At 52.5% G+C, this 136,588-nt stretch overlaps 8 protein-coding genes, 1 long non-coding RNA gene and 1 other non-coding gene across 23 annotated transcripts in view; 4 read left to right on the top strand and 6 right to left on the bottom strand.

Moving 5' to 3' along the window:
• Positions 1-20,140: 20,140 nt before the first annotated feature.
• ZNF70 (zinc finger protein 70) lies at positions 20,141-29,024 on the bottom strand. 2 transcript variants are annotated; one of them, XM_038575835.1, is made up of 2 exons: positions 28,970-29,024; positions 20,141-25,345 (listed from the first exon to the last, which is right to left on the bottom strand). In XM_038575835.1, the coding sequence occupies exon 2, from the start codon at positions 25,264-25,266 to the stop codon at positions 23,917-23,919; it is 1,350 nt and encodes a 449-aa protein (XP_038431763.1). In that variant the 5' UTR covers positions 25,267-25,345; positions 28,970-29,024; the 3' UTR covers positions 20,141-23,916. The 2 variants fall into 2 exon arrangements, with proteins under 2 accessions (XP_038431763.1, XP_038431762.1); XM_038575834.1 differs by lacking the exon at positions 28,970-29,024 and adding an exon at positions 28,540-28,881.
• A 1,225-nt stretch (positions 29,025-30,249) lies between these two features.
• Positions 30,250-32,693, bottom strand: VPREB3 (V-set pre-B cell surrogate light chain 3). The gene is made up of 2 exons (XM_038575833.1): positions 31,383-32,693; positions 30,250-30,697 (listed from the first exon to the last, which is right to left on the bottom strand). The coding sequence occupies exons 1-2, from the start codon at positions 31,429-31,431 to the stop codon at positions 30,381-30,383; spliced, it is 366 nt and encodes a 121-aa protein (XP_038431761.1). The 5' UTR covers positions 31,432-32,693; the 3' UTR covers positions 30,250-30,380.
• Positions 32,694-34,805: 2,112 nt separating this feature from the next.
• On the top strand, positions 34,806-37,795 carry C26H22orf15 (chromosome 26 C22orf15 homolog). 4 transcript variants are annotated; one of them, XM_038575828.1, is made up of 7 exons: positions 34,806-34,845; positions 35,458-35,484; positions 36,114-36,200; positions 36,288-36,422; positions 36,638-36,712; positions 36,793-36,953; positions 37,289-37,795. In XM_038575828.1, exons 2-6 carry the CDS (start codon positions 35,460-35,462, stop codon positions 36,930-36,932), a joined length of 462 nt encoding a protein of 153 aa, XP_038431756.1. In that variant the 5' UTR covers positions 34,806-34,845; positions 35,458-35,459; the 3' UTR covers positions 36,933-36,953; positions 37,289-37,795. The 4 variants fall into 4 exon arrangements, with proteins under 4 accessions (XP_038431756.1, XP_038431758.1, XP_038431757.1 ...); XM_038575829.1 differs by having other exon boundaries at positions 34,835-34,859; XM_038575830.1 differs by lacking the exon at positions 36,114-36,200 and having other exon boundaries at positions 34,818-34,845.
• Positions 37,766-39,597, bottom strand: CHCHD10 (coiled-coil-helix-coiled-coil-helix domain containing 10). The gene is made up of 4 exons (XM_038575832.1): positions 39,504-39,597; positions 39,061-39,280; positions 38,076-38,223; positions 37,766-37,975 (listed from the first exon to the last, which is right to left on the bottom strand). Exons 1-4 carry the CDS (start codon positions 39,542-39,544, stop codon positions 37,956-37,958), a joined length of 429 nt encoding a protein of 142 aa, XP_038431760.1. The 5' UTR covers positions 39,545-39,597; the 3' UTR covers positions 37,766-37,955.
• Positions 39,598-41,882: 2,285 nt separating this feature from the next.
• MMP11 (matrix metallopeptidase 11) lies at positions 41,883-51,271 on the top strand. The gene is made up of 8 exons (NM_001242732.1): positions 41,883-42,002; positions 47,021-47,250; positions 48,124-48,267; positions 48,347-48,480; positions 48,620-48,861; positions 48,948-49,164; positions 49,927-50,184; positions 51,138-51,271. Exons 1-8 carry the CDS (start codon positions 41,892-41,894, stop codon positions 51,269-51,271), a joined length of 1,470 nt encoding a protein of 489 aa, NP_001229661.1. The 5' UTR covers positions 41,883-41,891.
• A 2,109-nt stretch (positions 51,272-53,380) lies between these two features.
• On the top strand, positions 53,381-89,569 carry SMARCB1 (SWI/SNF related, matrix associated, actin dependent regulator of chromatin, subfamily b, member 1). 2 transcript variants are annotated; one of them, XM_038575823.1, is made up of 9 exons: positions 53,381-53,599; positions 57,702-57,813; positions 59,456-59,585; positions 63,686-63,823; positions 65,777-65,904; positions 75,735-75,901; positions 80,579-80,769; positions 88,684-88,815; positions 89,228-89,569. In XM_038575823.1, the coding sequence occupies exons 1-9, from the start codon at positions 53,507-53,509 to the stop codon at positions 89,265-89,267; spliced, it is 1,131 nt and encodes a 376-aa protein (XP_038431751.1). In that variant the 5' UTR covers positions 53,381-53,506; the 3' UTR covers positions 89,268-89,569. The 2 variants fall into 2 exon arrangements, with proteins under 2 accessions (XP_038431751.1, XP_038431750.1); XM_038575822.1 differs by having other exon boundaries at positions 53,403-53,599; positions 57,702-57,840.
• DERL3 (derlin 3) lies at positions 88,297-94,094 on the bottom strand. Of its 4 annotated transcripts, none has more exons than XM_038575824.1 (7): positions 93,934-94,094; positions 93,773-93,838; positions 93,619-93,692; positions 93,388-93,481; positions 92,761-92,956; positions 92,124-92,214; positions 88,297-88,957 (listed from the first exon to the last, which is right to left on the bottom strand). In XM_038575824.1, the coding sequence occupies exons 1-7, from the start codon at positions 94,024-94,026 to the stop codon at positions 88,852-88,854; spliced, it is 720 nt and encodes a 239-aa protein (XP_038431752.1). In that variant the 5' UTR covers positions 94,027-94,094; the 3' UTR covers positions 88,297-88,851. The 4 variants fall into 4 exon arrangements, with proteins under 4 accessions (XP_038431752.1, XP_038431753.1, XP_038431754.1 ...); XM_038575825.1 differs by having other exon boundaries at positions 93,773-93,835; positions 93,934-94,073; XM_038575826.1 differs by lacking the exon at positions 88,297-88,957 and adding an exon at positions 91,769-92,018.
• Positions 94,095-101,842: 7,748 nt separating this feature from the next.
• On the bottom strand, positions 101,843-104,572 carry LOC102152212. 2 transcript variants are annotated; one of them, XR_005379434.1, is made up of 2 exons: positions 103,455-104,572; positions 101,843-102,453 (listed from the first exon to the last, which is right to left on the bottom strand). It is a non-coding gene; the product is annotated as a basic proline-rich protein-like (transcript). The 2 variants fall into 2 exon arrangements; XR_005379433.1 differs by lacking the exon at positions 103,455-104,572 and adding an exon at positions 102,548-103,331.
• Positions 104,573-108,312: 3,740 nt separating this feature from the next.
• On the top strand, positions 108,313-129,915 carry SLC2A11 (solute carrier family 2 member 11). Of its 4 annotated transcripts, none has more exons than XM_038575820.1 (12): positions 108,313-108,428; positions 111,830-111,928; positions 114,763-114,923; positions 121,298-121,422; positions 122,268-122,397; positions 123,337-123,485; positions 126,861-127,048; positions 127,131-127,241; positions 127,758-127,859; positions 127,946-128,021; positions 128,268-128,395; positions 128,628-129,915. In XM_038575820.1, the coding sequence occupies exons 1-12, from the start codon at positions 108,408-108,410 to the stop codon at positions 128,835-128,837; spliced, it is 1,500 nt and encodes a 499-aa protein (XP_038431748.1). In that variant the 5' UTR covers positions 108,313-108,407; the 3' UTR covers positions 128,838-129,915. The 4 variants fall into 4 exon arrangements, with proteins under 4 accessions (XP_038431748.1, XP_038431749.1, XP_038431747.1 ...); XM_038575818.1 differs by lacking the exon at positions 108,313-108,428 and adding an exon at positions 109,000-109,294; XM_038575821.1 differs by lacking the exons at positions 108,313-108,428; positions 128,268-128,395 and adding an exon at positions 108,991-109,294.
• Positions 129,916-136,111: 6,196 nt separating this feature from the next.
• The window catches only part of LOC111092603, a 2,810-nt gene continuing 2,333 nt past the window's right edge, over positions 136,112-136,588 (bottom strand). For both annotated transcript variants that reach the window (XR_005379021.1, XR_005379022.1), the window contains exon 2: positions 136,112-136,588. This exon is cut by the window's right edge and continues 811 nt beyond it. This is a non-coding gene — a long non-coding RNA (uncharacterized LOC111092603).

Here is a 136,588-nt window from a genome sequence, read left to right as displayed (position 1 = left end):
GTGCTTTAGGAACTCTAGAGGGCTTTCCTGGTGTGCTGTTGCTGCAGAAGGTCCTTGTGGGTCATCGAGCTGACTCCCCCCAGAGTTGGATCACAGCTTGTAGGCCGTGATCCAGGTGAGCTTGGAGCCTAGGACAGACCTGGGTCCTAGCCCTGACTCCACCGCTTCCCAAGTGCGTAACCTTGGGCAGGTGACCGAGACCACATACTACTACCAAACAAAATAGACTTTGGGACAAAAATTATTACAAGAGACAAATAAAAATATTATATATTGAGGGCAGCCCCGGTGGCGCAGCAGTTTAGCACTGCCTGCAGCCCGGGGTTTGATCCTGGAGACCCAGGATCGAGTCCCACGTCAGGCTTCCTGCATGGAGCCTGCTTCTCCCTCTGCCTGTGTCTCTGCCTCTCTTGCTCTCCCTTTGTGTTTCTCATGAATAAATAAATAAAATCTTTATAAAAACCCCCCAAAACAATTATTCTATTTACAATAACACCAGAAAGAATAAAATACTTAGGAATACATTCAACCAACCAAAAACTATGAAACGTTGCTGAATTCTTTTTTTTTTTCTCTGAAAAGACCTAAACAAACGGAAAGATACTTCACCCCATCTGTCCATGGATTGGCGACTTGCTATGGTCAAGATGGCAATACTTCCCAAAGCGATCTGCGGGTGTAACACAATCCCTACCCAAATCTCGGTGGCCTTTTCCATTATAGAAATGGAAAAGATGGGACCCCTGAGTGGCTCAGTGGTTTGGCGCCTGCCTTCGGCTCAGGTCGTGATCCTGGAGTCCTGGGATCAGGTCCCACATCCGGCTCCCTGTGTGGAGCCTGCTTCTCCCTCTGCCTGTGTCTCTGCCTCTCTCTCTCTCTCTCTCTGTGTGTCTCATGAATAAATAAATAAAATCTTAAAAAATGCTCAGCAGTTGAGCATCTGCCTTCAGCTCAGGTCATGACCCCGGGGTCCTGGAACTGAGTCCCACGTCAGGCTCCCTGCATGGAGCCTGCTTCTCCCCCTGCCTGTGTCTCGGCCTCTCTCTGTGTGTCTCTCATGAATAGATAAATAAAATCTTAAAAAAAAAGAGCTTGCTTCTCCCCCTGCCTGTGTCTCGGCCTCTCTCTGTGTGTCTCTCATGAATAGATAAATAAAATCTTAAAAAAAAAGAAAAAGAAAAAGAAATGGAAAAGCTGATCCTGAAACGCATATGGAAATGCAAGGACCCTGAAAAGCCAAAAGAAAAAATCTCAAAACAGAACAAAGTTGGGGTGCTCACACTTTCCAATTTCGGAGCTTACTAAAAGCTACAATAACCAAAACAACACAGTACGAGCACAAGGATGGACACAGGGATCCACGCGATGGAACTGGGAGTCCAGAAAGAAAACTATACACCTGTGACCAACTGATTTTTTCAAACATTTCGTTTTTTTAGAGCAGTTTTAGGTTCACAGCAAAGCTGAGAAGAAGGTGCAGAAATTTCCCATATGCCCCCTCCCCCAGGCACGGCCTCCCCCAGGACCAGTCTCCCCTCCACAGGGGTGCACGTGTCACAGCCGATGGACCTGCACTCATGTGGCCTTATTCTCACTTTTGGTGGTGTGCCTTCAAAGTTTTGGGAGTCAGCCAAAGGACCTGGAGGGGCAACGCTTGGGAAGAAAGAGCCAGGCCTGGGGAGAGATGTTTCTCTCCGATCTCGGGGCCATCGCTGCAGAAAGGCTCGGGGTGCCTCTGGGGCCCCCGCACTTCAGGCCCAGGTGGAACCAACCGAGTGTGATGACCTCAGTTCAACATAAGGGAGAATCAATTGCCTTATTTGTTTTCTGAGTTCCTTTTAAAATACAGTTTATTCATCTCAGCCTTTAATTTAAAAATAACAACAGCTCAGTCAAATAATGTAAAAAGTACAGAAAAACAAATAGGAGGAAAAAATTCACGGCTCATAACTTCACCCAGAAGAGCCACTGTGGATGTTTCGATGTACTTCTCTATTCTAACCATAAACTACAAGGACCGTGACAAGGATACGGAAAATGTATCTGTAAAGTTTAAAAAGTAGTAACAAAATCACTGTCATGTACCACGTACAAATCAGAACGTGACCGGGCCCTCAGGGGCCCCCGGGCCAACTGTCCCTTCACCCTTTCCCGTAGCTTATGGCCTCTGTGCCCTTGATCCAACGAGGTCTCCGCGTCGCCTCTCAATACGGCGCCTTTGCTCTCGGGCCGCGGACCCGACGGGACGGAGCTCCCGAGCTGGGCTGGTGCGGAGGAGGCCCTGGGCGACACTGGGCAGGTGTGTCCCCAAGCGGGCCACTGACGCCGCCAGAGCCGGAGGGAGGCTCCCCGGGGCCGTCGCCGTGCGTGCAACACGCTGTTCTGATCCGTTCTCTTTTTTTTTTTTTTTTATTTATGGTAGTCACAGAGAGGGAGAGAGAGAGAGAGGCAGAGACACAGGCAGAGGGAGAAGCAGGCTCCATGCACCGGGAGCCCGACGTGGGATTCGATCCCGGGTCTCCAGGATCGCGCCCTGGGCCAAAGGCAGGGGCTAAACCGCTGCGCCACCCAGGGATCCCTGATCCGTTCTCTTTCAAAATGGACTCAGCTTAGTCTTTCCCCCGATTACAAAAAGAGATTCAAAGATTCTTTTACAATAAAACAGAAGAGGGGCCGTGGGCGGCTCAGGCCGTTAAGTGTCTGCCTCCGGCTCAGGCCATGACCGGGACCCTGGGATCGAGCCCGTCGGGCTCCCTGCTCGCCAGGGAGGCTGCTGGTTCCTCTCCCTCCGCCCTCCCCGCCGCTCGTTCCTCTCTGTCTCTCAGCTGAATTAATAAAATCTTTAATAAAATAAAATAAAACAGGGATCCCTGGGTGGCGCAGCGGTTTGGCGCCTGCCTTGGGCCCAGGGCGCGATCCTGGAGACCCGGGATCGAATCCCACATCGGGCCCCCGGTGCATGGAGCCTGCTTCTCCCTCTGCCTGTGTCTCTGCCTCTCTCTCTCTCTTTCTCTGTGACTATCATGAATAAATAAATAAAAATCTTAAAAAAAAATAAATAAAATAAAATAAAATAAAATAAAACAAAACAGGGATCCCTGGGTGGCACATCGGTTTGGCGCCTGCCTTTGGCCCAGGGCGCGATCCTAGAGACCCGGGATCGAATCCCACGTCGGGCTCCCGGTGCATGGAGCCTGCTTCTCCCTCTGCCTGTGTCTCTGCCTCTCTCTGTCTCTGTGTGACTATCATAAATTTAAAAAAATAAAATAAATAAAATAAAAATAAATAAATAATAAAATAAAATAAAACAGAAGAAAAGCGTGAAGACGTTGCCAGCACAGCCTGGAGATGGTTCTGGTCGCAGCCGACGTGTGGCCTTCCGGGCTCGGCTGCTTTTCACGCAGACGACGGATCGATGACGGGTGGCGGTGATGGGGCGCGGTGCTTTGTCACCGGACTGTATGGCCACCAGGGCGGGCCCGCGGTTAGTGGCACTTGCGGCCGGCCCGGGCCCGCAGGCCACTGCTCCACGGACACGCGGCCGCCCCCACCTCCAGCCTGTGCGGGTCCCACGGGGCCCTCGGGCTGCGGCCGCCTGAGGCCCTGGAAGCCCGGCCCAGACCGGCCTCCGGCAGGCGGCACCCACCCCTCTGGGCCCCGAAGTCCCACCTGGCTCCCGAGGAAGGGCGGCCTGGGGCGGACAGAGGGGCACCCGAGGGCACCCCCACCCGCCCCACCCTGACCTCGGCTCTGCTCTGAGGCCTCCCCCCAGCTCCGAGGGCACCCACCCAGGGGGCCCCTCTTCAGGAGGTCTCGGACCCCTCTCCCCAGCGCCGACCTGTGTCCCCCTGGCAGCACCGGGCCCCAGGTGGGAGGGGAAGGCTCAGGGCTGTGAGCTCGGCCTCCGGCTGCTCTGGGGGCGCTGGGAGGGTGTGAGTGCTGGAATGGGGGGCTGTGGGCCCACATGTGTGCGGCTGCGGGAAGGCACGAGAGGCCCTGCCGGCGGTCCCCACAGTCAGGGCCCAAGGAGGGGATTTGGCCCCCTCTGCCCCGGATACCACATGGCAATCAGTTTCTGAGGCCAGAGACCCATCTGGGCTCCCCGGGGCGGCTGCCCTTGGTGTGGAGGTTGAGGGGGGACCTCCGGCCCCAGCACCTCCTGCAGCAGGGCCTGCAGCCCCCACCCTGGGAGGGGGTGGTCTCAGAACCTGGGTGCCAGGCCCATGAGGGGTCCTGGCTGCCCCAGGAGCCAGAGAGGAGCGGGGGGTGGAGGTCACTGGGCAGGAGCAGGGACCTTAGAGATGGGGCTCCACCCACTCAGCTTTCACAGGAGAAACTGAGGCCCGCAGGGGGGCAAAGGGCTTGCCCCGGTCACTGTGAGCCCGGCTACCAGCCTCAAGGCCAGGGCTCTCCTCCACATGGCAGCCACATGCCCTTGGCCCTCAGGGGGCTCCCCTTTCCACTGGGCTCCAGCCCAGTAAGACTCCGCACTGCTTCTGGGCTGTGGAACCAACCGACCACGCACATTTAACCACATCCTGGCTCAGTTGGCACTTGTCATGTAAATCAATAAAGGGAAACCTCATTAATACAGACTGCAGGAGGATAGAAGGGGAGGCTGGAAAGGGGAGCCCTACCACTCAACGTCGATTACAGGAAGAATGGTCACTTACAGACCCCAACAGAAGAATCGTCAATAGAAAAGAACAATGAATTATAGGCCCCAAAAGGACAAGATGTACCTAGAATCCAGCTCTGCAGCTTGGCCAATAAGAAACCATCCTCACCTTGTCCTCCTGCCACCCCCCCGTTCCAAGCCTGGGGGAGCAGATGAGCCCACTACCCCACATCCCACATCCCAGGTCCCCTCTGACGGCCAGGCCTACCCTCCTAGCATGTCCCCAGCCCAGGGGCCTCAGGTCCATGCCTGAGGAGAAGAGCTTGGGCCTATCGGGAGTGATGACCACGTGGTCAGGAGCCCAGCCAGGAGGTCACCATGCAGAGTGCAGAGGTGTCACCACCTCACCGGACTGCCCTCCATGGGCCTCATAGTGTCCCAGCTACATTCCTGGCCAGTATATCCTGAGCGTGCCCTGTTGTGCGCGCGCGCACACACACACACACACACACACAATCCACTTCTCAGGATCCTGCCAGAACCGGAAGCTGGGCCTTCGTCCTGGCAGGGGCTGGGGCAGAGGAGCTGGGGGTCTCTTCTCCCTCACCTCCCTCACACAGAGGGTGCACAGCATCCCCCCCCCACCCCGCCATGAGGGAAGAAGGTCCCTTGAGGAAGAGAAATTTCCAGACCAGAGGGTCCCTTCGAGGGGTCTCCTCCGTGCTGGATGGGAGGAGGGTGGGACACACAAAAATACCAAGAATGCTGGCAGAGATATGGCACACAGACCAGACGGAAGCAGCAAATCCTAACCCGTGGTCAACTAGCTCAGATCCTTCACTAGGAGAAGAAAAACAACTGGTCTCTCCTCGTTCCTGCCCTTCCCCCCAGTCCCATGTACTCCCTATTTTCTGGAAAGAAACCCAGGGTCATTCATTCCACACATAGCCACTGATCAGCTCCGAAACCCGCATCGCTATAGGACCTGGGGACAGGACTGTGGCCTCAGAGGCCAAGTCCGGAGCAAAGTTCCAGTGGGTCACCAAGGCCAGAACAGACACCTTATGCTGTGATATGTGGTGTGATGAGTTCCTCCGGGGAAGGAAGGGGTTAAGGGGGAGGGGGTGACAACTGTGGGTTTAGATGGATGGTCAGGAGAGGCCACCCCTGAAGGAAGGGAGAGGACCAGCCCTGGAGGGTGCTTGGGGCAGGGCGCCCGCTGCAGGAAGCACAGGAAGTGCAAAGGCCCTGGGAAGGGATGACCCTGACAAGTCGCAGGAGCAGCGAGGCGGCCAGTGCGGCCCCACCGAGGAAGGGCAAGGAGGCGGGCCAGGGGCCAGTGCGTCCCTGGGGCCTCGCCGCCCGCGCTGAGCGCCTTGCCCTTTGCTCCAAGTTGTCAGACGCGCGCGAACATCGCGCGGACAGAGCTTGCTCCTTCTAGCTTCCCGCGCGCATAACGGCTGGATCCCGCCGCGGAATCCTGGCTCGCGTGCGAATCCACAGGGGGCCTGGCCCTCCCGGGGGGTGCGCGGACCCCGGGGCGGATCCGGCCCCTCCTCACCCACACGCGCGGTGCGCACGCCCCAGGCCTGGAGCCGCAGGCGCGCGGGGGACTGTCCTGCTGCGGCGGCGGGGACGCGGCGTCCGTGCGCACTGTCCGGCCGAGCCCAGCCGCGGAGGCCGCCGCCCGGGGGCCCATGCTGCCCGCTCGGGGCGTCCCGGGCGCTCCGGGTCCCACGCGCCCCCTCCCCAGCGCCCTGCTCCGCTAGTTGGGGTCCGCGCGCCGGAGCCCCTCCCTGCGCTTCTAGGAGGGGACAGCGCCCCCTGGTGGCCGCGGGGGCGGGGATGCCGGGAGCCCGGGCGAGATTGGGGGAGGCTGGAGCGGGATGGGGCGCGGCGCCCGGAGCGCGGGGAGCCCCCGAGCCCCTCGCTGGGACCCACGCTCTGGGCAGAAGCCGGGCCAGCGGTGTGCGCAGAGGGGGGGACCTCTCCAGGTCGCCTCTCAGTTGTGGGCAAGGCAGCCCGGCTTCTGGGGTTGAAGGCAGAAGGTCCCGGAGAAGGAACCTCTCCTCCCATCAAGCCGCGGATCATCGCGGGCCCCGCGCGCCCTCCCGTCAGGTCCCACCCTCCCATCAGGTTCCCGTCCTGTCTGGAGATCCTCCCTTGGCTCCGGAGGACCAATGAATGAGAGTAAAAGAGTATGAGGCTTGGACAGGAGTGTGAGGGGTAGAGGAAGTGGCAGCCTGAGGGTGTGAGAGTGTGTGTAGGTGTCTGTGTAGGTGTGAGCAAGTGAGAATGTATGTAGGAGATGTTCATTCCTCTCCTAACTGACACACACACACACACCCCTCACACACACACAGAAATGGAGCTGAACAGAAGTTTGTAAAAACTGATAAAGAGGAACTTTGCTGAAATGCAGTGGCAGGAGCTCTCATGACTCACCCCTGCACTCAAGGGTTGTCAAGTACAGATTCGCAATAGAAGCATCAACAGGGGTGGAAGGCGAGGTGGGCGGAGGGTGGGGGTGACTGGGTGATGGGCAGTGAGGTGGGCACTTGATGGGATGAGCACTGGGTGTTATTCTATATGTTGGCAAATTGAACACCAAAAAATAAATAGATTTATAAAAAATAATAATAATAAAATAAAATAAAAGAAGCATCGACAGGAAAGAATCGTCATTTACAGGCCCCAGCGGAGGAAGCAGTACAGCGCATCTCTTACAAGAAACTGACCACCCCAGTCACTCAGCCCATGAGAAACCATCATCACCCTGAACGCTCGCCTTTCTCAGCTGCACTTGCCTTCAAAACGACCCTCCAACTTTCTCCTCCTTCTCCTTATAAGAATATTCCTCTGCCTTGTTTGCAGGACTCACCTATGGTTTTTGCCCTAGCTTGCTTGTCTTGAGTTGCAGTTCTCTGCTATTCCCTAACAAACCCATTTTTGCTGGTAAAATAAAGTGCTTGCTCTATTTTTCAGGTCATCGATACTTGGAGATTAGAAGTGGGATCCAGAGTAGACCCCTCAACGACCTGGAGGCCGGCAAGCAGACAGGGGCTGGTACCCACAGAGCTCACTGCTTTCTTGTTGACCTTGGAGTTTGAGGGTAAGTCTCGCCTGGATTTCGAGCCCTGCCTTCTGCGTTTTGAGCTCTCCAGGCCTCATTTGGGATCTTAGAGCTTCCTCCTTTCTGAGTGTACTCATTTGGCCTTTCGTCTAACTCCTTTTTAGAACCCAACTGCTTCTATTGAAACTGTCCTAGCCCTTGATCTGATTCCCTTTGGAACCAGGCTGTTCCTGTTGGAACTGTGCTATTGATGATTTTTTTTTCTGCTCTAGGGAAAAAAGCCTCTAAGAAATGGGATCCCAATTCTCAAAATGCTTTAGGAGGGCCCTCCCTTTCCGGGACTGAGGCCAGTATTATGTTTAAATACTGTGGTCCTTCCTCTTGCACGTTTCCAACTAAATGGACTGACTTAACCCAAAGTCATTTAGAACAGCCATGGCCCTTATGGGAAATTTGGGGCCACTGTGGCCCATTCCGGGGAATTTTCAGTCTTCCCAAGCCCTTTACTCAAAGCTGAATTAGGCAGCCATGCATCTAAAAGTGTCAAAACTGCATGGGGAGCCTATTTTGATTGATATTTTGAAGCTTCCCAATATTATCAGGAATCTAAAATTGCCTCTCTGCAAGATACAGTGTCTAGACTGAGGCAAACGAAGACAAAAAGGCTTCTGAGGCCTCTTTTCCCTGTTTTGTCTCCAAACACACAGCAGCCACCTTAGGCTCAGGGCCCACTTCTAAGGCCACCATCCTCCTCCCTGTCTGCACCTCCTCGATGTCCTTGTTTCCCCAATTAGCCTGTCAAAATTCCCTGAACCTCTTCATCCTCCTTTGAACCTATCAGAACCAGGGATCCCTGGGTGGCGCAGCGGTTTGGCGCCTGCCTTTGGCCCAGGGCGCGATCCTGGAGACCCCGGATCGAATCCCACGTCAGGCTCCCGGTGCATGGAGCCTGCTTCTCCCTCTGCCTATGTCTCTGCCTCTCTCTCTCTCTCTCTCTCTCTATGTGACTATCATAAATAAATAAAATTAAAAAAAAATTTGAACCTATCAGAACCGGCCCCTTTAAAGCTAAATCTTCTGAGCATCTGGATAAATCACAGATATCTTCTGTTCTCTGGACTAAGGCTGAATTTGGAGCCATAATCAAAGAGCTTCCTGAGGTGTTGGAGGGCCCCCATAGGTTTGCCAAGGGATGTAATGGAGTTATTCAAACTTACCAACCTGATTTCTCAGATTTAGAAGAATTGGTCCAATGCTAGTTGGTAAGGGCCAGGACAAACACTGGGGGAGGAAACTTGCCTGAAGGGAACACCCTGAGAGAGAAAAACAAAGCCAATTTTTGGCAAAAATGTTAGAACGCTCACTGACAACCTCCACTGAGCTATTGCAGTAGCTTTTCGTAAGCCTGTTGATGGAATGAAATTCAGGCTTGTACACAAAAATCTGGTGAACCTGGGGTGCCTGGGTGGCTCAGTTGGTTAAGCGTCTGCCTTCAGCTCAGGTCATGATCTCAGGTTCCCAGGATGAAGCCCCATAGCTGGCTCCCTGCTCAGGGGGGAGTCATTTTCTCCTTCCTCTGCCTCTTCCCCGGCTTCTGTGGTCTCTCAAACAAACAAATAAATAAAATCTTTAATTAAAAAAAATCTGATTCACCTGTTTGTGACTATTGTAATAAATGTGGGTTTGTTTTCAAAGAAAATCCTGGTCTTCTTGTACATGTTGAAAACCCTCGGAGAACCTTAACTCCATGTTTATTAAGGGGCTGAACTGGGATCTTTCTCTTTTACTTAAAAGGACCAGGATAGAAAGGGAAACTATGTCCACTCCAGATAGTTAATTTGACAAGCCAGCTCATTCATGGCCCCCAGATGAGACACCTAGAAGAAACACTGCTAAAGTTCTTCATTTTCAACTCTAACAAATGGAGGCCCCTAGACAAAACCCAAAACCTCAAGGTCTATGCTATTACTGAAAACAGCCAGGACATACGGAAAAAGGTTGTTATAAACTTAAGTGCACCGGCTCTCTTCTGGATATTGGAGCCAGCTTCTCCAATATCCTCCTAATTCCTAACCACAGGGCTCTCCCCAGTGCTCTCTCTTAGTTGGCTCAGAGAAACAATGCTCCAAATTGGCAATAAATCTCTGTCATTATTGACGCTGGAGCTACACTCTTGGCATTCGACCCACTGCTGGAAAGCAGCCCCTGCCTCAGAGCACTAAAGCAGTTCAAATAGTGGGGGGCTCTAATAAACCTTGAAAGGTTCCTGTCTCAAAACCTATCCCCTTTGCTTAGGTCCTTTGAGAGTTGACCACCCATTTCTCCTTAGTTCCTTAGCTCCTAATCATTTTGGGGGCCAAGAAATACCAAAAGGGAGAAATGATTCTACAATTTGACAATGGTAATCAAAAAAGCCAGCCAAGGGGTGCGTGGGTGGCTCAGTCAGTTGAGCATCTGACTCTTGATTTCCACTCAGGGTCGTGAGGTCGAGCCCCACATAGGGTTCCACACTGGGCACGGAGCCTGCTTAAGATTCTCTTTCCTGGGGCACCTGGGTGGAGTTGGTTGGACATCTGACTCTTGATTTAGGATCAGGTCATGATCTTGGGGTCATGGGATCCAGCCCTGTGTTGGGCTCAGTGCTTAGCAGGGAGCCTGCTTGGGATTCTCTCTCTCCCTCTCCCTCTGCCCCTCCCCGTGCCCTGCATGAATACTTTCTCTCTCAAAAGAAAGAAAGAAAGAAAGAAAAGAAAAGCAACAGTCAAACCTCTGTCATGGTCCAAAGAGATGTTCTCCCAAATGATAAATCTGGAAAAATTGATATCCAACAATTGGCCCCCAAAAAGGAAAAAACAATATTGAATACCTAATAGTTCTTCATTTAATAAAAAGTGAGAACTCTGGGGCAGCCCGTGGCTCAGCGGTTTAGCACTGCCTTCACCCCAGGGCCTGATCCTGGAGACCCAGGATCAAGTCCCATGTCAGGCTCCCTGCATGGAGCCTGCTTCTCCCTCTGCCTGTGTCTCTGCCTCTCTCTCTCTCTCTCTCTCTCTCATGAATAAATAAATAAAATCTTTTTTTTTTTAAGTGAGAACTCTGATTTGGATGAAATAACAATCTGGCCTGATCAGAAATGCTTAATTTCTCACTACCTACCACTGTACATACATTAAACCATTGGTGTAGTGACAAAATTATGGCATTCATGAACCAATACTGGTCGGGAAATACTAATAAGGCTGCAAAGAATGCCTACTTCACTTGTCCAACTGTCACTTGTCCAACTGTTCAAAGTACAGTCCGGAGAACCCTGTTTAAATTGCTCCCAGATGGGGATCCCTGGGTGGTTCAGTGGTTTAGCACCTGTCTTCCGCCCAGGGCATGATCCTGGAGTCTCAGGATTGAGTCCCACATCAGGCTCCCTGCATGGAGCCTGCTTCTCCCTCTGCCTGTGTCTCTGCCTCTCTCTCTGTGTCTCTCATGAATAAATAAATAAAATCTTTAAAAATAAATAACTAACTAACTAAATAAATAAATAAATACATAAATAAAAATAAATTGCTCCCAGACACTTCAAACTATCCACTGAACCATTTGAGACTTGGCAAATGGATTACATACAGCTTGTGCAATCACATGGATATGAACATGTTTTAGTTATGGTTTGTATGAATTCTCACTGGACCATAGCTTTTCCTTGTAGACAGCCCACTGGTGCTTTTGCAGGTAAAATTCTGTTGGAAAAGATTATCTCTATAGGGGGAATCCCTATAGAAATTCATGGTGATCAGGGAACCCATTTTACCGATCAGGTGCTTCAAAAAGTGTGTTTGGCCATTTTACAACATTTCCATGATGCATGTCATCCTCAATCTTAGTTAGTTGAATACAATAATGGCACTATTAAGACATGACTGGCAAAATTTGTAGAGACCCCACAAATACATGGCTTAAAGCATTGCTATTGGTCCCCCTTTGGAACTCATAGACTCTCACCCTTTGAGATAGTCACAAGACATTAGATGCACTTGATCCCTGTCCCCTTTGGCCACACAATTGATAAAAAGAGAGAGATTTCAATATTTCAATATTGTAGTTGCTTCTATTAAAAATAACCATGCTTCAATAGAGCAATCTTTTCACTGTGCACTCCCAGGAGATGAAGATCTTAAGCATCATGCCTTGCAACCTGGAGACTTTGTCTGTTGGAAAAGACACCTCCAGAAAGACTCTTCAACCTTCCTGGAAAGGTTCTTGTCAGGTACTGCTAACCAACGCTTGTGCCACGAAACTCCAGAGAACAGAATCTAGGATTCACACAACATGTGTAAAGAAAGCATCAAACCCTCACTGGACCTGCATAGCATCTGGTGACCTGGAATTGAAGAGGACATCTGATGAGACCACTTTGCTGAGATGTCCAGACCAGATGTGTTAGAAGATTCAAGATTCACAGAAGTTTCTCTTTTTCTTTTTTTTTTTTTAATTTTTACATATTTATGATAGTCACACACAGAGAGAGAGAGAGAGAGAGAGAGAGAGGGAGAGAGAGAGAGAGAGGCAGAGACACAGGCAGAGGGAGAAGCAGGCTCCATGCACCGGGAGCCCGATGTGGGATTCGATCCCGGGTCTCCAGGATCGCGCCCTGGGCCAAAGGCAGGCGCCAAACCGCAGCGCCACCCAGGGATCCCTAGTTTCTCTTTTTCATCTGGACCATTGAATGACTCCGGATTCTTATTCCAAGTTCATGGTTTCTGAATGTATTTATTTATTTATTTTTAAAGAATTTATTTATTTATTCATGAGAGACACAGAGAGAGAGACAGAGGCATAAGGAGAAGCAGGCTCCATGCAGGGAGCCTGATGTAGGACTCGATCCCGGGACCGCGGGATTATGCCCAGAGCCAAAGGCAGACAGACGCTCAACTGCAGAGCCACCCAGATGTCCCTGAATGTATTTATTATACTGTATCATGGATGATACATTCAATTCCAGTTTGAGGTAACAATACTGTTTTTTTTTTTGTTTGTTTTTATGATAGTCACACAGAGAGAGAGAGAAGCAGAGACACAGGCAGAGGGAGAAGCAGGCTCCATGCACCGGGAAGCCCGACGTGGGATTCGATCCCGGGTCTCCAGGATCACGCCCTGGGCCAAAGGCAGGCGCTAAACCGCTGCGCCACCCAGGGATCCCACAATACTGTTTTAAAGTGTCTTTGAAGTTTCCTTGTTTTGCAAAAAAATTCATCAGCTATTGCTTCACAATTATGCCTCACCACATCATCTCAAATGCACTTGGGTAATTCCAAGTAAGCGTGCTCTGGCAGTATTCATTATTCTGCTTTCATGGTTGCTTTAAGCGGGGACTTCCAGGAGGCATATTGACTCCGAGTTTGCCTCTACAAGTGGAACTCTTCTCCTCTAAGTCGGAATAAGTGCCAATAAATATTTTCAGTTGGCTGCTTTCAGACCTAGGGCTCCGAGCTCTGAAACATTAGGATCATCATGCAATTTGGAATTGTCCTGTGACTTTTGATTCTGTACTTGTTGGCTGTCAAACCTTTGTAAAAACGATGTACCCAAGGAGGAAATGACCTCCAGTGCTTATGATCTTGACGAGTATGACCTATCGATGGGAGGTGCCTGAGAGTTCTCCTGCTCCCCCCGTCCCTGTTATTCGAACATGATCTCAGTAGGTTTCCAGTTGGTACAATTTCTCTCCACTCTGACACATGACACCCTGGAAAGGTCCTTCCTGGCAACGAGGGACAAAAGGCCACTGAATTTAAGAAAACCTGACTCTTGATCAGGAATGCTTTCAGAGAAAGATCTTGATCAAAAAAGAAGGAAATGTGAAAATTAACATAGGAAAAACCTCACGGAGATGGAGTCTGGAAGCCAGAAGAGGGAAGCTCTCCTGCCAAACCACCAGACTCCAGAGTTGTCAATTACAGACTTGCCCCAAAGAAGAATCCCCAATAAAAAAGAATCTGTAATTACAGACCCACAGGAAAAAGACATACATTGCATTTCCTACAAGGAAAAAAAAAAAAAAAAATCGACCACCCCAGCAACTCGGGCAGTGAAAATGGCCATCACCCTGAACTCTTGCCTTTCTCCAATGGACTTTCATTTAAAACAATCCCTCCCAACTTTTTCTTTCTTTTCCATTAAATAATGTTCCTCTATTTTGTTTGCTAGACTAGCCTATGATTTCTGCCATAGCTTACTTGTCCCAAATTGCAATTCTCTGCTACACGTAATGCCATTTTTGCTGGTAAAATAACTGTCACTGCCTTATTTTTAAGGTCAGCAAATTAAAGTGGCAAAAACAGGTTTTATCCAAGAACTATTGCAACAGAGAGGAACGCTTTCAGGTATAGAGCCAGGCTCCATTCAAGTACAGCATGGGCAAGTGGGCAGGGGGAGGGGCAGTGAACGGAAGGTTTCTAAGAAAGGATATCATGGGTAAGGGGTTCCTGGCTAACCTGACCTAACAGGATTCTTCGCTGAAGACAGGCCAGGATGATCAGACCTCACCTGGGGGATGGTGGAGGGTGGGGAACCCAATCAATATCAAAGGTGAGGGATTCTGGTAAAACTGACTTCAGAGAGTTCTTGCTTTAAAAAACAGATTTTAGATGGGGTGCCTGGGTGACTCAGTTACACGTCTGACTTTTAATTTCAGCTCAGGTCATGGTCTCGGGGTCGTGGGATCGAGCCCCGTGTTGGGCTCCATACTAGATGTGGTGCCTACTTAAAAAAACAATAATGAGGGCAGCCTGGGTGGCTCAGCGCTTTAGCGCCGCCTGCAGCCCAGGGTGTGATCCTGGAGACCCGGGATCGAGTCCCACGTCAGGTTCCCTGCATGGAGTCTGCTTCTCCCTCTGCCTGTGTCTCTGCCTCTCTCTCTCTGTGTCTCTCATGAATAAATATATAAAATCTTTTTTAAAAATGAGAACAGATTTTTAGAAGGAAGTGAACAGATGGGCCTAGGAGAAGGTCCAGGAGCCTGACTACAGTTTGGTCAAGGAAAGAATCTTTGTCAACACACACACACACACACACACACACACACATGCACACACACACACCCTTGATATCCTGTAACTTAGATATCAAAAGAGAAGTTTACTCACTCTTTACACAACTAGTGTTAGATTGTAGGGACACGGTATGGCATCTGTTTTAAATGCATGCAGGGGCACCTGGCTGGCTCTGTTGGACAAGCATGAGACTCTTGATCTTTGGATGGTGAGTTTGAGCCCTATGTTGGGTGTAGAGATTATTTAAAATCTTAACAGTAGGGAGAGCTGGGTGGCTCTGTGGGTTAAGTATCAGACTCGATTTCAGCTCAGATCATGATCTCAGGGTTGTGGGAGCAAGCAAGCAGGGTTGTTGGGCTCCATGTTCAGCATAGAGCCTGGTTGAGATCCTCTCTCTCCCCTCTCCCTCTGCCCCTCTCCCCACCCCATCCCCCTCTTTCTTGCACGCACATGTGCCCATGCTCTCTCTAAAAAAAATAACTAAATAAATACAAGCTTAAAAGTAAGTAAGTAAATAAATGCATGTATATTCACATAGAAATACTGGGAACTACTAACTCCTTTCTACACCTGTTCACCTGGCTGGAGCTGGTGTTTATTGCTTCCACTGCCCATTCTGTGTTCCCTTTGCCCTCAGGGAGCCCCGCAGCTGGTCAGGATTACCCAAATCTCCATCCCTGAGGATATAGGACATGACCACTTCTGACTGAAGGATTCAGGAGGAGCTGGCGTGAACTGTCATCACAGGATGAAAGTGCCCTGAAGCCTTAAGAGTTCCAGTCACAGTCCTCCTGACTCATACCAATACCAATAGGCTCATCGCCCAGGCCTTTGTTCACTGGCATGAGATGCCCACAGTGGTCAAGGAGGCTGACTCTCACCGTGTCCTTGGAAGAAGCATACTTCTCTTGGGAAGAAAACCTCTAAACTAGCAGAGCCTGGAGTTGTGTGGATGGGAAACACATTTTTGCTGCTGGTGTCCCAGCCTGTGAATGCTGGCTAGGGGGAGAAGTGGCACCACTTACTCTGTTGCATTTTTCTGTTTCTGGCATCATTGTACTGTATTCCAAGAACATAATTTCTACTTTAACCCTTTGTCTTCTGCTGAGACTTTCATTATAGCTCGGCATGTGTGCCCCTGCTGTGCCATGTGTCCTTGGAAAGAAGGTGTGCTCTGCACTTGGCACACTCTGCCCCATGGATGGCTATGAGGTTAGCTGTCCTAGCTTTTTTCATTCACAGCCCTCTTGTTCTGTTAGATGCTAGCAGAGACGTGTAAAAATCTGGTATCACCCATGCATCTAGTGGGAGTCCCCAGGCTTGGCTTCCAGTGACCCCCACAGCTGGAGGTGGGCTTCCCCAGGCAGGTCTGGCTTCAGACCAGTGGCATGGCTGAAGCCCAGGAGGAGATGCTGGATCTGCTGTAGAGAGGCCGAGGGGAGGCAGCTCCTGGGCATCCCATAGGCTGCTGAGCACTAGGCAGGGGGACAGGGTCCTGCTCCAGGTTGCTCTAGGCACAGGCTCATGGTGTCCCCTGGTGGCCTCTTGCTTCATGTCAGATATTTAGCCTCGAATGCACTGAGGTGTCAGACAAGGAGATCCGTCAGCCCCCAAGGATTGGCGGGTCTCCTTTTCTATCCCCTGCTCCAGTTACTATGGGGAAATAGGCTCCTGCGGCATTCTCTGCATCACTTCCTGAGAATACAAAACACCAAGGTCTCCTGTTACAATCTTGAAACTGACCCCAGGCTCTTCTCCACTTCACTTTGCAATGAGCCAGCTTTTCTTCAAAATCCCTGCTGGGCCCTGGCTCCATCACACTGGGAAGAAACCGAGGACAAGGTGAGCTTCTGTCACTGTGAGGATCTGAGAGGCCTGGCTAGCCTGGGCAGGAGCTAGGCTGTGAAGGGCAAGGGCTCAGGCACAACCGTAGTTGGGGTTGCTTCAGGTGCTTGCAAAGTTATTTTTAGGATATATGTAAATTTGCCGGGTCTTAATGATGTGGGAAACAAAGGCAGAAGAAAAATTATTAAATTTCCTTACTACCTTCAGCCCACTGACAAGTCCTTGAAACAGGCAGAGTGACCTTCCTCTACCGACTCAACTGCCTCGTTGTCAATACTTTGCTAAGGGCAAAAGGCAACATTAGCCCGACCTCCAGGATCCTGTAAGTCTACTTTACCATATAAAAATTCCTTTAGAAACTTCCTTGATCTCTGAGCCACCCTCCCCACCGCCCCAAGATACTTGTTAGCAATCATCCCCCAAGCATATGGCCCATTGAAGGGTCTCATGACTGTTTTACCAGACAGTAATAAATGACCTTTTCCCAACAATAGCTAGCCTCCTCAAGGTCCTGGGAACCTTGCTTCCGAAATCTCTTAAAGACTCATGCTCTCCCTAACCCCCTCCCAGCTTGAGAGTGTATAATGGGCCACCCCTCATGACCCCAGTGCAGCTCTTCCTGCCCATGGGTCCTGTCCATGTGCTTTAATAAAATCATCTTTTTGCACCAAAGACATTTCAAGAATTCTTTCTTGGTCATCAGCTTCGAACCCTAATGTCTTTTCCTACATCAAGATGATGTGAAAGTGTCAGTCAGACATAGAGGACCACAGTCACCCTATTTTGAAACTGCTCTATCTTTTCATTCTCCACTAATCAAAGTGTTGACCCTCACCCTGAACTTGGCTTTCTTCCCTGGTTCAGCTGCACCTGAAACCTAGAATATAGCCCAGGGCTGGGAAGAGCATGATGGGGGAACATGCCCTTCTCAGGATAGCTAACCATGGAGAAGGATGCCCCATCTTCAGCCCATGTTCTTTCTGTGGGTGGGAGACAGCTATCCCCTGAGAGCCACCCTCCCTCTCTTCCCACCAGAGGAAGGCATGTTCGGAAACACAGGGGTTGAGTGTGGCTAGAGCATGGAGGGGCTGGATGAGGAGGGCACGGTCACATCAGGAAGGGCCTACAGGCTGGCCTCAACACAGGTTTACATAGAAACAAATGGGGGGTTGAGGAAGGGAGTGACCCCAGCAGACTGAGAGAATGATCACTCTGGCTGCTGAGGGAGAAAGGCTAGAGGAGAAGTCATGCTAGTCATGGAAGGCCAGGGAGGGGGCAGTGCAGTGGGCCACCAGTGGATGGTGGCAGCCCTGGGTAGCAGTCAAGTGACAGGAGGAAGTGGCATCGAGAGATATTAAGGGCTGGACTTTTGGAGTAGGGATTAATGAATGAGAAGGCCAAGGAGGACGTGGTGTCTTACTCCTGGCTTGAAATCAGCAAGTCTGGAGAAAAGAACAGGTGAGAGAGGGCTGAAAGACATCCTTGATATGCAGAATGGGCAGGAATAAGTGTCTTGTTCACAGAGCACATGCTGCAGTCTGCAGCCCACTGTGGGACATAGTGGCAGGTCCCTCCCCTCCAGGGCTCAGTCAGGTAAAAAGGAAGATGGGCAGAGAGGGAGGCCCCTATGGGGAACTCCAGAAAAGTCATCATAAGAAAGGAGAGGACTTGGGCTTTATTTGTAAGACCCAAATAAATCCCCACCAGCCTCCAGGAGGCAACTGTGCCCCCTTCCACTCCCACTAAGAGCCCAGGACAGCTCTTCACTTTTGAGCATGCCTGTGATCCTGGGAGAGGACCCATCCAGAACCATGCTAAGTGTCACTTCCTCTTTCAAAAGATGAGGCAATGTGAGAGTTACAAAAGGAGCAATTATTACTTGGCTGCTTCTGATTCCCTCTCTCGCTGCAGGGGTTCCAGGACCTGGAACATCTAAGTGAGGTCCAGAGGGCAGAAACCATGGTGCTTCTGATTATCTCTAGGGAGAAGAAGAGTTAGCCTGGCTAAGAGTGGTGGCAAAAGGAAGCAAGGATTAAAAGACACTTCACTTGGGGAGCTCTCACGAGAGCCTTTTTGCATGTTTGCAGGTTGCCACCAGAAGGCGCTCTGGACCTCAGAAGGCAGACACCCAACAGGGAGGAGGCCACGCACTGGGAGGGTCTTCAGCATGAGCGCCCCAGCATTCTAAGTGCTGTCCAAGTGTATGGCCTGTGGCACAGGAGAGATGGTCCATGTCATGACACCCCACTTCCACACTCACCAGGCAACTTTCTGATGCCATGTCCTGGGTTATTAGATACTGATGATGGGATGCTCCCACAAAGGGTTCTCATTCCCCACCCCCAGGAAATGTGTGCATTGGCATTCTGGCAAATATATATATCTACTTTGTATAATGTTGGTAGATGTCCACTTGTTCCCAAGGGGGGAGCAACTCTGAGTAGACTGAGTACCTGGTTTTCACTTTGGCTTACAGTGACTAAACCACCTACCACCTCTGTAAAGTCCTGGCAACAAGCGCCTAAGGCTGCAGCATAACACCCGCAGTTGCCCACATCTGCTGGGAGATCTGACACTAAAGCACCTCACTTTCACTAAGTCATGGCCTCCATTTCCCACCTGCAACAGGAGTGGCCAGAGTGACTGATCATACTCTTGAGCCTTTGCAATTGTGACAGTGCTTCCCCCACTCGCCCCTGCCACAGGAGAGGGGGGAAAGGGAAGGCTGACAAGGGGACCCACCTGGGACAGACAGGTCATGGGGATGGGGGTTATGAGATCGAGGCTCCCACTTCTCATTCAAATTACCAAAAAGGTTCACTCAGGGAGTGTGGGACTGATCTGTGATGTCTAATTCTTTGCTATATCTGGCAGTGTTTTCTAAAAAGTAAAGCACGATGTACTCTTCCAAGTTACACTTGAAAGAACTTTGGGAATAAGAACAGAAAATTAAAGAAACATTTCAAAACACTAATAGTGTAATAATCCTCTATACCCCCAGTTTGCCATGTTTGTATTTCTAACTCTTCTGAGCTCCACAGGGGTGTGAGGTGGCATCATTCCTCCATGTTACAGCCAAGAACACTGAGCCAGGGGCTGACTTTAAGACTGGGCTCAGGACAGAGCCTGGCACTGACAAAGGGAGGAGTAGATGTGCCCAACAGCAGACCCTAAGCCTACCCAGAAATAATACTTCACATGTGGCTGATAACTCACAGAGATTGGGGCTTAAATGAGCATAGCCTTTTTGGGTTAAATGAGTTAATCTATGTTAAAATATAAATATGAAGATAAATTATGCCTTACTCTAAACAATCATATGAGAGTTTCTTATGTATAAAAAGAAAAAATTACAGAAAGAATCAGAATAAAATCTGACACTTTGCTGTTTATACAATATACAGCAAATATATGCACAAATTTTGATAAGGAAATGCAGAGCTAAATCAACTTGCATGCAAATGCAAATTGAAAAAAGCAAGGGGCTTCAATTATGGCATCTGGAAAAGAAAAACTTAAGCTAGAAGCATTAAAAGAGGCAAAGAGGGCACTAAAGGCACGATTTTTCAATATATTACTATTAAATATATATGCTCCAAATATCATGGTACTTAGTGATACCCTATTTCTCAAAAAGGATTTGAAAACACTGCGGATCTAACATTGCAACAACGAACATAAAATAGAAACAAATTTAAGTGAAACAGAAATACAAAAAGTAAAAAACACAAAATCAGACCATGATTTGACCATGTCAATGACTGTTCTTAACTATTTTGGGGGTCACAGAGTCTTTCCAAACTGTGGTGAATGCTACAGGCCCCCCACCCTCTGGCCCCGAACAATTCATTCATATACATAACCACATAGCTTTGTTCAATCCCTCTATGCTGCTTCTAAAATAGATCTGCACACCCATGGGCACCTAGGCAGTCTGCAGCCCCCAGGTTAAGAACTGTAAACAACAGAAAAAGTATGAATTTGAATAAAAGTAATTTAAAAACAAGTTAACAAATAGAACTGATGGAGTACAAACACATTTGTGGAAAGTACACAAACTCTTTATAGAAATTGATCATATCTTCAGGCCCAGAGTAGTTCTATGGACACTTAGAAATGTTGACACCACAGTACAATAAGAAAGAACAGCAATGACCTATGCATTCATCACTTGGAAATAAAAAATAAAATAACAGCACTTGGGCCAAAAGGAAATTCCTAATATGGTATCAAAAATTTGCACATGTCAAACTGACAGAGTGCAGAAAAAGCTCTAAGAAAAAAAGTCGTAGACCGGAGTACCTGCATTTACTAGAAACGTTAAAAATATGATCAGCTACATCTAAATAATCTTGGAAATGTAAAATAGTAAGTAAAATTAAAAAAAAAAAAGAAAGAAAACAGACGGCATACATACACTTTGACAAAACCATTCGATTAGTAAACAAGACCAAGATTGGAGCTTTACAACACTCAACATCTGCCATAAGAAGGAAAATAATGTAAGACAACCAAACAAAAACAAATGACAACTAAATCCAAGGACAATTAAAATATTACCAGGCTGTTCTCTTGTAATATTACACTGTTCAAAAACCTAAATAAATTGAAGGATTTAAAAATACATAAAATGGTGGAGGAATGTGAACAGAAGGGACTAGGTTCTGCTCACACTTTGAGAAGTACCTGGTCCTACCATGGTTATGTAAGAATCCGTCAACCCTTAAGAAAAGGGATCTCAATCCCCATGTTACATAAACTATCAAGAGAAGGAGGGTGTGGGGTCAAGGAAGAGGAGAAAGTGCATATTCCAGAATGAAGAACAGCATAAAATAAGCTGAGAGAAGCTGGGAGAGGAGGGAGTGTCTGGGGAGGGTGGCATGAACTCTCTGTGGTCTGTTCAGAAGGAGCAAACCAGATTGGCTGAAATGGGGCCATATGGGCAGGCAAGCCCCTGAGGGTTGGTTTTAAGGAGAGTGGTGGCATGTGCAAAGAGATGCTTTAAGAAAATCAATTTGAAAAAAAAAAAAAGAAAGAAAATCAATTTGGCTGGGGTGTGCAGAAAGCACATGGAGAGAGACATCAAAGGTAGGAAACTGATGACTGCCCGATAAGGACAGACATGGCCAAGGCAGGGCCGAATTGGGGGTGCCAAGGAGGTAGATCTTGGGCAGGGGGCTGCTGTCCACCCACGCTGAGCAGGGGCTCGCGATTCTCTCTGCATTCTTGGTAAGTGACTGAAGACTGTCAGTGCAGGCCACCTGCAGACAATACCCAGGGGCCAGCCAGGCAGGCCAGTCTAGCCAGTGGTACAGTAGGTTCTAGGAGACCCAGGGTGCTGGCTCAAGGTCTCACTCACACAACACAGACACGAGCTGGACAGGAGCAGCTGCTGTTCTTATACTGGGACTCCCACTGTGATCCCCCCAGGTAGAGACCTGGCCTCTTAAAATCTCCAGGCTGCCGAGCCCCACTTACTAAGTAACTTGTCCATTTTTACTCATCAAAACTATACATGACTGCCAAGCTGAGCTTCTGATTAGCTGAAATAGCCTGTATTACCAAGATGGAGTCGGGATTCCAGTTGTAAACTTTTGGAAAATTTCAAAATCGCTCAGACTGCCTCTGAGGAGCCTAAGGGAAGGCAGTACCATAGAAATCCTGGGGGCCACACGAAGGCCTGAGGACCTGAGACAAGCACTTCTCAACCAGCCAGACACGGCACTGCCTGAGCCCATTCTTAGGGGGTGGGAAGTACGGGGACTGAGATAGAACAGCCACCTTCAAACTCTGCTCATGGCAAGCAGGCCTGACATCTGTAAGATGCTGGGGCTAAATGGATGCCTAGCATAGGGCTCACACCCTGGCTACATACTGGAATGTTCTAATCACCCGGGGAGCTTTAAATACACATCACCATCTGAGTCCCACCTCTGGGGATGCCGACTGAACCAGTCTAGGCGGGACACAGGCAATGGTACTTTCTGAACAATGTCTGGGAGAGGACAGAGAGAAGTATGGGGACGTGGGCTACTCAGACCACACAGCTGCTGGGGAGAGATTCAGGATGGCATGTGGAAAGAGTCCCTAGCTGGGACATGGCCCCACAGGGCATCCACAGCCCAGGGTGCAGGCTGGAGGGAGTAAAGGAAAGCCTAAGCCCTCATTCAACGAAAGGATGGGCTGCAAGCCCTGCCATCTGGGGAACCAGCAGGGATGCCTCTCTGGTCTTTAGGAAATATCTCTCTGGGTGGCACAAGGGTCCCTCTGGGTCTCTATCCTCAACTGCCAGTCGCCAAAGCACTTGCATGGGTGGTTTCATTCTGAACAAGAGTCTTGCACCCTCAGAGGTATGTGGCCAGGTCCCACTATCCCCATCTCACAGATAGGGAAACAGGAGCCTTGGAGCTTCCTCAAGATCACCAAGCAGGAGGGGCAGAACTGGGATTTGAACTGGGACCTATGACTGAATCACCCTGCTTCCTCTGTCCCCCCAGCACTGGAGGGCAGAGAGGGGGCCCTGCTGCTGACCAAGGCACACTGTGGTCTTAGGAGCCCTAAGACTTGTGGAGGGGTTATAACCGGAGGGCGCTAATGCCTTGGGCCAGGCTGAGTCAAAGCCAGTGTCAAATGTCCTGTGGCCTACAGGACCAAACTTCTACCATCCTGTGAAAGAGCCATCTGCCAGAAACTACCCTTACTCTAACCCAGAATAGGGATTAAGAGACCATGCCAGGGGCTCCCCACCCTGTTCCCCAACCCCAGAATGAATCCTTCCAGACCCTCCTTTTATTCTGTAACCTGTTTTGGTTGTCCCCACCAGTGCCAAGCCAGGTGAAAGATTCCATTTTCCTGTTAATGCATCTACTTTTGGACTCATTTTTCTTTAGCAGATTTGGACTTTTGAGCACAGGTCTATCTTCTAAAAGTGCCAGACTGCAGCTGATGTTAAAGAGTTCATCTGACATCTTTGTGTGTTTAACTCAACTTTCTCCCTTGGGTATTTATTCTTCTGGATTTTGACAAAGGTGAAGAAACAGCAAAATTCAATCTCACAGGCTTGGGAGTCAAATGTGAACAATTGAAGGCCAGCTCTCTTTGTGGACACGCCTCTGTTTCAGTGGCCTCCCCATTATTCCACCCTCCCACCCACTCAGTAAACTCAGGTGTGGAACACCTGGCCAGGTACGAGCGTGGGGGGCCAGGAGCACTGGGGTTGGCATGTTTCCATTCGGCCCTGGGATCAGGAAGGTGGGTGGGGTTTTACAGACAAGGCGATGGGGTGTGGGCTCCACCTGGGAAAGGGTTTGGAGCTTTGGTGTGAGCTCCTCCTTCTAGAGCTTCTCCCCGGCATGGATTTTCTGATGCCGAATAAGGTGTGAGCTTCCCCTGAAGGACTTGCCACATCTGTTACACTCATACGGCTTCTCTCTGGTGTGGGTTTTATAGTGCTCAATAAGGGCCGACCTGTGCCGGAAGGCTTTGCCACACTCGTTGCATGCATAGGGTTTCTTCCCAGTGTGGATCCTCTGGTGCTGAATCAGAGCAGAGCTGTGGCAAAAAGCCTTCCCGCACTGGCCACACTCATAGGGCTTCTCCCCAGTGTGGATGCGCTGGTGTTCAATGAGGGACGAGCTCTGGCTGAAGGCTTTCCCGCACTTGTGGCATTTGTAGGGTTTCTCACCAGTGTGGGTCTTACGATGTTCAATGAGGTTGGAGCTCTGACTGAAGGCCTTCCCACACTCTTCACATTTGTACGGTTTCTTCCCAGTGTGAATCCTCTGGTGCCGAATGAGGTGGGACCTGTGACAAAAGGCTTTCCCACAGAGATCACATTCGTGAGGTTTCTTCAGGGTGTGGATTTTCCGATGCTGGCTCAGGCCAGAACTCTGATTGAAGGATTTCCCACATTCCTTACACTGATAAGGCTTCTCTCCTGTATGAATTCTCTCGTGTTTTCTGAGACTTGAGCTCCGGCTGAAATCTTTCCCACATTCCCGACACTCATATGGTCTCTTCCCAGTGTGGGTTTTCTGGTGTTGTGTGAGGGCTGAACTCTGGCGAAAGGCTTTTCCGCATTCCCGGCATTCGTAGGGCTTCTCCCCAGTGTGGATTATCTGATGTCTGAGGAGGTGTGAGCTCTGGCTGAAGGCCTTCCCACACTCACAGCACTCATAGGGCTTCTCCCCAGTGTGAATTACCAGGTGCCTGAGAAGGTGTGAACTCTGGCTGAAAGCCTTCCCACATTCCCGACACGCGTAGGGTTTTGCTGGTGGTGCAGTTCTGTGAGGTTCTTTAGGTCCTGAGTGCGCCCTGCTCGCCTTCTCACAAGTATTGTGTTTACTGGGTTCTTCTCCACTGTGAATTATCTGGCACATACTAAGGTCTGATTTCTGGAAGAAGGTTTGGCTGAAGATCTCATCATCCTGGGGTCTGTTTACCAGGGGGGTACTTTGATGCTGAACAGGGCTTGAGCACAGACTGAAATTGCCCTCATACTCATCATGTTCCACACCTTGCTCCCCAAGAGGGATCTCCTTATAAATAACAGCCATTTGCTCTAAACCTCTTTCCTGAAGAAAAGGGTCTCCCAGGTCCTCCTCCGGGAAAAGTTCTTGCTGCATCTCTAACCCATCCTCAAATACAAAGGTCTCACCAAACTTAGCTGCTGGAGGAACCTCCATTGTGAATCTATAATCACCCCCAAAGACTGTATTTCTTGAAAGATGGTCTTCTTACGGACACATTTACTGTTCTTGCAATCTGAAAAAAAAACAAGAGACACTGTCAAGTCTGAAAATCAAGCACCTAGTGCAGGCCTCCTTCCTGTGCCAGAATCTATGTTGGACATAACAAAAAACGTATAAGATCCACGCTTGCCCTTGAGATGATCCCCACTGAGTTAAAGATAAGTTTGATATATCGGAAACAACTACAAAAAAGACAGACAGGTAGAATCAAGTGCCACACCATGGTGTCTAGAATCTAAAGGCTGAAGGTGTTCAGAAAGGTGGACTAGAGCAGAAAGTGGAGCCACTGCGGAAAAGGGGCAAGATTCTCGCATGGAGGGTGGAGGATGCTGGGAATGGGCATTTTTGAGAAAGAAAGAATGCAAACTTCCCTCCTATATCAGTTAGCTGGACCACCTCCAGCCAGGTGCCCAAGCCACAACCCTGCTTAGGGCTAGGGTGGCTCAGTCAGTTAAGTGTCTGCCTTCAGCTCAGGTCATGATCCCAGAGTCCTGGAATCAAGTCCCCCACCAGGCTCCCTGCTCAGTGGGGAGTCTGCTTCTCCCTCTCCCCCTCTTCCTGCTCTTTTTCTCTCTCTTACTCACTCTCTCTCAAATCTTGCTCACCCTCTCTCAAAATCTTCTTTAAAAGATCTTATTTATTTAGAGAGAGAGAGAGGAAGCATGAGCGGGGGTGGGGGGGCAGAGGGAGAAGGAGAAGCAGACTCCCTGCTGAGCAGGGAGCCCAACGTGGGGCTCGATCCCAGGACTCCGGAATCATGACGAGCCAAAGGCAGACGCTTAACTAACTGACCCACCCATCTGTCCCTAAATAAAATCTTTAATTTAAAAAAAAAAAAAAAAAGAGGTCTCTTCCTCCCTGTCAGTCTCCAGCTCAGGCTTCAGTGTAACTCACCAGGATTAATTCAATATTCACCTCCCAAATGACCGACCACCAACTTCCCAGCTTCTACTACTGCTCCTTCTGGTCAGTTGTCTACATTGACACCAGTATCAAATACCCTAAAAACAGGCCTGATTCTATGTCTCAGTATCTTGTGCCAGCCCAAATCCTTCACAAAGCCCTTCCTTCACACTGGCCCCTCCAGCCCCATCTTCAGCCTCTCCTTCCATATACCCCTATCTGCTGCTTCCTCCTAACAGGTCCTGCTCCCTTCTCAGACTACCACTGGCTCATCTCCACAGACTCAGTCCTAATGTCCCCTTTTCTGTACCCTAAGACTGATGATCTCAGGCACACCCCCTCAGTGACCTGCAGAGCTCGGTGCACACGTCCATCACAGCACTTACCACCCCAGATGGCAAACATCAGCTGGCAGAACTCTTGCCACCACTGCCTGAGAGGCCCCTGAGGGTAAGTACTGTGCTCCTTCACTTTGGAATACCCCACCCCCAGCCCCCAGCACAACAGGACAATCTCCACATACATTTGTTGCATGAATACATGACTGAGGGGCACCTGGGTGGCTCAATGGTTGAGCATGTGCCTTTGGCTTTGCTCGTGATCCTTGGGTCCTGAGATAGAGTCTCGCATCAGGCTGCCCAGAGGGAGCCTGCTTCTCCCTCTGCCTGTGTCTCTGCCTCTCTCTCTATGCCTCTCATGAATAAAAATCTTTAGAAAAAAAACAGTAAAAAATATACTTGACTGAATGGAGGAAAAGCTATTTGTTTTTGTGTTAGAATGGATGGTCACACTTTTTTTGGGGGGGAGGGGGGCACAGAACTCTTTTTATCAGTTTTTAAATTTTTATTTATTTATTCATGAAAGACATACAGAAAGAGGCAGACACACAGGCAGATGGAGAAGCAGGCTCCATGCAGGGAGCCCAACATGGGACTTGATCCCAGGACTCCAGGATCATGCCCTAGGCCGCAGGCAGACGCTCAACCACTGAGCCACCCAGGGGTCCCCCAGAACTCTTTATTCAAATAAATCATCTTTTAAAAAATAAAAGACAAAAACAGAGCTGAATCCAGTTGACAGGGGTTGTTTTCATGGGGACAAGGACGGATCCTAGAACACCTCCCATCCCACTGTGGTGGTCTCTGAGGAAGCCCCCCAGGAACCTCCCATTCAGTAATTGCTGTGCAAGCTGAAAGGAAACCCCAGGTGCCATGATAATAATAACAGCTCGTGTTCATTGAGCATCTACTATGTCCTAGGCACTACTAGACCTTCTATAAACACATTCGCATTTAATCCTCACCACTCTATACAAAGGTACTATTGGCAGCACACTGAAGCACAGACAGTTAGGCTCAAAAAACACACTAAATTAATCAGCATAGTCCTGATGGAACTCATTCCGATTTGGAAATGATTTTTTAAATGAATTATCAGGTAGTAAAAAAAGGCCACGTGTGAAAAGAAGTACAGAACTGAAGTATTCTCAAAAATTCTTAGACCACTTAACTCCTGTTTCCCTCCTGTGCAGCAAGCACAACCTCCAGTCATTCGGGTTCTCTAGATTGATCTCATCAGGTCTAACAACCCACCAATTTCGCCCACGTTCTCCTCTGCCAGTCCACACCCTTCCCTGTCTAGCTTAGGCTCTTACCGTGGCTCAAACTATAGACTCTGGCCAGCATCGCATTCCTTACCTCCTTGCCCTGCAGCAACCAGCTGCCAAGTACCAACGTTCTCTGTCAATTCCCTCTAAGACGTTAAATGTTGCCAGAGAAAAATCACAGGACTGTGTACTGCCCGGAGACAAAATTTAAAGTTTCCAATTTCAGCTGGGACTTCAGCATCTTCAGCTCTGGCATCCAGTGACCTCCTTATGGCCAATCCCTCTCTTCTCAGACCTCACTTGCCCACCCCTTTTGGCCGTGCTCACCAATAGCTCCCTTCTCAAAACCCTTCATTTCAGAAGTCACAAATTGGCAGCCTGGGGATCCTGCCACAGACACGTTTTGTTTGGCTTGAAAAGAGTTGGAACTTTTTCTTTTTGTTTGACTTAGCTGCCAACACTGGAAGCTCAGTAGGTTTCAGGCTTTCTCTTGAAAACCTGGAAGGTGTGACACGACAGGCCCACCCCTGCGTTAAACCCACCCTGCCTGTCTGAACACCTCGAGGTTTTGAACCCCCCCCCACCTCCCTCCCACTCCCTGCTTTATTCCCTTCGTTTCTGAAACTTTTCCCCACAGTTTTCATGCTCTCTGATCCCCTTCTCTGGGTATCCGTGATCGCAACTCTTCCTCCACCCACCTGTTAAGTCGTGGTGTTTCTCCAAAGTTCCCTCCTTAGGGGTTTTCCATTCCCACTATGGGCCACCTACATGCTGAAGTCTCCACTCTGGGAAGTTGGCAATCCTGTATCTGTCCTCAACAATGTTTTAAGTGTTTTAGGACCGAAGATCCAAAGGTCTGGAGCCCCATCTTCCCATCTCTCTCGGGGCCTTCCCCGGCTCCTCCTGCACAGGTCACCTTGTGCTTCGGGGAGCCCCCGGGCCTGGGCACCCAGGACACCCTCGGTCCGCTCAGGGTTTCCTGGCTGGAGGCCCGCGAGGGGCCGCGGACACGCACGCGCCGCCCGAGCGCCGCAGCGGGCGCCCTCCACGCCTCCCACCGATGGGGCCGCCCACACCCGGGGCCACCGGGGGACAGGTGGTCACGAGGGCTGACGCCGAGCCACTCACCTGGGCCGGGGCGGGGCCGCGGGCGGGCGGGGCGGGGCCGCACCTGAGCCGCTCCAACCCGCGGCCGACCCGGCCTCGCTCCGCGGCGGCTGCTGACGCGGAGCCCGCGGCGGCCCGAGCGCCCGGAGCCCCGCCCCCCGCCCGCGGGCACTTCCGGGACCGCTCTAGGCCGCGCGGAGGTCCCCGCGTCTCGGTGGTCCTGCGGCGCCGGGAGTCCGCGCGGAGCGGCTGGTGCCGCGCGGCGGGAGCCGCTCCCCGGGCGGTCCCCTGGGCGTCCCTGGGCGTGGCGGAAACGGCTCGTCGGCCGTCGGCGGGGGTGCATAAGAGGCGACTGAGGCCGCGCGGGGCGGGCCGCCCAGCTCCCGCTGCGACCTCCTGGGGCAGGGCCGAGCCCGAGGCCCCCGCGGCGGCTGGGGTCTTCGGGGGAAGGGAAGGGGTTCCCCGAGCTGTGGAGCCCGTCACCCCGCGCAGGCCCAGGGGCCTGTGTGATCCCCCTCCTGGGTAGCCCTGGTCCTGCCTGCAGAGTCGGAGATGAGAAGGGGCCCAGGGAGGGCCCAGGAGACGGCTGGGAGTGTAGGCTGCACCCTGGAGACCCCCCAACTCCAGTGCGCGTGAGGGATGACCGCCAGACATGAGGTGTCTCTTGGGGACCCAGGAAGGAAGAGGAGTGTGTTCTTGAACATCCCCCCCAACCCCCAGTCGCTCAGCTCTGCTTCTGATAAGACTTGCCCCTCCACCCAGTCTCCCCACTCGATCCAGTTGCTCAGCCTTCCCTGCCTGTGGGACAGCCGGTGCGGGAGAGGGGCACAGCCCTGACACTGGAAACCAGTAGGACACACATTCCTAACGGGAGAGATGCTGCCCACCTGCATTCAGCACCCTCCCCAGGCCCTCAGGTGCCTCTGAGTGCCTCCACCCTCCTCCACATACTCACTCCTGCCTCCCTGCCCCATCAAGAAGTAGGCAGGAGCTCCCCTCGCCCCCCAAGCTAGCACCCTGGGCTCCATGAGGACCCAGTCCAGTCACCCCTTGAGCGTTGAACCACAACCAGCCATGCAGAGCTAGGAGCAGCAAGAACTGGTTCCTTTTTCTCTTCCTCCAGCTCCTCAGGTCACAGGAAGCCCAGGCTACCAGTCTGAGCCCCTGGGGGCCAGTGGAGAGGCCAGGCCCGCCCCAGGGGTCTCAGATGCTTCCTCTTCTATAACAATCCCCAGAATCCCTACCCCCACACTCCCAGTCACTTTTGCAGCAGGAATTTCATGGCCCTCAGAATGGTTATTGTTCACATGTTTAATATTATTAACCCATTTTACAGAGGAGGAAAATCAAGATTCAGAGAAAGAGGGGGGAACCCAAGATCAGGGTGCAGAAATGAGAAGCAGATATGAAGCACTTGTCCCACACTCCACCCTTAGGATGTGTAGCCCACAGAACAGTAATAATCTGCGTCGTCCTCAGGCTGCACAGGGCTGATGGTCAGGATGCAGGCATTGTGGGCAGCATCTGTGGCTGCCGAGAAGCGGTCAGGGATGTCAGGGGACCGATGGTAGTCCTTCTCTGAGCGGTAGTAGAGGAGGTAGCGGGGGGCACTGCCTGCCCGTTGCTGATACCAAGACACACCGTACTCCCCGATGGTGGCATGGTGAGGGCTGAGCATGCAGGAGAGTTGGGCCACTTGGCCTGGGAAGAACAGCAGTGCATCTGGCTGGGCCAAGCCTGGCTGAAAGACTGAGAGAGAAAGACCCATGGGCTCCTTTCTTCCTGTCCCTACCCCGTGAAGGCTTGGTCAGACTCAAAGGAGACTCTGACTCCCAAAAGGCTCATAGCCCGGTGCCATGGAATTGAGATTAGATGGGGCACAAAGTTGGCAACCCCCAAGTCCTCATTTGTGCTACATTACCAAGAATGTGTTCAGTTGAGCACCTAGAGTTCAGAGTGTGGGACTGGTGGCCTCTGGGCCCTTCTCTGCCTGCCCCCATTCCTTGTCCTGCAGACTCTTACCCCTCAGTAACACTGGCTCTTCCATATTCTGACTACCACCACCAGGGAGGCCTCCTGGGCTATCCCACCCATCAGCTCAACTTCAGACAACTGGCTGCTGGGAATCTTCTCAAGGATAAGTTGTCCCTGAGGCCCTTGGGGTAGCTTCCCACGTGAAAAACTAAAAAAGGTGACCGACCACTTCCAGTCTCTTCTGAGACCCCAAAGAATCAGAATCTGAAATGATCCTAACAATCTGGTCCTTTGCAAATGGGAAAACTGAGGCCCACACGGAGCCCCATGTCCCCTCCACCTTAATGCCCCTTCTAAAACCCTCCCACTGCCCACATCAATTTCCTTCCTTGCAGGGGCCCTCTGGTGCCAGTGCCATCCCCCACCCCACTCAGGTGAGCCAGGCCTAGGGGAAGCTCACCTGACAGGAGGGCCCCAGTCAGAAGGAGGGCCAGATGCCAGCAGGCCATGGCCAGAGGCAGAGAGGCAGACAGGAGTCGTTCTGTTGGGAGCACTCCAGGTGCTTCAGAGCACAGGCAGGGGAAGCCCCTGGACCATGACAAGGCATGCAAATCAGCCCATTGCTAGGGGTGGGGGCATGGGGGCACAGTGGCTAGGGCCCATTAGCTGGGTCCTATCTTCCCAAATGTCGGGGTCCTGGTCCCCACAGGATCTTCTGAGAACAGGAGCCCAGAAATCCACACATTTATACACATGTAGTTAAGGCAGGTAGATACTTTTTTTATTGAGGTGTGACTCATGTAGGGTGAAGTGCACAGATTTTAAGTGTATGGCTTGATGATTTTAAATATCTCCACCCCCGCAATCTCTACCCAGATGAAGATTTAGAATGTTTCTTTAAAAAAAAAAAAAAAAAAAAAGATTTATTCATGAGGGAGAGGCAGAGACATAGGCAGAGGGAGAAGAAGCAGGCTCCTCACCAGGAACCCGATGCAGAACTCGATCCTAGAACCCCAGGATCACGCCCTGAGCCAAAGACAGCCGCTCAACTGCTGAGCCACCCAGGCGGGACCGATTTAGAATGTTTCCATCTCCCCAGAAGGCTCCCTCCTGTGCCTTCCCCAACAGTAAACAGCCTTTCCAACCCCAAGAGTAACCATCATTCTGACTTAAAGCACTTAGATCGGTTTTGCTTGCTCTAGAGCACCAACTCTAAATGGAATGATAGTGTGTTCCTTTTGTTCCAGCTTCTTCATGAGTTATCCATAGTGTGCAGCAATGCCTAATTCATTCTCATAATTGTGTGTGGATAAGCTACAGCGTATTCATAGTTTATCCATTCTCCTATTAGACATTTGAGAGCTTTCCAGTCTTTAGCCATTAAAAAGAAAACTGCTGTAAATACCCCTGACAATGTCTTTGGTGTACCGGTGTTATTTCTTCCAGCAGACACCTGGGGCTGGAGTCACTGGGCAGTAGGGAACATGTACATTTAGCTTTAGTAGATACTACCAGTGTTCCCAACATGATTGTACCCATTTGCCCTGCCACAAACCGATAGGAGAGTTCCAGAGACATCCTCGCTGGCACTTGACATTGGTCAATCCCTTTAAATTCGCCAGAAGGGAGCTGACTTTCCAAATTAAGGTTCAAACTTGAATCTCAGATCCTCCTCTTCTTTTCTTTTAAGGATTTTATTCATTTATTTGAGAGGGAGCACAAGCAGGGGAAGCTGCAAAGGGAGAGAGAGAAGCAGGCTCCCTGCAGAGCAGAGAGATTGATGTGAGGCTCCACCCCAGGACCCCAGGATCACGACCTGAGCTAAAGGCAGATGCTTAACTGACTGAGCCACCCAGAAGCCCCTCAGATCCTCCTTAACTACATGACTTCAGCCAAGTTTGGTCCCTTGTCTGGAAAATGAAGATGATCATAGTGCCAGCCCAAGGGATGTGAAGAAGCAGATGGGATTTATTTGCTCAGTGCCAGGCACTGTGCATATATTAATCATGCCTCACATTTTCTGTTTTCTGATGCTTTGATATCTGGGGCCTTGCTGACCTTGGAGGGACTGACTCTCCCAGGGCTAGCCAATTCCTAGAAATGGTAAATAACCCCCCTGAGCAGACACTTAGCAAATGTAAACCAATCCAGAGCCCACACCCCCAACCACTTCCTCTATGGCTCTCATACTCTGGGCCCCTGTCCTCCTGCCTTACCCAGCGCCAGGTACCTGATGAACAGGGACAGCCCGGAGGCCCCAGAGCCCTAAAATGATTCAAACTAGAGCCTGCTTACTCTACCTCTTCTTTCCCTCAGAAACCACGTGGCTCCCTCTCGCCCTCTGCCTTCTAATCTACCAGGTGCTTCCCCATGCAGCCCTCTGTGGTGTGGCCTGCCCCCTCCTCTAGAGGTCTGAGGGGAACAAACTGCCTCTGGGTGGCAATCTCCTGGTCCGCTGGTCTTAGCATACCTAAATAATAATAAAAGTAATTAAAACAGTGTGCTCTCATTAACTCAAAGCCTTGAAAGCTCCCTCGGGGGAGGTTACAAAGCCCTTCTCCAATGAGTCCCATTTCTAGCACCTCCTTAGGGCATGTCCCAGACACTCAAGATCAAAGACTACTTCATGTCAGCACTGACATTGCCTTGGGACAACAGTGATGGTTGTTGGAGCTGACATTCCAGGGCTCGGCGTGAACCCTTCTGGAATTTGGTTGCAACCCCACCTGAGCTGTGTTCTGCAGACCCAGGTGCCCAGTGACAGCAGTGTGCCAGGAAGAAAGTGTCCAGTGTTTAAATAAATCTGGGAAACACTACTTGTTTTTGCACAGTATTGATTCTGAGCACTTGCTACATACTGAGCACGGAGGTAGCATTTTAAAGCGTTATCATGTTTAAGGGGCGCCTGGCTGGCTCAGTCTGTACAGCATGCAACTCTTAATCTCAGGGTTCAAACCCCACACTGGGTGTGGAGTCTACTTAAAAATAAATTTAAAAAGTGTTACCATGTTTAATCCTCACAAGAACTTTGCTGAGCGGTGTTCTTACTCCCCCCTTTGTACCGGTGGAAGCACTGAGCTGCTTATCCAGAGGCAGACTAATGCTGGGTGAGCTACAAGCCTGACTCAGCGGCCCAGAGGGCAGGACAAATAGCCTAATCATCATGGGAGAGGGTGCATTTCTAAAATCTTGAGGGAAAAGGAGCTGGCGAAGGTTGGGAGCCTGCTCCAGACACCTACCTGGCACCCTGGCTGAAGGGGTCTGGTAGGGGCTCATGGAGAGGGGGGCAGGAGACAGAGATAGAGACAGAGGGGCCACTAGGGGGAGGAAGGAAAGAAGATGGAGAGAAAGGGAGAGAAAGTCAAAGAAAGGATGGGCATGGATGGAGAGGAGAGGAACACAATATCCTGTCTGCCAATGTCTCTTCTGGCTTTATTTATAATTGCAAAAAGCTGGAGACAATCCAAACAACAGCAAGTGAGTGGATCAACAAACTGGCACATGCAGGCAACAGGACCCTCCTGAGCAGTAAGAAGGAACGAGCTATTGAGTGAGTCTCATGCGAAGTGAAAGAAACCAGACTCCAAAGGCTCCATGCTGTGTGATTCCCTTTATACAATTCTGGAAAAGGCAGGGGCTGAACACAGAGCAGCAGTTGCTAGGGACTGGCACCAACTATAAAGGGAGCCTAAAGGAATTTTGGTGGGTGAGGGAAGTGATCTGCCTCCCGACTGTGGTGGTGGCTTTATGAGGTTTGTCAAAACTTGGAGAAGGGTGAATCTTACTGTATGTGCATCATACCTCAATAAACTTGACCAAACAAGGAGCGAAACAGAGAAGGAAAGAGAGGGGAGGCCGGAGGTGAGGGGGAGGGCAGGGGGGGAGAGAAAAACAGCCAGCACAAGGAAGCAGGCCTGGAGAAGGTAGGGAACCACAGGTTGGTGAGGATCCCTCGCTTCTGCCCTGGCCACAGCCCTACCAGCTCCTAGTGGGGTTTTTGCCAGGGCCAGGGACCCCCATCCAGGAATCTCCCCCTCTTTCAGCCTGGGAGCTTGGTCTCTACTTGGGGGAGGGGGGAAGGTGTGGTCTTGGGCCAACCCTGGACCACAAGGCTTGAGGCCCCACTGTAGCCCTGCCTTAGGGAGTGCCCATACTCCCGCCCCAGATCTTGTTACTGGGATACTGTGGGGGAAGGCATTTCCTGCCTAGATGACTTGGCAGCTGCCACTGCCATGGAGACCAGCTTGGAAGCTGTGAGGGCCTCAGTCTCCTCTGGCTGCTTGGACTGAGCAGGTGGGGGGAAGAGGAGGCCAAGGGTCCTAGACTAGCTGCAGGGACCCCTCTACACTGGTGTCCAGCCCCAAGAGTGGCCAAGCAAGGACCCAAGCCTGGATCCACCCACCGATCCCCACACACATACACATTTCCTGGCAGGCCTCCCTCCCAGAATAGATCTCAGCCCCAGATCCTTCCTTACTCAGGAAGTCGAGGGTTAGGGGATCAAAGCCCCCACATCTGTCTCCTCTCCCCTGCAGCCATGTTTATCAAAGTGATGTTTGGAGGTAAGTGGGGTCCCCTGTCCCTACAGGTGGGTAGGGGATGGCACATTCAGAGGTTTGCTTCCCTCTGCTCTGGGGGGGATTGGGGAGGCAATATGGGGAAAGGGGATCCACTTGGGTAAGAGGATGGGGCAATTTAGGGAAACAGCTCAATGAGGAGGCAGAGTGAATGCTTGGAGTCCCTTGAGAGGCAACCCCGATGGCTGCATCCTGGGAAATTCCTATGGGTTCCTCTAGGAGAGCATCCACATCACCCTGGGGTGTGTTTTTAAATTATGCAATCTCTAATTCGGTCGGTGGTCCTCAAGCTTCAGGGCAGGCACATCAGGCACCTAAAGCTCTAGCCACAGTTGCAGATTCCTGGATTTCTGGTGGGAGGTGGGGGGTCTGGTGCTGGAGGGAGGTCCTGTGCAGAGGCAGCCCTGGAGCAGGAGGGGGGGCATCCAGTGTAGGAGGCAGGAGCTGTGTGCCCTGGTCACCAACATCTCAAGAGATGGATGGAAAAGGGTACAATCTTAATCCTGGAGCCCTATTCCCTGCTTTAGTTAAAAAAGAGATGAAAGGGAGACAGATGGTCCCAGATTGGGGGAAGCAGAGGGGCCCATTCACTCACCTCTGCCCCGCCCCTACAGCTGGCTGCTGGGAGCTGGTGAACACCTGGTGCAGCCTGGTGACCCTCACAACCCACTTGAGGCAGAGAGGGCAGGTGCCTCCAGATGGTGAGGCGGCAGGGAAGGGTGCTGGAGGAGGGGCCAAGGGCCTCCAGGCAGAGGTGCCAGCCTGGCCTTGCCTCCCTATCTTCCCAGCAACCATTGCCCTCCTGGCTGAGGATGGGCATCTGGTAAGCCTGGATGAGAGACTGGAGGGGGCTTCCCAGGCCCCTTCCATGGGCAGCCCCCGGCTGCAGGAGCGTGGGACCTATGTCCTTGTGAAGATCATCAGTAAGTGGGGCCCAAGATTCCCCCTGGAGTTCTGATGGGATGCGGGGGCAGCAGTCCAGAGACCACTCAAGGCCCTGGCCAGCCCCCCACTTTGGCAAGGACCTAGCCCTGACCCTTCCCATCAAATGCCTTATTGACCTCAGCCAGGCCCAGAGTGAAAGGTGGAGGTGGGGACCACCAGGCCAGTCAGGAATTGGGTCTTACTCCCTCCACAGAGGGGGAAGGTGGGACCCCCACCCGCTATGAGTCCCTACTGGAGAACCTGGATGACCAGTATCCAGAGCTAGCAGGTGAGTGTCACAGTTGAGCCCCAGGGGGAAGGTGCACCTTCTCCCTAGCACCCATAGGTAAGGCTTCCTGGGCCTTCCAGAGGAGCTTCACTGCCTGTCAGGCCTACACCCCACGAGTGATGGTCGGAGGAGGCGCACAAGCACACGGCGTGGCCATCAGGAGCAAGGCCCCCTTTCAAGATCACGCAGGATGGGCTCCCTGCCATCCAGGACACGCTAGTGGGGGCCAGGAGCCAGCCAGGTAAGGAGGAGACATAGGCACCTGGGGGGATGATCACACCCCAAAGTCCCATGGGACAGGCTTATGTGTGCTGAGACATAGACCCCAAACACCGAGATCCCCCCTACCCCCGCAAACACACACACACTAATACCCACAAGGTGGAACACACTGCACCAAGAGACATCCCACCACTCCACTGGACTCTAAGTACCCAAGGGCAGGAGCGTCCTCGGTGCCCTGGAGATATTGAGTAGAGCCTGGCATGCAGTAGGTGCTCAATGCACAGTTGATGAACTCAACGAAGGTGGCAGCACAGAGCATGTGATAGTGAAATCTGTCCTCTGTTCCGGCAGGTCCCGTGACCTGGCACATCACGGCCAAGCGGCTGAGCTGGACTCTGATCCAAGGGGGTTGGCTGTGACCTCTGCCGTGTGTGATCAGGCCCAAAGAGCAGCCCAGGGGCATTCTTCTTGCAAAATCTAGACTTACTGAGAAGTTACATCAGCTGGAGGGACAAGGTCACAGACCAAAGGGGCCCCTTTGGGTGCAGACAAAGGGATCCAGAGGCAGAAGGGACAAGGAGGGTGAAGGGGGCAAGTATCTCTGAGCGTGGGAGACAACAGGTTCCTCCAGGGCTTCCAGTCCCCAGAGTCATGCCCTTGGGGCCTCTGCTAATACCTCACTCCTATTTGGACTGTCCAAGGTCATCAGATTACAACAGGGCTCCTCCCCCTTCCCCACCCTGGATGCCAGCTTCAGGTAGGGACATCCATCCATGCTCCTTTGACCCCACCCCAGCAGACAGGCTAGTGAGAGGGCACACAGTAGGCTATGGTCTAAAATAAACTCTTTTAATTGCACATTTGCGTCTCCGGTCATCTGTGAGGTGAGAAACCCCCCTCCTCATTCCCAATCCCAGCTACATGGGTACAATCTGAGGTCATGGTCCGGCTGTCGGTGAAGGGGTGAAGGTGGGTGCAGGGTTGGCTCAGGGATCTGCACCAGTCCGTACCTGTCTCTTCAGGGCAGGGAGCTCAGACCTGCAGAGAGAGGGGTGGCACAGGCTGGTGGTCAGCCTGCAGGTGCAGGAAGAGGGACTGCCCCTCCCGCTCCTGCCTGGGTCAGGGGCTGCTTGCTCACCGTGGTTGTACTTGCACTGCTTCAGGGCCTCGCTGAAGCCCTCACACAGGGACAGGTCACTCTGAGTGGTGGAGCAGTCCAGGAACTGCCTGATCTCGTAGGCGCAGGGCCCCATCTGCAGGGGCTGGGGCCCAGTGCGGGTGGGGGCCTAGCGTATGGCACAAGAGGCAGCAAGGTCAGCTCCAGGTTGGCACCCAGAAGTGGGTTCCAGCTGGGGGCTGCCTGCCCCTCCCCACACCCCCAGCCCAGGTGCCCCCGGGATCCCTGGCAGGCTGAGTGACTCAGGGCCAGCCTGCCCCGTCTAGCCTCGGCTGCTCCATCTGTGTAACAGAAGGAGCCCACAGCCCTGTCAAACCCCCTGAGCTGATGCTAGTGCCAGTATGGACAGCATTTCTCAACTGCTTCAATACGGGCTCCCTGAGCAGGTAGGAGGGCCTGAGAGGTGAGAGAAGGCTCTAGAAAAGCCAAGTGTTGTGCTTGTACTCTTGGAATATAAGCCCCACCTCCGCAAATTGTAGCCAATTCCAGGCTCAGCCATTAACGATCCTTTTGACCCCTGACCCTGCCACTAAGCCACATTTGGCTCAGGGCCTGTCGGGTGCCCAGTAGGGGACAGGTGAGCAGAAAAAGGCCCAGAGCTGCTGGCTATCCCTTGCCCTTGGATGTCCGGACTACAGGGCATAACCCGGGAATAGGGAGGCAGGGACTCCGAACTTCAACAGCTCTCACCTCCGCTAGGACTGGGTTCCCTTGGGCCAGTCTCGCACCGCTCGGGGCTTTGGTTTCCCCATTCTTAAAGGGCCGTTTGATCCCTGGTTGTCCAGGGCCCGTGGCCTCAGGTAAGGGGCAGGGGGAGCCTGCCGTGAGTGACAGGCGGCCAAAAGCAGGGGGAGGAGGACGACCCTTCCTGGGAGAAGTCGAGGCCCAGGCAGCGCCGCCCACGCGGCCCTGGGCAGAAGTCGGCCTCGGTTTCTCCCGAGCTCACCTGCTGAGCGGCGGGCTGGGCGGGCTCCGAGCTGCCCCCGCTGAAGGCTCCGGTCAGGGCGCTGCCCACGACGTGCCCCACGGCCGAGCCCACCGCCACCCCCGCGGCCGTGGACGCCATCTGCGCCATCAGGCCGGGCTGGCCCGACGGGGCGGCGGCGGCGGCGGCGGCCGAGGGCGGCGGGGGCGCGGGCGGGGCCGCAGAGGGCGCGGCGGCGCGGCTGCGGGCGAGGGTAGGGTTAGTCCCCGCCGGCCCCGGCCCGGGAGCGGCTCCCGGCCACCCAGCCCGTCCCCGTCCCCCTCCCCCGAGGACGCGCGACCACCGACCCCGGCGCGGCTGCGGCCCCGCCCCTCCCCCCAAGATGGCGCAGCCGCCGCCAAGGTCACGCCGCGGCGCCCGGGCGGGAGTCCCCGCGCTCCGCCACCCCTCGGTCCCGCGCGCACCTGGCAGGCCGGGCGGCCGCGCTGCGGCTCCCCCGGGGCATGGTGGCGGCGGCGAGATCTGCCTAGCGCAGGCGGAGACGGCGACAGCCGGAGACGGCGACAGCCCCAGCGGCTCCGTCCCGGGGACGCACCGGCTCGGCTGACCCGCGGGCGCGAGGGGCGGGGCCTGGGAGACACGCCCCGGGGCGGGGCCGAGCGCGGGCGCCTGCTCCTCCTCCAGCGCCCTGGGTCGCCCGGCCTGCGCGCCCTGCCTGCGCCCGGCCGGCGGTGTGCTCCCGGGGACCGGCCAGTGCTGCAAATGCCCAGGGCTGACTCGGGGGCGACACGGGGCGACGGCCCGAGTCCCTTCCAAAACCACCACGGAGGGGCGCCTGGGTGGCTCAGCGGTTGAGCGTCTGCCTTGGGCTCAGGTCTTGATCCCAGAGTCGTGGGATGGAGTCCCGCATCGGGCTCCCAGCAAGGAGCCTGCTTCTCCCTCTGCCTGTCTCTGCGTCTCTGTGTCTCTCATGAATAAGTGAATTTAAAAACCTTCAAAAAAAGCAAACAACCCACCACCGAAGGCGGGGAGCGGAGTTTGTTGCTGTCCCAGAGCCAGGGGAGAAATAGGGAGGGGATCGGACGAAGCCAGCACGGGAGGGGCACGAGGGGCCAGGCCAGGCTCCGGACCCCCTCCTGCGGCCTCGGGGGTGGGGGGCGAGGGGGGGACCCGGGGAGGGATAGAGCGGAGAAGAAACAAGCCCGAGGAAAGCCCTGGGCAACCTGAACCCAGAACCTCCGCCAGGGGGCGTCCGAAGCCTTTCTCCGACTCCATTCCGGCCCGAATGCGCGGCAACCCTGGGCAGTCTTGCGCATCACCCTCCTGCGGTGGGATGGAGCCCCCCCATGCGGCCCAGCGCCCCGCCTGACACCCTGCTTTGCAGCACGGACGCAGCGGCGGACATCGAGGGCAAAAAATGCCCATCCCAAAGGCTCTGATCTGGGCGCCCGGAGGCGTTTGTGCGGGTTTGAATCTGTGGCCTCGCGATTTTACCACCTTGGTTCCAGGCCAAGGGAAGGGCGGAGGCGCGGATTTAGGACGCTTCCCAGCCCTTCAGGAACTTGAAGTTTATTTATTATTTTTTTTTGAGTGATCATATTATTGCCTAAGGAGGAGCTCTGATTTCTTTACCCTCCCCTATCACTGTCCCATGTGCCCATAGGAGGCCTGGTGGCACCGGGATCGGGATCGTAGGCAGGATGAAATCACCCCAAGCAAAAGTGAGTAACTTTAAAGGAACAGATTGCTAACACTTTAGGTAATAAAGATCGCTGCTGTCTTGTCTCTCCTCTTCTGAGCCTCTAGGAGTCTCTGTGGACCTTCCTTGGAGAGGCTATGAGGCCTCCCTGGACTGGAACCTGGAGGGAGGGGATGAGTGGGCCTGATTGTCCTCTTCACCTCCTTCCCTTCTTAGGCCCAGGCTGGGTACCCACAGCCTCACCTTGCAGCCTCTCAGGACTCTGCCTGCCAGGATGGGAGCCACTGTCCCAGGTTGGGCTCTGCAGAGTTGCCCACGATGGAGCAGATTGCCTTAGTGAAGAAGTGGGGCCCCAGGTCATGAAAGTGGAGGATCCCTTACAGAATAGGACACCACCATCTCCTTTGACTTTCACCTCCTCTCTGTCAAGTCTCAGGAGGCTGGCCCCTAGGGCCATGGAGCATGTTAGTGTGTTGGGCCTCCAGAGTGCCACTCAGACACTGGCCCCCCACCTGCCTCAACCTACTAATAGCACCCTCCCTCCCAACCCCCCCACTTGCCTGCTGGGATGGGAAAGCCTGACCTGGTCCTTTCCTCTTGGGCCCTCAGTTTTTCGGTTTATAAATTGTCTAGAGTTCTGTTCTAAGCTGGGGGGCTGGCCAGCCGCCTCCTTCTGCCTCAGTTTCCCCTGGCACACATCCCTGGTCTCACAAGGGCTATTGTGCCATCTTCCAGGTGGATCAGCTAAGGCTCTAAATGGTGGGAGAACTTGCCTGGGGGAACAACCACCTGTCAAAGGCTAGCAGTAGGTCAAAGGTCAGGCCACCAGGGGAGTCTAGGTGGGGATAGGGCCCAGGAAGAGTGAAGCCCACAGCACAGCGGGGAAACTGAGGCCCGGAGTAGCACCAGCTGGACTGGGTCGCCTCTGAGATCTCAGGCTAGGCCTGACCCTGGGAAGGACTGGGTCTCGGCCCCCTGCCCCAGCCGGGCCAGCCCCTCCGCGTCCACCTCCCCCACCCAGGCCGCGGCAGCCGCGGGGAGAGTTTAGAACAAAAGGCGAGAGGGGCGGGGCCGGGGCGGGCCGGGGGCGGGGCGGAGGCTATAAGGGGCGGCGGCCCGGCGCGGCCCAGCAGGCCCAGCAGCCCCGGGGCGGATGGCTCGGGCCCCCCGGCTCCGCGGCGCGGCCCTGCGCGCCCTCCTCCTCCCGCTGCTGCTGCTGCTGCTCCCGCCACCGCCGCTGCTGGCCTGGGCCCCGCGGCCCCCGGTGAGTGCCCGCCGCCGGCCAGCCGCTCCTCGCCGAGGGGGTGCCGGGCACGCGGGCTGGGCCCGGTGGCCAGGCTGGACCCACGGGGGCGCCCGGGGTGGCCCGCAGTGGCCCGTTACCCGAAACGCTTTCTGAGTCCCTGTGGACGTGAAAGATAGTGAGCTTCCCGTCCCTGGAGGTGTGCAAGTGGAGCCTGCGCGGGGATCGCTCAGGCTGGTGAGGCGGGACTCGGCGCTAGACGCACGCCCCCTCCCAGCGTGGGGACCTGCTCCGCAGATGCCGGGCCAGGTAGCAGAGGGAGTGGTTACAGGGCCTCCTATTCATCGCGGAGACAAAGCCGCGGGCTGGTGTCAGCCTCCAGGTGTGTGGCCTCGGTGAGCACACCTCCAGGGTGCCCGTGGCTGGAGGATTAAGGAAGAGCTGGAGGGCAGCACTGCTCTGGGGCAAATGGGGTGCAAGCCGGAAGAGGTGGCACCACCTGGGCACCTCCAAGTGGCAAGTTTGGGAGGTGTGAAGCCAGGACAGCATGAGTGAGAGAGCTATGTGTGTGTGTGTGTGTGTGTGTGTGTGTGTGTGTGAGACAGAGAAAGTAAGAAGAGCCCGGAGTGGCCAGCTGAGACCCTCAGAAAGGAAGGGGGTGGGGAGGGAAAGGGAAGAGAGAAGAATGTGTGATCAGGAGAGAAGGCAGTCTGCGAGAGGGCAGCAGAGTGACTAGCGGAAGGGCAGTCACCGGGTGTTGTGTGACCGCCTGTGTGTGCCCACCGGGGGCCTCAAGGGGCCCCTCACAAGGGTGGCCACGCGGAGCCCACAGGCCCCTCGGACCCCAGCTGCGGCATCCAGACAGCTCAGGCAGGGATGGGAGCATTAGGATGTGTGACAGGCAGGAGACGAGGGAGGAAGGGCTGACCAGCTGGGCCCCCTTTGCCCAGTCCCACCGGCTCTGCCCTGCCCAGCCTTGCCTCATCCTGGTTATGGGAGCAGAAGAAGATCGCATGGGTGGGTTAGGGAAGGGGGCATCTCAGTCTGGAGGCTCTGCCTCTTACCAACTCCTCCCAGTGCCTTGAACTTGGGGCAGAGTCCAGAATCACCCTGGGTAGCCAGTTGACCTCCGGGTTCAGGAATTGGAGAGATGTGGGTTTGAACCATGTGCCCTAGGTGAGTCCTTCTGGGTCACCCCCTCTGTCTCAGTGGGTAGGAGATAACGGTGCCCACTGCTGGGCACTGAGGATTAAGTGAGGTAATGGGAGGAGAGGGCACAGGCAGTCACGCTGGACACACACTGTCACCTGTGGCTGCCACTTTGATGCTCGTGCAGGGTCACTTGGGGCCGGGTCTGAGCTGGGCTGTTGGCTGTCACTCTGTAGATATGCAGGGAGCATTTGGGGTCGCCTTCCCCGTGTTTGTCCCCAGGCTGCCATCAGCAGGGCCAGGAAAGCTCTGTAAATATTTATCCACCCCAGTTCACAGCTTTCAGGGTTGATGAAAAAACCCTGCAGCCCAGTGGTGCGACGGATGCTGCATTCCCTCCTGGAGCCGGCAGGGGAAGAGGGGCCCCCCCAAGAAGATTGGGGGCAGTGCGGGGCAGTAGATGGACCTGCCTGTTGCCTGGTGCATAATAGGCAGGTTGCTTGGCCTCTCGGAGCCTCAGAGTGGCGTGCTGCTACCGAGAATGATGTGATGCTCCTCATTCTTGCTCACAGCCTAACAAAGGACCCTCCTAACAGGATCACCTCCAGCTGACTGTGGAAGGCAGAGCTGTTATTAATTATCCCCGTTGGACCTATAGCAAACTGAGGCTCAGAGAGGGGTGAAACTCGCCTGGAGTTACCCAGCAGTTTTCTGGTTTGGGGTCCTTTATACCCCCTCTACAGGGTGCCTCCCATTTTCTAGATTGGAAATTGACCCAAGTGCTGACCCCAAGCCTCTAGCTCGAGATGGAGTCAGCTGAGAAGTTCCTCAAGTATGTTTGGGGCTGTGGTTTGGTGCCCCCAAGAGGAAGGAGGGGTAAGTGAGCTCAGTGCCCACCACAGGGCAGACCTAGGGAGGCTCCTGACTGAGGAGGAGGAGGAGGGAAGTCATCGGAAAAAGAAACACTTCTCAGGAATGTGGGTTTTGGAGACAGGCCAAGAATTGAAGAGGTGGGGGAGGCACGAGCCCCAGGTCTAGGCCCAGCTCTTCTTTGACTTGCTGTGTGACCCTGGGCAAAGTCCTCGACCTCTCTGGGCTCTGTTTCTTTCTCTGAGAAATGTGGTGATGCCTGCTTCCCAACCCTCCCAGGGCTGTGGATGAGGCCAGGTATGGCCTATGCTCACCATCTCACCTCACTGAATCCCAGCAGCCTTGGGAAGACGAAGCACACCCATCTTAGGAATCTGCAAGGGGCTCTGTGCCAGGCCTTGCACTTAGGGTTCCTGACCTCAGGCCAGAAAAGACTCAAAGAGGTTAAGTGTGGGAGGTCTCAAGGGCAGGGGGCATGTGTCCCATCCCAGTAATGGGAAGACTGAGGCTAAAAGCCATTAAGTGATTGGTTCCAAAATACAAATATCTGACAGGAGACCTTGATTCTAGTGCCTTCCACTTACCCACTGCAAGACCAGTGAATGTGACATGGACAATGAGCATGAGCCTCTGGCTGTGGGGAAGACTCTGTCTCAGTCACTCTTCTCTGGGCCTGCAAGCTCCCTTCTGCTAGCTGTAATTCCTGTTTCGGATTTAGTCCGGGAACTCTGGGGGAGCTGGAGCCCAGATGGGTGGTGGGAGCTGTAGCACATGCGGCAAGAGCAGGTTTCTAGGTGTGGGAGGGGAGGGCCCACGGGGGCAAGAAGCGGGGCCAGGGCAGACGCCGCAGTGGGCATTAGAGAAGGAGGTTATTTAAAGCCCTCTGCTGTGGTGCCATCCCCACTGGACAGAGAAGTCAAAGCTAAAAGAGGGAGGGGACTTGCCCAGAGTCACTCCATCCAGGTGACCATGGCATAGGACTGGGCTGAGTCTCCGAATCTCAGACTGTGGCTCTTTCTGTTGGGCTGAGAGTGCCATGATCCAGGGTTCTGGGCATGGACCTAGTTCTGGCGAGGGCAGGAGAGGAAGGAATGTGTGTCCAGTACCCTCCCTCCATCGTTGGCCGCTGCTCCAGGCCTCACTGGAGGGCAGAGGAGATGAGAGAATTCTGTCCAGAGGTGTGAATAGAGCTGTTGGGGGCTCACGGGGACAACCCTGTCCTGCCCTTTCCAAGGCTGAGGGATGGAATGTGTATCCAGGAAGTCAAAGGGGCAGTGTGGGGAGGAGAGAGGCAGGCTCTCATGGCTAGGCACACAGACCTGGGGTTCACATCCTCAATGTGAGACCTCGCATATGTATCACCCCCCACTTTACTGGGGGAGTGTGTGGGAGAGTGGGTGTTCAATGAGCTGAGAGAGTGCCTGGGAAGTAATCATTTCCCGTTCCTTCTCTTGGTGAGAGCTGTCAGGGGAAGGGTGGCTCCAGCCTGAAGAGCACAACAGAGGTAGCAGGTAGGGAGTGGGTTGTGAGCACAGAAAGCCTACCACCTGCCAGCTGTTACCTGGGCAAGTTGCTTAACTTCTCTAGGCTCTGTCTTCTCATCTGAGAAGTGGGGGATGATGAGAGTGGAGTTAGAGAGAGATCCCATCAGAAGCTAAGAGCATGTCTGTGGAGCTGTTGGTGGGGCCCTAGTCTAGATACAGGTGAACGGCAAGTGGTAAGGACTTAACTGGCTGTAAGTCCAGTATCCACCGGAACCTACGACGCAGGGAGGCTGGGCTTTGCCAAGTAACAAACTAACCATTCAGTAAACAAGCTCTGAAAGTAAAAGGTTGGTCCAGGCTTTTTCTCGTACCCCAGGTAGCTGTGCCCCTGCATGTTCAGAAGACCCCAAGTGGGGTGTCCTTGGGGTTGAGTCTGGGTGTCTCTGAGAGTTTGAGTAATTGGTAGCTCCAGAATTGGGAGACTGGGGCTGCTAGCACGACGATCAGAGCCCTGGGATGCCTAGGGCCTGGGAGAGCTGCCAGAGGCTAAGGGTGAGGGTGGAGCCTGGGTGGCCTGGCTCCCACCCCAAATATGGCTGTGGGGAGGCCCCAGCCGCCCAAACCAGTCAGTCCCAGACCAGATGGGTGCTTAGTCTCTAACAGACGGCATGGCTCCGTGCCTTTCCAGCTTTGCTTAGTATCCCAAGCCTAGCCTTCGCCTCCTGCCTGGGACACCAGAGTCCTCATCTGGCCCTGCCATGCCCTTGCTGAGTGACCTCAAAGGGTTTCCCAACCTCTCCAAGCTTCTGCTTGTTTCAGGCTTGAGAACTGCGACCTCGGCCCTGGATTGTGCAGTGGGTGGAGACTCCAGGTCAGGATCTCCATCTGTAGTGCTGGGGTTCCAGCAGGGCAGGGCTAGGTGGGGGCTGGGCACCTGGTAATTGTTCCCCCCTGCCCAAGCATGGATCAACACTGGGGAGGTATTATCCCCATTTGTCAGGTAAGCAAATCAAGGCTACACTGCGGGGCTACAGCTCTTCTACACTGGGGAGCGGTGGTGGTGGGTATCCTGGGTAAGAGCCCACTGAGGTTAATTGGAGAGGGCAGAGTTGGTGGGGATGGGTGGAGGGGGGACAGGAAGAAAGAAAGCAGAAAAGGTGTTGGCTGGGCTCAGGGCCAGTAGGGGAGCAGCAGGACCTTGCCTGAACTTTCCTAGAAAGCTTTGTAGGATCTATTCCTGGGTGCGTGCGGAGAGTAGTCAGACGCTACACCCCTGACCCAGACCTTTCTGACCCAAGTGGCTGCATAGGCAGCCCAAACACTCCAGGAGGGGGCAGGAAGGCAGCAGGATGCCTCAGAACAAGGCCTCAGGAAATCTGAGCCAGTCCGTGCCAAAGGGCCCTGCCGTGTGATGGCTTGCACACCTCACCCTCAGTCTGACCATCCACAAGGTAGGCTGGGGTTGAGCATGGATATGCTGATGGGCCATGAGGACCCAGGGCCTGATGAAGCCTTTGGATCCTTTCTCCTGCCCAGGATGCACACCGCCGCCACCCTGTGAGGAGGGGGCCACAGCCTTGGCATGAAGCTGGTCCCAGCAGCCTGGTACCTGCCCCTACTGCCCAGGACACTCCCCAGCCTGCCAGCAGCCCCAGGCCTCCCCGCTGCGGTGTGCCTGACCCGCCTGATGGGCTGAGTGCCCGCAACCGACAAAAGCGCTTCGTGCTGTCAGGCGGGCGCTGGGATAAAACGGACCTCACCTACAGGTAGGGGCCAGCGGCTGTGGGAGCAGGCTCTAGACCTCTACCTGTGTGTTTGTGTGTGAACTGCCACCCTCTTCTGCTTCTTGAGACATGTCTTGGAGCTAGATCTTTGTGGTTAACAGACTTGTGTGTCCGCTGACCCCCGAACCATCTATGGACCAACTCCCTAAACCCCAACTTAGATGCACACACAGACAACACCCTCTCACAGCTATGCCTGCCCACAGCAGAGGGGCAGTAGCTCTGTTAACATGTGAAAAATCTCAGCACACACTGGGTGGCTCCATTGACATATAGGGCATGGCCTTTGGTTGCCCAGGCAACCTCTATTGGGGACCTAATAAGTGCCGGGCCCTGGGACTCTGGTAAATGAAGGATCATTGTTCAGACCTACCACCAGAGCTCAGGATCCGCGTGGGTGGGAACAGTGGTGAGCGAGCAGGACAGGTAACATTGGGAGTGATGCAGAAGCTGAGGCTTGTCCTGCGGGTGGGAAGTTGGCCCCGGGACAGAAGGCATGTGAAGGATGATGTGTCACACAGATCGGACCTCAGAAATGCCCTGGGTGGGGAATCGAAACCGAGATGGGGTCAAGGGACCAGGGTCTCCCCACAGTAAGTAGCACAATCAGGTCTAGAAGGTGGGTCTTGGGGCCCCTGATTCTGCATTCTTTCCACCAAATGCAGACACCTGTGGGTACCAAAGGACATACAAACCCACACAAAGATGTTCCCATGTGGAAGCTGAAGCCCAGAGCACACCGGGCTTGTGTCCCACATTCATGCATCCCCTCTGAACACTGAGGGGCATTTCCTGGCCCAACAGTCATCAGAGGGCTGTCCCAAGCAAGGCCCAGGCCCCTCCTCCTCCCCCCAGGATCCTCCGGTTCCCATGGCAGCTGGTACGGGAGCAGGTGCGGCAGACGGTGGCAGAGGCCCTACAGGTGTGGAGCGAGGTGACACCACTCACCTTCACCGAGGTGCATGAGGGTCGTGCTGACATCATGATCGACTTCACCAGGTGAACCAGTGGCCTAAGACCCCACCAGGAACTAGCCCCACCTGTCAGTGGCCACTGACTCTGCCCCACCTACCCACAGGTACTGGCATGGGGACAACCTGCCATTCGACGGGCCTGGGGGCATCCTGGCTCATGCCTTTTTCCCCAAGACCCATCGAGAAGGAGATGTCCACTTCGACTATGACGAGACTTGGACAATCGGGAACAACCAGGGTATGGGCAGGGGACCCATTTTCCAGATGGGACCACTGAAGATCACAGCGAATGGGGACAGGTCCTTGAGCTGGGCTCTGGAGCTTGGGTGTCTTGCGGCAGGAAGCTTGGGAATTTCCGGGCTATCTCCCTTTTTCAGGTACAGACCTCCTGCAGGTGGCCGCCCACGAGTTTGGCCATACGCTGGGGCTGCAGCACACGACAGCTGCTAAGGCACTCATGTCCCCTTTCTACACCTTCCGCTACCCACTGAGCCTCAGCCCAGATGACCGCAGAGGCATCCAGCACCTCTATGGCCAACCCCGGACAGCCCCTACCTCCAGGCCCCCAGCCGTGGGCCCCCAGGCAGGTGTGGACACTAACGAGATTGCCCCACTGGAGGTGAGACCCTGCTCCCAGCTCCCTTCACCCTCTGGTTTCTGTGGCTCCAATGTGGGCTCTTTCTCAGCCCTTCTCTCCTACGCCAGCCGGAAGCCCCACCAGATGCCTGTGAGATCACCTTTGATGCAGTCTCCACCATCCGTGGCGAGCTCTTCTTCTTCAAGGCGGGCTTCGTGTGGCGGCTGCGTGGGGGCCGGCTGCAGCCTGGCTATCCTGCACTAGCTTCTCGTCACTGGCAGGGACTGCCCAGCCCCGTGGATGCAGCCTTCGAAGATGCCCAGGGCCACATCTGGTTCTTTCAGGGTGAGGGGTACTGGGTTTCATGCTCAGGAGACGTCCAGGAGCCAGGAACATCATGGCCAAGGATAGGGACAGTCAGACAGACCTAATGGGCAGTGGGAGGGTGCCCTGAAGCTGGAGGGCCAAGGGAGTGTGGCTTACTTCTCTGGGTGCACCTGGGAGGCTCCCAGAGGAGGTGGCTCTCAAGATGGGAATAGCATTGAGGGTGTTACACAGTGGGCCATGCATCGGTGCATTCAACCCTCGAAGCCATCCTAGGGGGTGTACTTGGGATCAGTATGCCTGCTTTAGAGAGGAGGTCTCTAAAGATGTGGTGAAGTGACTCGCCTGAGGGTTTAGAAAAGGCAGAGCAGGAATTTGGTCCAGTTCTGGCAACCCCAGAGCCTGTGCTATAACTTTCAACTAGGAGAGACAAGAGCCTGGAACATTCTAGGTGGCAGGGACCTCATCAACAGAGGCCCAAGCTTGGGTGCGGCCCGGGGACTGATCAGAAGCACTTGTCACAGGTAGCTAAGTGCTGGGGAAGGAATGGGAGGTCAGGAGGCCTCCTTCCTGTTTAGAAAAACCTCTCGTATGGTACCTCCCAGAGCATGCGTCTCTGCAGCTTATCCCCACTGGTCTAAAACTTCCCTCTGGGGATAAGGGTGCCGAGCAGGATTACTGGCCCGAGTGTTTTACGGACAAGGAAACTGAGGCTGAGAAGTCTGTGGTGGTGGCCGGGTGCCACAGTTGGGCACACCCGTTGCAGCCTCCCCTCTCCTGCAGGTGCTCAGTATTGGGTGTACAATGGAGAGAAGCCAGTCCTGGGCCCTGCACCTCTCTCTGAGCTGGGCCTGCTAGGGTCCCCCATCCAGGCCGCCTTGGCCTGGGGCCCCGAGAAGAACAAGATCTACTTCTTCGGAGGCAGAGACTACTGGCGCTTCCACCTTAGCACCCGCCGTGTAGACAGCCCCGTGCCCCGCCGGGCCACTGACTGGCGAGGGGTGCCCTCTGAGATTGATGCCGCCTTCCGGGATGCTGACGGTGCGTCGGGGTGGAGTGGCTGGTACCAGCAGTACAAGAACCACATCTCTCATTTGGTGGTGGTTGGGCATTAGCTCCTCGTCGCAGGTCCTCTGTCCAGTGCTTTCCCCATCCACCCTCCCCCTTGTGCCGGGGCAGTGCTATGCCCCCGTGCTACAGATGGGAAGACTGAGGGCCAGAGACCTGCCCAGGTCCCTCCATCATCGCTGGTAAAATAGTAACTGCCACACACCGAGGACCGATGATGTTCTAGGCACAGCGCTAAGCTCCTTAAGTGTCTCATGCAGTTCTCAGAACAGCCCTTTGACATCACCCGTGCCATGAAGCCAGTTTCCAGAGGGGCTAACAGCAGTTCAGGTGATGAAGTCCCTAACTGGGCCAATCAGGTGCACAGTGGGGAGCCAGGCCTCCCACCCAGGCAGTCCCTGCTCCTCCCCACCGAACCACCTGGCTGGCCTCCCACAATCTCAAAGGAGTAGAGTGGGATTGATTTACAGTCCCGTACTTTCTCCCCTGTACCCTCAACCTTGCTTCTGGGCTCTCCCACATTGGGACCTGCTAGCAGAGCAATGCTGTGGTGGCTCTGGGGCTCTTGGTCACCTGTGCGTCCACCTTGCCTTGGGATGTCTGTCTGTAGTCTGGCTGGCAGGTACAGCAGTAGACTGATGGGGGAAGGGGAAGACTACTTGCTTTCCTGGGGGGTGGGGATTGAGTTTCTGAGACTCCAGGCATCTGTTAAGCTGGATAATAGCCCAGATCAGACCACAGTGCACAGGTAGGATTCAGAAGGATGGAAAGTCAATGGCCACGCCGGGGCCTACAAGTTTCGAGTACAACAGTAGTCAAGCCCTAGCAATCTGACCTCCCCCTGTGCTTGTCCCTGGGCACAGCCTGACTGGCAGGTGCAGGGCCCATTGTCTACTCACCCCAGCTTGACCTTCCTCTCTCCTCAGGCTATGCCTACTTTCTGCGAGGTCGCCTCTATTGGAAGTTCGACCCCGTGAAGGTGAAGGCCTTGGAGGGCTTCCCCCGCCTCGTGGGCCCTGACTTCTTCGGCTGTACCGAGCCTGCCAACACTTTCCGCTAACCACAATGTCGATGCCCTCAGGGCACCTGACCCCTGCCAGACCACTCACTGGATAGAGACCAGTGGGCATCTGTGTGGCTATGGGTACTAGGCACAGGATAGAGCCTGTGTTTCCTCAGGGGGTTGGGGAGGGGGTGCTGTCCCCTTGACAACTGCAGGGAGGGCCATGCAGGTCGTGGTCACCTGCCAGCAATGGTCTCAAACTGGGCTAGGAGACTCTGGTGTTACTTGAGGGTGAGGCGGTCTCAGGCCAGCCTCACCCAACCTGTGCAGGTCACAGGCAAACCCTGCTGCCCTGTCTCCAGCCCTGTCCCTCAGGTTGGCCCCTCAGCAGGGCTGGGGGAGCTGAAGCCCTCATTCGATCCCTGCTGTGAGGTTCCTACAGGGTGCTGGCACGGGGGGCCAGGGGCCCCGTGGCCTTCTACCTTTTCCTGAGAGGTCAGCTCCGGGTAGGTGCTTGGAACTGGCTGATCCTAGAGATGTATTCCCCAGGATCCAGGCCAAAGGGTCCAGATTCAGCTGGGGAGGGGAGTGTTTCCTGCTGGAGACCCCGGGCCCTGGAAGCCCCAACATACCTCAATCCTGACTTGGGCTAGATCCTTCCCAGCCCTCATCCCAGCACTGGGACCCTCCAAAGTCCTGTAAATGTGTATACAGTGTGTACAAAGCCTTTTTTTTCTACTGAGTACTATCATTAAATATGGTTATTTTCTACTTGTCTTTCCTCTGCCTGGTTCTTTTTTTTTTTTATTTTTTTAAAAGATTTTATTTATTCATGAGAGATGCACAGAGAGAGAGTCAGAGGGAGAAGCAGGCTTCCTGCAGGGAGCCCGATGTGGGACTCGACCCGGGTCTCCAGGATCACGACCTGGAAGGCAGATGCTCAACCACGGAGCCACCAGGGCGCCCTGCCTGGTTCTTTCTGAAACTATGGGGTGAGGAGGGGGACGGGGACAGATGTAGGAACTGGCTCAGGACCTGCTCCATCCTGGGAGCCAGGGTCATAGCCTACTCCACCCACCCATCCACACTTCTGCGGGTTGGGGCTGGACGCAATGCCTAGGACTCCTCTGGCTCCAGGCCTCCATCCTGTCCAGCCAGCCCGACACCTGGAGGGCTTTGTGATTGATTCCAAGGCTTCCCTGCGGGCCCCTCAGGGGATCCTCCACCAAGTGGTGGTCACTTTATCAGATCATGCCACACCCCAGCCCCTGATCGGAATACTTTATTTCTCACTGCTGTCAGGACACAGATGGTTACCACGGCCGACCCCACCTGTCACCTCGCCCTGCCGCCCAGTCCCCGCGGATCTTCTTCATGGTAGCACCTATCACAGCTACCATCTTAGACTGAACCGTGTGAGATTGTTAGCAGGGGACCATCTTCGATCTGCTGTATTGTGCAGCCGGACACACGGATGCTTTGATGCTCGGCTCCCAGCTGCGAGCTCCGCGGGGCAGGGCCGGCTAGGTTCGTGCCCCCTTCTCCCCCACGGCTGCGCCTGTTGAGGGCTCGAGGTGCAGAGTTAGGGAAGGAACGGAGCGGCCGGCCTCCCTTCCAGCTCACTGATGCCTCAAACCAAATACCACCCGGGGCCTTGGGATCCTGCCAAGCCTGGGGAACCTTGGCCAAGGCCACTCCCCCACCCAGTGTGGTCATTGTGCCCATCTCCACCGCAGGAACAGCTGTGCGCCCGGAAATGGGGTATCTGCTCCCAGGATCCCTCTTACCTACTCAACTACACTGCGTTTTCCGGGTGGGGAAACTGAGGCACGAACTGCTCTGGCCTCCTACTGGCCTCAGGCCTCATTTCACTCCTCCACTGGGCTGAGTTCTACCTAGTTGTGAGGCTGGGGAAGAACACCGCCGGAGTCAGGGCGCCCCGAGTGCTATCTCTGTCGGTGAGCAGCTCTGGCCAGTGCCTCCCCCAGGGGAGCAGCCTGGAAGAGAAACGGGTCCGCGGCTCCTTTAAGGGGCCCGACGGGGCGCGCCCCGGCCTTTTGTTTGGGCGGCGGCGGCGCGCGCGTCAGCGTCAACGCTCCGCGCCTGCGCACTGAAGGCGGCCTGGTTGTCGTTGGCGGCGGCGGCTGAGGAGCCCGGCGGTGGCACGAGCACCAGGTCGGCCCGCCCGTCGCCTCCCGGCCTCGGCTCTCCTCGGCTCGGCGCGCCCCGGCTCCTCCTCCGTGCCCCCGATCCCTCGCAGCCCGGCCCCGGCCGCCCGCCCCCGCCGCCGCAATGATGATGATGGCGTTGAGCAAGACCTTCGGGCAGAAGCCCGTCAAATTCCAGCTGGAGGACGACGGCGAGTTCTACATGATCGGCTCTGAGGTACCCGCGGCGCGTCCTCGCCCTCCGGCTCCGGCCCGGCGGGAGCCTTGGGGCGGGTCTGCGCGCCGGGAACGCGCGTCTCCATTCATCGCGGCGGGCGCGCGCGCGCGCACGGAGCTGCCCGGGGGCGGGGCCGGGAGGGCGGGGCGGGGCGTGGTCTGTTTGGCCCCGCCCCGTGCCCCGCGGCGGGTGGAGTTTACTTACTCCTCTTCTGGGTGGTGGGGGGCGCTCGCTGCTGCCTGGCCGTAGGGCCCCGGGAGGAGCCCCCGGGTCCGCCCTGAGTTGGGAAGACCCCAGCCCGCCGCCGAGGATCTGGGTGTTTCGGTTAGCCCCTGGGGCTCCGGGGGAGAGATGTCGGGAGCTTCTCACGCATCCCTCCTCCACTGGTCCATCGGGGGTCCTGAAGTCGCAGGCCGGAAACGGGGCTTACTGATGTCTCATCCCTCGTTGTGTTGGTTGCTTTTATTTACCGGTGAGGGAATAGGGAGGAGGATGCTTGCTTTTGCGTGGATAAAGCTGCAGTCCCTGAGCTAGAGAGATCAGCAGGTCAAGAAGCAGTCGACTTTGACTATCTTGAAGTTACGCCGAATTTTGAGGGAGAGATTGTAAATATCTCCCATTCTGAACCAGAAGTGACAGCATTTTGTTGAACCAGCTGGACAGCTGACTTTGGGAAAACGCTGCAATTGTTCCTTCCGTGGGAGTTTGTACTGAAAACTAAGCTTTCTTCCAGATTGCCTCAAACTAGCCCTCTTTGAGTCAAGAGTAATCCCCCAGCTAGTGTGTGTTCCTTTTTTTTTTTTCTTTTCTAGTCGAGGACATGCGGTTCAGATGTGCAGATACCTGGCGGTAGAGTCTTTCCTGTGTAATGAGAGAAGTGCCAATCCTGGAGAGCTACAAGACGCCCAGGGTTGTTTTTCCCTGTAGCAGCGTTCATTATCACATGCCAGCATTTCATTCCGGTTTTTATTTTTCTTTTTAAAGATTTTATTCATTCATGAGAGACCGAGAAAGAGAGGCAGAGACACAGGCAGAGGGAGAAGAATCAGGCGCCATGCAGGGAGCCTGATGTGGGGCTCGATCCCAGGTCTCCAGGATCACACCCCGGGCAGAAGGCAGTGCTAAACCGCTGAGCCACCGGGCTGCCCTCATTCCCGTTTTTAAAATATGGGGTTTTTTTCCTTCACAATTGAACATAGAATAAATGAATGAAGCCTCATGATGGTCATGCTGAGGCTCTTAGGACACCCTGTGACTCCTGGAGTTAGGAGACCAGTGTTGCCAGTCGCATCAGGACTTAAGTGTCCATTTTTAAATCAACTTTCATAAAACAAAAAGGGCAGGATTTATAAATTAATTTTTCATACTATTACATAAGTGCTGCTCTTCCAACGTAACTGGGGAAGCGGAGTCCTTGCCTTTCCATGTGCCACAGCTCAGAATGGTCCTCACGGACCAGTAGAAAGAGCCTAAATGCAAGATATGGGGCATTTGAGGAGTTTCCATATGATACTGGGCACATTGTTTAAAGAAGCCTTTTCCTGATCTAATGGACAGGAAAAGCAATCCTGGAAAAGCAATGTTTGGCCTTGACTCTGAGTGGATGCTGCTTTTGAAAAGGAAGCTTCCGTTTGTTAGATGGAAAGTATTGAGAGGGAGCATATGGAGAGATGAGAAGGAGGAGACCCAGTTCCAGCCCTGCTCTGTCTCCAGGTCACTTTTCTCATGTGTGTGAGACATGCTTAGACTCTATGATCTCTAAGATCTTAGGTTCTAGAAGGGTAATTGTGGTCTTCTCTTCCGGCCCTGTTGAGTGAGAATTGTCCTGAGACCCAGTGTGTAGAGACCGAGAGGGGAGAGACACATTTTCTCTCGTGGGCCAGGCTGAACAACTGTCAGACATCTGGAGGTCTGGGAAGGATTCAAGATCAGGAGGCTGACTGTTGATAACCAGTAGCTCCTGTGACAGCATTGGATGGATGGCCACCAGGCCCCTTTCTTTGGGAAAACAGACACCATGTTCAGAGAGATGGGTTGGCCATAGCAGCACACCCAGGGCCACCATGCTACATCTGTGGAGCAGCTTTGGGAAGGGCATCTGCAGTTGCAGCAAGTGTGTGTGTGTCACTGTTCTCGTGCCATCTGCAGGCAGTTGTGTTCACCAAGCCAGAGTCACAGGGCTGAGAGGATCCTAAGAAATCCCCAGGTTCACACCTTCACATCTATTTTATTATTTAAAGATGTATTTGTTTTAAATGTTTTTTTTTAATTTTTATTTATTTATGATAGTCACACACACACACACACACAGAGAGGCAGAGACACAGGCAGAGGGAGACGCAGGCTCCATGCACCGGGAGCCCGACGTGGGATTCGATCCCAGGTCTCCAGGATCGCGCCCTGGGCCAAAGGCAGGCGCTAAACCGCTGCGCCACCCAGGAATCCCGATGTATTTGTTTTAGTGGGAGAGAGAGAGCACGAGTGGAGCAGGAGGGGCAGAGGGAGAAGAAGAGAGAATTTCAAGCAGACTTCCTGCTCAGCGTGGAGCCCAATGCAGGGCTCAATCTCACAAGTCTGAGATGATGAACTGAGTCAAAACCAGGAGTCAGATGCCACCCAGGCATCCCAACCTTTATTTTACATTTGGGACACTTGGGTCCAGAGAGGGTGAAGGCTGGTTCATGAGAAAGCCAGGAAGACAAGTCTTGCTTTCCCAAGTTCCAGAGGGGTCTTGGGAAGTATCAATGTGTCCCAGAGCTTTATAAGACCTGCGAGGTAATAGTGGCGGGTATTGTTATCAATTTCTTTCCAAAAACCTAGTAGAAACTATCTATTTGGCCTTGGATGGTAATGATACTCAAGCCAAATAATGCAGAGGGGAGTCTGTGCCTTCTGTATGGAGCCTGATGACTCGCTGCTCAGGCTGTTCAGCAGCCCTGGTTGTCGATCATAAAAATCTTTGACTCATGAAAAAGGGAGAAATACACTTTAGTTTAACAGATACATCATTGCTGCCTAGGTAAACGGGAAAAATAATAGAAATGGTCCTCCGTGAGGCAGAGTCCAGAGTTGCTGCACGTTTGACAGATGAGTAAGGAGACCCTGAAGAGGGCTATGCTTGTATCTCGGCCACAGGTAGAGCCAGGCGTTTGGCTGCAGTTCCCATGGGACTCAGCTGGTCTTTTTTTTTTTTTTTTTTTTTTAAGATTTTATTTATTTATTCTTGATAGACATAGAGAGAGAGGCAGAGACACAGGCAGAGGGAGAAGCAGGCTCCACGCAGGGAGCCGGACGCGGGACCCGATCCCGGGACTCCAGGATTGCGCCCTGGGCCAAAGGCAGGCGCCAAACCGCTGAGCCACCCAGGGATCCCCTCATCTGGTCATTTTTGCACTGTCGGTGAAATAATCGAGTTTCTTTATGAAAATTTGGAGACTAGATGTCTTTTCATGAAGGAAATCATACTTCCAGTATCCAGTACAGACAAACTGAAGCAGTTGTTTGGGGCGGTCATGATTTATGTAGCAATCTGGTGATTGCCAGTAAGTGCTTTTTAAACTCTTTGGAAAATTCCTTTGGTGTTCCTGGTTTGAGTTTTGTTACTAAACAAAGCATCAGGGGCCATGGGGGAAATTATCCTGCATCTGACTAAAATTAAAAAGACCTTTTTGGTGTTTATTACATCATAAAAATATCAAAGTCTTGTTCTTAAGATAAAAGAAAGTCAAAGAGGCCTTACATTTCTGCAAAGTGCCCGGGATGCTTAGTCTAAAATCAAAATCAGCGCGAGCTTTCCAGTGAGCTCTGGGGGCCTGCCTGCCTCAGAAGCATCTGGTCAGGCCTCTCGGAACTCGGCCCTGGTGTCAGGGTGCAGCTGTGCCGGGCCCTGCCCGGAGGGGCGGATGGGGGCCGGATGGGGGCCAGCTGTGCGCCGCTGCTGAACCCTCCATGTCAGCAGAACGTGTTTTCGTGGCTGCAGCAAGCCTGGTGCCCGGAGGCCAGCTTGCCCTCGGTCTGTCACTCGATGGGCCCCGCACCAGGACCCTCTCGGCCTGCGTCCAGCCGCGACCCTCATAATGAGCCTTCTCGCTTTACCTCATAGGTGGGAAACTACCTCCGTATGTTCCGAGGTTCTCTGTACAAGAGATACCCCTCGCTCTGGAGGCGACTAGCCACTGTGGAAGAGAGGAAGAAAATAGTTGCATCGTCACATGGTAAAAAAACAAAACCTAACACTAAGGGTGCGTCTTCACGAGGGTTTGTAAACCTGTTTCAAAACCACTCGCTTCTGTCATGAAGATAAAACGTTTTCACTCCAGAGCGTCTTCACCGCAGCCCCGGCCTCAGAGGGCAGGGCCGGTTGGGGCGCGAGGGCGGCGGGGGCCGGAGCGGGTGCTGTGAAGACATGCTGGTCTCAAAACGTTTTAGGAATGCCGTGATGCTGTGCCATCTGCCGTGGGCGTGTCGCCATAGTCACCCTCCATGCAGCCCGAGTGGCGGCTGGTGGCCCCAGCTCCCACTCCCCTCTGGGGCTCTCACCGCTTCGCTTCCCAAGCACATCCATCCGTAGCTCCTCATTCGGGCGGCCGGCGTGGGCGTGCTCGTGCTCCTGTGCATGTGCCTGCTTGGTGCGCCTCCGTGCGCCTGGGGCCCGCGGGAGCCGCCTGGCCGAAAGCTGGGTGTGCCCGGCCGGGGCAGCTCCGTGCGGGGCCGGGAGAGGCCTTCAGACACCGAGCGCTCCGTCGGGAGCGCCTCGCTGCACGTCCCCGTCGGGATGCAGCGCAACGTTTGGCAGGTGGCGGTGGCGCCTTCCTGGAGAACTGCCCGGGCCTGAGTGAAGACCCTGCCTGAGGCTGTGTGTGTGCGTGTGCGTGTGAGTGCGCGTGCATCCGTGCGCGCACATCAGTCTGTCCTGTTTGGCTGTGTCCGTAGGTACTGCTGTGGTCTCGTCCACTGCGGGCAAAGTAGTGGTTCTTTTAATGCAGGAGCCGGAGCTTCTTTTTTTTTTTTTTTTATCTGCTGCTATAACATTGCCACTCACTCGCTTGAGAAAGTCTCCTTTTTGTCCTCCCTCTGCCCCCCCCCCCCCCCCCCCCCCCCACCCCAGTGGCGCACCAGTCACTAACGCAGTGAGTTCCTAGCTTTGCTTTCACCTCTGCAAGCCTCAAGCGAAGTCTCAGTGACTCGTCTGCCTTGTGCTTTGGAGACGCCCTCCCCATAACTGATTTGTTTCTCCAGGAGAAGCCAGTCTGGACGCGCAGACAGGTAGCAGCTCTCGACCAAGGTTCCCTAGAAGAGCTGTGGGTCGAGTTGCCTAGAATCTGTCCTGCCTCCCAGACAGCACGCGTTGACTGGCACGGGGCCGGGAATTGACGTTTGGTGTGAAGCAGCTCTTTCTAACTCTCTGGGCTCTTGTTTTAAAAGAAAAGTATCTTTCATCTCTCATTCCATCTCTCCACTTTGCTTCGTGTCGTGGATTGCAGTGGTGTCAGACCTCTTCCCACTGGTGATAATAATCTGGAGCTTCCCTTCCCCCCTTCCACCCCCCCCCCACGCCCCCGCCCCAAGAGGACCCATTGGCTGTGTTGCGCTGGAGCTGCTGCTGCCCTGTGTACTTCCTCTGTGCCGTGGCACAAATTAGTGCGAGTAAATCCTATGGGGGCATTTACTCAGTAGGACCATTAAAGCACTCAGTCCAGACTGCCCTTTTGGAAGAGGCCAGCATTTAGCAGTAGTAAGGTTGACACCTGCTTTTCCCTCCTCGTGCATGTGAGGACCTCAATGTGCTGCATCTACTGGCTGCTGCTCCTCGCTGCCCCGCCAGCAGGGTGACTGCAGTGGGGTCTCTGGTTACAGATCATGGATACACAACCCTGGCCACCAGCGTGACGCTGTTAAAAGCTTCGGAGGTGGAAGAGATTCTGGACGGCAATGACGAGAAGTACAAGGCGGTGTCCATCAGCACAGAGCCCCCCACCTACCTCAGGTGATGCACCCCTGGCTAGGGTATTCTCTCGGGATGACACCCACAGATATTTTTCTCATATTCTAGAACTGATTGCAGTTAAACTGAACTGAAGTACTTTTTTTTTTTAAGTACTTTTAAAGATTTATTTATTTGAGAGAAAGTGCATATGTGCATGTGAGTGCGCGCACACACACACACCTAGGGCTTAGGCGGGCAGAGGGAAAGAGGAGAGAGTCTTTTTTAAGCAGACTCCCTGCTGAGCGTGGAGCCGATGCTGGGTTCAATCTCACAACTGACTGTCAGGACTTGAGCTGAAACCAAGAGTCAGAAGCTCAACTGACCGCACCACCCAAGTACTCCTGAACCAAAATGCTTTTAAACACTTCACCCACTGTGCTTACAAATCGTCTTAGCCAGGTTTCCAAGTATCTTTTGTATCTTTGGCATTTCTAAGAAACATAAGCCAAGTCTTGGATTCTGGAAAGTCATTAGGAATGCTTTGAAAGTGGGACTGATCTGTTGGAAAAATGAGTGGCCCGGATAAATTCGCAAAAGAAATGAGTAGTAGGTTTTAAGATTTATTTTGTTTTTTAGAGAGACAGAGTGCATGAGTGTGCAAGCAGAGGCAGAGGGGTTGAGGGCGAGGAAGAGAGAGAATCTCAAGCAGGGAGTGTGAGGACTTGACCCCATGACCCTGAGATCTTGACCCAAGCCAAAACCAAGAGTTGGATGCTCAAAACACCCAGGTGCCCATAGAACAATAGGTTTTAACGTATAAGCTTAGAATCTTTGAAAGAGTATTTACAGTATTACTTAGGTAAGTAGTTGGAAGGTGGTTACATAATAGAGTCTGTTCATTCATGTTTATTTTTTAATTTTTTGTCTGTTTTTTTTTTTTATCTTTCATTTTCATAGGTAGTTTTATTTCGTTTTTATTCATTCAGATTTATAAGAGAAACCTGGATACCCCAGTAGCTAAATAGGTAAAGAGTGGGCCACCCTGGAAGCACAAGGAATAAACAAATAGAGGAAATGACGTTTGTCCTGTGTAAATGTTTTGAATTCAAAGTAAAATAAATAAATGACTAGCAACATAAAGAATCGAGGAAGGTACAATAGCGCTGGCACACTCAGGCACCGTGTAGAGGCTTTGTCTAAGGCCATGGTGACGACACCAAACCTGTTTTCGTTCTCTGGCCCATTTTTGTTCTCTGGCCCATTAATTTCATCCCTGGGAATGGGTCCCAGACAAATAATTTAAAAGAACAGCACCACCAACAGAAACCATTATATGCACCGAGAGGCACCTGGTAGCGTTGTAGTAACGGACAATATGGAGCCACTTGAGCATCCAGCCTTAGGGAGAGGCTGAGAGAGAATGTGCAGCCAGCTGAGTAGACCAGGGTATTACAGACTAGGATATGGGTCAGGACAGACTGTGTATGCCCTAGAATCAGATAGACTGGGATATAGGTTAACTGTTTAGGTCATAGTTAAGTAGACTCTGTGGCAACCTGAAACATGGTTCCCATGAGTGACACATGCAGGATACCTATGTTAGCCTCTCCACCCTCAAGGACACATGCATTTAGAAGCACACAACCCCCAGGAGCACCGAGGAGGGGGGAAGGAGCGGTTATTGTTTTGAGTGATGTGGTTATGGAAAAATCATTTCTTTCCAGATTTTCTTTCAACTTTACTATTGCGTTATTTTTATAATCCTCCCCCCACCCCCACCTAAAGGTGACACACATCCCACTTGGCCAGTGTTGCAGATGTGTGCTCTGCAGATTCCTTTTCCCCTGAGGGATGTGGTAAGAACATAAGGATGGCTAGACTTCCCTAGGGAAGTGGCAGAAGGAAATTATGTACATATGGCTGGGGCTTTCAAGTCAGCACATGTCAGCCAGGAGCCTCTTATGGGGCAGTAAACACTTCTTGATGATCATGTCATATGAGGAACAGCTGAGGGAATAGAGGACTCTAGATAGCCCAGAGGTCAAAACTGCTGGGAAGGGGGATGTCTGGGTGGCTCAGTCGCTTAGGCAGCAGACTCCTGATCTCAGCTCAGATCTTGATCTCCAGGTCGTGAGTTCAAGCCCTACCTTGAACTCCACGGAGCTGAGCGTAGCCTATTAAAAAAAAAAAAAAAAAAAAAAAAAAAAACAACTGCAGGGAGGGATGGGAGTAGAGGTTTGAGAGAAGCTGCCTTCATCGGGCGCTGTGCTCAGGAAGTGCCTTCCCACTGCCCAGTCAGCTCCACGGGAGGCCTGGCACTTCTCCTCATCGCTGGAGAGGTTGGGCAGAGGCTGGATGTCCCTTTTTGGGCAGACCTACTTGTAGCAGAAGAAAGGTTGAATTACATGACCCAGATTTCTCGGCCTCGGTGTATGGCTTACTCGCTGTGTCTGTGACATCACTTGTGAGCTCCTGGAGATAGCTACTTGACGGAAGGGCTTGGCAGAGCAGCCCGGGCCTGGGAATGAACGAGATTGCTAACTGAGATAAGGACTTTTCAGGCAAGGGAGAGCCAGAGTGCCAGCTCAAGGAGGAAAGAGGTGATGGTCTCGGCCTGCGATTCCCAAATACATGTGCAGCTGCATCAGCGTTGCCCAGGGGAATTGTCAAGAACCTGCATTCCTGGGTCCTCCTCAGAGATGGAAGTACCTAGATGTGAGTGGGGCTCAGAGACTTCCTGCCAGAAACTTTGTACTCTTAAGTGAGTCTGTGTAGCCAGGATTTGAAACCACTGGCCCAGATGGACTTGTCTTGCTGTTTCAGCTCTAAGCCCTGCCCAAATTAGTTCCACGTTCCTCCTTTTCCCAGGCCTCTGGTATATATGGTAAGGCTGGTCATTAGACCAGAGTAAGATAGGATGGGAGAGACTTGGTAGGGTCCCAGCCGAGTTTGGTACTGTACATCTCTCCCTGCCCACACCCTTAGTTAAGGAGTGTTCTGGAACTGCAGCATTGGAGGTGCAAGTGGCCCCAGCTTTAGAAGAGTCAAAGGGCCTGGGGCCTGGCAGGTCATGGCCACTGCTCCTGCCCACCACCCCCTGGAAAGGGCTGCCAGCCATGTCTCCCCACCCCTCCTCTGAGGACACTGAGGGGAGGGAAATTGAGCAGTTGCTGGTATGTTCTCTCAACGGCAGCACTCAGTTATTGAAGGTGCGGGTGTTGGGGATATAAAAGTGAATGACACACAGTGGTTGCCCTCACGTTGCTCAGACTTAACTAGGGTAGGCGGCCCTGAAGATGATAAAGTAATGCACAGAGCGTCGTGGGAACCTGAACATTTGTCTTTCAAACCCAGCCCTGGATCCTTGGTTTAAAATAGCCTTTTGGTGTTTTCCTAGTAGTGAAAGCAACCTCTCATTTGCAGAGAAGAGTGAACCCTTTATGGTATGTGAGTTAATTGAATTACTCTGAGCCTCACTTTCCAGAAAGTTTTTACTGATACAGTTTCTCATCAGCCGTACTGCTCTGGAAACCTGGAAGCCAGAAGTATTGCCTTGTCCATCTCAAGCTGGCCTGTGTATCTAAAAGAGTGATCTGATCTTTCTCTGCCTTCTTCAAATCCCCCAGCCACCGGCCGAGTGCAGTCAGTTCTTGAGGAACATGCCAGCCGCCACAGTGGGAACCCTCTCCATGTCCTGCCTCTCCAGCCCCAGCCCTGCCTCCTCACTCTTGCCACCTGTGCACTTCCTGAAATGCCCTTCCCATTCCAGCTCTTCCCCTACTCCCGCCCCCAGTGAGCCCCAACCCAGGACTTAAGGTTCCACTCCAGGGTTTGCTCCCCTGGGAAGTCTCCTCACTCGCATTCCTCACAGAAAGGGTAGGGCTTCCATGGAGTCATGCCTAGCACATTCCGTGTTATACTGGGACTCATGCACTCCTGTGACTGCGGCCTCTCTGCACCCTTCCTGTAAGCCAGGTGCCTCTGAATGGATGCCATGGGAGCCTGAGGAGTACACGTGCAGAATCTGGGGTGCTGGGGGGTCACCACGGACCACTGGAGCCTGCCAGGGGTGCAGTGGGTTTCCACAGACCGTGACTTGGAATCTGATGGCCAGTATTGGGCTCCAAGACTGAGCAGGGACATTTCTCGCATCTCCCCAGGGAACAGAAAGCCAAGAGGAACAGCCAGTGGGTGCCCACCCTGCCCAATAGCTCCCACCATCTGGATGCTGTGCCCTGCTCCACGACCATCAACAGGAACCGCATGGGCCGGGACAAGAAGAGAACCTTCCCTCTGTGGTGAGCGTGCCTCACTCTCTGCTGATGCCGCCTTAATTTTACCCTCTTCCCTGCCTTGACTTTATGTTCCCCCAAACACTATGCTGCCTTCTCGAGACTGTTCCCTGTCGGCTTTGGGGACAGCCAGTCTCTGGCTTTTGCTCTGGCTTGCTCCAGCTTGCTCTGCCTTGCTCTGCCTGCTTCAGCCTCGCTGCTCTTGCCTGTTTCCCCAACGCCTCCAGGTTCTCACAGTTCTGGGGACAGGAGTTCAGTGCAGCAAAATCAAGGTGTCAGCCGGACCCTGCTCCCTCTGGAGGCTGGGGGGGAAGGCTCTTCCTGCCTCTTCTGGCCTCTGGTGGCTGCCAGCATTCCCTGGCTTGTGGCTGCATCACCAGTTTGTGCCTCAGTGGGTCACAGGGCCGCTTCCTCTATGTGTAATATTGCCCGGTCTTCTCCCAAAAGGACGCTTATGATGTGATTTAGGGCTACTTGCATAACCTTCTCCTCTTAAGATCCTTAATTATATTTGCAGAGTCCCCCCCACCACCGCTACCACCATATAATGGTCACAGGTTCCAGGGATTAGGACTAAATTTCTTTTGGGGGGCATTTTCAAGTTCACCCCCACTTTTATCTCTGCAGCCTGCCCTCACCTCTACACACTATCCTCAGGTATCTGTCACACACTGCTTGCCAACTTTTTGAGTCTAGGACACAGTCCTCCCTCCTTCCTGCCCTCAGGCCAAAACCCCAGAACTCTTCTCCTGCACACTCCTGCCTTCTTAGCCTTCCAAGTGTCCGGAATTGGACCGCCTTTGGCCAGCTCCCCCTCAGATGTGGGCTCCCTCGCCCAGGCCTGGAGTCCTCATAGTGGCCGCCCCCGTCTGGTTTCCTCTCTTACCGCCCTCACCCTGCGTCAGGCACATGAGCCTCCTCACTGCCTTCAGAGCCACCCAGAAGCTTCTGTAGTTCCCTCGGCCGAGAGCTCATTCCTTGCCAACACCTGCACCGCTGACCCCTTCTCCCTCTTCCTTCCCTTTCTCCCTTTCCTTCCCATCAGTGTTTGAATGTCACCTCTCAGAGCTGCCTACCCCTCTTTAGAATGGCCACTCCTGTCTCTGTCTCCTGTCGCTTTCCCTGTCATGTTTCCCAGAGCACTGCTGTCTGGCATACAGTGTGTTTTCCTCATGTTTGTCATCTCTGCCACCCCACCCCCCACCCCCACCCCCACCCCCGCCGAGCAATTCTCAGCCCTCCGTATTCCGCAGACACCCTTAGGTTCCCAGTGCCCTCCTGCATACCCCTGCCCCCCTCACCACCCCAGCCTCTTTCCTCTGTGTCTTCCTGAAATACAGATATGACTGCATAACTGCCTTGCTCTGGGTTCTCCTGGAGCTCCCTCGGGGTAGAGGCTGGATTCCATAGCCTGAGATGGAGAAGCATGGGTACTTGGACACGTGTAGCTTCTCTGTGTCCCCGACAGTGCTCCTTCCCTCCTCCCAACCTGCATCCCACCCTCAGTGCTCTGGCTCTTGCTCCCCAACAGCTCCTCACCACTCCTGCCCCTTGGATTTGGTTAAGTATTTCCTCTTCTGAAAATACTCTTCCAAAAAAGAAAAAAAAGAAAAGAAAATACCCTTCCTTACCTACAGTTTTCTGTGAAAGTTCTACCTGCTTTGGGGCTTAAATCTCGCTTCCTCTGGGGTACGTCTAGGTCATACCCCACTGCCCAAGGCCGTAGCTCCCTCTCCTTCCCTGAGTGTCCTTGAAGCCTGGAACTCTGCTCCTGTGGCTGCAGGACCCCTGCTTGCCTGGTCTCCCCGCTGGCTCAGCCCTTAGTTAACAAGTCACCATAAGAAGTGGGTTTCTCCCTCTGGCCGAGTTAGCAGTGACAGTAGTGCAAAGAGGGAGGGAGGCCCTGAGCGTGGAGACCCATGGCACCCCTTGCTGACTTTGCTGCCACTTCACTTCCAGCTTTGATGACCACGACCCAGCTGTGATCCATGAAAATGCATCCCAGCCTGAGGTGCTGGTCCCCATCCGGCTGGACATGGAGATCGATGGCCAGAAGCTGCGAGATGCCTTTACATGGAACATGAATGGTATGTGGGAGATTGGGGTCTGCGCAGCCCAGGCCCAGCTGAAGTGTGAACAGTCCTTTTTCTTGCCTCCTGCCTGTTGGGATCCTGGACTCTGAACACGACATTCAGAGCTTTGTGGCATAGATTGTTAGGGTGTGGACTCTGGGTTCAGATCCTGCTTCTGCCCCCATTTCCTGTGGGTTGGGCATGTGAGCCTCAGATTCCTTCCTCTCCTAGCGAGCTTGGGCAGGTCAGGGGCCAGTCAGGATGCAGCCTCTCTATCCAATGAGCTCACGATGACTTTGCTGCTACTCAGATCAGATCAACGCATGGCCCTCTACCCACCTCGCATTAGCTCTGTCCAACCCTCTAATCTGTCATGATGCCGTGTGTGCACGTGTCATACCTCTCTCATCCCAGTGAGGTCTACCCTCCCTTTGTCTGTTCTTCCTTTTCCCATTCTCACTCTGTAAGTCCTGGGTCAGATGCCTGCTCTTCCTGGTTCCCAGACCCTGAGCATGACTTCATGCTCAAGAGAGCATACTCTTCATGAGCAAGAGAAAGCGTAGGAGACATTTTCTTTTTTTATTTTTTTTCTAAAGATTTTGTCTATTCGTGAGAGACACAGAGAGAGAGGGGAAGAGACACAGGCAGAGGGAGAAGCAGGCTCCGTGCAGGGAGCCCAATGTGGGACTCAATCCCGGGTCTCTAGGATCACACACTGGGCTGAAGGTGGCACTAAACCGCTGGGCCACCTGGGCTGCCCAGGAGACATTTTTCAGAGTGTTTTGTCCTTATCCCATTCAGGAAGGAGGATTGCATATGTGTTTATTTTTTCTTTATTGTTTTCCTGAATCAGACTTTTTAAAACAGATTATTTATATTCAGACCAAAACCAAAGAACAGCAATGAAAAAAGCCCCAGTGAGTATAATTTTTAAATGAAGTTGAGAATCTCCAGAATCTCAGCGTTCCTAATAATAGTTTCCCTGCCAGTCATTTGGCACGTGCAAAGATATTTAACAGAGTTGTAATTATAGTGCAAGTATAATTTTATTTTTCTTCACTTATAAGTATCCTCCTGGTTTCTTTGGTCTTCATAATTGGCACACAATTTTCTGTTGAGTTGTAGTGCCTTCTTTTGCTAAAACTCCTTCTGCTATTAGACATTCCCATGGCAGAGAATATAATCGTTTACAACTTTTTTCTCCCAGAGGGGATTTCCTCAAGGAGGAACGTGTGTAGTTGTTGATATGTGGTTGCCTTGAGCTTTCTAGAGGGATTAGGCTGTTTCCTTTGGTCATCTCCTGGCACTTGATATGCCAGGTATGAGTCCAAGGGCCTCTGCCTGGCTCTGGGAACAAGGCCTGAGAGCTGGGTGCATGTCCTCCAGGGCCCACAGATTAGCTGGCGAGAGAAGATGTTGCCAAGGGGAGACGTGGTGAGGGGTTCTGGGATATTGTAATGAGTGTAGACAGAGCAGGTGTGGTGCATTGGTGATACTCCAACATGAGGACAGGACAGCTGATGAGTGCCAGACCATGGCCAATGCTACACATCCCCTGTTAACACCGTTCCCTTCTTATCTCAGCTGGCCTATGTTTTAGTTGCTAATTCATCTCTCTCCCCATTTCAACCCCTTGAGGTCAACGAGCTTGTTTTTTATTGCTGCTTTTCTTTTTTTTTTTTTTTATTGCTGCTTTTCTTACAACATTTAGCATAGAACCTGGCCATAGGCCATGGCATAGGAACTTAGCCATTCAAATTGACCCTGTCGTGTATTATCATGTTATTTTTCTTTCAATAACATATAGAAGGCTCAGACTATTTATTTATACTCCCACCCTATTCCAGAAGGGATAAGGCATCTTATACGAGAACATTTGGTGCAAAAGAATAAAGCAAATGCAAAAGATGTCGTTAGGAAAAATTGGACGAAATGGAAAATGAAAGGAGAAGAACAAAATGAAGCCCGTTCTCTGGTTCATACACACAGTTCAGTAGGTGTACGTTGCGAGGGGAGGCCATAACGCTCAGCCCTTTAGAACCAGGCAGAGACAGACAGGATGATCGTTCTACAGTTACCAGTGTGGTCAAGGTGAACAGCTGCTTGTGGCTCAGAAGGGACAGAATCACACATAGTACTTGAATCCAAAAGAACCTATAACCCCTCCCCTCCGCCCGGACCTCAGGAAGAGGACACTGTATAATGCATTGGAGATGTGGATCTGTCCAGGAAGACCCAGGAATTCTCCCATGAGTTTCCAGGTTATTCCTCAAAGGAGTCCTCTTGTAACACACCATATCCCCCATTAAGTGTAATTTGGTACAAACTTTTTGGTGTATTTGGTACAAAATAATTTTGTTCTGTGAACTCTTCCTCAGCCTAGTGGTATTTATATTTAGCATGTCTAAGAGCTATAGTTCTTAACTGGCGATTAGTAAGCCATGCATGGTAGTTAAAATCGCATGTTCAAAACCACTGTTTTTTTTTTTTGTGTGTGTGTGTGTGGTCATACGTAATTTACTTTGAAATTTCAAGTAACCTTAAAGGTAAGTGTGAGACTCTATCACAAAGGAACTGAAAAATGTTGAGCAGCATGAATGAACTACATGTCCTTCAGAACCGGGACATTCTTCATAACCAGGATTTGTCTCCCAACAGGCTTTTGGTAGGTATCTGTTAACAATGTGTTCAAGGTTATCTTTTCTTAGGACATGCAAGAGAGCTTACGTGAGTTGCTGGTGAAATATGCCATCATCTGTCTCAATAGCCAGCCTCCTTGGGATATGTTAAAATCTTCCAAAAAGGATGAGCTGCTGAACAAGAACACGTAGTTGGCCCCACCAAGGGATCAGGGAATCCCAAGGCAGGGCCACAAGCTGCCTCAGGAAAAGGTGTGGTATTTGCTCCTGCACACAGGCCAGGGGTGATTGGGACCCTGTAAGGCATGGCTACCAGAAGCAGTTTCTAGAGATTTGTTTTTGTTTTTTAGACATTTTATTTTATTTTATTTTTTTAAGATTTTATTTATTTATTCATGAGAGACACACAAAGAGAGGCAGAGACATAGGCAGAGGGAGAAACAGGCTCCCCGCAGGCAGATACTCAACTGCTGCGCCACCCAGGTGTCCCGGTTTCTAGAGATTTGTGTCTACATGTTCACTTTGGATACTTAACCTCAAATGATAAATTCAAGAAGCTAAGTGGATCCCAGCAATATAAACCCAAAGAAATCCATGCTGAGACTCATCATATTTAAACTTCTGAAAACTAAACACAAAGAAAAGATCTTGAGAGCTGAGGAAAATAACAGCTGACTTAGAGGGGAAAACCTGGAATGACAAAAGATTTCTCATCCGAAACTATGGAGGCTAGAGGAAATGGCACATGGTGTTTCAAGCACTGAAAGAAAAGGACTACCAGTCTTGAATTGGACACCCAGTAAAGATATCCTTCAGTAATGAAGGGGAGGGACGCCTGGGTGGCTCAGCAGTTGAGCGTCTTTCTTTGGTTCAGGTCATGGTCCCGGGGTCCTGGGATCGAGTCCCACATCAGGCTCCCTGCTTGGAGCCTGCTTCTCCCTCTGTCTGTGTCTCTGATTCTCTCTGTGTGTCTCTCATGAATAAATAAATGAAATCTTAAAAAAACAAAAAAAAAAGGAATGAAGGGGAAATCCTCAGATGGAGGAATACTATCACCTATAGACCTAACTTAAAAGAAGGGAGATGATAGGGCACCTGGGTGGCTCAGTCCGTTAAGCCTCTGTCTTTGGCTCAGATCATGATCCCAGGGTCCTGGGATTGAGCCCCATATCCCCATCCAGTCTCATCTCCCTCTGCCCCTCTCCTGCTTGTGTTCTTGCTTACTTGTTCACTCTCTCTCAAATAAAAAGTCTTTAAAAAAAAGAAGGAGGGAGATGATAAAAGAAAAAAGGAACATCAGGAAGGAAGAAAATATAACTGAAGATATGGGTAAATAAAATAAGCTTGCATTATCCTCTTGAGTTTTCTAAATTATGTTCGACAGTTGAGGCAAACATGATAATGCTGTCCAATGTGGTTCTAAATGTATGTAGAGGAAATATCTTAAGACACTTGTATTATTAAAAAAAAAAAGATACTTGTATTATAAATGAGGGAGTGTAAAGAAACATGATGAGGTAAAATTTCTATACTTCACTTGAGTTAGTAAAAATGAAACTGGTAGACTGATTAAATTATGTATATATGATGTTACGTGTAGAAGGGCTTAAAATTTCTATGCGAAAAGATATACTCAAAATGGAATCCTAAAAAATGTTTAACCCACAGGAAGGTAAGAAAAGAAAACAAAAAAAACGTAGCAGATGTAAGCCTTAATATGTCAGTAATTACCCGTTTAAAAAAACAGAGATTCACAGAGTACATTTTTTAATGCTTTATTTATTTTTTTTAAGATTTCATTTATTTATTCATGAGAGATACAGAGAGAGAGGCAGAGACATAGGCAGAGGGAAAGCAGGCTCCCCACAGGGAACCTGATGGGGGACTCGATCTCAGAACTCCGGGATCACACCCTGAGCCGAAGGCAGACGCTCAACCACTGAGCCACCCAGGCGTCCCTAACACTTTATTTTTAAAAGTAACCTCTACACCCAACATGGGGCTTCAACTCATGACCTGGAGATTAAGAAATGCATGCTCCACCACCTGAGCCAGCCAGATACCCCTGGCAGAGTGCATGATCCAATGATACATTATCTACAAGAAACTTACTTCAAATATAATGATATAGGTGGGTTGGACATAAAGTCATAGAAAAAGATAAATCATGCAGGCATTAATCAGAGGAAAGCAGCATTAGGGCAGCCCCGGTGGCTTGGCGGTTTAGCGCTGCCTTCAGCCTAGGGCGTGATCCTGGAGACACGGGATCGAGTCCCGTGTCGGGCTCCCTGCATGGAGCCTGCTTCTCCCTCTGCCTGTGTCTCTGCCTCTCTCTGTGTGTGTGTCTTTCATGAATAAATAAATAAAATCTTAAAAAAAAAAAAAAAAAGAAATGGTAGCATTAGTATCAGATAAAGCTGATTTAAGAGCAAAGCAAATTACCACAGGTAGAGAGTTAAATACAGTAGTTCCCCCTTCTCCACAAGGAATATATTCCAAGACCCCCAGTGAATGCATGAAACTGCAGATAGTGCCAAATTCTATATATACTATGTTTTTTCTTATACATGCCTACTTATGGTAAAGTTTAGTTTATGAACTAGGTACAATAAGAGGTTAACAATAATAGGACAATTATAACAATACTGTAATAAAAGTTGTATGAACGTGGTCTCAAAATATCTTAGTGTATCATATTCACGCTTTTTCTTGTGAGATGATAAAATGCCTACTTCATGAGATCAAGTGAAGTGAATGTCATAGGCACTGTGATGTAGGATTAGCCTACTGTTAATCTTCTGATGATACATCAGAAGGAAGATCATTTGCTTCCAGATCAAAGTTGGCTACAGGTAACAGACTGGAGAAAGCAAAGCCACAGATAAGCCACAGATTACAGGTACTACAATGATAAAAAGGTCAGTCTACCAAAAAGACCTAGCAATCCTAAATATGTATCCACCAAACAACAGAGCTGGAAAACATGTGAAGCAAAAACTGATAGAGCTGAAAGGAGAAACAGACAAATTCACAGTTATATTGGAGTCTTTGACATCTCTCTGTCTCAACTGATAGAACAACTAGACAGAAAATGAACAAGGTGAAAGAAACCCATCAACACCATAAGCCAACAGAATCTAATCGTCATGTATAGAACACTGTCTATTACAACAAAATACATATTCTCTTTAACTTCATAAGGGACATACAGCCCATAAACCATGTCATGGGTTATAAAACAAACTAAAAAGAAATTTAAACAAGTTTAAAAGAATTGAAATTGTACATTATGTGTTCTTCAACCAGAATGGACTCAAATACTTATAAACTAAACAACACGTTTCTAATTAATTCCTGGTTCAAAAAAGGAAATCTAAAGGGAAATAATAAATACATGGACCTGAGTGAAAATATCAGATACCAAAATTTGTAGTATATGGTTAAAGTAGTACTGACAGGGTAATTTGTAGTATCAATATTTACAGAAGAAAAGTAGAGAAGTCTCAGATCTATAATCTCCCACCTCAAGAATTGAGAAAAAGAAAAGCTAAATAAAACCAAAGCAAGCAGGAGGTAGGGCATAGTAGAGCAGGAATCAATGGAATTGAAATGGAAAACAATGGAGAAAATTAATGAAATATATATATGATATTTTGAAAAGCTCAGTAAAATTGACAAACCTCACAAAACTGACGACAAAAGATGAAAACAAATTATCAAAATCAGGAATGAAATGGGCTATCACTACAGATGCTACAGATATCAAAAGGAGCACCACAAAAACTCTACACACATAAATTGGACAATTTAGACAAAATGGAGCAAATCCTTGTAAAATGTGAGCTACCACAATTCACTCAGTATCAGATAATTTGATTTGTCCTATAACTGTTAAAAAATATGACTCATAGTTTAAAAACTCCCCAAAAGGAAATTTCCAGGAACAGATGGTGACTGAAGAATTTTACCAAATATTTAAAGAACTAACATCAATTCTCTGCCATCTCGTCCCAGAAAATAGACGAAGGAACACTTCTCAATGCATTTTACTTTTTTTACCCCAATGCATTTTACAAAGCTAGTATTATCTTTATATCAAAACTAAAGACAGTACAGAAAAAGTAAATGATAGGCCAATATTATGGATGTGTTAATCTTTTTTAAAAAATAGGTTTCCTGCTCAGCATGAAGCCCAATGCAGGGCTTGAATTCACAACCTCAAGATCAGGAACTGAGCTAAGATCACTTAACTGACTGAGCCACCCAGGCACCTAGACACACAAATCCTTAATAAGACACTAGGAAACAAAATGTAGATAAAAAGAATTATATACCATGACCCAAGTAGTGTTTGCTATTCCTGGGTTGCAAATCTAGTGAAATATTTGAAAATCAATCAACATAATCCACCATATTAACAGACTAAAGAAGAAAAACCAGGTGATATCAATTGATGCAGAAAAAAACAACAAAACACTCATTCTTGATTAAAAACGTTAAGAAAAATGGAAATAAAGGGGAACTACTTCAATAAAGAACATTACAAAATATCCTATAGCTAACATATTTTTGTTTGTTTGTTTTTGTTTTGTTTTGTTTTGCTAACATATTTAGTGGTGAGAGACTGAATACTTTCTGGCTGTGATCAGGAACAAAGCAAAGATGTCTGCTCTCATCACTCTTGTTCTTTCTTAGCCAGTGCAAGTAGGGCCAGAAAATTAAATAAAAAAACATACAGATCAGAAAGAAAAATTAAACTGTCCCTGTTTGGGGGTACTGGAGTGGCTCAGTCAGTTGAGTGGCGAACTTTCATGGCTTGGGTCATGATTGGGATTGAGCCCTGCATTGGGGTCCATACTCACTGGAGATTATCTACCTGTGCCCCTCCCCTTGCTTGCTCACACTCTCTTCCTCTCTCTTTCAAGTCTTTAAAAAGTAAGTAAAGGGACACCTGGGTGGCTCAGTGGTTGAGCACCTCCCTTTGGCCCAGGGCGTGATCCTGGAGTCCCACATCAGGCTCCCTGCATGGAGCCTGCTTCTCTCTCTGTGTCTCTGCCTCTCTCTGTGTGTGTCTCATGAATAAATAAATAAAATCTTAAAAAAAAAATAAGTAATTGTCCCTATTTGTAGATGACATGATTGCCTACATAGAAAATCCCAAGAGATCTACAAAAAACCCTGCTAATACTAATGATTGAGTTTAGCAGGGTCACAGGATTATAAGATAAACATGCAAAAATCAATTGTATTTCTGTGTACTATTGATGAACAACAATACATTACCATTTACATTCACTCAATTTAAAAAGGAATACTTTGGGATTACCTGGGCAGTTCACTTGGTTCAGCAACCAACTCCTGGTTTTGGCTTGGGTCATGATTTCGGTTGTGGGAATGGGCTCCACATTCAGCACACAGTCTGCTTGAGATTCTGTCTCCCCCTCCCTCTGCCCCACATAACTACCTACATGCTCTCTGCCTCTCTAAAAATAAATAAACCTTTAAAAAAATCGAGAGAGAGAAAAAACCACTTTGGTGTAAAATGTGTACAGGGTTTGTATGCCAAAAGCAAAAACTACAAATCACCAATAAAAGTAATTAAAGATCTAAATAAATGGACAGACATACCATGTTCATGGATTAGACTACCCAAGATGTCAGTTCTTTAAATTGTTGTGTAAGTTGAATGCAATTCCTATGAGAATTTCAGCAAGACTTTTTGTATATGTAGACAAAATTATCTAGAATTTATATGGAAGGTAAAGGAACTAGAATAGCTAAAGCAGTTTTGGAAAGGAAGAATAGGGATGCCTGGGTGGCTCAGCAATTAAGCACCTACCTTCAGCTCAGGGCATGATCCTGGAGTCCCGGGATCAAGTCCCACGTCGGGCTCCTTGCATGGAGCCTGCTTCTCCTTCCACCTATCCTCTGCCTCTCTGTGTGTGTGTGTCTCTCATGAATAAATAAAATGTTTAAAAACCTTTAACCATTTTTTAAAAAAAGATTTTATTTATTCATGAGAGACACACACAGAGAGGCAGAGAGAGAGGCAGGCTCCATGCAGGGAGCCTGATGTGGGACTTGATCCTGGGACTCCACAACCACGCCCTGGACTGAAGGCAGGTACTAAATTGCTGAGCCATCCAGGGATCCCCCTAAAAAATCTTTAAAAGAATAAAGTAGGAGGAATCAATCTCCCGATTCTCATCTCAGTATATAGCTACAGTAATCAAGATTGCATATTAATTTACAGTTACCTCAAACTAAAGTTTAATGTAAGAAAATGTGCACATTGTATTTATAGGGTACTTTGGCTTCATGCTACAATCTCCAAAATTAACTACGCTTGCTTGCTATAAGTTACTGATCATAGGCTGACTGAGTGTTCTGGGTCTGTTCTGATGGTATTGTTAGAATGGCTGGGCTCTACCCCTTCTGGGTTGGTGGAGGAATAGTAGGGTCAGTTGTTGAGCAGATGTGGTTCTTGATGATGGAATTATGCCATGTACCAATAAGGGGATGCATCCTTGACTTTCTTGTTGGTGGCTCACCCCAGAAGTGGTGCATGGTCATTAAAGTTTGGATTATAGCAACAGGGCAGAACAGAGAGAAGACATCTGACCACATGGGACCTTGCTGTAATCTGGCCAGTTGTAGATGGCTTCTACAAGTTTATACCTGGTATGGCTGCATTTCTAGGATCCAGGGTCCATGTATACCTGCTTATCTGTCACCTTGTTATGTGCATGTACTACCCAGAGAGTAAGAAACTGAGGGAACCATAAAAAGCCAGAAGCAGCCTAATGTGTCGGAGGGATTTCTCTATTGGGGAGCAAGTGGTGGATGACTGTGTGCCTGTGGGTCACTGACCACAAAGTGACTTATTTTGCTCAGGCTTCTGTAACAAAGTATCAGACTGGGTGGCTTGAACAACTATTTCTTTCCTCTCAGTTCCCGACTCTAGAAGTCCCAGATCAAGGTATCAAAGGATTATGTGTGGAATGAGGGCCAGAAGGAGGCGGTGCTTGCCCTGTGCTTCCTCCCATCCCCATGTCTGGGAGGGTCACCTCAATTGTCATAACTTTATCCTCAACATTGTCGGGAAGGTCTAGTATAGAAGGAAGGGGATGGGGCGGCTAGGGCCAAACGTGATAAAGTTAGGTCCTGCAATCAGCTGGTAATTGTTGCCCTTTCTCCTGATTTCAGAGAAGCTGATGACTCCTGAGATGTTTTCAGAAATCCTCTGTGATGATCTGGATTTGAACCCGCTGACATTTGTCCCAGCCATCGCCTCTGCCATCAGACAGCAGATAGAGTCCTACCCCACGGACAGCATCCTGGAGGACCAGTCAGACCAACGTGTCATTATTAAGGTAGGCAGCTCTTCACCCTCCTCCAGGGCCTTCCAGTCCTGGACAGACAGGTCATAGCATGCTGAGGGTATACTGAGGCCTTGGCCAAAGCCTGGCTTTGGGGTTTGTGCTGTGGGGTTAGACTTCTGTCTAACTGTCTAACTGTCATACTGTCTTAAAGGCAGTATGTGGCTGTTCACCCCAGGGAGGGTTGTAGGTTGATTTTTCTGAGTAAGAGATGTATTCTGGATGTATTCAGGTGTTGAGGGGAGCACAGGTGCTACAGAGGAATGAAGCCAGCTGCCAGGCAGAGCAGGGAAGCCCACAGGGAGCTGAACAGCAGTGCCGCGTTATTCCTGTGGACTTGCTGGGCCAACCACACTTCACACTGTCTAGTAACCCGCCCCAACTCTGGGTGAAGCTGCTGCCTTAGCCATTGTCTTACAGATAAAGAGGTTGCCACATGGAGAGGTCACATCACCTGCCCCAGACTGCCCAGCTGATAAGTGATAGTGCTGAGATTTGGGCCCAGGCCTGCCTGCTACAGAGCCTGCTTAGTGTGATGTGTTACCTCATTGTGGCTTTGATTTGCATTTCCATTAATTAGTGACACTGAATATCTGTCATGTGCCTTCTGGTCAGTTGTAGATCTTGAGAAATGTGTGTTCAAGTTCTTTGCCTTTTTTTAATCAGGTTTTTTTGTTCTTTTGTTGTTGAGTTTTACAAGTTCTTTATATATTGTGGATATCAATACCTTATCAGATATGTGATTTGCAAATATTTTGTCCCGTTCCGTAGATTGCCTTTTTACTCTTGATAGTGTCCTTTGATGCATAAAATGTTTTACTTTGATGAAGTCTAAGTTGTCTTTTCATTTGTTCCCTGTGCCCTTGGTCTCATACTTAAGAAATCTCTGCTAAATAAAATGTCATGAAACATTTTTCTGTTTTCTTTTAATAGCTTTATAGTTTTCAGGATTCGATTCCAGGACCCTGGGATCACGACCTGAGCCAAAGGCTCAACCACTGAGCCACCCAGGCGTCCCCAGTTTTCTAGTATTTTGTTTTTTTTTTGTTTGTTTGTTTTTTAAATGTTTATTTATTTATGATAGTCACAGAGAGAGAGAGAGAGGCAGAGACACAGGCAGAGGGAGAAGCAGGCTTCATGCACCGGGAGCCCGACGTGGGACACGATCCCGGGTCTCCAGGATCGCGCCCTGGGCCAAAGGCAGGCGCCAAACCGCTGCGCCACCCAGGGATCCCTCTAGTATTTTGTTAAAGATTTTTACATTGATGTTTATAAGGAATATTGATTGGCCTGTAGTTTTTCCTTTCTGGTAGTATATGGCTTTGTTATATGGGCAACAAGTTATGAAGCGTTCTCTCCTCTTCAGTTTTTTGGCAGAATTTGAAAAGGATTGGTGCTAGTTCTTTCAGTGTTCGGTAGAATTCACCAGGGAAGCCATCAGATCCAGGGTTATTCTTTGTGAGGAAGTGTTTGTTTACTCATTCAGTGTCCTTACTTGTTAAATTTTTTATTTTATTATTATTATTTTTTAAAGATTTTATTTATTTTTATAATTTTTTTTTTTTTACGATTTTATGTATTTATTCATGAGAAACAGAGAGAGAGAGAGGCAGAGACACAAGCAGAGGGAGAAGCAGGCTCCATGCAGGGAGCCCAACATGGGACTCGATCCCGGATCTCCAGGATCATGCCCTGGGCTGAAGGCAGCGCTAAACCGCTGAGCCACCCAGGCTGCCCTTATTATTATTTCTTTTAACGTGGATCTTGAACTTGTGACCCAAGATCAAGAGTTACATGCTCTCTATGGGATGCCTGGGTGGCTCAGTGGTTGAACCTCTGCCTTTGGCTCAGGGTGTGATCCCGGAGTTCCAGGACTGAGTTCCAATTCGGGTCCCCTGCATGGAGCCTGCTTCTCCCTCTGCCTGTGTCTCTCTCTCTGTGTCTCCCATAAATAAATAAATAAAATCTTAAAAAAAAAAAAGTTGCATGCTCTCCTGACTGAGCCAGCCAGGTGCCCCAGTGGTTATTTCTTTTGAGAGAATCTGTTTTTCTTAACCCATTTTAGTTTCATATTCTGGCCAACCAGCAGACAAAGGGTATGACTGAGAAAGAAGGGGAACTTCATAGGAAAGAAAAGGGGCAGTGGGACCCTCACCTGCATTCTCACGTGTAGCCTGTCACCTCTGAAGGATTGCCCCGAGGACTCGGTTCTCTGCCTTGTCTTTGTCCTGTAACTGCGGCCTCACGGATCAGCTGCCCCCAACAACATGCTTCCAAATGGGTGGGCTTGGCCATGACCAGGGTCCTGCTGAGTCTAACCAGCTGGCTTCCTGATACTTTTTTCAGAATTTTTTTTTTGGTTTTGTTTTTGTTTTAAGTCCTGATAGGGCTTGTGGGCTTGTGCGTTTCCTGCCCGGCTCTAACGCGAGGGCTTCATGGCACTAAGGCTGGACACGGCCCAGAGAAGCTCTGCTGCTGTGTTTATCAGGTCAGAGCCCTCATGGGCTTATGGCCGCGGGGACAGTGCCCACCTTGTAGGCACTGGAAACTGAAGGTCACACCAAGGTTTGGGTCAAGGGAACTCAAGGAGAGCTGGGTCCTTCCTTGAGGATATTCTTTGTTCTCTGGCTCCTGGGACATAGTGGAGGACAGGGATCTTTGCTGTGGTGGCACCTGAGGAGTGTCTTCACAAAGTGGTGCCTTAGCATGGAACAACCACTTAAAACAGATTTTTTTGGGGGGACTCTGGGACCATAGCCCAGACCTGGCTGCCTTTACCAGGGCACTTAGCACTGGTTGGCTGTGTTTCGTTTCAGGGGCTTGGGGGGTTCAGTGCTTCTCACAAGTCAAGCAATCAGGCTCTTCATAGCTGACCGGGCCCTGCCTGTGCAGGTGTATGTGGTGATAAGGGGTGGTAGTTGAGGAGGGGGTGGAGTCTGGCCCCAGTGCAGTACACCCCCTCAGGGGTCCTGGCCCTGCCCCATCTCTGGGCCCACTCAGAGTCCAGCTCCTCAGCGCCCCCCGAATCCCCACTGTTTCTTGGCTCCCTCCAGCAGAGGTCTCAGTGGCAGCTAGTGTCTCTTCTCTGCTCAGAACACTCCACAGACCTCCCAGATCCCTTTGTGGAAATTGGAGCCCTTAGGACAGCCTCAGGCCTAACTCTGCCCAGGACCCTTCTCTCTAAGGAGCTGCATGTCCTGCTGTCTGCCCATTTTGTTCTTCCTAAAATGCTGTCTCCCTGAGGAGGCAATCTTGGGCCTCCTGGCTAACATGGCCTCCTGTGTGCTTTCCAGCTGTCCCCTCATTTTCCCTTTAGGCCCTGGCCACATAGGCCATGTACCTCCCATTCACATATTTGACATGCTTGGGTGTCTCTCCCCCAACTGGAATGTCAACCCACGAAGATGGCTTTTTGTCGGAGAGACTCACGTTGTGTTCCCTGTGCCTCTCTTGATAGGCCCACACTCTGTAATTTTTAATAGATGCAAGCATTCTTGACCCAATTAATGGAGGGGACAGACAGCCCAGGCCACATGGCGCCGCCTGGTGGCGGAGAGGACTGCTGCTCTTGTACCCGGGGCAGGGCTTGCTGGGGCTGGCTGTGAACAACTATACTTGTCGGTCCTGTTGGGTCCCGCTTGATGTTTTTCTGTGGGCTGCCTGCTGCTTGACATCTCCTTGGTCCCAGCATGCCCTCAGGGCTCATGAGCCTTGGTTTCCTGCAAGAAGGGGCAGCTCTTCCGTTCTGCAAACTGTCATTGGTCACCCAGTGTGAGCAGAACACGGAAATGGGAAAGGACAGGGGCCTCATTTACAGCGAGTGAAAAGTGGTGTGTAGGGTCCAGAGGTTCAGAGCTTCATGAACGGGGACAGGGAGTGAGATCCCACGCTTTCCTGAAGGCAGCGGGAAGGATCCACCCTGCATGGAGTGGGCCCTGAGCAGTGGCCACCTTGAGCATTGTCTTCAAAACCTGAGCACACAGCAATAGTAGGTGAAAGGGCCGGTGCACTGTGGCCTGTTCACTTGGGGAGCAGTGAGGGGTGGTCCCAGCCTTGTAGCCATTGGCGGAGCCTCGTGGACACAGTGCCCGGTGAACACAGCCAGACAGACCCTGGAGTGTCCTTCCTGTGTGACTCATTGACGCCCAGTTGCAGAGCAGTCCTGCTCATCTGCTGGATGAGGAGTAAAGATGGTGGTTCTGAATGCAGGTGTCATGGGGAGCTCCTGGGGCGCAGGCTATGTTCCATTGTGGTCTGGGTGCTGCACAGGCAAGGCCTGGACTGGCTGCAGGTTGCACGTCAGCAGAATGTCTGCTGGAAGTGTGGTAGGCGGGCCGGCCGTGGGCCTCTGCTGCCCACCCAGGCTTCACCTGCACCCTTGTGGGCTATTCACGTGGGACAATCACACCTACTAGGAAGATAGGTGACTGTGCCAGGTCTTAAGCCAGAGCCTGTTGTGGCAATCCCAGCAGGCGTTGGTGTCATCTGTTGTTCTGGATGGGGACCTGTGGCCAGAAGGACGAAAGGTAGCCCCGGTCTCAGCTAGTGAGTGGTGGGCAGGGTCCAGGCTGGCCTGGCAGCTCCCCCGCTGGACTGTCTCGCCTCCCGGAGGCCTCCGAGGTTGGCATGGTTCTGTCCCTTCTCACTTGTGTTCTTCGGTTCTTGCCCCAGCTGAACATCCACGTGGGGAACATTTCGCTGGTGGACCAGTTTGAGTGGGACATGTCAGAGAAGGAGAACTCACCCGAGAAATTTGCCCTGAAGCTGTGCTCAGAGCTGGGGCTGGGTGGGGAGTTCGTCACCACCATTGCATACAGCATCCGGGGCCAGCTGAGCTGGCATCAGAAGACCTACGCCTTCAGGTAGGAGACCAGCTGAGCCCCTCCCTCGTTCTTCTCTAATCCCATTTTGGGGAAAAGACAGCTCCCTGTGCGTGGTGATGCCTTTGGTCTCTTTGGAGCCTCGGCCAGCTCAGCGGCCCTTTGTGGGCTCACTCCTCCCGCCTCGTGTATCTCCGTAGCAGGGCTCCCCATCCTCATCATGGTGCGGGGGGAGGGGTGATGTATCTGCCTTCTCCGCACCCCACAGCCCCCTCCCCCTGCCGCCAGGGCCACATGCTGCTGCCAGCAGCCCCTCCACGGTATTCCTGCCCCACTGCCTCTGCACTCTTGCCTCTGTCAGGGATGGGTCACCCACCCCAGGATTTGTCATCTGACGGACTTGCCTTCTGTCTCAAACAAGGGCTGCTCCAAACAGCCCACTCCAGCTCGTGAGAATCAAGGGATCTCCAGCACTTTCTTTTATGATTCTGTTTTGCAATCAGTAAGTCAGAGACTAGTTGAGCACCCATGTTGGCTGGACCCTGTATTGGCAGCCATGGAAGATAAAGAGCCACATCCAGGCTGCCTGTGAAGGTGGAAGTAGAAGCAGAACATTCCAGTCCAGGATCCTGTGTGCCGGGGTGGGGGTGGACCATGGGACGGGGGCTTCTGGAGAAGCAGATGTGCCTTTCCCATTGATGGTAGCCCCTAGAGTGCGCAGTGTGGGCCTGGTGGGAGGTGGGAGTTGGCAAGTGTTAACTAATAGTAGAGCTTGCCCGCCTCAGGACTGTTCCCCCATAACCAGCCCTGTTCCCTGAGCTCCTCTTCCACTTGGGAAAGTGTAGTCTGGGGGTGGTGCTGAGTATCCCTGCATCAAAACAGGATGTTAGGATTTATGCTGCTCATCAAACTGTCATCGTCTACATTTGGCGATCATTACTCAGGGACCACAGCTTAAAATGGCACATACGGAGCAAGTACGAAGGTCTTTTTGGAAAGATAGGACAGATGATGGAGCTCGTGAGTATGTTTGTGTCTCAGCTGATTTTCCCAGAAATCCCAGGAGACTGCTTTCTTACTGCTTCCTGTAAATCTGAGCAAGAGAGAAGGAATGACCATACACTTTCAGGGCTTGAGATCATGGCCCTGGGAAACCACTGAGCTCTGTGGGGGTCCAAGCACCGCCTGTGCTCCCGACATCCGGCTAAGACAGCACATGTGTCACCTCGTGTAACCCCTCAGCTGCCCTACCGACCAGGTGGTCCTGCTTCCCAGAGTCCAGGCCTTGGGAGGAGGCATCAGTGAGCCACCGTGTGGTGGTGTCTGGCTCTCGTGAAATCCTGCTTGAGGTTGGCTGTGTGTGTCCAGGCATGCTAAGCTTGAGGCAAGGCCAATGGGCCCGAAGACCAGTCTGGGTGATCTTGCTTCCTGGAGTATGCCCTGAGGTCCTGTCCTGGGAGGTGGTGATATGGTACAGGTCATGAGAGTGACATCGACCCCAGATACCTCATCCCCCAGATGCCAATTGAGTCAGAATCCATGTTCTGATTGGCATATGCTGGGGGTGGGGGTGGGGGTGGGGGTGGGGGAGGGTTATGCAGCTCAAAGCAGCAGGACCCGGAGGATGTAGGCACATGGGGCAGCATCCCTCCTGCTCTGATCCGGGGGTGATCTGAGCCATCCTAAAGCCTTTGTCAAGCTTCAGGGTGTCAGCAGTGTGCCAGACAGCTCCAGAGCAGGCCCCTGTCAGGAGTGCCTGGTGGTAGCATGTCCTGACTTCCAGATGATCCCCCACCCCCATCCCTGTCTCAGAAGCCACTCAGGCATTCCAGTCGGGAGGACGGGGGTGTCACAGAGCTCTGTTCACTGCAGTCCGGAGTGCTGAGCGCTCAGGTGTCACATCCTCAGGATGGCAGGCAGGGCCACTTACTGGGGATGGGGATAAGCACGCATCCCCTCCCCAGCAGCCCAGGCCCACCAGGCAGGAGGGACACAGCCAGCCTGGGATCGGGGAGGCAGCTCCAGCGTCTCCTTTTTGCATCAGGATGGCTACCTGTGTTTTCCCAGCTGACCAGGCCTCATCAGCTCCTTACACTAAGCGTGGCCTGTTGTGTGTACTGTGTGTGGTCTGAGCAACCAGATGCACTAGAGAGAACTTGCAAGACAGGGAGGGGAGCTTAGGGTCAGAGGCTGGCTTGTTACACGCTTCATCGTCCAGGGAACAGAACTGTGGCCTTCTAAGGCAAGCAAGGGAGGGGATTGCAGCTTGACCCTGCCCCACATTATCGCCACCGCACCACGCCATCCCAGGAGCTCAGACCGCTCTTGACTCTCCCCAGGGAGACCAGTGTCAGCCCTTCTCTCTGGGCCACTCCCCGGGGGAAGTTGAGTGAGCTGCACGTGCCCAGGGCCAAGGGCCACTGGTCCGTGGAGGGCGGGACCAGGAGCCCCCACCTGGTCTCTGCTGCACAACAGCTTGGCAACTGCTAAGTCACATGACTCCTTAAAAGGGGCTTTAAATCCTGGGCCTCCATCAGCCCGTGTTGTAAATGCATGTGATATAATTATATGTAAATTGTGAATTCCCACAAACTGGTCCTGTCTGTCTCCCCAAAGACCAAGCTAGCATCTTGGACCGAGGACCAAACCAGTGCCATCCTCGGCGATGGTGGCATTGAGTTGTGTCCACAGTGGAGCAAGGCGAGCTGCTAGTCACAGGATATGTGTGAGCAGACGCAAAACGCCCACAAACAAGTCAGGAGAGGCAGGGCAGAGAAGAGGCTGCTTCCCTTCAGCTGTGGGACTGGCAAGACTGATGTGGACAAGCGTGAGGAGGGGCCCTGGCATGTGGCAAATAGATTAAAGGCCTTAAGCTCCTAGAGGAGAGCTGGACGACATAGAGATGTCCAGGGGCCAGCAGGGTGGAGCAAAGACAGTGAGTTGTTGGAGGGGGACAGGGTTCCACCACAGGAAGGGCTGGGCTGAGCATAGCATGTGAGGGTGTCAGACATTCACCCTGCGAGCTGCTTGCTACCTTGAGGAGAGTTACATCAGTAGAGTTACTGGTACCTCCTCTAGGCCAGCTCTGTGCCTGTGGCTGGGGACAGAGAAAAAACAGTACCCTGTCTAGGAGAGGGGACTTGTGTGCGGCTGCCAAAGGTTATCAGAGGCTGCAGCATGGGGTGAGGTGGCCAGGCAGGCTGGGAGGAAGCTGGAGACAGGCAAAGGGTCAGGGAACCTGGCCACTGGGCCTGATGGGGGACAGAAAGGTAGTGTCCCTGGCACAGATCAGTGTGGGGAGACACCGGGGTCATTTTGGACTTGCTGACTGTGAGCCACAGAGGTTACTCCTGGAACTCTGTCCACCTGACTAGAGCAGGGCTTGCTTGCCTGCTTGTCCTTTTTTATAACAGCTTCTTTGAGGTGTGATGTGCATCTGGTACGGCCCTCTGACCTAGCGCCAGCTGTTCGGTGCTTTATAGGATCTGCAGAGGCACAGCCCTCACAGTTTGAGAGCATTTTCATCATCCCAAAGGAAGCTTCTCCCCCTTTACCAGCCATCGCCCTGCCCCCACGGCTCTCAGCCCTGGGCAACTACTGATCTGCTTTCCATCGAGTTGCCTGTTCTGGGTACTCAGTATAAATAGAAATCATAGAGCACATGGTCTTTTGTGGCTGGCTCCTTAGTGTCATGTCTCCCCGTGGGAGCCTGTATCCGAGTTTCATTCCTTTTTGTGGCTGAGGAATATTCCATCATACAGTTGGACCATATTTTATTTTACCCAGCCAGCAGGTGATGGACAGTTGCGTTGTCACTTTTTGGCTGTTAACAGTAGTGCTGTGAGCATTCGTGTACAAGTTTCTGTTTGAACACCTGTTTTCAATGCTGCGGGTAGATACCTAGAAGTGGAGTTGCTGGGTCAGGTGGTAGCTATGTTTAGCATTTGGAGGGACTGCCCGACTGCTTTCCAAAGGAGCCACACTATTTTACTTCCTGCCAGCAGAGCCAGGCTTCTGGTCCCTCTGCATTCTTGCCAGCATTTGTTATCTGACTTCTTGATTCTAGCCATCGTAGAGGAGGGAGGAGTGGGATCTTGTGGTTTTGATTTGCTTCTCCCTGATGACTAATGACATTGAGCATCTTGGGTGCCATTGGGCACCTGTCTATCACCTTTGGAAAAATGGCTACTCAGGTCCCCTGTTTTTTTTTTTTTTTTTTTTTTTTTAAGGTTTTATTTATCCACTCATGAGAGAGACACAGAGGGAGAGAGAGGCAGAGACACAGGCAGAGGGAGAAGCAGGCTCCATGCAGGGAGCCCGATGTGGGACTCGATCCAGGGTCTCCAGGATCATGCCCCAGGCTGCAGGCGGCGCTAAACCGCTGCGCCACCGGGGCTGCCCAGGTCCCCTGTTTTTTATTTGGGTCACTTGTATTTTTATTATTGAGTTGTATTTCATTATTGAGTTGTAAGTGTTCTTTATATATTCTAGATACAAGCTCCATATCAGAGATGTGATTTGCAGATATTTCCTTCTACTTTGCGGGTTGTCTTTGCACTTTCATGACAGTGTCCTTTGAAACACAAAAATTTTATTTTTGTATTTTTAAGTTTTTTTTAAGTAATCTCTATACCCCACGTGGGGCTTGAACCTACAACCACAAGATCAAGAGTCTCACACTTCATCAGCTGAGCCAGCCAGGTACCCCTGAAGCATAAAAGTTTTAACATAGTCTGGTTTTTGTTGCTCGCACTTTTTTTTTTTTTTTTTAAGATTTTATTTTTAATCTCAACACCCAACGTGGGGCCCAAACTCACAACCCCGAGATCAAGCTCCACCAACTAAGCCAGCCAGGCGCCCCTACCTATGCTCTAAAAAGCATTACAAAATATGATACCCACGTGCTCGCTTCGGCAGCACATATACTAAAATTAATGTGATACCCACAAAACCACTGCCTAATCCAGCAGGTCATCTTGTCCTAATGCCATTTGTTGGAAAGATTGGTCTTTCCCGTGGTGTGGACTTTGGCACCACGGACAAGTCTGTTGACCATAAAGAGGATGATGTTAGGTTTTGTCTCCCCCTTCTCTCTGTTGAGTGGCCATGGACAAGTCATTTTCCTCAAAGGCTCTGTCTTCCTCGTCTGTGGAGTGGGCATAGTTGTGCTGCTTGACAGGCATTTTGTATCACGTGAGGGCATAAAAGTGAGGTCACACAGAGAGAACTCTACAAGCTGCACCACAGACACTCTCTCATCTCAGCCACAGCCTCCCCTGCCTGGGCTCTGCGTCCCCACCTGGACTCTGCAGGGGGGTAGGAGTATCTGGGATCCCATGTAGCCTTGAAGCCATGATGCACAATCTCCTCAGACGAGTGGGAGGCAAGGTGGCTCCCCCGCCTCTGTGTTTGTCCCAAACCCGAGGCAGGCCTGCTGGCTCCAGGCCCATTCTTACAGGGTTGGATAGAGCAGTTCTTATTTTAGAACAAACCCACTGGAGTGGAATCTTCCCAGAGCCAAAGGGAGGTAAACAACGGGGCCTCCAGGACCTACTCACGAGCTTTTGTTTAAATTAAGAGGAAAACATGTTTTGCTCCCTTCCGCGTGGGCTTGGCGCCTTTCATGTCTGTCCTCCCGAGGAAGGCGGCTGGGAGCCCTTGAGGTGAGGGATGATGTTTGGGTCTGTGGCTGGATGGTTCAGCATTGCCAAACCACTGCACTGGCTGTGGAACCACTGTCAGGAGCTGCTGAGGAGGGTTGGCCCCAGGATACTGCAGGCGGGGGCTTGGCACTTCCCCTGTCACTGGCCTCTGAGTCACCGGCTCTTTCTTGGGCTTTGGGGCCTAGCTCTGGCAGCAAGAGGTGAGACCCACTTCTGCAGAGGAGCCAGGGTAGCCCTGGGTGGCTGGTGATGGCCTCAGTCCATGCACTGGGCTGTGCCCCATCTGCTCACGGTCCTTGAGACGCCAGGATGAGGAGAGGAGCACGAGGGAGGCCAGAACATACCAGCTGGCAGCATGAGGAGCAGGGCCTCTAGTCGGGCCTGGGTGGATGACCCTCTCCAGTGGGCCACACACAGCCTTGGGCACAAGCTATAGGGAGACCGTGTGAACAAGGCTCCTGGCCCCTAGACATACATTGGCTCAGTGGACATACATTGGCTGCTTTAAATAACAGTAATCTTCTGAAAAGCTCTCAGAGCCACAATATTGTTCCTTTTTTCCAATTGAAGTATCAAAACCCAGGCTGTCCGGTCAGGGTCCTCTGGGTGCCTCCCCTGGGCCCTGCCTGCCTTTACTCTGCCCAGAGCGAACTGAGTCTTGCAAGGCTCCAGGCTGCAACTGGGCAGACATCTGACAGGGCTGGCCTTCTGGGGGCTGCCGAGCCTCGGGAGGCAGGTGCAGGCTGCCCAGCTGGAGCAGAGAGAAAAGGGCCTGATGAGGCCGGGGTGACGGTGGGAAGAGGGTGGGAGAGATCACTGTTAGGGCTATGCTGAGGCCTGCCTCCCAGGCCAGGAGTTGGAGCGTCAGCTCTGAAGCATCCTTGCCTCTTCAGCCTTCTGTCTGTCACACAAGCTTGGAAACCAAGGCCCAGGGAGCTGACAGCTCAGCTGTGTCCTCCCTCCCCTGACACTCCTTTTTTTTTTCTTTTGTTAAAGACTTATTTATTTATTTATGATAGACATGGGGGGGGCAGGGCAGAGACACAGGCAGAGAGAGAAGCAGGCTCCATGCAGGGAGCCCAACGCGGGACTCGATCCCGGGACTGCAGGATCGCGCCCTGGGCCAAAGGCAGGCGCTAAACCGCTGGGCCACCTGAGGATCCCCTCCCCTGGCACTCCTGTGTGTATCTCCCCCACCCCTACCTCCACCCCCACCGCTGTGTGTCCTTACCAAGAGGGTGCACAGGTGGCCATCCGGGTGGTCATCGAGGGACTGTGGAGTGATCAGGGGACAAGGGTCTCAGGCTTAGCTGTCTTCCCTAAGCAAATAGGCCAGCTCTCTGGAGTTTAGTTGGGCCAGTGAAATGCACTGAGGGGCAAATGTATGGAATATTCAGGAACAGGTCAGCCCAGCAGCCTTCTGTGATGAAGTATCAAGGCTAGTGGGTCTCGGCCCCGGGCACAGAATGGGGCCGACCACCCTCCCTTGCCTCCCCAGTGCCCTGGTCACAGGGAACCACCTCTGCTGGGAGCGCCCTGCCCAGGCTTCAGACCAGAGACAGCAGGGGCCTGCTTGAGAGTGCTTGGAAGAGAAGCTGTTGTTGTGGGGGACCTGGCGTTTCCTTTTTCATTTTTTTTTTTTTAAGATTGATTGATTGATTTATGATAGAGAGAGAGAGAGGCGGAGACACAGGAGGAGAGAGAAGCAGGCTCCATGCCGGGAGCCCGACGTGGGACTCGATCCCGGGACTCCAGGATCATGCCCTGGGCCAAAGGCAGACACTAAACCACTGAGCCACCCAGGGATCCCTTCATTTTTTTTCAATGTGAAATCTCAAAGGAATTTTTTTTAAAGATTTATTTTATTTATGTATTCATGAGAGACAGAGAGAGAGAGAGAGGCAGAGACACAGGCAGAGGGAGAAGCAGGCTCCTTACAGGGAGCCCGACGTGGGACTCGATCCCCGGTGTCCAGGATTATACCCTGGGCTGAAGGTGGCGCTAAACCACTGAGCCACCTGGGCTGCCCGGACCTGGCATTTCCGGGGACTGTGCCTTGAGGTTCAGGTGACAGGTGGATGACTGGGCCACTCCTGTCAGGAGTGCTGTTCTGAGGAGCCGGGCATAGAAATGGCCAGTGGGGAGGAGGCAGAGGAAGTAGCAGGAAAGGCCTGGGCCTTCCTGCCATGCGCTGGCTCCAGTGTTCTAACGGGGTGGGCACTGGTGTCTGGGGGGCCTTTCTAGCTGCTACTCTGTGAACCAGCAGTTACCACCCCCCATCCCCGGCCCACAGTGAGAACCCCCTCCCCACGGTGGAGATTGCCATTCGGAACACAGGTGATGCTGACCAGTGGTGTCCACTGCTGGAGACTCTGACAGATGCTGAGATGGAAAAGAAGATCCGCGACCAGGACAGGAACACAAGGTACCCCCCACCCCTCCAGGCCCCTTGAAGTTGGCTCTACCCAAAGGCAATGTCTTGCAGGCAGAGGAGGGACCCAGTGACCTGGTTTCTGGGAGACGGGCCCTGGGTGATAAGTCCCAATGTAGCCCCTGGGTGGGTTCCCCTGTGGGAAACAAAAATAAGCCCTCAGATTGGGTCTGACCACCGCCCAGACCTACCTGCCTGGAGCCCTGGAGAGGTGGGCTGGGTTGAGATAGGGCAGCTCCAGGGCCTCGAGCAGCAGACAGGCTCAAGCAGAGCAAGGAGGCTGGGGATCCCCCCACCATGTCCTAGCTCTGTCCCCACTCCACTGGCTGCACTAGAATCCTTGGGGGAGGGCAGCCACCCAGGTCTGGAAGCTGGCTCCGGGTCACTGCCTACTCTCCTCCTGCAGGCGTATGAGGCGTCTTGCCAACACTGCCCCAGCCTGGTAACCGGCCCATTGGTGCATGGCTCCCACGGAGCGTTCAGAAGATCGGACCGCCTCTCCTTCATCTTCTGGCAAGGAGGGAAAGGGACAGGCCGGGGCCATCCTGAGGAGTATGGGGCGTGGGGAGGGCTTCCGGTCACCCTCCCCTGGGCACACATTCCATTTGTTGGGCCCTAGTCGCCACCCAAGTCTCTGGTCAGAAAGAGGCCTCGTTTTTGAGTTGTGTTTTGTTTTTGTATAGGAGCCCCAGGTAGGGCTAGCAACACTTTTTAAATAAAGACAACAGGTCATGTTCATTTTTTCAAAGTGGTAGCATAAAAAATAAGAATGGGCACAAGGAGCAGGGCGTGGCTGGGGTGGTGTGTGGCCAAGGCTGGCATGCCAGCACGCTCGCCCTTCTCTGCCCGGGAGCCCCAGGTGGACAGGTGGGAGCTAATAAGGCTGCATCCAAGGCCAGTCAGAGCACAGTGCTGCTTTTCCTCAGGCCCCCAAGCCTGGCACCCGCCTGCTGTGCCGTCTCATACAGACGGGCAGAAGTGAAGTCATGAGGCTCACAGGGCAGGGGGCCCACTTACCTTTCAGTGAGAGCCCCCACCCCCACGCCCCCTTTGCTTGGCCTTGTGGAGCAGCTTAGGCTTTCCTGCTGTTCTTGGGCTCTGCTGTGTCCAGGCTGTCGTACCTCCTCCTCCCACCACCCCCGCTCCCCACCAGGAGCATTGCTTTCCTGGAGCCCCTTGCAACAGCCGTGTCCTCTGTGGGGGCTCCACAGGGGCATCACCAGCAGGGATGCCCGAGGGCCTGTGACTGGCTGTTCCAGCCCTGGCCGATGTGCACCGCTCTTGACACACCTCCCAGCAGCAGGTGGTTGGGGCCAGCTCCACCCCTGGCTGGTGCCATGAGCCAGGCCAGCTCCTCTCTGTCAGGTCAGTCATGAGGAATAAGGCACGTGGAGCAGCATGCTGCCTGGTGCCGGCTGTGGGGTGATATGGTGTGTTGAGAAGAAGGCATAGCCCTGGGCTTCGTCTCAGCTCTGCCCCCAGTGAACTGCTTCTTGTCTAACGTGGAAGTGTCCCCACTCCACAGGAGGGACGTGGGCTCGTGAGGGTGGCATGTGTGGGTCAACTCACTGTGCCGAGCACTGGCTGGTGTACTGGGCACATAGCCAGTCTTACCAGAGAACAGGCCCAGACCCCTAGCACTGGGCTGGTGCCTTCAGCTGCTGCCAGGTCTTCCCTGCAGGTCAGGGCTGCTCTGCTCCCCAGGAGCCTGGCAGCGGCATGATGGCTCCTGGTTCCCAGTCTGAGTCCCACACTGGCCGAGGGCAGAGCTCTGAGTAGGAATTGGGGTCTTCACTGCCAGGGTAGATGGGCCTGGCCCTCTGGGCTGGGGGTCCTCTGATGTCCTGGGACATGACAGCTCCTGGCTCCCAGGGAGTCTGTACTCAAGCCCCCTGCCCTTCATCCAGGAGTGCAACTTGCTGGAGGCCCACACTTAGGAGACAGTTGGGCTTCATGTGAGGCCTTGAACAAAGAGGAAGATTCCAGGCCTGGGCTTCACTGGCCGTGGAGACAAGTGGGCTCCCTTGCTGAAGGGTTTGCTTGGTCGTTTGCCCCTACAACTGATGGGATGGAATGAATCCTCCCCACCTCAGCCCCTCTGGGCGGGCCAGTGCATCAGGCCCAGGGGCTGAGCCCTCGCTTTGAGCACTCTTGGCCCACATTGCTGCAGAGCCAGCTGTGACTCCACAAGGTTTCCCTACAAAATTAAGGTCAGACTGCATGGTGAATACCTGTGTTTTCTGTGAACGTGACAGCCTATGGCTGGAGGAGCCCTTATGCTTGCTGCTGATCATCGGGGAAAAATACCGTAATTCAGACGGGTCTAGGGCAATAAGGAAAGTTGGCCATGTTGTCTGGTGCCTGCTGGGGATCAGATCAGGCTCCCACGGTCCTCAGTTAAAAACATCAGGGAGAGAACTTTGTAGAACTCTGTCGCGGTAAAAATTTCTCAAAGCTTTGTGGTCACAAGAAGGGCAAAGAACCCCATCCTGGCCCTGTGCTGCACCTGACCCCATGGAGCCTTGGCCAAGTCCATTAACTGCTAGAGAGTGGAGTAAAGGTCCACATGTTGTTGATGAGGGACAGGAAGAGCCAAATGAGGCATCAGCCTGAGGGCTGCAGACTGGGCTTGGCATGACAGGAACATCCCAGCTAATGAGACCTCGTCAGGTCCCTTGCTGCCTGGCGGGAACAGAAATCCGTGCAGGTGGGATTTGCGTGAAGCTCCATTGAGGCACTGGCAAAGTTGGAGTGAGAACCCCAAGCTTATCTATAAGCTCAAAGCTGCTGGGGAACCTTGGGCAGGTTCTTGAGCCCCTCTGGGTCTCCCATCCTACCATCTACAGTTGGCCTGAGAGGGCAGGCCAGGCTTGGTGGCCTCAGGTCAAGGCCAACAGCACCTGCTCAGCATGGAAGGGTGTGGCCAGCCGAGGCAGGGAGCCAGTGCTGCGGGCAGAGAAATGCAGGTCATTCTGTTTATTTGGATTGGCCCTGAACACCAGCCCAGTCTCCAGGACAGGTTGCTCTCCCTGTAAGTGGGAGATAGGGGTGGGATGGAGGCCTGCCAGAGGCCAGGAAAACAGGACCCTGGGGCTGTCCCTGGCCCTGGGTAGGGTCATTGCTGTAGGGGTCCTGGCTGCTCCTCCGGGAGGGGCAGGTAATTGGGGTCCTCCTGTGGGGCATCCAGTAGCAGCTTCCTGTAGGGAGGGGCCTGCACTGAGCTGAGGCCAGCAACGGTCCCCACGAGGGCAGGGAGCCATCTGAGGGAGGGTAAGGGGAGAAATGTCATCTCTAGCACTCACAGGAAGCGGGGGGTCAGCAGCAGCCTCTTGCCTCCAGGCTGGTTGGGGAAGACATCCTCTAGGAAGTAGTAAATGTGGCCCACCGCAATCCCTGTAGGAGAGCCAAGGACAGCTAAGGCCACCTTCCACAGTCCGGAGCCTGGGCCAGCATAGCCTGCTCCCCACCTCCATGCGCAGTTCTGGAGGCGCAGCCAGGACAAGTAACCTCGGGCCCCACAGCATAAGTACCCATGACAACCTGCCAGATGTTCTGTACTGCCAGCCCAGGGTGGGGCCAGGGTTGACCCTGAAGGGCAGGCTTACCTGGCCCAGAAGTGGGCAGGACCTGGGGAGGGAAGGGCCTGAGAACATGGGGGAAATAGGAGCCAAAGCTGGAATCTTGACGCCTATCCCCACCCTGGTGAGGACCCACATGAGCATCAGTACATCAGACCTGAAGAAAGGAAGCTTGTAGCTGGCTGGCTAGTTCAAGGGGCCAGAAAAACAGAGGAGCTGGCGGGGCAGGAAGAGGGGACGTGAGGACAGGTGAGAGATCCAGTGCAGGTGGGAGGGAGGGCTCTGGGACAGCGGCAGCCAGCCTGAGGTGGCAGGTGCCAGACGGTCTGTTTGGGGAGGGCAGGTGCACAGGCAGGCTCACCCAGCAGGTCCACGAGAATCGAGTTGCCCAGCAGCAGTGAGAAACCCATGAGCGCCCAGGGCAGGAATGGTGCATGGAAGGTGAGGAGGCCAAAGAAGTTGACCCTCACTCGGGGGTTGCGGCGGCTCCACACATACACCAGCATGACTGTGAGGGCCTGGCCCAGGAAGAACAGGCTGCCCAGGAGCCCCAGCAGCTGAGCCAGAGTCAAGGTGTGTGTGTGTGTGTGGGGGGGCTTCCCTGGTGCAGGTCTCAGAGCCCCTGCCCCGGACCCCTGGAATCCTCCCTCCTCCCCCCATGTGCCACTCCCCGATCAAGATGTGCCCTTCCGATCGAGGCCACGCTGTGGCCTTCAGGCTCCACGTGATCCGTCCTGCTTGTCCTCTGGGCCCCAGCCTGCGAGCACCCCAGCTGGCTCCGCTGCACCCGGCCCTGTGGTGGTGTGTACGGCCTGGAGAGCTGGCGCTGGCATCCGGAGCTGAGCACATGATGTATGCTAGATACATCCTGAGCTGGCGGGGACCGCCCTGTCCCCCTCCGGCCGGGGTGCCCATGTCGGCCCCATGGCCGACACAGGCTGGGCCCAGAGGCGCTGCGGCCTGAAGTTTCAGCGCCCGGGAAGGATACGGTCATGAGGACGCCCCCGAAGAGAAACATGAAGACGAAGTCGGCCGTGCGGCCGCGGAAGGAGCCCTCCTCCAGCATGCGGCAGTAGCGGAACCTACGGCGTCCGTGAAGGAAGTGCCACCCGGCAGAGCCTCAGTTTCCCCGCTCCGGGCCTCCCGCAGCCCGGCGAGCCGCCCCCCAGCCCGGCGGGCCGCCCCACCCCGACGCCTGGGGCCGCGCGGCGCAGGATACACGAAAAGCATGTTGAAGAAGAAGCTGAATCCCAGGGGCCCGAAGAAGAGGAAGTTGGTGACGAGCCTCCAGACCTACGGGGACCGAGGAGAGGCGGGCTGTCAGGCGCGGGCCAGGGGCCGGCCGACAGGTGCAACGGGCGGGGCAGCCTCACCTGGAACTTCCGGAAGACGAGGTGCGGGTTGAAATAGAGCTGGAAGGGGCTGAGGAGCTCCAGCTGCTGCGGAACCAGGGGTGCGGAACCCAGCGGTCACCATGGGGACACCCCTCCCGGCTGCAGCCGTGGAGACGCCCCCGCCCGCCCGCCCGGCTTACCACAGCAGCCGTGGTTAGGACGCAGGCCGCCGTGTAGGCCCGCGTCACCGCGGGCACCTGCAGGAACTCGGCCGCCAGCCCCTGCCACGCCATTGAACCTTCTCGGACACGCGTGGCCCAACCTGCGGCGCGCTCTTAAACCCGCCTCCAAGCCCCGCCTCGCTCCCGGCTTCGGCCAATGCGCGTCCTAGGCGCCGCGCGCCCAGGACGGGGGGAGGGACCCTGGGCCGGGTCGCCAGTAGGAGGAGGCAGCGGGCGGCCGGGGCGGGACAGGGGGGGTGGGCGGGTCAGGACTCGGGACCAAAGAGCGGGCCCCGCAGTTGAGCACGTGGCGGTTGTTGTGGTGCCGGCCTCGGCGACGCGGGAGAAGGTGCGGCCAATGAGGAGCGGGGCTCTTCGCGGCCCGCCAGGGAGAGCCAATAGCGAGGGGCCACAGGCTCTGGGGGCGGGGCCAGGGCGCCTCCGCGGGCGGAGAGGAGACCGGAAGGGGCGGGGCCCGCTCGGAGTCCACCTGGGCTGGCGGCCGCTCGGTCCCGCCTTTCCGGTCCCCGCCTGAGTTCCAGAGGGAGTGCCACCTGGCCCAGCACGGGGGACGCGCCCGGTGTCCGACCACCTCTTCCCGCCGCCGTCCACCTGACCCCCCGGCGACTCCCGTGGGGACTCTTCCCCGGAGCCCGCGTGCCCACCCGGGCCCTCGTCATTTTGATGGAAGAAACTCCTTCATTCATTCATTCATTCATTCAAGTCCACCGTTGATTGAACACCGACCGTGTGCCAGGGGCTTCCCTGGACGCGGAGATCCAGCAGCCGATAGGACACAGGAGACAGGCAGTCATAGGCCTGCGCTCACTGAGAGCGGGTGTTCACCGGAGCTGGAGCTGCCGCGAATAACGCCAGGAGTGGAGGGTCGGGTAGGGAGCTGTGCCGCCGGACGGGGTGATCTGGAGAGCCCCTTTGAAGAAGCGGCACGTGATTGTCACTTTAAAAGGTCCCTGTGGCTGCTGCAAAGACAGTAGACTGCCAGAGGGATCAGTAAGCAGCGGGAGGCTGCAAGGCACGGCGGTGGCTTGGGCAGGGTAGGGCCTGGAGAGTCGCGGAGGGGCTGGACAGAGCTGTGGGAGAGGAATCGAGGGTGACCTGCAGGTCTGAACACCGGCGGGTGGATGGTGGCGGCCTTTACTGAGATGAACGCTTTGGGGAAGGGCAGGCAGATGGAATCTCGTTCTGGCCCCGTTGAGTTTGGGGTGTCTGTGTGACATCCACCTGGAGAAATCCAAGAGTGGTGCTGGGGGAGAGGTCGGGCAGGCAGTCCAGTTGTGGCTGTCAGTCCTTGGTAGACCAGTGGCATTTGTGGCCTTGGGCCTGCGTGAGGTGTCCAAGGGGTGAAGCTAAATGGAAAAGAGGAGAGAGGCCAGGCATAGAGCTTACCCTTCCACAGTTAGGGAAGGCAGACCTGGCCAGGGAAGCCAGGGTAGGCTTGAGGGGGCTTCAGGAGCAAGGCAGTGAAGCTCACAGACACGAGGCCTGGGGACAGACAATGGGATGCAGCCATGCCAAGGTCCCTGTCACCAAGATCATGGAGGGGAGGAGGGAGAGGAAGGTGCACAAACAGAGGTACCTTTACCAATGTGGGGAGCTCAGGTGTGTATGTAAGTGTAGAAGATGAGGAATGTCCTGGACAGGGCCCCAAGTTCCCCCGAGAGGACTGGAAAGGCTGAGAACCGGCTGACAAAGGTATCTCAGGTGGATCCTAAGAAAACCAGAGTGCTAAGAGGGGTTCCCTAGGGAGTGGTTCAGGGGGGCCCCTGGTTCAAGGGGAGTGAAGGGGAGGGAGAGGCGGGGCATTGAAGGGGGATGTGCTTTTGGCTCCTGAGTGAGAACAGGTCTGGCCTGATACAGCAGGAACTGGACCAACATGCTGAGTTTGGGTGGTGGGAGGCCCTCTTGAGCAGCCTCCATTTTCCAGCAAAGCAGGCCAAGGTCACATTTGAGGGGGGCCCCGCAGAGTAGGTCCTGTCCTGGCGGAGGCAGGGCAGCAGGGTGGGGATGCAGGCCCTCAGACGCCAGGGCTGGCGCCTGCCAGTCATGAAAGCCATCCAGGGAGGTCAGGTTTCATGTCAGCGTGGGGAAGTGGAGGTATTCCTGCCTCCAGGCGCTCAGCAAGCTCTGGGCCCTCCACTCAGGGTCAGGCCGGGGCTAATAGGAGGGCCTGTCATTGTGGACAGGAGCGTCTGTCTCCCCTTTGATTGGGGCTGATAAGGCAGGCGCCTGGCCTGGGGAAGGAGAAACATTCCCCAGGAGGCATGGGGCCCGGGATAGGTGGGGACTGCCAGCCAAACGGGACAGCCAGGGGAACATGGCTGGATTCGATGCTCTCTCCTCAGAACCCTGGGTATTCTTAGGTGGGGAAACTGAGGCCCAGCATGAGGCCCAGCAGGGCCTGAGGCCGACCTCTGTCAGCAGTCCAGGCTTTTCCTGTCTGGTTTCAGGCCCAGGGCAGGTCCACTTCTCTGATGCAGGCATCTGCAAACAGTTATTTATGGAGAGAAGCCCTGGACACCACACGGTCCCAGGGGCCTAGAGATGTAGGCAGCCAGTATGCTGGGGCCTATTTGGTTGCCTGTCCTAAGCAGCAGGATGGCAGACCTGCCAGCTGGGCCTGCAGTCTCTCCTGCACTGAGGAGGGACTTGAAGGAAGGCCTATGGTCCCTGGGCAAGGTGACAATGAGCCCCGCTCCTCAAGCTGCTTCTCTGACCTTGCTGTGTTTTCCTTCTGACGATACAAGATGTGAGCTCAGTGCCTAACCCCTTCCCACACATGGACCCCAAACTGCAGGGGGAAGGCCTCCCCGAAGCTCCAGCCAGCCCCTCCCAGGAGCAGCTGTGTCCCCGTTGGCTCTTCCTGTCTGGGTCATAGGATTATTTTTAGCACCGAATCCGGAACCCACTCGGCAGCAGCTGCTCATGGCCGGAGAGCAAGAACAACAAACTGTCCAGGTGGGCTGTGTCAGACCTGGGCCTGGCCCTCTGAATTTGGTAGATTCCAGACTTTCCAGGAATTAGCAGGTCTCTGGGGTGTATGGGAAGGGATGAGGCAGTTTGGGGCAGAGGATGAATAGCATGAGCCAGGCCCATGAGGGGAACAGGCTGTGCAAAGGTCCTGAGGTGCCATGGTGACGGCGCAGAGCAAAGCCGAAGGCGTGGTGAGGAGGAGGGGCTGCCTGCAGAGGCTGAGCACAGCTGTGCAGGCTGCGGTCTCTGTCCCCAGGGCAATGAGGAGCCCTCAGAGAGTTTCCAGCATGGTGGTGAGGTTACATTCAAATGGCAGCTCTCAGGAGGAAGAAGGAGACAAGAATAGAAGCAGTCGTCTGAGTGGAGGATGACGACAGTGGCCTGCGGTAGGGAGGTGAATGACAAAGTGGGAGCAAACGTGCCAAGGATGAAGAAGCCATGAAGTGACTGTAAGATGGGTGGGACGTGGCGGAGGGCCAGGTTTCTGACGGAGATCCCCCACTGGCTTGGGACAGGTCAAGTTTGGGGTGCTGTGGGACATGCCCACCTCAGGGAAGCCCTCCCTGGTCACCCAGCTTGGTCTCCCGGCCGCTTGTCACCTGCAGCGCTCCCCGTGCCCACAGGCATGCTGCACCCGGCTCTGTATCCCTGGAAGTCCTCTGTGACCTCTGAGCCTCGAGAAGGCCAGCCTGTGCCCCAGGGCCGGATCTGGGCCTGGCACTGAGACCTGAGCCTGCCAGGCCCCCACCCTGGGCCTCTTTGTCCCTGCCTGTGAAATGGGCTGCTGGGAAGAGCCCATCTATAGAGCCTCCTCCAGCTTTAGTTGGTTCCACTGTTGGGGGGATCAGATTTCTGGGCAGCGGCCCCCTTCCTGTGACACAGTCAGAGCTGCACCCCCCACCCCCCACCCCAAGGCTGGTCTCTGCCGTGAATGAATGAGGGAGAACGCAGCAAGGCAGGACTCTCCCGGAGACTGGTTTTCTCGCCTGCCTCCTCCTGGCCCAGAGCTCCCTCACAGGGCGGCACTGGGGAACATTCCTGGAAGCCTCAGGAAAGGCCCAGGAGGGAGCCAGCAGGGTCTGGCTCAGGTGGCATTGTGGGGAAGATGTGGACACCCTGCAGGGAGGGGACGAGTGTCGTGGGCTTGCTGACAAGGGGCTGCAGGCAGGAGGGCTCTGGACTAGGACAGTGGGAGAGGGCACGCAAGGCGGGAAGAAGGGCTTGGGCAAAGGTGTGGAGGCAGGAAAGAATCCGTGTCTTGGGGGAGGCAAGGACAAGAAGGGGCCTTAGAGCCCAGGTCGTAACGGGTGCTCTGTACCCCTCACTTAAGCCCCACCACCTCAGTGGGTTCCTGGACCCAATTCCGATGCATGTGTGGGGGTGGGGGTGGGGAGTGTGTTCAGAGTTCCCCCCACCAACATGTGTCTTGAGCATTCAACTCAATTCTGATGCCTTCCACCCCGAGATAGCATCAGATTCCACAGGCTCAAGGCTCAGTCCCCCCAAGACCACCCTCCACTTCAGGCAGGAGTCAAAAGGTTGTTACTGTATTTCTTGGCTCTAAATCAGAGGTTCCCATGACCCCCCTCTTTGGGCTCTATTAATTTGCTAGAGTGACTCACAGAACTCAGGAAATCCATCACTAGATTACTGGCTTAATTCAAAGGACATGAAAGGACACCAGTTGGGGCACCCAGTTGGCTCAGTCAGTAGAGCCTGCCACTCTTAATCTCGGGGTTGTAAGTTCAAGACCCACATTGGGTATAAAAAAAATTACTTAAAAAAAAAAGTAATTACATTACTTAAAAAAAATAAAAGATGAAAAAAAAAAAAAAAAGATGTCAGTCAATAGCCACAGGAAGAGAGACCTAGTGGGAGCTCCCAAAGGGGCTTCTGCCCACATGGAGTTCAGGGTTCGGCACAGTGACAACATGGAAGCATTCTGGTTCCCCAACCTGGAAGTTCTCTGAACCTCACCTTTTGGGGGCTTCATTACATAGGCATGATTGCTTAAATCATGGGCCACTGGTCACCGAATCCACCTCCAGCTCTTCCTCCTCTCTACCCTCAGGTCAGGGGGGACTGAAATTTCCACCGCTACATTTGTGGGTGGTTCTCCTGGCAACCAGCCCTCATCCTTAAGCACTCTCCAAAAGTCTCCTCGTTAACATAAACCCAGCTGTGATGGGAAGGACCTTGTTGTGAGTAATAAGACACCCATTTCACCTTTATGGCTCTGAAGCATATTCAGGAACTGAGGATGAGAGAACAAATATTATAACAAAAGATGCTTCCCTTGTGCTTATGCTTCCAGAAATTCCAAGAGTTTGGGGAGTTGTGTGCAAGGAACTATGGATAAAGATGTACTATATGGGGACACCTGGGTGGCCCAACGGTAGAGCATCTGCCTTTGGCTCAGGGTTTGTGTGAATCCAGGGTCCCAGGATCGAGTCCCACATCGGGCTCCCCGTAAGGAGCCTGCTCCCTCTGTCTCTGCCTCTCTCTGTGTCTCTCATTAATTTAAACAAACAAAAAAAGGGACACCTGGGTCGCTCAGCAGTTGAGCGTCTGCCTTTGGCCCAGAGCATGATCCTGGAGTCCCGGGATCGAGTCCCACATCGGGCTCCCTGCATGGAGTCTGCTTCTCTCTCTGACTCTCTCTGTGTCTCTCATGAATAAATAAATAAAATATTTTAAAAAGGGTGGGGGAGGGAATCCCTGAGTGGCTCAGCAGTCTAGCACCTGACTTTGGCCCAGGGCGTGATCCTAGAGTCCCAGGATCGAGTCCTACATCGGGCTCCCTGCGTGGAGCCTGCTTCTCCCTCGGCCTGTGTCTCCACCTCTCTCTCTCTCTGTCTCTCTCTCTCTCTCTGTGTCTCTCATGAATAAATAAATAAAATCTTAAAAAAAAAAAAAGACCCACTATATGCGAGAATATATTTTGGTCATCCAAATGACCAAATATATCTATTTTTTATAAATCACACAATATGGCACTGCCACCTTACCAAGTAGGTTATTCTTACAAATAAAGAAACAGGCTCAGAGAGATTAAGTCACCTACTTGAGGACACTCAGCTAGAGAGAGAGGTGCCAAGACGCCAAGGTGCCAGTGCTGGCTTTGCCACCACGAGGAGTGATGGAAAGGACTGGTGGCGAGGTGGTGAGCCGGCCCCAGGGGAGCTCAGCACAGGGAGCGACAGGCACGACCTGCGGGGCAAGCCTGTGGAGGGTACCAGCGACCTGCCAGTGTCCTGCAGCCTCACCCCTTCTCCAGCCAGAGTTGGGAGGCAAAACCTCTCTGCGTCTCTGGGCTTCTGTGTCTCCACCATGAGCCTCTGCTTCCTCGCTGATGCTCCCCTGCTGAGCAGCGTGGGTGCTGGCTGTCAGCCTGGGCCTCAGTTTCACCGTCTCTGACCCCTGAGGCCTGGATGAGCCGGTCCTTTCCCAGCCTCAGCTGCCCGGCCAGCCGGAGCTCGGGCCCAGCTGTCTCAATCCTCAGCAATTGCCTTTCATTCCCACTTCCTTCTGCGACCGCTGCCCGAAGGTCAAAGCCACGTCCGGCCTGCCACTCAGAATCCCAGAGCATCTGGCCGACGGCTCTCCCTGGCCTCCGCTACTTTCCGGCTCGGCGCCGTGGGTGGTGGTTTGGGTGGTTCAGCCAAGTGGCAGGGCCGGGATGCCAGTGCCGGCAGGAGAAGCGCAAGACGCGGTACAAAGATGGGCCAGCCCTGTGACTGTGTGTCGCTTGTCTGCATACCCGGGAGGCCACGAACGTGGGTCTGGTTCTTGCGGCCCTGAGGTGACTGTGGAACCTGATGCCACCCTGTTCAACAGTCTTCCTGCTCATTACCAGGTCGTCAGGCAGCGCTGGCCTGTGGCCTGTCCCCCGCTGGCCATGCCACCAGAATACCCCCTCCACACTCTTGGCTTACCCGAGCTACTGGGGCCCCTTTAGCAAAACAAACACACAATTAAAATGGCAAGATGAGGGCACCTGAGTGGTTCAGTGGTTGAGTGTCTGCCTTTGGATCAGGTCATGATCCCCGGGTCCCAGGATGGAGTCCCACATTGGGCTCCCTGCAGGGAGCCTGCTTCTCCCTCTGCCTGTGTCTCCGCCTCTCTCTCTCTGTCTCTCATGAATAAGTAAATAAAATCTTTTTAAAAAATTAAAATAAAATGGCAAGATTAGGTGCAAAAAGGGAACATTTACTTAGAGAACTCAAAACAAACACTACATTCATAAAAGCTGACAAATACCACCCAACATCATAAAATCCAGAAGGAAATCCCTCTGTCTTCAGAAGCCTGTGGCCAGGGGGCCTGGTGTGGCCAGGTCAGGTAGGGGCTGATAAGGCAGCGCACCCGCCAGCCAGGCCCCTGCTTGTCCCCTCTGGGCAGCGGAGGTGGGAGGGCTCCATGAAGGGGTGAGTGTGGACCCAGGAAGGGGTGGACTGCCTATTCAGCTCCCACGTCCCCACCCTGTGGCAGGTGGCCCAGCCACAGGGGACTGGCCCCTTTGGTGCCCTCCCGTCTCCTTCTGCCCTGGGCTCTGCTGGGAGGGGTCCTCTCCTCCCCAAGGAACCCAGGATTCAGTGCTTCAGACTCTGGCCTGACCAACCCCCCTTAATCCCCCCACCCCCCCTCACATACCCCCCCACCTCCCACCCATCTCCTCCAGATGTGGGCACAGCTGTATTTTTAGAGGAGCCAACCACAAGGACATTCTTTCCTTCTAATTATGAGGGCTTCAAATTTCCTAGCAATCAGTCTCATTGTCCCGCCCTCAAATATCAAAGGGTGGCCAGCAGGAGGGACGCTTCAGCTGGTTGTAGTCCTTCCTCACTCCCTCCCCACCCCCCTCTTCCCTCTCTTCTTTCCCTTTCTTCTGCTTTTTTTTTTTTTTTTTTTTTTTTGCACCATTAAATTGGAAAGGAGACCCAGAACTGAAAACTGTGAGGAGGAGGGTGCAGCAGGATTTGGGGTGGACCCAGCAGGAGCTGCCCAGAACCTTGCCTTCTGCATCCCTACGCCCCTGGGGATGTCCAACTGGGCTGCAGCCCCTCTGGGTTCACACACCCAAGGTAGGCCCTGTTTGGGACAAGTGTGGGGATCAAGAGAGGGTCAGGTGCCTGTCCTCAGGCTGCTCAGTGCAGGGCGGGTGAACAGACACACAGGGGCCAGAGGACACAACCCCTGTGCGGTGGGCAGGTCAGTTATGATGTCCCCATTTTACAGGTAAACAACAGAGGCTTGGGAGAGGAGGTACCTGTTAGAACTGCAGGAGCGCCCTGAGTGTTTGCTGCAGCTCTCGCGATGTGCTTGGTGGTGGCTCGCTGCCACCCTCTCAGCCTGGTGTCCAAGGTCAGCAGGCCTCCTGACCTCTGCCCCCGTGGGTCCTTGGGAGGCTTCTGGTGAGAGGCAAAGGTGCTGGTCCCTGTCCCGGTGGGAGGAACAGGAGGGGCTTTTGACTTTGAACCACAGGCTGCTCCCATTCTGCAGCACTTCCTGGAAACCGGACAGAAAAGGAAACTGAGGCCCAGAGGGCTAGGAGGCAGGCCCAGGACAGGTCAGCCTTAAGTCGCGAGCTAGGCACCCCCACCTGGAGTAGCGATGCACCCAGTGCTCGGTCCCAGTGATGGCCTGGCCTGCTCGTGGCCTGAGCCCTGGAGAGAGGTCCAACCTGAGCCCGGGTTCCAGGGGAAGGCACTAGCCCAGGCCACCGGCGCGCCCGCAGGGTGCAGAGGGCGTGGGTTCAGGCGCCACCAGGCAGGCTTCCCCGGGCCCTGGCCCCCGGGTGTGGCACAGGCTGGGCGCGCAGGACCGGCAGGGGGACCCAGGGGGTGGGTGCAGGAGGGGGCGCCTGGGTCCGGGACGGGAGGGGGTGGTTTGGGGGCCGCCCGGACCAGGAGGGGCACTGACACAGGCCTTTGGGTTTCCCTGCCACAGCGGAGCCCCCCACCGGGGCGGAGGGCCGGTTCCGGGCCGAGAGGCGGACGGAGCTCGGGGACCCGCCGCGGCACAGCCTGGGCTCTGTCGCCCCCTCGTGGCCGAGCGGGTCTGGGCGGCGGGGGGAAGCCGGGGACCCAGCGCGGCCGAGTGGGTCCGGGGTGGGGGGTCTGGAGGCCGGTTGGGGACCCGGGCAGAGGCCGCAGAACCGGGGCGCCGACCCCCGGGAGTCACGCCTACTGGCCCTCCCGTATTATTTTCAGTGGGAGCACACTCCTCCCTGCTTCCTGCTGAGTGCCACGGGCGGGTCCCCGCCGGCTCTGGGCCTCAGTTTCCCTCCCTGCAGAGTGAAAGGCCCGGGCTTGTCGGAGGGGCGCGGAGGCGTGGACTCGCACCCCGGGGAGACGGGCCACCTGCTGCTGCGCCTTTCCTAGGGGGCTGCGGGCGGGTCACCCCGCCTCCCCTCCCCTCCCTCCCACCCCCTCAGGAAACCAGCTAGGTGACACAAATGCAGAAAGCCAAGGACTGGAAGGGTGAAGGGGTGTTCTTTCCGCACACACCCCCAACTCCAGGGTGCTTTGGAGGCCCTATGCATCTGGGCCAGCAGGGGACCCCATCGGGCAGGGTCGGCCCCTGACTTGGGATCCGAGGAAAACCAGCTCAGCTTCCAGCGGAGTTGTGTCACCAGTCCACGCTTGACCTTGTGGGGTCTCAGGTGATGTGGGAAAACAAGAGCAAAAGAAAAAAATAATTGAATTTCCTTACTACTTACAGCCCATTGGCAAGTCCTTGAAACAGGCGAGCGTCCTTTCGCTGGGAGCTCAGCTGCACCAACGTTAATAGGTTTGCAAAGGGCAAAAGGCCTGACCCCCTAGGATCCTTTAAGGTCTTCTTTAACATATAAAAATTATTTTGAAAATCTCCTTTATCTCTACCCCCCAAGTTACATGTTAGCAGTCATCCCCCAAGCATATGGCCCACTGATACACCCCTGAAGGGTCTCATGACTAGGGTTTTACTAGACAGTAATAAATGACCTTTTCCTAACAAGAGCTAGCCCCCTCCAAGTCCTGGAAAACTTGCTTCTAAGTTTTACACTTATGCTCTCCCTAACCCCCTCCCAACTTAAAAGTATATAATTGTCCACTCCTCATCACCCCAAAGCAGCTCTTTCTGCCCACAGGTCCTGTCCCTGGGCTTTAATAAAACCACCTTTTTGCACCAAACATGCCTCAAGAATTTCTTGGCCATCCACTCTGAACCCCACCAATTTCTACATCATCAGGTTCTTGTCTGTAAAGGAGACTGTAGCCACCCACAGAGGATTGTTGAGAGGATTAGCATATAGCTTGGGGCCACCTCACACCTTGACCTTCACACTCAAGGTTAAGCTCCCAGTTAATGTTTGCTGAGAAGAAACCTCAAACTTCCAGGCTTAAGGATAATAATTAATGGCTGGGAACCTAGGCACATGGGGGCTGACTGCGGTGAGGTGTCAGGTGGCATTTTGGGGAGAAGGGAGGGCAACTGAGTATTATCATAGTAGTAGTCCATAGTAGTAGGGCTGCCTGGGTGGCTCAGTCTGTTGAGCATCTTGATTTTGGGTCAGGTCATGATCTCAGGGTCCTGAGATAGAGCCCTGTGTGTAGTCTCGTGCTCAGCAGGGAGTCTGATAGGATTTTCTCTCTCTCTCTGTGTCCTGCAGCCCTACTCCCTGCTCATGCTCTCTGTCTCTCAAATATATGTCTTGGGCAGCCCTGGTGGCGCAGCGGTTTAGCGCCACCTGCAGCCTGGGGTGTGGTCCTGGGGACCCAGGATAGAGTCCCACGTGGGCTCCCTGTGTGGGGCCTGCTTCTCCCTCTGCCTGTGTCTCTGCCTCGCTCTGTGTCTCTATGAATAAATAGGATCTTTAAAATATATATATATATATAAATCTTTTTAAAAAGATTTTCTTTATTTATTCATGAGAGACAGAGAGAGAGACAGAGACACAGGCAGAAGGAGAAGCAGGCTCCATGCAGGGAGCCCAATGTGGGACTTGATCCCAGGTCTCCAGGGCTGAAGGCAGGCGCCAAACCTCTGAGCCACCCAGGGATCCCCTCAAATATATAAATCTTTATTTATTTTTTATCTTTTTTTTTATTTTTTTACTTATTTATTCATGAGAGACACAGAGAGAGAGAGGCAGAGACGCAGGCAGAGGGAGAAGCAGGCTTCATGCAGGGAGCCTGATGTGGGACTCGATCTTGGGTCTCTAGGATCAGGCCCTGGGCCGAAGGCAGACGCTAAACCATTGAGCCACCCAGGCTGCCCTATAAATCTTTAAAAAAAAAAGTTAAATCCAGTTCTGAATTTAGTAGTATCCCAGCACACTCTCAAGCTTTTACTACATATGCATATATTCCTATCTAAGACATAAGGTTTTGTATATTTCCAAATATAAAGTATATTTCTTAATATAAAGGCTTTAGGGATGCCTGACTGGTTGGGTCAGTGGAGTGTGCAACTCTTGATCTTGAGATTGTGAGTTGAGTCCCACGATGGATGTAGAGATGACTTTATTTTTTTTTAAGATTTTATTTATTTATTCATAGAGACAGAGAGAGAGAGGCAGAGGGAGAAGCAGGCATCACACAGAGAGCCTGATGTGGGACTCAATTCAGGATCTCCAGGATCACGTCCTGGGCTGTAGGTGGCACTAAATCGCTGTGCCACCGGGGCTGCCCAAGATGACTTTAAAAAGTAAAATCTTTAGGGGATCTCTGGGTGGCTCAGCAGTTTAGCGCCTGCCTTCAGCCCAAGGCATGATCCCGGGGTTCCAGGATCAAATCCCACATGGGGCTCCCTGCATGGAGCTTGCTTCTCCCTCTGCCTGTGTCTCTGCCTCTCTCTCTCTCCCCCTCTGTGTCTCTTGTGAATAAATACAATCTTTAAAAGTAAATAAATAAAATATTTATAAAATATATGTAAAGGCTTTATAATCTGTACAATTTTCTGCACCTTTATCCAGGCTGTGTTTTGATTTCACCTAATTTTATGTTAATGTTGTTCCTCTAGTTCATCATTATCTACTGATGAGTGGCATTCTCCTGTAAGCCACAATTCATTTCTCCATTTTCCTGATGATTGACATTGGGGTTGTTAACAGTTTTCTAATATTACAAACAATGCTGCATATATGAACAGAAGTTCTTGAGCATGGGATTAAGAGTTCCTCTTTAAAAAAAAAAAAGATTTTGGGATCCCTGGGTGGCTCCATGGTTTAGCGTCTGCCTTTGGCCCAGGGCGCGATCCTGGAGTCCCGGGATCGAGTCCCACGTTGGGCTCCCGGCATGGAGCCTGCTTCTCCCTCCTCCTGTGTCTCTGCCTCTCTCTATCATAAATAAATAAATCTTAAAAAAATAAAAATAAAAAGATTTTATTTATTTGAGAGAGAGAAAGATATAGCAGGAGCAGAGGGAGAGGGAGAAGCAGACTCCCTGATGAGCAGGGAGCCCAATGCAGGGACTCTGGGATCATGACCTGAGTGGAAGGCAGATGCCTAACTGACTGACCCACACAGGTGCCCCAAGAGTTGTTGTTGTTGTTGTTCTTCTTCTTCTTCTTTTTTAAGACTTTATTGACTTCTTTATATATCTGGAATACTAATGCTTTTTTGGTCATATGCTTGTGGACAACTTCTCCACAGCTACTTGGTAGCTCTTAGTCTCACCTTTTTATGGTATCTTTTAACATAGATTTTTAATTTTATAATTATTTTTTAAGTAGGCTCCATGCCCAACATGGGGCTTGAATTCATGACCCTGAGGCCAAGAGTCTCATGTTCTAACAGTGAGCCAGCCAGGCACCACTAGATTTTTATTTTTAATGATGTTAAATTTTCATAAGAAACCTCATGTTTTGGGACACCTAGGTGGCTCAGCGGTTGAACATCTGCTTTTGGCTCAGGATGTGATCTCACAGGGACTGGGATCGAGTTCCACATCAGGCTCCTTGTGGGGGGTGGCCTGCTTCTCCGCATTCCTGTGTCTCTGCCTCTCTTTCTGTGTCTCTCATGAATAAATAAAATCTTAAAAAAAATTTAAAAAAACCTTATGTTTTATCCTTCTTTATCCTGAGGTTATCATAGAGGCCGTTTTTAGGCAACCAATTTGAGCAATAGATACCTAAGTAAGGTAGAAGGACACACAGTGATCACCTACCAGCTGGCTGAATATAAGCAGGCCCATTAGGTGACCCACTTCAAAATATTCAGGCAGCCCAGGTGGCTCAGCGGTTTAGTGCTGCCTTTGGCACAGGGCCTGATCCTGGGGATCAAATCCCATGTTGTGCTCCCCGCATGGAGCCTGCTTCTCCCTCTGCCTGTGTCTCTGCCTCTCTCTCTCTAAATAAATAAAATATTTAAAAAATATATCCATAAGCCCTGGCTAGACAGCTATTTGAGAGGAGAAAAAATAGCCTTTTTTGAAAAAAAGAAATCTATTTAAATAAAATATTAGCAACCGAAGCCAACAATGTGTTAATAGCAACAATTACAAAACTATGAGCTAGTTGTGTTTATCCTAAGATTTAAAGGACTAATCACTCTTAGAAAGTCTATTGATGTAATTGAGCTCATAAACAGTTAAGTAGAATGCCTATGATTATCTCAACAGGTGCAGAAAAAAATGCAATTAGCAACTGCTAATATTTTATTGTTTTTCCTTAAAACTGCACAATGTTGTTGTGTTTTTTTTTTAAGATTTTATTTATTCATGAGAGACACACAGAGTGAGGCAGAGACATAGAGGGAGAAGCAGGCTCCCTGTGGGGAGTCCAGTTCAGGACTAAATCCTCAGACCTGGGATCATGCCCTGAGCTAAAGGCAGATGCTCAACCGCTGAGCCACCCAGCTGTCCCAAAAACCCACAATGTTTTCAGGAGTTTTTAAAAGCTCAGAGCAGCAGGGACTTCTTGGTGGCTCAGTCAGTTAAACAAGCAACCCTTGGTTTGGGCTCAGGTCATGATCTCAGGGTGCTGAGACTGAGCCCCCAGCAGCAAGGCTCCAAGCTGAGAGTAGAGCCTGCTTGGGATCCTCTCTCTGTCTGTCTCCCTCTGCCCCTCTCCACTCCCAAGAGCTCTCTCTCAAAAAACCCCCCAAAACTTAATGTTATTAAAAAACAAAAGTTCAGAGCAGCAAAAATCAAACAAAAACCAGGCATGAGCAAGAGAGATACCGCAGTCTCCCTTCTGGTTACATCCCATCACAGTCTTCGCTCCGATGGCGTCCTAAGGCCACTTTCAGGCAGGTGTCTGTGACCACAAAGAGCATCTTAGGCAAGTCTGGTTTCCATCTGGCCTTCTTCCACCTCCTGGATTCCATGCAGGGCCCAAGAAGCCCTGAGAAATAAAAGATTAATCAGGCCCTGTGGACCCTGCGGCTCCTCACCTCCAAGAGCCAGCCGCTCACCAGTCAGCCTGAAGCGGGTTCTCCCCGGTGCACCCCACATCCCGGGCTCGGCCAGGGCTGACGGATGCCAACGCTCCAGAGACTGGTGGGTCTGGCCTTAGGTCCCTCGCGATGCTGCCCCTCCACCCGGCCCGGGCGAGGGTGGGGCCCTGATGGGGGCAGAAGGAAGTGGGAGGGAGGGGCCGGGGGGGCGGTGCGGGGCCGAGGCAGGGGCCCGCAGAGCTTCACTCCGGGGCGGGAGAGCGGACCAGGGGCCAGGACGGGGCTTCGGGCGAGCATGCAGCCCTCTGCGACCTCGGGGGCGCCTGCGGGGGTGGCGCGGTTCCCTTCCGCTTTGCACCGAAGGGCCCAGGCTCGGCCGACCACGCGGGCGTGGCTCTTCAGCCTCAAAGCTACGGAAAGGGAGGGATGGAGGATGAGCAGGAGCCTCAGCCCCGGGTGACAGCTCGCGGCGCCGCTCGCCCCTTCACCGCCCCGGGCGCCTGCGCGTCGTCTCGGGTGCGCTGGGGGCGCGCCTTCCGCTCACCCGGCCGCCGCGACACCCACGGCTCCTGCCCGCCCCCTCCCGGTCCCCGTCCCCGTCCCCGTCCCCTCCCCCCCGGAGAGCGCAGCCACAACGCCCACTGCGCATGCGCCTCCCCGTCCGCTCCCGGGGCCCGCAGAAACCACGGCACCGCGCTCCTCGGGGCGCGCATGCGCTTTCCCCCGAGCGGCCACGGCGGCGGCGGCTCCGTGCCGCAAACCCGGTGTTGCGGCGAATGCTGGAGAAATGCGTACGTGCTCGGTACCCTCCTGCGATGGGGAAAGGTCTGAATTCCGAAACGCGGCCGGCCCAGGCGGCCCAGACGAGGGATGGCGGACCGGCCGGAACGCGCGGGCGCAGGCCCTCCGCAGGCTCGACGGGGCGCTCGGAGCACAAACCCGCTGCTGCGCTCGGACGAGCGGAAGCAGGTGGCGCGCGGGGACGGGGGACGGCCCGGGCCAGGGCAAGGTTGCATGGGGTCACGCGTCTGCAGGAGCCGCGGCCCGGCGCACCCCAGGCTGCAGCCCCTGCGCGGTCCCGCGGCCCTCGGGCGGGGCGGGTCCGACACGCCCGGGAGGCAGCAGCCCTTGGGCACCACCGTCCAGGTCGCCGCGCCCCCTCCTGCCTCGCCTCACTCTCCTCCCTTCGTGTCCTCCGTGCTCCCTCCAAACCCTGTCCCGATGTCCTGCTTCAGAGCAGCGGGGGCAGCCGGAGGCGATCGTCCACACCACCACCACCCGTCTCTGGGCGCCCTTCCCCCGCCCCCCGCCCCGGTCCTCCCACTCCTCTGCCAGCCTGCACTGGTTTCCTTCAAACGCCCACCTGCATGGCACGTGTCCCCCTGTCCTTCAAGTCCTCGTGCAGATGTCGCCTTCCCCGACGACCCTCTCAAACACCCCCTCTCACCCCTCCCTGCTTTCTGTCTTCATCACACCAGCTGACATACTATGTGTTTTCCTCGTTCATTTTGTTATTGCCTGCCCTGCCTTCCCCTGCTGGAAGGAAAGCCCTGTGAGGTCAGAGATTTTCTTTCCTGTCCCACTGGATATATCCGCAGCACCCCAAACAGTTGGTTTACTGTTCCCAGTAGGGAGGCAAGAAGTATTTGTTCACTGAATTGATAATCACCATCATAGCTAATGTGGGAATGTTCTTCCTGATAAGACACAGGACTAGGCAATCCCCATGCATGAGCCCAGTGAATTAAATAATTTCCTGGGCCGCCTGGGTTAACCTTCCAACCCTTGGTTTCTGCTCAAGTCCTGATATTAGGGTTCTGAGATTGAACCCCGTGTCAGGCTCATTCAGCATGCATCTGCTTCAGATTCTCTCTCCCTCTCCCTCCACCCCTCCTGCTCATTCTCTCTCTTAACTTAATTAATTAATTAATCTTTTTTAAAAATTCCTGCTAGTTTGGAGACCTGCCAGCATCTCCTGCCCCATGGGCTCAATTGTCATCAAGCTCTGTGTCTTTTTTTTTTTTAAGTTTATTATCATTATTTTTAATAATCTCTATACTCAGCATGGGACTCAAACCCAAACCCTAAGATCAAGAGTCACAGGCTCTTCCAACTGAGCCAGCCAGACTCCCCAGGCTCTAGGTCTTTTGCTGCTTCCTGCAGATCTATCTTCGTAGAAGGCTCACCTCTATGCAGCCCACATGGAGATTTTTTTAAAAGAATTTATTTATTTATTTGTTTATTTATTTATTAGAGAGAGAGAGAGACAGCGATCAAGAAGGAGAAGGAAATGCAGGCCCCCTGTTGAGCAGAGAGCCTGATGTGGGGCTTGACTTCAGGACTCTGGGATCATGACCTGAGCGGAAGGCAGACTCTTAACCAACTGTTAGCTACCCAGGCACCCCCCACATGGAGGTTTAATGTAACACCCGTGTGAGACCAGAGTCCTGGGTCCTCACCTGGCTTCATCCTATAGCTTCCAGCTTGAAAAGAAGTTCCTTAGGCCTTATGGGAACTGTAGGCATGTCCTCTGATGGACCAGTCTCCAGACCTATGGCAAGATATTGCCCCCCAGAAATATCAGAAAGGGAGACAGAACATGAAAGACTCCTAACTCTGGGAAATGAACTAGGGGTGGTGGAAGGGGAGGTGCGTGGGGGGTGGCGGTGACTGGGTGACGGGCACTGAGGTGGGCACTTGACGGGATGAGCACTGGATGTTATTCTATATGTTGGCAAATTGAACACCAATAAAAAATAAATTTATATAAAAAAAAAAGATCCTTCCTCCCCAGGATGACAACTGTTCTCTATTATACCAAGTGTGTATGGCACACATGTACCTTGGCTGCCTCCCCACCCTACCTGGAGGTAGGCACGATCATCTCCAGGTCCAGTAAGGGCAGAGCTGGCATTGAGACCCAAGCGTGGCCACCAGCTGTGGCCACTCTGCTGCTTCATGTGCCCCACAAGTCCCCATGCATAGAGGTCCATATGGCCCTTCTGTTAGCCTTATTGAGGAACCTGGTGAGGTTCTGTTAGCCTTATTGAGGAACTTAGTGAGGGAAGGAGGCGCAGCCACTCTGTTGGAGAATGTTTTACTGGGGCAAGCCACTGGGGCTTGGGAGCTCCTGTCCTGCTAGGATCAGAGCTTCACTCTGCTGGGGCCCCAGCTCAGAGCACTGTGCTCCTGAACCACAGCAGGCGTGCCCAGGGTCAGCCTGGCACCAAGGGTCAGAGAACTGTTGTCTACTTCAGGAAAATGCTGATGGGGGAGAGGGTGGCAGGGGGAGCAGGATCCTGGACTCAGACCAGGAGGCTGGGGTTCCTCTGCTTCCTGCTGGCCATGTGCAGTCTCTTCCTCTGCATCAGCTGCCTCATCTGCAAAGTGGAAACATCACTGCCTGGTTCAAATAGATTACAATGCTGTGATTGGTAGGTTCCAGCCTTGGGAGGGGGGCGGAGGCTGGTCAAGGTCACTCTGTATCCTCCCCTCTCTCCTCAGATGCAGGGCAGGGTCCTGCTCCTGACCATCTGCGCGGCTGGCATTGGTGGGACTTTTCAATTTGGCTACAACCTCTCCATCATCAATGCCCCGACTTTGGTATGTATGCTCTGTGCCCACCATCACCACCATCCCAGTGGGTGTGGGGCAAGGGCTAACAGCTGCCCACTGTGGGGCTTCAGGCCAGCATCCTCTCCGTGGTGCTTTCTCCCGTGTGTCCACCTCCACCGAGATGTCCCACGGGTCCTGCAGATTCAGCTTCAAACCTAGCTCTGCATCCTCCCTTGAACCCGCATGTCCTCCTGGGTCCCTGATGTTAGTAGATAACTCTTCTGCCTCCCCAGTGACTGGAGGCCAGCCTTGAATCTGCCCCATCCCTGCCCCCAAACATTGAGCCCTTCCTAACTACCTCTAGCTAGCCATCTCTGCCCATGTCTCTGCCATGACTCAGTTCAGGCCCTGTCTCTCTTGCTTGGATCCCTGGCTTAGCCTCCTCACTGGCCTCCCTGTCTTCAGCCTCACCAGTTTGAGCCAGCCACTCCCCTGCCCAGAAACATTTCTGTGGCTCCCCAGTGTCTGTAGGAATAAGGACAGACTCCTCCACCTGAAGTTCAAGGCCTCCTTAGATCTCCCACCTTCATTCCTTGAACCCCACTAGCAAAGCAGGTTAAATGCAGGTCCCCAAATGCACACAGCCCTCTCTCTAAGCCTCTTTTGCTTGGGGAAGCCCCCTCTGCTGAACCTGCAGGAGCCCCTCAAGGACTGCCCAAACACTGTCACCTTCCTGAAGCCTTCCTTCAGCAGCACCCACTCACCCTCCCCCCCTCCACCTCGGGCTAGAAGTCACCCCTCCCTCCCTATCCTTTTGTGTGGGCTGCCACCACTCGTGCATGTTGTCTGTGTGGGGCCCATCCCATCCTCCTGCTGGTTTGCTCTCAGTGTCTGAGTCATCTTTGTGTCCTGGGTGCCTGGCACGGACCTGGCCCCTATGTTCACTGGTGCCTGTGGAAAGGGTGATTCTTTCAGCTCAGTGATAGCTGGCCTCTACCTTAAATCACAAGAGCAAGTGTCCTGTTCCTGGGAAGGCGGTGCGGCTGCACGTGGTGGGTTTTGGGGAAAGAGCTCCAGGAACCAGGTCCTAGGACAGAACGGGCGCTCTCCTCTCCCTGCCTGTCCTGTCCTTCACCCTCTACCCGGGGACAAGAGAGCGGCTGTCACCAGACTGATTTCCTGCCAGCTGGAAACCCCAAAACAGGAGTCCTCCCCAGTGGCTCCGACTGAAAGGTCTGGGAAGACGCTGATTGGCTGATTTGGATCATATCTAGGCCAGGTGTGGGATCAAAAGGTGGAGCACTCCCACTGGCCAGTCTGAGTCAGGTGACCGACCACCTTTCTGGGGACAGAGGAGGCTGTAATGGGTTGGAGAGAAGTCCTCAAAGGAAGGGATGGTAGCCGTTAGCAGAAGCCAAGGATGAGACCACATTCTGGACAGAAACAGTGATAGCAACCCAGTGCCTTAAAGAAAGGATGAAATCAGGGTTTGGAAAGGGAGGCCTGAGCTGGCTGCACTTAGTTTATCTATTTGCTCATTGAGCAAACATGTGAGTGCCCACTTCCTGGCAGATTTACAAGCCAGAGAGGGACCCACCTGCAGCAGGGCACTCTGGGGCCTTGCCTCCCCGTGGGCCATCGCCAGCCCCCCTAAATGAGACTGTCTTGGCCTCTGAGGCTCCTCCTAATTCCCCAAATGGATTTCTGGCCAAGGGCAGGGGAGGCTGGCCCTGGTCCCAGCTCCCCTGGACAGTTTCCCCCAGAGGGGTTTGGCAGGCACCAGGCTGACAGCCACTACTGAACTGGCCTGAGCAGAGGAGAGCTGGCCCGACCCCTAAACGCACTGCCCTCCTCACATCCTGTTGGGAAGCCTGAGACCAGACACAGACTGGTCTCTAAGCAAGGCAAGTGTGTCCCGGCGTTCCCCAAGTGCAGTCATTCCTACCTATGTCGTCAGGCTGGGGGTGGAGGCCTGGGGTGTCCTAACCACCCGCTACAGCCCTGCCTTGTGGCTGAGGCCGTGAGTGAGTCCTTTCACCTCCCTGGGCCTAATTCCCAGGTTAAACAATGAACAGAGTAATGTGTATCTAACAGAGTACGTCTAAGGGCCTTCAAAGTTGGAGTCCCAGGGAAACAAGTGGCACATTCCAGATAAGTCCTGTAGGTTTAGGGGATCCCTGGGTGGCTCAGCCGTTTGGCGCCTGCCTTCAGCCCAGGATGTGGTCCTGGAGTCCCAGGATTGAGTCCCCATGTCGGGTTCCCTGCATGGAGCCTGCTTCTCCCTCTGCCTGTGTCTCTGCCTCTCTCTCTCTCTGTGTCTCTCATGAATAGATAAATACAATCTTTAAAAAAAAAGTCATGTAGGTTTAGATACCACAAGGGACAGTTTAAAAATTGAGTGGGGAGACCCGGGAGAGCTCAGTGATGCCAGAGTCATTACTGCCCCTTCCCCCGAAGGGACACATGGAAGGAAAGAGCCATGTGACATAGGACCCCTTGAGAGGAGCAGTGACCTTTGGTGGAGTGTCACAGCCAGCCTGAGGTCACCCTGACTCAGAAACAAACTCCTGCCTCTCTCTGATGTCCTGCTGGTGCTCACCGTGGCCAAGCCTGACAGAAAGCCAGTCTGCAAGGAGCCCAGTGATGTGGGGTGGATTCTTGGGCCACAAGTGGGGGCATGGGGGGGTGATGGTGGACGCTGAAGGGCAATCAGAGATTGTCCAGAGCTAGGCTCCAGGCGACACTGAGAGTGAAGGGGACTTGTCCAGTGCTCTCACAGAGCAGGTGCCCGGGTGACTTTGGGGGAGACAGAGCCCTGTGGGGGAGAAGGCCTACCCTGTGGAGCCTGTTCCGGGGGTGCTGACTGGCATCTCTGTCCACAGCACATTCAGGAGTTCATCAATGAGACCTGGAGGGTGCGTACCGGCCAGCCGCTGCCCCGCCACCTAGTCCTGTTGGTGTGGTCCCTCATTGTGTCTCTGTACCCCCTGGGGGGCCTCTTCGGAGTGCTGCTTGCTGGGCCCCTGGCCGTCATGCTGGGAAGGTAAGTGCTTTCTTGTGTATGCCCCCGAGACCCCTTGATGAGAGGTCCCCCAGTCTGTAGGCTGAGGAAGGTGGGGGAAGGAGGAGGCCCTGCAGGTAGAGGCCCAGGTCTGCTCTCCTCCTATCCTACCTTCACCACAACCGTCACATTTCTAAGCAGATTTGATAGAGGGAAGGGCCTTGTGCTCTGAGGGAGGGAGAACTCCTGATTTCTGGTTCCATGTCTGCCAGCAAGTGCTATTGCACCGTCCACTAGTGTCTCCTCTTCAGGTCTCATTCCATCACTCTGGATCCAACTGATAGTTTTTTTTTTTTTTAAGATTTTATTTATTAATTCATGACAGACATACAGAAAGAGGCAGAGACACAGGCAGAGGGAGAAGCAGGCTCCATGCAGGGAGCCCGATGCGGAACTTGATCCTGGGACTCCAGGATCATGCCCTGGGCTGAAGGCAGAAGCTGAACCGCTGAGCCACCCAGGGATCCCCAACTGATACAGTTCTTGGGGTGCAGACCGGAGAAACAGGCTCATACTAAGTAAATAATAAACAAGGGTGTCTGGCTGGCTGAGTCAGTGGAGCACGGGACTCTTGATCTAAGGATTGTGAGTTCAAGCCCCACATTGGGCAGGGAGCCTACTTAAATAAAAAATGTTTTTAAAGATTTTATTTATTTATTTGAGATGGAGGGAGCACACAAGCAGTGAGGAGGGGCAGCGGGAGAGGGAGAAGCAGACTCCCTGCTGAGCAGGGAGCCCAATGTGGGGCTCGATCCCAGGACCCAAGTATCATGACCTGAGCCAAAGGCAGATGTTTGAGCCACCCAGTTGCTCCTTAAATAAAAAAAATGTTTTAAAAGTCTACTTGGAAAAAATAAATAAAAATAAAAGTCTACTTGAAGGGCTCCTGGGGGGCTCAGTTGGTTAAGCATCTGACTGGTGTCTCAGCTCAGATCTTGACCTCAGGGTCGTGAGTTCAAGCCCCACGTTGGGCTCCACACTGGATGTGGAACCTACTTTAAAAATAAAAATAAGAAAAAAAAAGAAAAAACAAAAAAACAAAAAAACAAAAAAACAAAAAAAAAAAAAAAAAAAAAAAAAAAAAAAAAAAATAAAAATAAAAATAAGGGTGCCTGGGTGGCTCAGTAGGTTAAGTATCTGACATCTTCTCACGTCATTATCCCAGGGTCCTGGGATTGAGTCCCACATCAGGCTCCTTGCTCAGCAGGGAATCTATTTCTCCCTCTGCCCCTCCCCCCTGCCTGTGAGCACTCTCTCTCTCACACAAATAAATAAAATTAAAAAAAAAAAAAAAATCTTGGGCAGCCCCGGTGGTGCAGCAGTTTAGCGCTGCCTGCAGCCCAGGGCATGATCCTGGAGACCCAGGATTGAGTCCCGCGTTGGGCTCCCTGCATGGAGCCTGCTTCTCCCTCTGCCTGTGTCTCTGCCCCTCTCTCTCTCTGTCTCTGTCTCTATGAATAAATAACTAAAATATTTAATAAATAATAAAATAAAATCTTAAATTTTTTTTAATTTTAAAAATATAATAAAAAATTAAAAGCCTACTTAAAGAGAAAGACAGCCTTCGGCTGACTTGATAAAAAATTGTAATAACTGGAAAGATCCTGGAGCAGCTCATAGAATGAAAGGAAATACTCAGAAGCCAGTTCTTAAGTAGGACGGGATCCAAGGTGGTGCTGAAGATCTCAATAGCCAGAGCTTTGGACCATAATCCCAGGGAGGATGCCTTTAGAGTACATTAGCTCCAACTACATTCTATCTCCATCCAGTGTCTTCATTCAAGATTCAGAATTCAGGAAGACAGATTGTTTTTGACCCACTGTGGGTCACACATTTATACCTGTGAAGCTGTGGCTGAGAAGCAGTGCCAGGCAGAAAGAGCAAATGGCTACCACAGTCCACCCCTTTGCTAGCCACCCTGCATGTGTAGACATGTTTCTCCTGTGTATTCAGCTCTATACGCGCCCCTCCTAGCATTCCTCAGCCATCCCCCAGATACACCAACATATGTGTTCACCTCTCTGAGTGAGACCACTCAAAGCATCATCTGGTCGTGCCACAGGGCCAGTATAATGGACATATTCTTTCTGAGTGCAGGACTTCCACATGATGCCCATTCCACCAGCCCTGCAGTTACTTCTCAATGTTCTGCAATCGACACACTTAATGGTAAATTTAGCTGCCATCAGGACATCCCATAAGTGGAGAAAAGAAGAAGGAGTAGGGAAAACACTTAACAAGGAATAGAAAACTAGTGGGTGAATTTACTTTGAAGCACATGACGCAGGGAGTCTGGTAGTGCAGATGGAGTTCTGCTCTGTGGTTTTGGAACCGGCCCCAGGCTTTGCTTGCACTTGTGACTTCATCCTCCAGTTTTTCATTCTTGTCTTGGGTCAGTCCTTCCACTGGTTGAGGCTCTTTGCCCATCAGGGTAACCCAAATCTTCATTCTTGAGTGGGCTTGGTGGACATGATGATGTGGGATCTTCAGCAGGTTATTATACTTGGAGGTCATCTGCTTCTGGATGGAGGGACTCACAATGCAGTAGTGAGTTCCATGGCACCAGCCCCTCTTCTCTCACTGGTGTAATTCCTTTTCCTTCGATGCAAATTGCATGGGCACCATGTTGTTTGTGTATTTAACAGGTCTATCTCTTAGGATGCCTTCAACTGCAAGTAACAGAAACCAGGACTTAGTTGGCTAAAACAACAGGCGGTCCTTTATCTCATACAAGAAGTGTGTAGATGGGTGCCTGCAGGTTTACCTCGGTGCCCTGGATCTGCTCCTTGGATGGTGTGTCGTCTTCGTCCTCAGGCTTACAGCTGGGAAGTTAGAACAGTGCCTCACTCAGAGGCAACATTATCTAGCAGAAGGGAGATTTCTTGGTCAATGCCTTATAACAGAAAGAACAACAACAACAACAGACTTTTCAAAAAAGGTGCCATGTCTCATTGCCCAGCACCAGGTCACTAGAATAGAGAACAGGATCACCAAGTCTGGGTTAGATTATTGGTTTCAGGGGCGCCTGGGTGGCTCAGATGGTTGAGTGTCTGCCTTTGACTTGGGTTGTGATCCCGGGGTCCTAGGATCAAGCCCCATATCGGGCTCCCTGCTCAGTGGGGAGCCTGCTTTTCTCTCTCCTTCTGCCCCTCGTTGCTCATGCTCTCTCTCTCAAATAAATAAAATTGTTAAAAAATGTATTATTGGGTTTATACCTGAACCTTAAGGGGTAGGGGCACATTCCTAAACAAATTTGGGCTCTTCTTGCAAGAAAGAAGGAATTCGCTATTACCTGGTAACTGTCCCCAAATATCTGATGATACCTGGTACAATGTCCCTACATGACAGTGCTGACAGGAGCATGAAGGGGAGGAATTGAGAATTCAAATTCAGCACATATGCTCCGGTTGTGACAACTTACTGTCCCGCCCCAAGCACAGGGACCCAGTGGAGTTTCTCTCCCACCCAGTGGCAGATTGAAACGCTGATGTGGAGATGCCTAGGTGGCTCAGCGGTTGAGCATCTGCCTTTGGCCCAGGGCATGATCCTGGAGTCCCGAGATCGAGTCCCACATCAGGCTCCTTGTATGGAGCCTGCTTCTCCCTCTGCCTGTGTCTCTGCCTCTGTGTGTGTGTGTATGTGTGTGTCTCTATGAATAAATAAAATCTTTAAAAACAAACAAACCCTGATGTGTTGCCATTTCTAGGAATCAGGGTTAGGTGTGTAGGGTGGTGAGGTGGTTAGTTAGTTTGAAGATAGGAAACTCCTGATCATTGATTCCTGTGCGCTTTCTGTCTTTAAAGTTTTTTTAATTGAGATATTCAATTATATTCATATTTAAATAACTATAAATAAACATAAACCATGTATGCTTTATTTGAAATTATATTTTATTTTGATTACATTTTATTAGATGCACACAGCCATCTGCAAACCAAGGTCAAGCTTTATTTTGTTTTATTTATTTATTTATTTATTTATTTATTTATTTATTTATTTATTAATATTTTTTTTCTTTATTTATTCATGAAAGACACACAGAGAGAGGCAGAGACACAGGCAGAGGGAGAAGCAGATTCCGTGCATGGAGCCCAATGCAGGACTTGATCCCGGGACCTCGGGATCACACCCTGGGCCGAAGGCAGATGCTCAACCACTGAGCTACCCAGGTGCCTATTTTGTTTTGTTTTAAACCAAAGACAAGAAAGAGGCCCTGGTGTGCCTTGGGGGAAGGGTGGTAGAGTGGTCAAGTAGGCATGCTGACATGAGCAGCTTGCTCACGAGAAAGAACCTTTGGGACCCACACGAGGCACCATTGAAAGAGTGACTGAGTGCTACCGGACACACTCAATCTCAGCATAGGAGTGTCATATGGCTCACAGTGCATGATGGACACATGGCCACAAAGGGTCCTATAGTCTGGCATAGGGACTACTGACAAGGTTAGGGTTCATCCGTCTTTCTTCTTTCTTTCTTTCTTTCTTTCTTTCTTTCTTTCTTTCTTTCTTTCTTTCTTTCTTTTTCTTTCTTTCTTTCTTTCTTTCTTTCTTTTTCTTTCTTTCTTTCTTCTTTCTTTCTTCTCTTCTTTCTTTCTTTCCTTCCTTCCTTCCTTCCTTCCTTCCTTCCTTCCTTCCTTCCTTCCTTCTTTCTTTTCTCTTCTTTCTCTTTCTTCCTTCTCTTCCATTCATTCATTTTATTCATTTATTCATGAGAGACACATAGAGAGAGGCAGAGACATAGGCAGAGGGAGAAGCAGGCTCCCTGCAAGGAGCTCAATGCAGGACCCAGTGCCAGGACCCCGGGATCATGCCCTGAGCCGAAGGCAGATGCTCAACTGCTGAGCCACCCAGGTGCCCTGGTTAGGGTTATTTCTAATTAAGAGGATGGTAATTCAATGAAGTAGAGTGGCTTTGCTCCAAAGCTCTAGTTTTGCATTATGATTCTCCTTTTAGACAACTGTCACAGCCACTTGGAGCACCATAGCTCCCCTAAGTCTAAAGGGGCCAATAGCAGAGCTCTTTGCACTAAGTTTGGAGCCACTAGAGAGTACCAGTCTGCTCATCTCCACTCAGAGCTGCCAGGTTTTCAAATCACCTGGTTTATGTGCATGACGCCCAGTGCTGTACACACTCTCTCCAAAAAGGGAAGATGTCCTCTGAGAGTTGCCCATCCTTCTTAGAGGGAAGGCAGCGATTTCTCATGTACTTTGGAGGAAATATGATGGTGTATGTTAGTCCATTGGACCTCAGGGACTTCACTCATGTGGTGGCCCCCTCATTTTCAAGTTTCCACTCTTTGTCATGCTTGTGCCTTACAAGACCTCTAGTGTACTATTCTGGTGCCCATTCTCCCCCGACCTTTCAGTATAAGGTCATCAAAGAAGTGGGCCAGCAGAACGTGCTGTGGGTTGTTCAGCTCCCTGTGGAAGGGATTGTGGCCCAGAGCTGGAAAGCTGCTCTATCCTCAGGCAGGTCGGTAAAGGTGCATTACTACTGGGTGAAAGCGGAGCATTTCTGGGGTTGTCTGTGTTCTGAAGTGGAGCAAAACGCACTTTCCAAATAAATACCCCACAAGTGAAGTGCTTTATTAATTTGTAGCACCGAGGAAACCATATATGGTTTTCAACTGGCATTACCACTGGACCAAGTTTGCTATAATCTGTGCCATCCTCCATTCTCTAGACACAGGAGAGCTGTGCTTTAGCTCATATTCTCTCACCGATGTGCTGTTGACTTTGGGTAGAATACTGGCCTCTAGGATCCTCCCTGTCGGTACAGCATGTCGCTGTTCAGGGTCAGGAGTCCCAGAGCTGGGGCGTCGTCCCGGTGGAGCAGCTGATATCTCCAGTTCCCACTCCCCAGGCTGCAGTCTGTCCCACTGAACTAGGCCTGGGCCCCCCAGCCATCCTGGAAGTTCTAAGAAATGATCTATAATCCCTGGAGGAAAATGTGAGTGGACTTTACTGGGCTTTCAATGCTTCCCTTCCTTTACTCTGAAGGTCCCTAGTCTTCTTCTCTAGGGTTTTATTGAGTCTGAGAAATCAGATGGTAGGCCCCTCGTTTTACAAAGGAATGGGAGGAAAGCAAGGCTTAATCTGAAAAGGTAAAGCCATGAAATACAAATTTTGTCATTTCAAGCTGTGGTACAGTCAGAAAGGAGAGGACGTGGGTCCCAGACACAATGGCTGGTGGTCATTTCCATTTGTAGCTTAGACTCCTTGACACAGCTCTCACATACACCCACGCAAGTCTGATCGGGGCTGGCTGGAGCTGCAAAGAGGGGTCCCCCGGGAAAGTCCCCCCCCCCCACCCCGACTGAACCGGAGCCTCTCTGGCCTGCATTCCACTTCCCCCTAGGAAGAAGTCCCTCCTGGTGAATAACATCTTTGTGGTGGCCGCAGCGACCCTGTTTGGCTTCAGCCGCAGAGCAGGCTCCTTTGAGATGGTCATCCTGGGCAGGCTGCTCATAGGAGTCAGTGCAGGTATGGGGGGACGCAGCTCATCCTGCCTCTCTATTCCTGATCATTCAGGTACTCTATTCATTCGTTTGTTCTCTTTCTTTTATGCATTAATGCCTTCTCTTTCTTCATGTTTTTCGTTCATGCCTACCTCTTCTTTTGTAAAATGATTTTTTATACATTTTTTTAAAGATTTTATTTATTTATTCATGAGAGAGAGAGAGAGGCAGAGACACAGGCAGAGGGAGAAGCAGGCTCCATGCAGGGAACCTAAGATGGGACTCGATCCCCGTCTCTAGGATCAGGCCCTGGGCTGAAGGTGGCGCTAAACCTCTGAGCCACCCGGGCTGCCCTTGCAAAGTGATTAATTATGGTTTATCTCAAAAGGCTCATATAGCTAGACACTTAAAGTGGATATAGAAGCATGAAAAAATTTTAAAAAAATAGAAACATGAGGGATGTCTGGGTGGCTCAGTGGTTTAGCGCCACCTTCAGCCCAGGGCGTGATCCTGGAGTCCTGGGATTGAGTCCCACATCGGGCTCCTTGCATGGAGCCTGCTTCTCCTTTTGCCTGTGTCTCTGCCTCTCTCTCTGTGTGTCTCTCATGAATAAATAAATAAAATCTTAAAAAAAAAAGGGATGAGTTCTCAGATCTTCCCTATGGAGGCAGAGTAGCCCATTAGGGGCACCTTAGTTTCTGGGGCTTGTCATGTGAGTAAGCAGAGCTTTAAGCACATCTACCTGGGCTTTTACAGACAGCCATCCACAAATCCCCTCTTGACTTGCTACTGTTTATACAGCCAGGTGTCTATGTGTATATTAGATATCTAGAAGGTACTCTCAAACTTAGTGGCTGTGCACACATCTAGGCGTGAGCATGAGTGTCCAGCCCATGTACCTGGGGGAAAGTGCCCCCAAGGAGCTCCGAGGAGCCGTGGCCATGACCCCAGCCATCTTCACTGCCCTGGGGATCGTGATGGGTCAGGTGGTTGGACTCAGGTAAGTATCCTTTCTCCATGTGCCCTGAGTGGTTTGAGGGATGCCAGAAAAAGCCCTTTGCCTAAATTTCTCCTCTATCCATTAAGTGTACTAAGGCATTGCTCCTTGGAATTAAGAAATCTTTGTGTTGAAATCCTGTCTACACCCATCTGGCTAATACGCAAAACACAAAACAGGTATTAGTCAATCACCCTTCAGTGTGAATCACCATTTTCTCTCCTCTCTAGATCAGGGAGCAAAGAACAGATCTTAACAAGAGAGAGGATGAAGGCTTGGGCTTTTAAAGGGGGTCATATCCTGGTTATCCCAGAAAAGAAAGGAGAGTGCAGAGCCTGGAGCCCTAGGAAGAGGAGTTGCTATGGATAAGGTGGGGCCATGGCCCTACCTTATCTTGGGACCCTATCTGGGGTGAGAGGTGTCCAGACCCAGAACTGGTTAGAAAGAAACAGATAGCAGGGCGCCTGGGTGGCTCAGTTGGTTAAGTGTCTGCCTTGGCTCAGGTCATGATCCCAGGGTCCTGGGATGAAGCCCTGCATGGGGTTCCCTGCTCTACAGGAAGCCTGCTTCTCCCTCTCCCTCTGGCTGCTGCTCCCCCTGCTTGTGCCCTCTCTGTCAAATAAAGAAATAAAATCTTTTAAAAAGGGAAGGAAGGAAGGAAGGAAGGAAGGAAGGAAGGAGGAAGGGAGGGAGGGAGGGAGGGAGGGAGGGAGGGAGGGAGGGAAAGAGAAAGGAAAGAAAGGAAAGGAAAGGAAAGGAAAGGACGAACCAGAGAGCAATACAGGTTTTCTACCCTCAGGAGGGCAAGCAGGCAGGGGACAGGCGTGGCGGGGGGGGGGGGGGGGGGGGGGGGGGGGGGGGGGGGAGTGAGGGGATTTCAGGGCAAGTGGGGAGGGCTCTGACAAGGAAGCACCTGGTCTGGCCTCTCTTCTGCCTCCCCAGGGAGGTCCTGGGTGACCCATGGGCCTGGCCCCTGCTGCTGGCCAGCTGTCTAGTGCCTGGAGTGCTCCAACTTGCCTCCCTCCCTCTGCTCCCTGAGAGCCCACGCTACCTCCTCATTGACTGTGGAGACACTGAGGCCTGCCTGGCAGGTAAGTCCCTGACCTTGGGTCCCCAGACCACCCTTGATCTAGGGGCACATCCCTCCAGAGCATGTGAATCTCCATTTCTTGGGTTTCATTTATCAGGGAAAAGCTGTCCCTCACTTTTGTGCCATCCATCCATCTCTTCAAAACTCTTTACCGGGGTGCCTGGGTGACTCAGCTAGTTAAGTGTCTGACTTTGGCTCAGGTCATGATCTGAGGGTCCTGGGATCGACCCTGCATTGGGCTCTGTGCTCAGCGAGGAGTCTGCTTCTCTCTTTCTCTCTCTCTCTCCCCCTCCCTCCTTCCCTCTGCCCCTCCCCCTGCCCGTGCTCTTTCTCTAATAAATAAAATCTTTAAAAATTCTTTAAAAAAGCAACTCTTTACCAAGGGGCTATCCTAAGTGCCAAGGCAGTGGGATAGGCCGTGGGTCAGTCCCTGACCTCTAGGAACTGCAGGATGGTGCCAGGAAAGAGCCCTCCCCTCTACCACATATGCAAGATGAAACACCGCATAAGGCTTCATGGGCCCAATGCCACCTGGGTGCTGATAGGCTGATTTATTAGCAATGGCCAGATAATGATGTCCAAGAACATCAAAATCTCAGGCTTAAACCAATAATCCTCTATGGCTTCTACTCATTTACTTGCTGGGCTCGCTTCATGACTGCTGATCTCAGCTGGAATGGCTCATAAGTCTGGGAATCAGCCAGTCAGCCAGTTCAGGCTGGTCTGGGCTGGAGCAATTAAGTTCTGCGGCACTTGCCTCTCCTCTCACTCTTGGTACCAATGGGCTAGACCAGGGATGTTCTTTTGGCACAAGAAAGCAGATCCAATTGCACAAGCACTTTGCAAAACTGTGGTCCCCTGTGCCCATGAACATCCCACCAGCCATGTTGCTGAACCCAAAGTCAAGGGAAGGGAAAACGAATGGCATATCCTCTCACATGGCAAGGGGTGTTGATCTAGAGAAGGGTGAGGACCAGGGCCCGCTCATGCACCTTCTCAGCTTACCATCACGGCCACAGCTATTATTGATACCCCTTGCCTGTGCAAAACAAGTTCAATGTCACCGGGGCCCCACAGTCTCATCCAATCATGGCATCAGTCTTGCAGTCCAGGATCTTAGGATCACATCAAGTCTCTATGTTGCCTCCTCTTGATCCAAAGACCTAGGAGCTAAACACACAGATCTCCTGCCCCTCTGAACTCAACACAAGATGGTGGAAGTAGGACAGGGTAACCTGAACTAACCCTCATTTTAAAAGAGGAGGGGTTGAGGGAACAGAAAGCAGTCACCAGTCCTTAACGCTGAAGTGCTCCTGGAAAAATGCTGCCAGATTTCCCTGCTCTAGGGGCCCGGAATGTTCCTTGATCAAGTCCTGGCTCTGCCCCCTGGGAGGGGCTCCCCAGGCCATGGTTTCCCCAGGTTCTGGCTTTTGCCCTCTGAGATATCCTTCCTTGACACCTTCTGAAGAGGGCATTGCAAGTGTGCCCACAGAGAGCTGGGGCATCGGAGTTCCTGTGTGGCTTGGTCAGTTAAGCATCTGCCTTCTGCTCTGGTTATGATCTCAGGGGCCTGGGATCGAGCCCGCACCAATCCCCCTGCTCAGTGGGAAGTCCGCTTCTCCTTCTCTCTCCTCTGCCCCTCCTCCTGTTTGTGCTCATACTCTCTCAAATAAATAAGTAAAATCTTTAGAAAAAAAAAAAGTTGGGGCACAGAAATCTTTACATTTCAAATTGTCTTGGTCCCTTTTCATCCAGGCTGGCAGAGCTTTTGTCAATATAATTTTCTCAAAAACAATGTGATTTTTCTACGAATTTGATTTGCCAAAAAGCCACACCCACAAGTCTTTTTCAGACCTGCTTCTCTCTGAGACCAAATTACTGAAATTGGGGGCATGTCAGGCTGCAGGGGTCCATCACCCTAAAGCCCCCCAGTGACCCTTTTTCCAGCCATGAGGATTCATGAGGCACTGCACTAAGCCACACTTTTTTTTTTTTTTTTAAGATTTTATTTATTTATTCTTGAGAGACACAGAGAGAAGGAGAGACACAGGCAGAGGGAGAAGCAGGCTCCATGCAGGGACTCCATCCTGGGTCTCCAGGATCACGCCCTGGGCTGAGGGCAGACGCTAAACTGCTGAGCCACCCAGGGATCCCAACTAAGCCACACCCTTAATGTCATTGTTACCTGAGTCCATAGCTCCCTGGCAGTGCTCTGGATTTGATCCTGGCTTTCAGACTGTAGCTTAATAGGGGACTCTTTTTGCTAATTGGAGGGGCTCAGAGGAGAAACAAGTTTATTGTTTCTTTTTGCTTTATATTAAACCAATCTAGTGAATTCTAGAAGGAGTTAAATTGAATTAAATCTTATTCCAAAAAAAAAAAAAAAATCTTATTCCCTCTCAAGGTCTTTTTGAGCACCTTTTTTTTTTTTTTCTGATAGTAAGCTTAGAATACTCAGCTAAAAACAACCAATTCATGCTTTCACCACGCAAAGATCTCTTCCCTCTTACCCAGAAGTTCACGAGGTCTGTTTTCTTTCTTCCCCACTACTGCCCTACATACCCAGGCTTCCAGTTTTCCAGCCCCCTCACCTTCCCTGCCTGGTCTTGAAATCAGTAGGGTAGATTCCAGGTCCTAGTAGGTAGGTAGCACCCCCTCCTGGTACCTGTTAATTCCTCAGTTTTCTGTTGCTGCCTAATAATCATATCTCAGTGGCAAACAAAAAAGCAATCACTTTTTTGATTGCTTTTTTGATTTTGAACTCAATCACTCTTGAGTTCCCAGGGGTTGGCTGAGGTCGACTGTGCCTGGCTGGTGACCTTGCTGCTCTTGGTGGCTCATGCAGATCGGACGGGCGCTGGCTAATTTAGGAGGGTCCCTGCCCTGCCATCTCTGCAATTCCTGGGATCAGTGAGCCAGCCCCGCCCATCACCCTTTTGTGATGGGAGAAGAACAAGAAGAAATAAATGAGCAAGGCCTCTTAAGGCTTGGGCTGAAAATTCATACCCTCCCTACAGCCTCATCGTACAGACCGGAGCCAGTCACATGATCCATACCTTGCCCCTTGGGTGCAGGAAGCTGCACAGATCCCCTAGCAGAGGGCCCGGCTAGGGGAAGGGGGGAGGACTGGGGCCGTTGCTGGGTCATGGCCATCTGCCACGGTGGCGTCCCTTCTGATGTATCCGCAGGAGCCCGAGCTCCTACAGCCTTTTCTGGTCCCTGATGCCCTGAAATGACAGGGGCGGGACGGCGATGCCCCTCCGATGGGGGGGGGGGGGTGCCCAGCGCGGGGGTGAAGGGCGCTGGGGTGGGGGCTCACTGCGGAGGGCCGCAGAGGGCTGAGTGAGGCCCAGCGCCCTCCTACCCGCACCCCCAGCCCTGCAGCGGCTGCGGGGCACCGCCGACGTGGCGCAGGAGCTCTCGGAGCTGGACGAGGAGCGAGCCGCCTGCCGGGGCCAGCGAGCGCGGCGCCCGTGGGAGCTGCTGCAGGACCGCGGGCTGCGGAGGCAGGTGACCAGCCTGGCCGTGCTGGGCGGCGCCTTGGAGCTGTGCGGGAACGACTCGGTGAGCCCCGCGTCCCCGCCCCGGGCCGCTGCCGAGCGCAGGCAGCCGCAGCCCGGCCCTCGCCTCCGCCCGCCCTCCCCAGGTGTACGCGGTCGCCTCGTCGGTGTTCCGGGGGGCCGGCGTCCCCGACGCGGAGGTCCAGTACGCCGTCGTGGGCACCGGGAGCTGCGAGCTGCTGGCGGCCTGCGTGTCGGTGAGTCGCCGCGCTCCGGGTGACCCCCAGCAGCCCTGCGGCGGGCGGCGGGGCCTGGGGTCCTGAGCGCTTTTCCGCTCCAGGTCACTGTGCTCCAATGGGGCGAGTTAGCCAACATTTATTGAGCACCAACTGTTGACCGTGCACTTAAAACACCATTTGAAGGGACGCCTGGGTGGCTCAGCGGTTGAGCGCCTGCCTTCGGCCCAGGGCCTGACCCTGGAGACCCGGGATCGAGTCCCGCATCGAGTCCCGCATCGGGCTCCCTGCGTGGAGCCTGCTTCTCCCTCTGCCTGTGTCTCTGCCTCTCTCTGTGTGTCTCTAAAATCTTTTAAAAACCCCACACCATTTGCAGATGACCAAAGGACTGACCTAATTAATAATGCCTTAATCTCCTGAAGCAATCAGCTGCTCCTAACTGCCCCCTCCCACCCACCACCAGCAACCCACTGCTCACCTCTAACAGGGGCAGTGGCTCCAGTCCCTGCCGGTCACCAGAGCTCCTTTCCTTTGCAGTGTGTGCTGATCGAGAGGGTGGGCCGCCGCGTGCTGCTGATAGCCGGCTACTCCCTGATGACCTGCTGGGGAAGTATCTTCACCGTGGCCCTGTGCCTGCAGGTAGCGGGGCTGGACACGACGGTTGCGGCTTGGGGCGGCCTGATGTCCATCTCTCTCCATGGACATGAGAGTTCCCTTTACTACAGAGCTCTGTCCCCTGGATGCCCTACCTGGCCATGTCCTGCATCTTTGCCTTCATCCTCAGCTTTGGCATTGGCCCCGGTGAGTGGGCCCAAGAGGCTTTGAGCTTTGTGGAAGGAGCATGAATGTCTGCGTGCATGGTGGGTGGCTGTGAATGCCGTGTCACCTGCATGCCCTCCACCCTGCCTACCTGTACCAAGGCTTCTGGGAGGGAATGGCGGGAGGAGGAGGAGGGGGGATCTCCACTCCCATGTCAAGGACAAGGTGAGGGAAAGGCTGGGCAGGTGGGCCCAGCTGGCAGCCCCCTGTCCCTGCTCCTCCTCCTAGCCGGAGTGACAGGGATCCTGGCCACGGAGCTGTTTGACCAGAAGTCCCGGCCTGCTGCCTATATGGTCTGTGGAGTGCTCATGTGGATCTTGCTCTTCCTGGTCGGGCTGGGGTTTCCGTTCATCATGGTAGGCCTGCCCCGCCGCCCCCACCCCTCATGGGGCCCTGGCCTTAGATTTCATCTCTGTCAGCAGGAGAGTCCCAGTGGGAGGTCTCTATCCAGGGAGACTGAGGCTGGTGGGGTTAGGACTCATCTGAACCAAGAGGGACAAATCCCTCATCACCGCCTGTCATGAGGCCTTCTGTCTGGTGGCTGAATGGGGCCACACCAGGGCTTCGGGTCTCTCTTTTCACCCGCAGGAGGGCTTGTCCCACTTTTTCTATGTGCCTTTCCTTGGTGTCTGTGTTTGTGGAGCCATCTATACTGCCTTCTTCCTCCCCGAGACCAAAGGCAAGAGCTTCCTGGAGATCTCCGAGGAATTGGACAGACTTAAGGAAGCTGACTTCCTTAAGCAGAACCAGGGCCCTGACTGGTCGGGCCCAGAAGTCATCCTGTCCACAGAGCTGTAGCTCTATAGGTACAGTGGGGGCCCAGAGCCACCTGTTGCTCTCTCCTTTGCTTCCTGCTGAGGGTCCTGGCCCTCTACATTCCCTAATTATTGCATTCATTTGTTTAATGAGTGCTTATTAAGCACCTACTGCATGCACGCTTGGTGCCAGGTGCTTAGCAATCTGTGGTGAGCCAGAGAGACAGGATCAGGACCTGCTGGTGCCCTGTCTAGAGGCAATTAACAGGAAACCAATAAAAATAATCACAAACTCTAGGAAATGCTATAGGAGAAAATACAGATTATGAAGTGTGTGCATACTAGGGAGCCTCACTTAGTTTGAGGAGGATGGTCTGAAAAAAATTTTCTGGGGGCACCTGGCTGGCTCAGTCGATATAGCATGAGACTCAACATTGTGGGTTTGAGAGCAGTGTTGAATATAGAGATTACTTTAAAAAACACTCTTTGGGCACCCGGGTGGCTCAGTCAGTTAAGTGCCCTGCTCTTGATTTTGGCTCAGGTCATGATCTCAGGGTGGTAAGATCAAACCCCATGTCAGGCTCCACACTGGGCATGAAGCCTACTTGGGATTCTCACTCTCCCTCTCCCTCTGGTTTTCCCCTCCCCTGACCTCTAGATGTGTGTGTGTGTGTGTGTGTGTGTGTGTGTGTGTGTGTATTTGATGAGTTTTGGCAGATGTATATGCCCATGAAACCACCACCACCACAATCGAAGTAGAACATTCACATCACCCCAAAAGCTGCCTCGTACCCCTTTGCAATCAGTAGGCCCCCACCTGCAGCCCTAGGCAACCACTAACCTGCCATCTGCCCCCATAGGTCACATTTGCTCTTTATAGAGTTTGATATAATTCTATACTTTATATATGCATTTGTGTCTGTGTTTGCTCCAAATAAAGTTTTTGGGATTCCTGCATGTTGTCACATGTATTAGTATATATTCTTTGTGTTGCTGAGCAGTATTCCACTGCATGGATGTATTATAATTTGTTTACCATTTACCTGTTGATGGACATTTTGGGTTGTTTCTGAATCTTGGCCATCATGAATAAAACTGCTATAAACATTTCTGTACAAGTTGTTGTGTAGAAGAATGTTTTCATTTCTTTTGGGTAAATGAATTACTGAGTTTAACAGCAAATGTATGTTTAGGGGCACCTGGCTGGCTCAGTTGTTAGAGTGTGTGACTCTTGATCTTGGGGTCATGAGTTCAAACCTCATGTTGAGTGTAGCGATTACTTAAAAATAAAAGCTTTTAAGGGCAACCTGCTTGGGTCCCCTCTTTGGGAGCTTTGTACTCCATCATTCAATAAACTTTACTATTGCTCAATAGACCTTGCTTTGCTACCCACCAAAAAATAAAAATAAAAATATTGAATGTATGTCTAACTATAGAAGACAAACAAAAGTATAGAAGAAATTTTTCCAGGAGCTCCTGAGTGGCTCAGTTGGTTAAGCATCTGACTTTGGTACAGGTCATGATCTCAGGCCCCACATCAAGCTCCCAGTTCAGCGAGGAGCCTGCTTCTCCTTCTCCCTCTGCTCCTCCCCACTGCCTGTGCTTTGTCAAATAAATGAATAAAATCCTTTAAAAATTGTCTTTCGGGACACCTGGGTGCTCAGGGGTTGAGCGTCTGCCTTTGGCTCAGGGTGTAGTCCCAGGGTTCCGGGATCAAGTCCCACATCGGGCTCCCTGCATGGAGCCTGCTTCTCCCTCTGCCTGTGTCTCTGCCTCTGTGTCTCTCATGAATAAGAATCTTTTTTTTTTTTTAATGAATAAGAATCTTTAAAAAATTGTCTTAGAGCAGAAATCTTTAATTTGATGAAGCCCAATTTATCAATTTTATCTCATGTGATTAATGCTTTTTGTGTCCTCTTTATCTGTCTCAACATTGCAAAGATTTCCTTCTAAATGTTTGATAGTTTTAACTTTTACATTTATGTTATCAGTTTTCTCTTAATTTTTTTCTTAAAGATTTTATTTATTCATGAGAGACACAGACAGAGAGGCAGAGACACAGGCAGAGAGAGAAGCAGGCTCTCTATGGGGAGCCTGATGTGGGACTCCATCCCAGGACTCCAGGATCACGCCCTGGGCCAAAGGCAGACAACCACTGAGCCACCCAGGGGTCCCATGTTAATTTTTGTGTATGGTGTGAGAAAAGGGTTGAAATCAATGGTGATGACCTCAACCATCTTCTCAGCCCTGGGATCCTTAACCAACTGAACCACCCAGGAGCCCCAGAAACCAGTACTTGTTATTATCATTGTTTTACACAGGAGAAGGGGAGGCACATGAAGGCAGCGGCTTGTCTAAGGTCCAAGGCCATATCACCAGGTGGTGGGCCAGGACTGACCTGGGTGGTCTTGACCACTGCACGATGTTGCTCCCCCTGCCCTGGCTGTTTGGCTACCTCACCCCATTCCGTGGAGGAGGTCCATAGGCCACCTGAAGGGTCCCAGGAGACACTATGGATTTGTGATGTACCGGGGCTTGAGCTGGGGCGCAGGGTGGGGCCAGAACTGGCAGCAGGACCTGGAGGCCAAGGAGGCCAAGGGGCCACATCTCAGTCTCCGCGAGGGCAGGCGGGGAGGAGCCCACTATGTGGCCCTTCACTGCAAAGCCTGCAGGAGGTCAGAGTCTTACACCATGGGTTCCCTGGCTCCATTCCATAGGCAGCAGGGAATCAAAGATAAAGGAGAACCAGATACCCAAAGAAAGACAAGGATGCTGAGGTGGAGCCCAGGTCCCATAACCAAGGCTCTGGCCATGGAGCAAAATCCCAGGGGTAGATGCCAACGTTCTGCAGACAAACACACACACACACATGCAAACACACACACACACACATACATACACACCCCACACAGCTTTCTTTGGAGGCAGACCATGAAGATGCATCCACAGAGGCTCAGGTAATGAGGCCTAGAGATGGATGGGTTTCCAGCTGGAGATGTCAGGAAGGCTTCCTGGGGGCCACTGGTGCTGCTGGATGGAGGCAGGAAAGCTCTTGGACAGAGTAGAGGTGCAGGAGGGGAAGCCCGGCATCCCTGGGGGAGAAGTGCTCTGAGGTGAGGTGGGGAGCCTGGAAGGCCAGGTGGGGAATTTAGCCTGAGATCATAGGGACCCTCCAATGGTCTCCTCCCCTGACACTCCAGTGACCAGTGGCCCCACACTCTGAAGTGCCCACCCCACCAAGGTGCAGGCTTATGCCCCCCTCTGGGAGGCGAGGCTTTCCCAGAAGGACACCACCTTGGGGACAGGCAGCTATGAGGTCTCCGTGATGTGGGTCTGAGTGGGGCTGCATCACGGTCACCCCCAGTGCAGCGGGAGGAGCAGGCCAGTGTCCTGGGGGCTCCTGAAAAGCCTGGCCTTGGCTTTGAGGGGATCCTGTGAAGAGGGGATCCTGTGAGGGGACAGGACCTGGACGCCAGGGAAGGAAAGCTCAGTCGCCCTCTCTTTGCATGCCCACCTTTGGGGGTTCAGGCCTATTAGCTCATTCCCTGCTCTGGGACATTTAGTTGCAATACAGTAAGTCCTGGTAGCATTTACTGAGCACCTGCTATAAGTCAGGGACTTTGTACTTTGTCCTTTCAGCTCCTTTAACCTTCACACAAGTCTATGGGAAAGGAATTGCCACCTGAAGCCCCCTCCTCATTCTGAAACTGAGGCTCTGAGCCTGTAAGTGACTGTGTCCAGATCACCTGCTCTGAACCACATCTCAGGGGCCTGTGGGGGTTAGCTGGCCGTGACTGTTGGCTCCCCACCACGCCCCGGCCCTTCCTTAGTAATGTGGTGGTCTCTTGGCAGACACCCCTCTTTGTAATCCTGTACCTTTAGGTACATCTGATCACCAGTGGGAGTGATGACACCCCAGGCGTTTTTCCACTATGGAAGGAAGGAGAATGGTCTTTGCTTGTCTGTGCTGCAAATTTACCACATTCAATGAACAAGGACAGGGGACTGGTGAGTTCAGGGATGGTCGAGGGCTCTGGGCTGCCTGAGTTTTTGCTATAGGGGTGTCAAGGCTTGTGTGGCCTGGGGAGGGGTGCCGAGGGAGACCCAGCTGGTGGGAGCCAGTACAAGGGCGGACTGCCCATGGACACGGGCTGCCAGTGGGGGAGAGGCCTCAAGGGGACAAGCAGGTAGCCCCGCAGTGGGATGCCAGCAGGCCTCTCTGCTCCCATACCCTCCTTCCAGCTTGGGTAACTCGGATCCTGTCCACAAAGATGTCCCTGGCTTTCAGGGTCTGCTGGGTGCTCCTGTGAGCCATAGTCCCCCTTATCCAGCTGGCTTTTCCCTCCATTGGGAGGTTTCCTTCCTTCCCACCTCTGTGTCCAGCAGCGCTTTCCCACTGGACAGTTCTAGGTGGTTCTCCTATAAGCATCTTTGCTACAAGTGTTTTGCTGTATAACCAATTGGCTGTGAGACAGTTTTGCCATAAAAGATAAAAAAAATAAATAACTGGTTGAGTTCTTTGGTTTCATCAACTGGTTGACAGTTTAGGTTCAATTCTCCATCGACACAGTACTCCCATTTGTATATATTTTTTAAAGATTTTATTTATTTGGGGATCCCTGGGTGACTCAGTGGCTTAGCGCCTGCCTTTGGCCCAGGGCGCGATCCTGGAGTCCCGGGATCGAGTTCCACGTCAGGCTCCCGGCATGGGGCCTGCTTCTCTTTCCTCCTGTGTCTCTGCCTCTCTCTCTCTCTCTCTCTCTATGTCTATCATGCATAAATAAATAAATCTTAAAAAAAAGATTTATGCATGAAAGACACACACACAGAGAGGCAGAGACATAGGGAGAGAGAGAAGCAGGCTCCCTGCAGGAAACCCGATGTGGGACTCGATCCTGGGACTCCAGGATCACACCCTGAGCCGAAGGCAGATGCTCAACTGCTGAGCCACCCAGGTGTCCCATTTGTGTATTATATAAATCCTAGCCCTCATAATGGTCTATACAGTGGTGCAGGGTTATTGAACCAACATTTCCCACAGAACTACAGAGCATCTATCAATGGATAGGTGACAATATGCCAAGAACAAACAACAGTGTAGGACCTTTCATGATGTAAAACAAAACAAAACTAAACTAAGATAAAATAAAAATAGAACTACCCTACGATCCCATTAATCACACTACTGGGTATTTACCCCAAAAATACAAAAACACTAATTCAAAGGGATACATGCACCCCTACGTTTATAGCAGCATTATCTACAATAGCCAAATTGTAGAAGCAGCCCAAGTCCATCAACGGATGAATGGATAAAGAAGATGTGGTGGACGTATACAACAGAATATCACTCAGCCATCAGAAAGAATGAAATCTTGCTATTTGCAACAATGTGGATGGACCTAGAGGGTATTGTGCTAAAGTAAATAAGTCAGAGAAAGACAAATACCATAGGATTTCACTCATATGTGGAATTTAAGAAACAAATGAGTGAATGGAGGGGAAAAAGAGAGAAACCAAGAAACAGAGTCCTAACTATAGAGAACAAACTGATGGTTACCAGTACGGGAGGTGGGTGGGGGATGGGTGAGATAGGGGATAGGGATTAAGGAGCGCACTTGGGATGAGCAAGGCATATTGTATGGAAGTGTCAAAACGTTCTATTGTACACTTGAAACTAATAAACATTTATGCTAGCTACACTGAAATTAAAATGAAAAGTTTTAAAAGAAGCTTTCATGGGCAGCCCCGGTGGCCCAGCAGTTTAGCGCCGCCTTCAGCCCAGGATGTGAACCTGGAGACCCAGGATCGAGTCCCACATCGGGCTCCCTGCATGGAGCCGCCTTCTCCCTCTGCCTGTGTCTCTGCCTCTCTCTCTCTCATGAATAAATATTAAAAAAAAAAAAAAAAAAAAGCTTTCACAATGTAATACAAAGCTCAGTTACAAGGATGCATCCTAGGGACACCTGGGTGGCACAGTCAGTTGAGCATCCAACTCTTGGTTTCGGCTCAGGTTGTGATCTGAGGGTCGTGAGATTGGGCCCTGCATTGGGCTCTGTGCTCAGTGCAGAGTCAGCTTGAGATTCTCTCCTTCTCCCTCTCCCTCTGCTGCCAACCCCCCTCCCATTTTGTCTCTCAAATAAATCTTTAAAAAATATATGTATCCTAGTCTTTGGGAACAGATACCTCTCTTAATAGCAAAAAAAAAAAAAAGGAAAGAAAGGTGATACAAGATGAATTTAAAAAGACCCCCCCCCCCAAAAAAAGACCCCCAAAATGCATAATACTAGATTTTGAAAACAAGTGCATAGGTACAGTCCACAAAATAAAATCAAGTTATTTGCACAGAATCCACACGTTTCAAATGTATTCAAATATTTTTTCTCAGTTTGGGTAATTTTGTTTTTCATGTTTCATTGTGTCCTTTTTATTAAATTCTCCTTCTTGATTTTATCCTTTTTAAAAAAAAAATTCTATTTATTCGTGAGAAACACACACAGAGAGGGAGACAGAGACCTAGGCAGAAGGAGAAGCATGCGCCCTGCGGGGAGCCTGATGTGGGACTCGATCCCAGGACCCTGGGATCAGGCCCTGAGCCAAAGGCAGATGCTTAACCACTGAGCCACCCAGGCGCCACTTGATTTTATCTTCTATGGCAACACTGCCTTATAGACAGTTATGTGGCAAAAATATTTGCCACAAAAATACTTGCAGCAAGGATGCTTGTGGTAAGAACGCCTGCCGTGCCACCGGACGTGACACTCAGGAAGTCCTCTAGAGCAGCCACGACTTGCACTGGGACCGCGGATGACACAGATCCTGACATGCTGTGCTTTGAACGAGGAGCTGCTTGTTCTATTGTAACTGGAAGTCAGCCGAAGGGGCTGGGCAGAGCTGTTAGAGCCCTGGGCTCCTCTGGGCTGCCACTCCCAGCTCCTTGGCTTGGGTTTTTCCAGCTCATGGCTGCCTGACAGTTGCTGCACAACTGAGGGTCATGTCCAAATTCCAGGGCGGGGGCAGGAGGAAGGAGGCAGGGTTGTGCCTCCATCAACAAGGCAGCTGCCTCCCCACAAACCCCATACATTGTGTGAGTTCCTGTGGCCATACCTGGTTGCCAGGGGCAGCGAATGTTCTAATCAGACAGAATGGAGATTCCTACAGTGAGAACGAATGGGGTGAAGCTCCCAGACAAGTCAGCCACCATGCCTGCCAACACCTCCCGGGGCATGTATCTGGCTGTTCAGCACAGAATTATCGAGCCCCTATTGAAGCCAAGTGTATTACCTTTCTCTTGCTCCTAGAACAAATTACCACAAATTTAGCAGCTTAAAACAAAACCGATTTATTATCTCACAGTTTCTTTGGGTCAGAAGTCCAGCACCAAGTGACTGAGTCTTCCGCTTAGGCTCTTGCACAGCCAAAGTCAAAGCGTCTCTAAGTCAACTAGGGAAGAACCCACCTCCAAGTTCATTAAGGTTGTTAGCAGAATTCAGTTCCTTGTGGTTGTACGACTGAGGCTCCTGGCCCCCTTTATCTTCAGAGCCAGTAATGATGGCACATTGAGTCCTCCTCCTGCTTCAAGTCTGACTTTTCCTTCTGCCGCATCTCACCGAGTCTAGTGGAGAAAATTCTCTCCTTTTAAGGGCTTGTGTGATTACACTGGGACCACCCAGATAATCCATGATGATCCCCCTATCTTAAGGTCTGTAATTCTTAATTACACCCGTGTAGTGCCTTTTGTCACGTAACGTAACATATTCACATATTCCAGGGATTGGAGCGGGGACATCTTTG

This window comes from Canis lupus, chromosome 26 (assembly GCF_011100685.1).
Source record: "Canis lupus familiaris isolate Mischka breed German Shepherd chromosome 26, alternate assembly UU_Cfam_GSD_1.0, whole genome shotgun sequence".
Classification (NCBI taxonomy): domain Eukaryota; kingdom Metazoa; phylum Chordata; class Mammalia; order Carnivora; family Canidae; genus Canis; species Canis lupus.
The sequence above is the reverse complement of the archived record's forward strand: the minus strand, read 5'-3'. Positions and strand labels throughout refer to the sequence as shown.

Coding starts and splice junctions, on each gene's coding strand:
- C26H22orf15 (XM_038575828.1), top strand. CDS start 35,460: ATGTTTATCAAAGTGATGTTTGGAG. Junction 36,201..36,287: donor AGGGCAGGTGCCTCCAGATG/GTGAGGCGGCAG, acceptor CTATCTTCCCAG/CAACCATTGCCCTCCTGGCT. Junction 36,423..36,637: donor TGTCCTTGTGAAGATCATCA/GTAAGTGGGGCC, acceptor CTCCCTCCACAG/AGGGGGAAGGTGGGACCCCC.
- SLC2A11 (XM_038575818.1), top strand. CDS start 109,196: ATGGCGGACCGGCCGGAACGCGCGGGCGCAGGCCCTCCGCAGGCTCGA. Junction 122,398..123,336: donor GGTCAGGTGGTTGGACTCAG/GTAAGTATCCTT, acceptor CTGCCTCCCCAG/GGAGGTCCTGGGTGACCCAT. Junction 127,242..127,757: donor TGCTGGCGGCCTGCGTGTCG/GTGAGTCGCCGC, acceptor TTTCCTTTGCAG/TGTGTGCTGATCGAGAGGGT.
- ZNF70 (XM_038575835.1), bottom strand. CDS start 25,266: ATGGAGGTTCCTCCAGCAGCTAAGTTTGGTGAGACCTTTGTATTTGAG.
- VPREB3 (XM_038575833.1), bottom strand. CDS start 31,431: ATGGCCTGCTGGCATCTGGCCCTCCTTCTGACTGGGGCCCTCCTGTCA. Junction 30,698..31,382: donor GACTGGGGCCCTCCTGTCAG/GTGAGCTTCCCC, acceptor TTTCTCTCTCAG/TCTTTCAGCCAGGCTTGGCC.
- CHCHD10 (XM_038575832.1), bottom strand. CDS start 39,544: ATGCCCCGGGGGAGCCGCAGCGCGGCCGCCCGGCCTGCCAG. Junction 38,224..39,060: donor CCCAGCCCGCCGCTCAGCAG/GTGAGCTCGGGA, acceptor GCCATACGCTAG/GCCCCCACCCGCACTGGGCC. Junction 37,976..38,075: donor GCAGTGCAAGTACAACCACG/GTGAGCAAGCAG, acceptor CTCTCTCTGCAG/GTCTGAGCTCCCTGCCCTGA.
- SMARCB1 (XM_038575822.1), top strand. CDS start 53,507: ATGATGATGATGGCGTTGAGCAAGACCTTCGGGCAGAAGCCCGTCAAA. Junction 59,586..63,685: donor GAGCCCCCCACCTACCTCAG/GTGATGCACCCC, acceptor GCATCTCCCCAG/GGAACAGAAAGCCAAGAGGA. Junction 63,824..65,776: donor AAGAGAACCTTCCCTCTGTG/GTGAGCGTGCCT, acceptor CTTCACTTCCAG/CTTTGATGACCACGACCCAG.
- MMP11 (NM_001242732.1), top strand. CDS start 41,892: ATGGCTCGGGCCCCCCGGCTCCGCGGCGCGGCCCTGCGCGCCCTCCTC. Junction 47,251..48,123: donor AAAACGGACCTCACCTACAG/GTAGGGGCCAGC, acceptor TCCTCCCCCCAG/GATCCTCCGGTTCCCATGGC. Junction 49,165..49,926: donor CCACATCTGGTTCTTTCAGG/GTGAGGGGTACT, acceptor CCTCTCCTGCAG/GTGCTCAGTATTGGGTGTAC.
- DERL3 (XM_038575824.1), bottom strand. CDS start 94,026: ATGGCGTGGCAGGGGCTGGCGGCCGAGTTCCTGCAGGTGCCCGCGGTG. Junction 93,693..93,772: donor TCGTCTTCCGGAAGTTCCAG/GTGAGGCTGCCC, acceptor CGGTCCCCGTAG/GTCTGGAGGCTCGTCACCAA. Junction 92,957..93,387: donor TCGGGGGCGTCCTCATGACC/GTATCCTTCCCG, acceptor ACTCTGGCTCAG/CTGCTGGGGCTCCTGGGCAG.